At 37.6% G+C, this 105,948-nt stretch overlaps 3 protein-coding genes across 8 annotated transcripts in view; 2 read left to right on the top strand and 1 right to left on the bottom strand.

The window, feature by feature from the left end:
• The first annotated feature begins 30,633 nt into the window (after positions 1 to 30,633).
• runx2b (RUNX family transcription factor 2b) lies at positions 30,634 to 57,601 on the top strand. The gene is given in 10 exon segments (XM_083563407.1): positions 30,634 to 30,994; positions 31,199 to 31,330; positions 41,409 to 41,484; positions 41,486 to 41,570; positions 41,573 to 41,749; positions 43,199 to 43,355; positions 44,815 to 44,919; positions 51,983 to 52,156; positions 53,140 to 53,301; positions 56,220 to 57,601. Coding segments are annotated over 10 exon segments (1,605 nt in total). The 5' UTR covers positions 30,634 to 30,945; the 3' UTR covers positions 56,708 to 57,601.
• Positions 57,602 to 70,308: 12,707 nt separating this feature from the next.
• clic5b (chloride intracellular channel 5b) lies at positions 70,309 to 83,483 on the bottom strand. The gene is made up of 6 exons (XM_083561878.1): positions 82,845 to 83,483; positions 72,751 to 72,860; positions 72,484 to 72,609; positions 72,064 to 72,170; positions 71,681 to 71,862; positions 70,309 to 71,543 (listed from the first exon to the last, which is right to left on the bottom strand). The coding sequence occupies exons 1-6, from the start codon at positions 83,391 to 83,393 to the stop codon at positions 71,379 to 71,381; spliced, it is 1,239 nt and encodes a 412-aa protein (XP_083418004.1). The 5' UTR covers positions 83,394 to 83,483; the 3' UTR covers positions 70,309 to 71,378.
• An 11,792-nt stretch (positions 83,484 to 95,275) lies between these two features.
• Positions 95,276 to 105,948, top strand: part of mark3b (MAP/microtubule affinity-regulating kinase 3b) — a 47,127-nt gene continuing 36,454 nt past the window's right edge. For 2 of the 6 annotated variants that reach the window (XR_014536861.1, XM_083562064.1), the window contains exons 1-3: positions 95,292 to 96,007; positions 102,172 to 102,351; positions 102,649 to 102,702. Coding sequence is in view for 5 of the 6 variants with exons in the window: in XM_083562064.1 (XP_083418190.1) it covers positions 95,957 to 96,007; positions 102,172 to 102,351; positions 102,649 to 102,702 (285 nt within the window). In the remaining variant the exon portion in view is untranslated. Of the gene's footprint in view, positions 96,008 to 98,383; positions 98,508 to 102,171; positions 102,352 to 102,648; positions 102,703 to 105,948 lie in introns of those variants that run through there. The other 4 variants (XM_083562067.1, XM_083562065.1, XM_083562068.1 and 1 more) reach the window with 3 other exon arrangements.

Below are 105,948 nucleotides of genomic sequence, written 5' to 3'. Positions count from 1 at the left end.
GGAGAGAGAGAGAGAGAGAGAGAGAGAGAGAGAGAGAGAGAGAGAGAGAGAGAGATATTATATTAGGGCTGTCAATTGACTAAAATATTTAATTACGATTAATCCCATAATTGTCATGGGATAACTTGTAATTAATCAGAACATAATTACACATTTTTATTTGTTCTAAATGTATATATAACAGATATGATGCTTTATTCAAATGTATGAAACCAAACTCAACGTAGATTATGAAGACAAAATATTCTTGTGAATGAAACCAAACAGAACTTTTACTATGTTTCCAGACTGCTGGATGTGTGCATCTTGGTGCTTAATATAATAATTTATTTATTTATTATTTATTAATTTCTATTTTTAATAAAAATGGTCAAACAGAAATGTGTGCTGTATAAAACGCGCGTTAATTAAGTTAAAATGAATTTTCCTGATATATTTATATTGCAGAAGCTGTTGCAGAAGCAGAAGGTCTGTTTCTGTCAGTGCTCAGAACATATGTCCCACATTGCAAGTTGGTTTTGCATGGCCGTCATCCCAGCATTAACTTCTTCACCAATTTGAGTTACAGAAGCACATCTGTTGGATCGGATTATCAATGAGCCTCTGCCGCCCATGACCCTGTCGCCGGTTCACCACTGTTCCTTCCCTGGACCACTTTTGATAGATACTGACTACTGCAGACCGGGAACAACCCCAAGAGCAAGTGTATTGTCTATAATTATGTTTATTCATTATAGGCTGTAATGCAGAAGCCTTGGTGGCAAGTTTTTATATGTGGTCAGGTGCAAGGCAAGTTGATTTTCTGCCAGTTTTTCTGATGAAACTGACCAGTGTGTATTTCTTACTTCCAAGGATGCCAATCCTTTTAAAGAGGTGTCCAAAAAAAAAAAAAATGCTGACTAAATAATATGATACGTACATAAGAAATCCAATATCGATCCAATAACATGTTTTAATAGCATTACGAAATAATAATAATAATAATAATAATAATAATAATAATAATAATAATAATGTATAATGTATAATGATTCATGAAATTTGTAATGTGTTTGAGAGACTATTTATTCTCAGGATAATGAAAAGGGACTACATTTCCCATAAGCCTCTGCACCTCAATGAACAATGTTATGTGTTTGTTCGCACACCTGCTTCACCTTCACCTTTCACTAAAGTCATTGTCTTTGTGCATCATTCTTTATGCCTGTCTATCCATGTTTACTCTTTACTATTTATGTTCCACATTCAGGTTAAGGTTTTTGTTGCCAGGGTTGGGCAAAGATACATCAAAATCAATTTGAAAGTAAAATACGAAATACCTTAAGTTTAAGTGTATATTTTTTTAATACAAGAAGCCTGTAATTCCAGAAACCCTCAATCAACTTCCTGTTTGATCGACTGAATTCCTTCATCATTACACTGACTTGAACACTAAAGTTGATTGAGTAAACAATATTTGATAGCAACAGCTTTTCTCTGGTGAATCATGCAATAAATCTGACATATGCAACCAGTTAACAGATAAAATATTCACATACATTTCCCTTCATCTGGGAAATCCCCAGATGAAGGTTTAAATTTGTTTTAAATTAGCCGACAGTTTAAAGCTTGTGAATAATTCATAATTGTATTATAATTTAGTTACTTGGTGTTTGGTAACGAAGGGCTACTTTGCATCAGCAACACTGACTCAATGGCAAACAAGTCATTCATAAGAAGGCAACTGATGGCACCTGTATTCATAACAACTAGTTTCTAACTAATTAATCATTTGATGATTTATCATAAATTTAACAATATGTTGTGTGTCAGGCAGTCATTCATGCAATGGTATGCAAAATCATGATCCTATTAAACTGCTACTTCAAATACTACAATATTCGCCAATCAAATATTTATTTATCAATCACTGAACACCTATTTGGAAGCTTTTTATCTCGACCACCTTCTATAACAAATTTTCTGTTCTGATCTTAACAAACTTAGCAAACTACCGAGAAGGCACCAATCAGAGAACCAATTTTTATGATGTCATCATGTGGACTCCCTTTTTGAAACTACAAATTTACAAAACACTAAAGTATTTTGATACAAAATATGAAGCCATTTTCATCAACTCTATCAACTAAAAATGACAAAATCCTTTTTTATATTTGAAATATGTATCATCACTGCCCATCACTGTTTGTTTTTTGTTAGATTGTACATTTGCACATTATGATAATATTATTTGCACTTGCATCTATTTTCCACTTCCTCTTTGCAGAATTTACGACATTTATCTCGCTTGTTTCCCCATCTTCTCCTGAGTTTGGAAATCTGCAGCCTAACACATTCAGAAAACAAGCACTTGCTGCCCTCTTCCACATACATGAGCTCAAAAACACCCTGGTTTGTTTAGTGTTGCCGGAACAGGGTATGCCATCCTTCCTACCCAGATTCTAACTCTGAACCCTTTTCTGTGTAAGCACTTAAGAACCCTTATGTTACTTAGTGCATTTATACAACTAATTAATTGGTTTATTTACAAAATAGCAACAGACAATGACTGTCATTCCTTGTCCAATTTTAGCCTTTTGGAACGGTGTTCTTATAATGAAACCTGTAATTAAACCAATATCACTCAGGGGTTATACATTTTTTCTGCTTTTCAGTTGCAAAGCTTCTCAATAGCATGTAGATAGAAGAAAAAAAAACTGGGGTGAGTTACTCATTTTTATTATGAATTATTTTGTTACATTTCCGCTACGTCACGTTGGACTACTTACAGTGTAGTCACAAATGAAAGTGCGAGAAAAAAAGTCTTCACAGTTAAACGGTTAGCAAATAAAAGAAACTATAATATTTTAAAACAGACAGTCTGTTATACCATACATGATACTGTCTGAATGCCAACCCTCTAGGCTGTGTAGGTGTTGCTTACAGAACATTTCGATGAAGAATTAACAATCTCCTATAAAACCGCTCCCTGAATTCTCCATTTTTTTAAGTCACAGTTTCTGCAATTTGTACACCAGGCCACATTCTTGGTTCCTCCCACCTACATAAAAAATGCTGGTAGCTGAAATGGTTGCTCTTAATTGCCCCTAGATATAAATAAGTGTATGAATGCATGTGTGCATGGTGTTCTTCACTAGACTGTCATCCATCCAGCATGTTTTCCTGCCTCAAACCCAGTGTTCTTGAAACAGGCTCTAGATCAATGGTGACCCTGACCGAGAATAAGAAGTTACTTGAGATGAATGAATGAGTAAATCTAAAACCATTTTCCAGATATTATTAATATGGCCAGATGTTAACAACCTTCAGCACTGCTAAGTATGCACAGGTAAGCCAAGAGGAAGTTTCAAAAGGTTTGATTTGCTGGCACCCAGGCAGGCATCTGTATCCCATCTGTGAACGTGTGTACATGTTTCCACCTGGACAAAGTCTGTGCAAGCTGTTAAAACTCCCACTCTAGCGTCCAGATCCTGCTTTTGAGGAAATGCTTCATCTGGTGTTTCTTACAACCTTACAATTTATGCCTTTTACATGTTCAAATCAAGGGATCTTTGAACAAGTTGGCACCTAAATCAACCGACTGACAGGGTGTATATTTAAGAATATTTGATAGGGGCATGCTATTGTTTTGAGGGCAGCTAGAAAGCTTTTAATTACATTTTCAGCCAATATCTAAAGTCTAAAGTAAGAATAATTCTAAATATATGTAATGTAGACTCATTCCATAATATAATGTAGGATCCCATGAAATATCTCACAGTATCTGGAAAAGTGACTTCAAAAAGCAGTGAATGAACAGTATGACTTTATAAATATTGTGTCATATTCAGAAATAACATTTATGCTTTGCTTCCTTTAATGACTCAAATTAAAGGTTTCTTAATTTGCAGCTACAGTGCCAGTTAAGTAGTGCCAAAATCTGAACAATTACCATTGGGCCATCACAACTGAACACATACACCGAGGTTCAACAGCTTTTAGATATGCTTTTTACATACCAAGCAATTGAATAGAATATTTCTGTAAGGTCTGACAGAGCTTTATTAGTGGAAACATAAAAATGTTTCATTTAACACGAGTGGTAACACATGGGCACATGCCCCAGATCCAGAAGTTCATTACTTTTATCCAAACTTGTAATGATTCAATGAAATTACGTCAGAAAAAGTTTATTCCACTAGAATTGTTACCTAAATCCAGAGATTGTCTTTAAAACGCATGCAAACGGTGACGCCTTGAAAAACACATTTTGAATTGAAGACAAATATTCCAGTGGATATTCTTAAAAGCACCATTACCCAGTTATCATCCCTGGGTGCTTAATAAAATATTTCCACTTCTCATCTTCTCAAGCATACACAAATTCACAGATATTATTTGAGATTCTTTAAAAATCTACACGAAGATAATTGCTACAAAGCCCTCTAGTGCAATCTCAGCATAAAAAGGAAATCAATATATTGAGTAGATTGTAGAATAAAATAATAAATAATTAAAAATAAACATTTCAGCCTCAAATTTTAAAGCAGCGCATGTTTCACATTGCGATGGAACTTTTACCATATGCTTGTTTAAACATCATACTTTCTATTGTTGAAAGATTTATGAACCAACTCTTGATGAGTCTGGTTCCTCTCAAGGTTTCTTGCTCATAACATCTATGGGAGTTTTTCCTTGCCACAGTCTTGCTCATCAGGGATAAATACACACCATTTACCTTGACTGTTGATTTTTGTAAAGCTGCTTTAAGACAATGTCTGTTGTGAAAAGCCCTATAGAAAAAAACTTGACTTGACTTGACTTTCAAATGTAATCAATTTTAAGTGAACCTGTATAGTATAAGCCTGCTAAAGAAAAGTCATATATGTTGCAGTAGATTAATAGATCTGTGTGGGATATAAAATGTGTTATTCCATAATAAAAAGTCACATTAGTGGAAAATCTGTAATTGGTTTATCACTTTCTTTGAGCACAGGTGGTTTGGAATGAGTCTGTCAGAAAGCCAGAGAGGGAACATCATTTTCTGAGCTGCACTCTTCTGCTACACTGAAGTGCAGAATACGGGAGGACTTGTTCTCTGGTACTGTTGCGTTAAATCAGTGGAGAAAACTTCATGCGCTGCTTGTGCTATTCAAAAAACTTATAAGCTCTCTGGGACTTACATAGACCAGAGGTGATTCGAACTAGTTAAAAATAACATTAACGCCCTTTATATAGACATTCTGCACCACATAGGAAAGAAAAGCACAAGTTGGAATAATGTGTTTTTGTCACTGTTTTATAATCCTTTACAAATACTAGTACATAGTAAATTACCACTGATTGAATTCATTTGTTATTTTGATACAGAAAATTGGAAATGAATTGCTATGTATTTTGTTGTATATATTTATTTGTATAACATAGTAGCCATTTTTGTATTCATCCTTGTTACTTTTTGGTATTAATGAAACAATCATATGGAACTCAACTGTTTAAAACCCCAATAAAGACAGAAACCAGATGCTCAATGCAGCACATCCTCTCACTCAAGGCTGCTCATTTGTTTTTATAGCCTATTAAGTGAAACACCTCATTTATCAATGTCAGTTTTTGCACAAAATGATAGCTGTCCTCATGTAAATCAGTTAATCTGACGAATGGTTCAGAATTAAGTGGCTGCTTTCTTATGAAATGTGCACTCTGTCAGCCTGCTGCCCCTGCTAAACCACCCACGACCGGTGCATTTTTCTTTCTGCAGCTGAGCAGGGCAGACTCACTGACAACGGTGTGAAACAGAACTGATTAGGCACAGAACAAGCCCTGTTTCTCACCGCATAAACCAGTCTTCGGTGTAGGCGCTAATACCGGCCTCTTCGTCACCCTGAAGTAGAGGGCTGAATTGACTTGATACAGTATGGATTAGTGTCCAAACCACTAATCTCCTTTACTGCTAAGGAATAAATTCTATGATAAGTTTACTGAGCAGGATGTAATGGAGTGCTCTTAACCTAATTAACGTATAATTAACATATAGAAAGCTTGTATAATGGGAGTTTCAAACTAATTACAAAACAGCATTAACCGAATGCCTGCTAACAAAAAATCCCAGATATTGATGAGACATGGTATGTCATTCCACATTAGAGGCATAATTTTAAGCCATACTGTAAGTGATACATTTAAAACTTTTAAGTGTCAACACTTTTTTTTTTTTTTTTTTTTTATATTTTACATTACATACACTGTGGAAAAAGGCTAAAAACAATGGAAATTAATCTTAATTCATTTTAAAATCATGCAAAATATTAAACCAGTGGATTTAACTGATTTCTGTTGGAGCTTACGTCTTGTTTAGAATCAAGTCTTTACAAATAGCAATAAAATAGCATTTAATTTTTTTCTTTTCTGTTGCACTATTTTGAAAGAATAGTCTGATTGTGCTGTACTCCTCATCTGCTTTAAATTGGTTAGGTTTTGTTTTCCTTTTAATATTTGTCATTTTCAGTGAGACTACCAAGCACTATAAGTAGCCTAAGACTCTCCGCTGTGGTCTGACGAGGCCAGGAAAAAGCCGCCGGAGCCAGACGAATAAAAAGGAAAAAGCAGAGACGCCGGCGTTTGCCTTCCAATCTGGTTCCTGTCAGAGTACATCAAGAGAACACCCGCAATGCAATCTCCAAAACGGCTCTCTCCCCTCAACCATACGTGTCTCACTGTCAAGGCGACTGAACCATCGCCAAGTCTCCAAAAAGGATGTTTTTTTCCCCATTTATTTATTCTTCCCCTCCTACTTGTGTTGGAATTGACCCATATGGATGTGGATCAATTGTGTATGATATGGTAATTGTGCTGTCACTTCCAATTGTCGTATGATAAAGGGGGAAAGGGAGCAGAGATCAGAGATAAAGACCTTCCAAACTTTCCTCAGAACTGGATTTGCAAAAAAAAGTACTTCATATTACTTAATTGCTAAGCTTTTACTGCTTTCTTAGAAACCATTTTATTGCTCTCGGTAACAGTAATAGCCCCTGCGGTGCTAAAGATTTAAAATATGCCACTATGAGATCAGAATTAAATCATACATTTATTCATTTAATCATCTTTATCCTGGTTAGAAGTGCAGGAGATTTGAACTTCCAACACCGGTCACCCAAAATGAAATATTCTGTCATACAAAAGTAAAAAAGGAAATATAATATTTGCACAGTAGCCAGTAGGAACACAACCATGTTTGGTTGATTTGGCCTATGCACAGGTTGGTTTGTTGAACTCTGAATGTTAACCTGTGCAGTCAGCAGGTAATGCTTACCAGATGGGTAAAGAAATCTGCTGAATAAAGACACATCAGGAGAGGAGATGCCAAATTTTTCTATGAACTAGGATCTGTATGCACCTTTGAATTATTGACAGTATATCTCTTTAAAGCAGGAGGGCAATGAGTTATATATATATATATATATATATATATATATATATATATATATATATATATATATATATATATATATATATATAAAAATAAACTTCTTCATAAACACGTGTTTATTAAAAACAGCCTGACATCTATCATAACCACTTCTCCATAACAATTTAACGTTTTCCTGATGGATTTTGGTGCTATAGTCTAAAATAGAATCAGTCAGTACTTGGAAAGCTGTCTGAATGTTTGTTTGTCCACTAAATTGAGAGCTGCTTGCTCTTTAGTGTATGCCAGACAGTGTCAGAGAAGACCAACCACAGCTCTGGAGGATGAACGACCTGCTGTTAGTATGATGTGCATTTGAGTATCGCTCTTTTCCATTATGCATATTCATCCCAAATACACAAAAATAAATTCTAAAATCCAAATATTCAAAGGGCATCGCTGGCAGAGAAGAAGGCCACCCAGAATGGGGTTGGTTACAGATTTTACAAGATTACTTCATGAACATAAAAACAAAAACCAAACAAAAAAAAAAAGTTTCTCATCCACATTGCATCATGTAAGTAGTGCAGATTTATCAGCTGCATTTTTATGCTATTCTACCATGTCCCAAAGATGCTTTATTTGATGCAAATTTAGTGACAGGGAGAAGAGAGAAAACTCATTGATTCCGAAATGTCATTAATATAAACTGGACACAATACAAGTTGGGTCCATGGATTGACAATGTTTCAGCAATTCTCACTGAATTGACAATGCTTTTCAATTGAAAAGATCAAACAGCCAAATATTTAGCAATATTTAACTTTTGGTAAACCTGTAAAATATTTAATATAAAACATTAATACTTATACTGGTTCTCAGTATAAACCATACAGATCATCCTTCCAAATAGGTAAAAAAAAAAAAAACAGGTCTGCATAAAAATGTAAAACACTTTGGAATTTGGAACTGAAAATGTACACTTTCAATGACACCAATATTCACTACTATGTTAATACACATTAATCATAGTGTGTCATAGTGTCAATTAATCACAGGTATGAAAAGACATAGGCTTTGTTTCGGAACAAGTCTCCAATAAGCTTCCTACAACAGTGCAACTATTAAGGGGTTAAATAAACAGTATTTGCTAATACGGTCTGTACGGTCTGGGATAGGAAGCAGATTCGCAGACACTTTCAGACCCACACGAATATGGAAGCAATCTCTTGGAAAAATGTAAACACTCAGACCATCCACAGAGGCACCACCTGGGTTCCTGTGTATGTGTGTGTGTGTGTAGAGCTTGATCACCAAAGCTGCTGCAAATCCTGCACACACTGTCACATTTTGAGGTGGGCATGTACACATCTGGAATGAATTTATTTTATAATTCAGCCTATTATTGGTGCGGTCTCTACTTAAGTAGCATGAACACAGTCATGGCCCAGTCCTCAAGACTATGCATGGCCTCTGCCCTACACTAATAAACTCAAGCAGAGTGGGGAGGGCTGAATTTACTCAGGGCTGCCTAGACAACACTTCTATGATGCTCCATTATTGTTTAGGGGAACTTACAAGACCACTAAATTGTAAGTAACCTGCAAAGTCAAATAAACAAAAAATATGCATGATGTTGAAATGACAAATATGTTTCATAACTCTATAAATTATGTTATAATTTATTATAATAATAATAACATTATTATTATTCAAGTCAAGTCAAGTCAAGTTTATTTGTATAGCGCTTTTCACAACAGACATTGTCTCAAAGCAGCTTTACAGAAAACAACAGTGAAGGTGAATGGTGTGCGTTTGTCCCTGATGAGCAGCCGTGGCGACAGTGGCAAGGAAAAACTCCCTTAGATGATATGAGGAAGAAACCTTGAGAGGAACCAGACTCAAAGGGGAACCCATCCTCATATGGGTGACATCAAAAGTTTGGTCATAAATCTTTCAACAATACAGAACAATTTGTGATCATCATAGATCCAGCATCAGCTTCTCCATGCCAGGGCCTTTAAACACTCGGCATCTACTTCTCCATGATCATCCATAGGTCCATAATCTTCACGAGGTGGGACGTGACTGGAGCTGGCCAAACCTCAGGAAGCCTCGGGATGGGGAGAGAAAGAGAAGCAGTGGAGAGGAATTAGCGTAGCTGCTGTTCATGATATTAACAGCACAAGTTGATAATGTGCATGTGATCAGAATCATTATTATTATCATTATTATTGTTGTCATTTTTAATTATTATTATTATTATTATTATTATTTTTTTTTTTTCTGGATTCCTGTATTTTTGTGTGATTTAATCTTATTTTTGCTCAACCTCTAAATTTATATTTTTTACATTTAATTTCTTTGGCCTTTCATGAAAAAGCACAAATATTCAGTGCCCACATTACAAGGGAATTAACCTGGATAAATTGGTGTGGTTGCAATGCAAGCCAAGGGGCATTACTGATTTCGATCCTATCACATTGTTGCAACAAAAAGAGAAAAGTACTTTGTAGATTATGTGGAAATATTAATGTAAACCGCAGCATGAGCATTCCCACACATACAAGCTTCTATAGAAAATGGAATTCAAAATAAATTATGATTGATTTTTTGCATTATATATAATATGTAGTAGTTCATCTATATGAAGAGCTCATTGGTCTGTTTTCTCTTTGAGCCTATGAGCCCTAAATCTTCTTCTCCATGGTTGAACCTTTGTTTCATTTACTCTTTTTTTTCTGTTTGAGCTACAGTAATTATTTCACTATTGGGTTTACATTATAGAGATTTAATGTGTAATGCATTTTTACTACTACATTTTTATAAAACTATTTATAAAAAAAAAAAAAAAGAAAAAAAGCACACAATGTACAGATTCTTGTGATGCTCCATTTAACAAAGCACAATGATATACACAATGTGTACAAGAGTACAAAAGAACAGGAAATACTTTATATTCATACCTATTAGACTTAATTACTTTTAACTAAAAAAAGATAGGAAATAATTTTATGCAAAGAATTTCAATGTTACAGTTGGTCATCAGTGATACATTTTTTTTTTTATAAATTCATTGTTCATTCATGTCATTTAAACTCATGTGATCAGGGCTGAATTATTAACTCTAAATGGCAAATAAATCACTGCATTAAACACGTTCTTCACGTACTCACACAAAAAACATGTAGTGTGAGCTGGTATTAATCTTTTGTATTTATTAGATTAGGTTTGAACAGGCCTGTATCATGTACAAATAAAAATGAAAAATTGAGCCATTAGGCTTTTAAAGTTTTTTCAGCTTTTAAAGAGATTTTATTTATTTATAATTCTAAATTGTATTTATTAATTATGTTTTAAAAAGTATGAATCTCACAAAAATGCAACTAAATTACACAAGTATTTAAATTTGACTAGAAATAAATTAGACATGTATAATAAAAGTGAATTACATAAACTGTATGGTGTGTATTATTTAGAATGAAACAATACTATAGTGACCATAAACTGGTTAATATCTCTAAACATTTTTTTTTACACATATAAATGGAAGCATGTAAAAAGAAACATGATATTTATATAAACAGAGCACTTGCTTAGAAAGATGCAGTAAGATTGTTGGCAGTCAGTGTGTTATGTGAATAAAGGGGCTATGCACTGATGTGGGATGATAATGCATCAAGCATTAGGAATGCTGACAAAGCCCATGGGCTAATTTGACAGACTGCAATAGCATAAACACATACTCAGACATTAAAGGGTTGCGATGGCTTTAGAACTAAGCACACAGAGCAGTCTGAACATGTCCAGGTTGTGTATGATGGGTTTGAAAGTAGTAAGCAGCAAAAGGAATGTGCTAATCTGCTTTTGTGGAACAGGTAAATGATCTAAGTAGATCTAAGTATCCGAAACAATAACAATCTAAAATTAAGGCACAGATTTTTAAGGTCCCTTGACATTTTCACTAAGTGCAAGAGAACAGTAAGTTACACGTTTGCTCTTTTTTTGAGGAAAATAAATGTATGTCTTAGACAGTAAAGAATTCTTTACAAAGATTGTGTTTTAATTAGCAGGTGATGAATCGCTTCCTCATGACTGAACAAAGATGTAGGATACCACATTTGAGGGCACATGAAGGGACTAATTGAAAGACTTTGGGAAAGTAATGAAAAAAACAACAACAACAAAAAAATGTCATTAAACATGTGTGGTTTCTTGAAGAGTAACATTTAACTACAATTCTTTTAAAAGCAACACATTTATTGTAAATAAATACAAGAAACAGACAGGATGTGAACCAGTCACCAAAGAAGAAATTTATTGTGTCCTTTTCAGATCCCCTAATCTCCCCCCCCCCCCCCCTCCACCACCACCCCCACCACCCCCACCACCCACCCACAATAAAAAAAAAATTAAATACAATAAAATTGATCACAAGAAATGGATGCCATTGTAAAGACATACTACATAGTACTAAATCTGAAAGAAAAAAAACACAAGTGAAAAGTCAGCAGTAGCCCAGGTGCAGTATCCAACTATACCCCCTATTATCAGAGATAGACTTCTGATGTTTACATTACACATACAAAGTTATGACTATATAGATGAAGGAAAACTCAAGAAATTTTCTTAGTCAGTGTCAGACATGATACATGAAAAACATTTATTATTATAGATATCTTCTGATTATACTGTAGTTTTAATGCAAGAATTCCTTACCAAATACATCATTCCTTTCCAAATACAATAGTATTCAATTATGAATAATACAATAGTATACTATACTGAATAGCAGCAGTCATAAGTGTTATTTTTTATGTTGCAAAGCCTTTTTTTCAATAAAATATACTCTGTTCTGAAGAACAAAATTATTTGGATTGAGATCAGATTTAGAAGGTGTGTTTGAGAAGTCTACACTCTGCTGTCTGAGACTGAAAGACAGTGATTGTGCACTATTTTGGATCAAATACCTCTCAGTGAGTAAAAAGGTTATAAAAAAAATCCGAACTAACCAGAGAGTTGCACAGTCTATATATGTATCTTGCTTGTCATAGAATCATATAATAGACCAAAGAGATACAGAACCAATATCCAATAATACAGCTACTGTACATGAGGTATTTCCTTCACCTAGGCAGATCAACTGCAGCCGAATCTTTGTCAACACTTATGATAAAAAGGAGGGGGCTATAACAAATGCATTTCCTTGAGTTGCAAAACTTATTTGTAGTACTAATTAAATTCTGCTGTGCACGTGACTTTTAAATAGTAACTAATAAAAGAATATGGATATGATTCCTATAAACAGATCGTCTCTGTCCAACATCACTCGCAAATCTCTAGCTGTGTGCTTTACAGACATTTTACATCCTCCAGCAATTTATCGGTTCAAACATCAACTATCTATTAGAAACACATGTCTCATATTAAACTCTTCCCCTCCACTTCAAATAAATCAAGCATACTTGACACTCAAGTTTATTGAAGCCATATTACTCAGAGCCACGCACAGGCTTCTGTGACTTAAACGTTTACATATTCAAAATGACTTTTGTGTGTGTGTGTGTGTGTGTGTGTGTGTGTGTGTGTGTGTGTGTGTGTGTGTGTGTGTGTGTGTGGTGGAGGGAAGGACGTTTAAGCAGCCGTCCCACTAATTTGACAAAAAATAACAAAACTAATATACAACAATCCGTACAGTGCTGTAAATGACTCCAAATATGCCACTCTTCTTACCCATTCATTTTGTTTTCACAGTTTTGATTATATAAAATACATGATTTGAACTCTGCTTGGTTCTGAAACTGCACTTCATTACAAAATTTCCTGTTTAAATCTCCATTTTCCAAATCAAAAGCTGGTGGCATTTATAATCCTCGGTTCCACAAAACCTTAAATCTGAAACCCCGAAGACATCAATTTAATATACAACATATGTAAGCAAATCACAGCAAAGGAATGTAAAATGAATGAAGATTGATGCAAGTGTAGCTTAGGTTGGGGTCTGGGACACTACAGGCTCCCCATTCGTCAATTACTGAATGATTTCTGTGCTTGAATTAGTATACATGATGTGAATGTTGCAGAATATTCCCGTCGTTTTTTTTCTGCTGAAAAAGTAGTGTGGCAGGACTGACAAAAGGTCAACAACCAAATTGTGGAAACACGGGTTACCATTAATAATGATAGAAGCTTTTTGATGTCGGAGATGTTTTGGTGGCATTTTTATAAATATTTTGAAGACTGTCAATTAATGCTGAAATGCCATAAATGTGCTCTGTCCGGAAAAATTAACACCCGTTGCTCAGCCCTGGATGTGAATGTGCCGTTTTGTTCATACTCTTAGTAGGCCTAACTACAGACATGTAACTTATTTGCTATGTTTCAAAATATTAAGTTCACGTGAGTTCTCGCACATTTCTGCACTACCAGTGGCAGAAGAGTTCAAGCAATCTTAAAAACAAAGAGAGATATATTTAAAATTCTTTCATGAAAAATGTAAACCACTCGATCACAGATGGAGCTCAGAAAGTATGACTCAAAGCGAATCAAAAGAGGTTTAACTATAACCATTCTGAAGCCCTGGCGAGCTGAGACAGTTCGGTTATGTGGTGATGTGATAAGTGGTCCAATAGCAAGCAGAGCCACGTAAAAATAGAACAGTACATTCCAATCTAGCATAAAAGCGGCAGTATACCATCAGAATCCCACAACGTACTGCACAATTATTGCGCATCTCTTCTGAGGCACGCCTTAAAAAACCCCACTATGTCCACATGTAATGCCACTAACATCAGGTAGCACTTAAGCGTCCTTCAACCCGGTATATATGACTAAACATACTGGCCAATTACTAAACATGCAAACAGAGCTTTACTTTCTTTGTCACACTGTAATAAAGACCATGTTCGTTCAATAACAGGATATGATCACACTTGCAATGCTGAAAGTATGCATCAACAGCACATTAAAGTACATCTTTGCTTTTGTTTTTGACCACTGAATGTAGATGGTCACTTCCAGAAGAATTCTTGGTTTTTGTTTTTATTTTTTTTCCAAGGTACTTTATTATGTATAACCAAAAGTGACTTTTCTTCATGATTTATTAATGCAAAGGTATCAGTATAATTCTCACAACATACTTATTAGAAAGCGTTGAAAAATTCATTAATATAGCAAATATGTTCATACAGTTCCTTTTTGAAACATCAAACTATAATAATAGTATTATAATGCTGTTAATAACTCTTTTAAAGAAATTGATAATAATAATAATAATAATAATAATAATAATAATAATAATAATAATAATAATAATAATAATAATAATAATAATAATAATAATAATAATAATAATAATAATAATAATAATAATAATAATAATAATAATAATAATAATAATAATAATGAATTAGACTGCTGACCCCGCAACCCGAATTATGGATAAGCGGGAGAAAATGAATGAATGAATGAATGAATGAATTAGTAATTTGGCATAAAAAAATTGTCTTTATTGTCTTCCCAATACCTATTGCCTAATCAAATAACATATCAGCAAACCGCTGATTTAAAATACAAAAATACTGAGCACCATTTAAACCAGTGTTGTCTGATATCTTTATCCTTTTATATACATGTATTTTCTACTAAAAGATGTCATATACACACAATGCTGGTGCTGTGTCTGGGATTTACAAACACTGTCTTAGTGATTTTACAGTCTAACAAAAACATGATCATTCACTTTAATGATGTGGCTTCTCAAGGACTGATAAACTGCAAACATATCTATAAACAGTATGAAGCGAAAACAAACTAGCCTTTAGGAATTATGTAATGAATTTGTGTATCTCTGAAGTTTGTGTAACAGGAGCATAATTTCCACAGCTGGCTGAAACAAAGAAGTAGAGAAGGGCTTAAATAGTAAGACTGAAATGGCTTCCAGAGGAATCATGAAGTGATCTTCATATTAAAGTCACACAAGTCATTCATTTTTTCGAAGATTTAAAATGATAAACGAGTGATATTGCTTTCTGGCAATTCAAGAAAAAAATCTCAGCGACCATCTGCAAATCGGTTGTAGATATTTTCTCAAGATTTACTGCTTTCGCTAAATATTCATAGAATGTTCTTAAAGTATGTGTTTAAGACTTTCAGAAGCACACATTTTCACACCAGCGTTTATGAATCGGATCAAGGTACTCACCCACTAGATATAGTTTATTTGCTAATTAGAATAAAGCTTGCTGCAGTCTTACCATCTTACACTCTGGACAAAATTAATTATTTCTGCATTAAACTTGACTAGCGGTTTACGAGTGAGACTATATCATCAAATGCAAACCCATAAATCAAAGGAGAGTGCAGACAGAGGGTGGCTGAGAAGTTAATCCCCGTTCAGGTCTGGGAGGTCTGCAATATGACCAGAGACACGTGGCTCACAGTCTGGACCTGATTACTCATATTAGAAAATTATTCCATTGGTTTAACCAAGAGCTCAGAGATAGCACTCTGTCTCATCAGCCAACAGCATGGTCAGGACTACAGAACCGAAACCATATGTGAGCTGAAAATATGGGCATTAAAGAGTCCCAATAAATCCTAAATTCAGGCTTTATACTGACTGTAGATAGGGACAGGTACAGGGATTACAGCAGGGATAGGAAAAGGTATAAAGATTATGGCAGAGTTTCCTTCTTGAAATAAATTCAGGAATATATTTGTGAGAGTTTTTACTAATAAATATTAATAAATATTATACAGACCATAGAGTAAGCTTGGAATTTCCTGTCCCAAAAAAATACAGATGTGATTATCATGTGACTTAAGGACACATTTAACATCACTATTTTTCACTGCCGTTATTTTGTCTGTCTTTACTGATGTCATCCTCCCTTCTTTAAGCGTTCTTTGATTGCTCTGAGAAAGCATACATTGGCTTAAATGATTTGATTTGAAACTATGTTCACACAATTTGCTCAGCTAATTCACTATTAGTTCCACTCAAGGGTTTTGTTATGTCCTTTTCCTCAGAAATTACAGTTAATAATGAGTGAGCTGCACTGGTCCATTATGCTTTCAGTAGAATTTTCAGTATTTAACATTTGAAAGCATTTAAATTCCATCGCTTTACTTCTGTTATCATGTCAATCTGATGAGAATAAACTATAAAGTAACTTTTTAATGCATTAATACACAACTAAGGCGATGTCCAGTTATGTGTATAGAGTTAAAATATTCATCATGACAACAGCAGTGTCAAGAAATATATGCAACAAACAAGAAACAGAAACATGGGTCTACTCATTTATAAATCAGTGCTGCTACAACCCTAGGAGTCATTATTGTCATTTACACAACTCAAACAGAATGTTGACTAGGCACTTGGCTCTTATGAGGAAGCAGGCTGCACTACTGCAGGGAGCTGCGACTCCCTGTACATCTGATCCATAAAAGATTTAGCGTTACTGAATGATTAAGTCCAAGACATGTACCAAAACATTCAAACCACTGATGTTAAAATGTCCACTGAAAAAGAAGTTACAAAAATGATGAACAAATGATGTAATACATTACCATGAATACAAGCCATTTTAAATGTCAAATGCCACTCATTATGACCACCCAGGCATTGTAGGCTATTGCAGTGCTCTCTGAGGAGAATCGCAGAGGTATGTGAGTTCTGCCTTATTGACCACACACATAAGCGTAATCATAAAAGAGGGAAAATATTAAAGAGAATAAAATAACACGTTTCCTTGGAAGGTTAGTAATAATAGAGGTTAGTTTGAAATGAACACTGCATCCGGAATCTGTAGCCCTCCAAGGTTTGCTCTTACACTTCCAAAGCAAGCAATCCAAGAATATCACTTCTCAACTCAAAGCTTTTCCAACAAAAGAGCCACCCAATAACGTTAACAGCGACACGAGTGCAAACTGAAGAAAGAAGTGCTCAGGGTCTTAAATGCTGTCCCCACTGCCCTGAGTGTTCTTTTTAAATAACAGTGTGTCAGATGGATTATTTGATACTGCTGTGTGTTTTTTAAAAGAGAATCAGGTTTCCGATTAGCAGGTTTTATGCCTCAGTGGCAATATACTGTAACATTTAATGACTTTGGCTTCAATCCAAAGGAACCCTCAACCGATATATAAATTCCCTTTTTACATACAACCAGGTCTGTGCTGAAAGGCATGTCTTACCATATTCAGTGCAATCTTTTATAAAAAGTAAAATAATATGAATATACTGATATTTAAACTTGGTGAGTTGGGTGATGAGCAGAATGTATGGTTTCATTTAGTTTTTCGCCACTTGACACAGGAGACCAGGAAATCCCCTCGAGACCTATTTTAGGAGAGGTTTGTACATTTTTGCAAGGCTAAACGAAAAACAGTAAGTGGGTGTGTTGGAGGGTAAATGGTAAAATATGGAAAATACATCTACCTGTTGTGCAGAATAATTTAAAAAAGAAAAAGACCATAATGGAGAAAGAAACACTTCCAAAGGTTCGAGGTTTAAGGCAAGAAGAAACACTTTAACGCTCGTTGTTGTTTTATGTCTTGCGTATCATAATAAATTAAGGTCAGCTATTTAAGAAACAGCCAATAAATAGTAAAAGAAAATAAGTTTGTGGACCCAAATCCACAGCTTTTTTTGGCCTTAGACCAAACAGACATTGCAATAAATGAAAGGTCACCTTTGATATTTACTCGGTTCTTTTCCACTGTACCTAATGTTTACAAAAGTATAACACGTTTCTATCCAAACTTATTAAAATCTCTATGAATCCGGCAGCAATGTAATCCAACAGTCAGACATCTATGATTATCATCAGCAGTTAGTACAGCAGCAAAGACTGCTCTCTGCAGGCGTCTTTTTTATGCAGGTCCAACACTAGCTGACTGAGTGTCGAACTTACTGTTGAATCATGACCTCTCAGAGTGATAAAACAGTCCTGAAATGTGTGAACTTTAGAGTCTGAACAGACCACCAATACAGTGGAGTGTTGGCACCAGGGCAGACTCTTTCTTGTGCCCATTAAATCATCATCCCATATTTCAATCTCAATATAGCAGCAAGGTAAATATTTAAGTAGTACATACTGTAGGTACAGTTCTGGTCAAAGGCCAAGAACATCACTAGGGGCAAAAAATATCCTGAAAGGAGGCATTCAGAAAGCACTGATCACCAAACACTCAGCATCTGAGTTCCAGTTTTAGTCTAATAAACTAATAAAGCTAATTTACCATTTAGCTTTTGATTAATGAGATCTTATTCATTGTGATGAAAATATAAGCCAGAGTGTTTTTAGAATATAGAGAGTAAGACAGAAAGTTCATATAAACAGACAGGCATAGCATTATGACATTATAACATTATGACCGGTGAAATAAATAACACTGATTATCTCTTCATCATGGCACCTGTTAGTGGGTATCAAATATTAGGCAGACAGTGAACATTTTGTCCTCAGGACACATGGGCAAGCGTAAGGATTTGAGCGAGTTTGACAAGGCGCAAAATTTGTGATGGCTAGGTGACTGGGTCAGAGCATCTCCAAAACTGTAGCTCTTGTGCGATGTTCCTGGTCTCCAGTTGTCAGTATCTATCAAAATAGGTCCAACGAAGTAATAGTGGTGAACCAGTGACAGGGTCACGGGCGACCAAGGCTCATTAATGCACTTTTAGAGTGATGGCTGGCCCGCGTGGTCCGATCCAACAGATGAACTACTGTAGCTCAAACCACTGAAGAAGTTAATGCTGTTAATGTTTGGCTGGTCAGGACTGTTTTGCAGCAAAAGGGGACCAACACAATATTAGGCAGGTGGTTATAATGTTACGCCTGATCAGTGGACAAAATGTTATGCCTGGTCGATGTATATTTATGACCCCTCTGCCCTGACATAAAGGAAAAGAAGAAGCATAGAACGAAAACAGACCCACTGAAAGCAGTTTCACTTTGCTCAACTTGCTGATATTTCTCATCAGATGATCACTGAAGAATCAGTGGAGGTCAGGTGCTATGAAAGTTGGCGGGCAAGCCTGAGATGGATAGATGGAAAGTTGGATAGATGGATCCTGTTGCAGTGAATGAGAGTGTATGAGAAGGAAACATATGGCCTGGATACGCTTTGCCCAACATCCACATAGTACAGGCTCTGGTACTAACATTCTTCATAAGTAATGATATGATCTCCCCTGGATTTCCTAAAGGAGATGGTCATAAGTGCATGTATAAGCGTTGACATTTTTTTTTTATATTTAGTTGAAAAGATTTTATGTCTTAGGAAGGAAATCCTGTACTGTATATGCACCAAATTGCAGTTTGAAATCTGGGCTGCCCTTTAAAAACTATTGCTCCTGTAACCACCACCAGAAAAGGAAAAAATAGGGAAAATAAATAAATTACTAAATTACTAAATTATTCTATTGTAAAGATATACCATTCGAGCTTTCTTCACATTTTCAGGATCAGATCACACAAAAGCACATACTAGTTATCACAAGCAGGTAATAACACTATTAGTAACACAGTAAGTGATGCTTTTATGGCTGAAAATTAAACCTGCAATTAGAGTGTCTGATTGTCCTTAGGCTCAAAGAACATTTGAGTTTTTTTGCTGTACACGATATAAAAAATTGGCATAACTATTAAATATTTTTTCTTGCTCTCCATCTAACAGTCAATTTAACAAAAGTAAATGAAAATATTCAAGCACCAAATAGTTCAAATTGCAATAGATATATTTAAAGGTGTTTTTGCACGCAGACACACATACACATACACCCACACACACAAACACCCACACCCCGACACTTACCCACACACATGCACACGAACACACACACACACACACGCGCGCGAGCACGCACGAACGAACGAACGAACGAACGAACGCACGCGCACACACACACACACACACACACACACACACACACACACACACACACACACATACACAGTTGTTCAGATTTTCATTAATGCAACAGATTCTAATAATGAATACAAAAAGAATATGAAAGCATGCTGTATGCTGATATAAAATGACAGAATGACAGAACAGGGTTTTCCAGGCCATTATCATAAATCATTGCAGCACAGCATTTCATACAAGTCTGAGCAAATCGCAGTAGTCTTTTACCAAATCTCTCTGTCTCTGTCTTGTGAAACCTTCCATCCTTCAAGTATAAATACATTCCTTTTCCTTAATTGCTCTTTACTAAGTCAGAGAAATCATGTACTCCTCCACAGGCTTATAATCTACGTCTGCATCTGATAACAAGCTCTAAAGATGCCTCTCATTATCAGGCACTACACGGTGCAGAGCAATATTGTTGAAAACTTGTTTTAATCTTTATTTTACAAATGTTTTGAAAGCATGTGTAATGGAATTCTGAGGTTTACATTTTCATTTACAACATTGTGCAGATGCCCCTTACAGAAATGCTCTGTAGTCTTTATTGGAACTATATCCTACGTGTGAAAGGTCAGAGCAGCAGGTCAGGGACTGAGAATACAATCAAGCTCAAATCCTGTTACAAAGTTGAATAGTCTAAACATTTGAATTAGTACATATTTAAATGTTTGGTGATGACGGATAAGAACTGCTGCTCTTACAGCCAGGAGACGTTTCATTTCACTTCCTGGGTTTTAGTGTTTTGGTGAAGGTCTTCTTTCTGATGTGTGGCATGGTCTATATGTAAGCACTTGTGTTTGTCAGATGTTCTTGTCAAAGGCTTTAACTGATACTTAATTCATTACGGACCTTTGTTATGTTAAGGCATTGCCAATGAACATCGATAAAGGAAATGTTTGGCAGCCTGGGAAAACCCATTGGATGTGCTGTGGTCAAAAAAGAGGGAAAGAAATCAGGTTTTGGCAAAGTTGGGTTTTTCTGCCTATAAAATAATTTGACACCTCAAGTGTATATTTTTTTTACCAAAAATACATCATTTGGATTTTTTTGTTGTTGTTGTTGTTGCTGTTGTTTAGGCTGTCTGCCTGCAGAGATCATAACGGGTAAAGAGCCAGTTTAACAAACACAGCTGTAAACACAGCCAGTCTGCTGAAATATGCCAAAAACCTTGTATGCTAAGCGTGCTGTTCTCATACAGTGAGTGTCAGATCATTTCAGCACTAACGTAAGAATGGAAAGTAAACAGTCATGATAACGATAAGGTTCCTGTTTAAATGATGTGAGTGACATTTACTTCAAGTAGATGTGGATGGTGATGATAATCAAACTGCTTAATAAACTTAGCTCTCAAAGGGAATTAGTGATATTAATGAAATGTTTTGAAAGTTGGGATACATTTCTGCATGCCATAAATCTTTCTTGAAGTTGACCACAAACACATCATCATTTGGCAGTGACAACAAGAGTTGTGAAGTAACGAAGTACAAATACTTAATTTCTGTACTCATGTAGATTTAACTGGTATCAGTACTTTACTTCACTATTTATTTTTCTGACACATTTTTACTTTGAATCATTATATGATTACACAAATATCTGTACTTTCTACTTCTTACATTTTCAAAACAGGCTCTTTACTTTAGTTTTAATCTATTTGGTGAAATGTATTTTTTTTCCCTTTTCATTGCGTGCTGTTTTCAGATTATCAGCCTATTTTCTGTCATTGCGCTGCTTTTTGAATCTATCACTGGTGTGTCATTTCCTGGCTCTCACACATCACAGATTTAGACTAGTTTATGAAGCTAACAATGAGCAGGGCAGAAGGCAACAAGAAGTCTAGGGTTAACGTGGATGAGACAGATGGAGTCAGCGACCAAAACATAAATGAAAACAGAGACATTTCTGATCACCTGTTCACAAACCTTTCTTTGCTTGTGTTCTATATGGTGGATGTTCAGTCTAAATACATTCATTAGGTAACAAAATTCGAAATTCGTTTTTTTATTTAAATATCAATTAAGACTGTCAAAATGCTAATTTATTTTAGCCGGCACTGGTTTTATTAACGTGCGATTAATGCAGCACGCATTTCTGTTTGACCATTTTTAATGAAAATATAAATAAATATAAAAGAGGCTAAATTAAAACCTTCAGCGCAACACACATATATTCATGATGTCTTTTCTTTGCTCAGATATAAAAAATAAATATATATACACAGAAAAAAAAAGTTTAATCAGTAAACATTTGCTTTACTGATGCGCCAAGTCTTAAATCGGCACCAAAATCCGCCACGATGCACACAATTATCCCTCCAGGGGTTGACAAATGCACTGGCGTGTTTTGTGCCATTTTTTCTTCATAACGCTGTAAAGGGTATACTTTAATTTGTACACACACATAATAACAACAAAACATTGTGCTTTTGTAAAGTAAAGAATACAGACAGGGGGCGCTTTCTGCAGTCTCTGTCTCCTCTCTTCACAGACATAAATAAAACACCCTGAATCTCAGTGAATATTTGCCTTAAAGACTTAATAAATATATGTATAGAAAGCCTTCCCGTGGGCTCACCACCTGCAGGAGGGACCGTAAGGGACAGTGCTGTGAGGATTGGGCAGCAGTCTAAGCAGGCCCCCGCCTTCGAATTACGGATAAGCGGGAGAAAATGAATGAATGAATGTATAGAAAGCTCGAAAAGTCTACTTTCAAATATACAATTTTACATCGAATACAAATATTTTGTATCACCTCATTAACCATCAGTGTGGAAACATAGCAAAGGTTCCATTTGGTGTCCTGAAATTTACATAATTTAAAACACCATAATTACTTTTTTAAACGTTTAAAATAATATTTTGTCTTCATGCTCAATGTTGAGTTAGGTTTCTCGAATAATAAACATGCATTTGCATAAAGCATAAATATTTGTCCATACCCATGTTGATTAGAGTATTACAAAATTGGAAAGTATTAATTTTAGGTACCTTTATAATTAATATAAATATTTTAATTGATTGACATCCGTAATATTAATATGACGTGGTTTCAAGTTACCAGCGTGACACTAAAGCAGGTAGTAGTAATGGCAATTTTTTACTTAAGCCCAAAAAGTAAAAGCAAAAAAGTATAATCGGTACTTCAACTTTTACCCAAGTATTTATTAAACATAAGTATCTGTACTTCTACTTAAGTGAAGGATGTGTGTACTTTTGCCACCTTTTGATCACATATCACTATCTGTATGTTGAGCCTGTGAGTATACAGCATCTGTAACATCTCTAACACCAATTGTATTGGTAAAAGCCTGTCAGTAGCACTAGCCCCAGCAGCCTGAAGTTCAAATCTATAGTATACAGTATCCCAGAGCAGGGGTTATGGAATGGGAGGTGTATCTAAATGGCATATTCAAATGTAAGTTTGTAATCAAGGAAAAATTTAGCACATTTTTGTGTGCTCTTATTGCATGAATCTGTCTATCTACTAGAATATGTTTTTCGTATTATTTCAAAAGCCGCCAAACCCAACAAAGCATCCCATAATAATTTAAATATCCTTCAGGAATATGCCATTACCTAAGATAGAAATAGAGATAACTTAGCACACAGCTTACATGGCCAAAGTTTTATAGGTAACAATTTATCCTTTAATAATCTGCACATCACACACACAATAGGTTTAAGGCTTTTTCTGTCCCAATTCCCAATTCAATCCAATGGATTCAGTGAGAGTCATCTATTTAAAAAGAAACACGCAAATTTAGCACTATGTTCACAAATTTGACTAATAAACATAAACAGTCAATAAAAGAGAAAAAAGAAATATTAGAGATGTCAGAATAATATTTGAGTGTACACATAATACAGTTTTAGCATTTAAAATGCATAAATAAAATTGCAACTGTGACAGATGAAAGAGCAGATTGTATTACTATCACTATAATGTTTTTAATACTGCAATTTATTGTAGCTCGTTGGTGTGAAGTTACACAGAAAAAACCCCACTAAGGTTTGTACTGCATTAATTTAACACACACACACACACACACACACACACACACACACACACACACACACACACACACACACACACGTATATATATATATATATATATATATATATATATATATATATATATATATATATATATATATATATATATATATATATATATACACAGTGAGGAAAAGAAGTATTTGAACACCCTGCTATTTTGCAAGTTCTCCCACTTAGAAATCATGGAGGGGTCTGATATTGTCATCGTAGGTGCATGTCCACTGTGAGAGACATAATCTAAAAAAAAAATCCAGAAATCACAATATATGATTTTTAAACTATTTATTTGTATGACACAGCTGCAAATAAGTATTTGAACACCTGTCTATCAGCTAGAATTCTGACCCTCAAAGACCTGTTAGTCTGCCTTTAAAATGTCCACCTCCACTACATTTATTATCCTAAATTAGATGCACCTGTCTGAGGTCGTTAGCTGCATAAAGACACCTGTCCACCCCATACAATCAGTAAGAATCCAACTACTAACATGGCCAAGACCAAAGAGCTGTCCAAAGACACTAGAGACAAAATTGTACCTCCACAAGGCTGGAAAGGGCTACGGGGAAATTGCCAAGCAGCTTGGTGAAAAAAGGTCCACTGTTGAAGCAATCATTAGAAAATGGAAGAAGCTAAACATGACTGTCAATCTCCCTCGGACTGGGGCTCCATGCAAGATCTCACCTCGTGGGTCTCAATAGTCCTAAAGAAGGTGAGAAATCAGCCCAGAACTACACTAGTCAATGACCTGAAAAGAGCTGGGACCTCCGTTTCCAAGGTTACTGTTGGTAATACACTAAGACGTCATGGTTTGAAATCATGCATGGCACGGAAGGTTTCCCTGCTTAAACCAGCACGTGTCCAGGCACGTCTTAAGTTTGCCAATGACCATTTGGATTATCCAGAGCAGTCGTGGGAGAAAGTCATGTGGTCAGATGAGACCAAAATAGAACTTTTGGGTCATAATTCCACTAAACGTGTTTGGAGGAAGAAGAATGATGAGTACCATCCCAAGAACACGATCCATACTGCGAAGCATGGGGGTGGTAGCATCATGCTTTAGGGGTGTTTTTCTGCACATGGGACAGGGCGACTGCACTGTATTAAGAAGAGGATGACCGGGGCCATGTATTGCGAGATTTTCCCTCAGTTAGAGCATTGAAGATGGGTCGAGGCTGGGTCTTCCAACATGACAATGACCCGAAGCACACAGCCAGGATAACCAAGGAGTGGCTCTGTAAGAAGCATATCAAGGTTCTGGCGTGGCCTAGCCAGTCTCCAGACCTAAACCCAATAAAGAATCTTTGAAGGGAGCTCAAACTCCGTGTTTCTCAGTGACAGGCCAGAAACCTGACTGATCTAGAGAAGATCTGTGTGGTGGAGTGGGCCAAAATCCCTCCTGCAGTGTGTGCAAACCTGGTGAAAAACTACAGGAAACGTTTGACCTCTGTAATTGCAAACAAAGGCTACTGTACCGAATATTAACATTGACTTTCTCAGGTGTTCAAATACTTATTTGCAGCTGTATCATACAAAGAAATAGTACAAAAATCAAATATTGTGATTTCTGGATTTTTTTTTTTAAATTATGTCTTTCACAGTGGACATGCACCTACGATGACAATTTCAGACCCGTCCATAATTTCTAAGTGGGAGAACTTGCAAAATGGCAGGGTGTTCAAATACTTATTTTCCTTACTGTATATACACACACATATGTGTGTGTGTCCGTGTGTGTGTGTGTGTTGTATGGTGCAATTGCTGTGACTTTTTGTCTTGCCAAAAATGGACCCCTTTTTAACACTAATCATTAACACATGAATTTCAATTTGTTTACGCCTGGGTTTTTTTGTTGTTTTATAGAATTATTGATTAATGTTTTAATATTTCTGTCATGAAATCCACCAGTATGTTCTTTAAAACAAAAAAAAAACTATATTTGTACACAACATTCTCACAAAGAACCTCAGTCAGCATTTCAGTGGCTATATCCAATATTAATTCATTTTCCAATACACCTTCACTCAGCAGCTATGCTCAAATGTTTGGTCTATTGTAATGCCAAGTCTGCTAGAATGTTTATTTCCATATATACTGTATTTCATAAGCAAAATAAATGCAATAAGCAATATAAAGTGCAGAAGCCTTCAGCAATCATTTATATTACTGGAGGTTATTTAAGAAATGTAGTGGCTGAACTTGTTATTTTTTTGTTTTTTTTTACATTCCTGGGGCAAATCCAAGCAATATAAGATCCATATGCTCATCCATCTTACTGGAGTTACTTGCTCCGGCAAAGAAATGGGTTATGGGTACTATTGTATTATGGCAAATTGAAAAGAGAGTCATCTCGATCCGCTCATCATATCATGTGAGGATGCCAATTAACTGTCATACAAGCCTTGCCAAAAGACTTTTTTGTGAAGACAGAGCTCTTTTTGTTCATCCGATTGTTCACTGTACTGTAGATTACAGTTTCGTAAAAAGGCTCGTCTCTCAAGGAGCATTTTTGTGCGTCCTTTTCTTCAAAAGCAGTCTTTCAATAGAAATATTGTGCACTGTGCCCTTCAGATGGAGGTTGTTTGCGAATCCCCATGGGCCCGCCTGAAGTATGGGATTACTTACATGTGCTTCACTAACATGTTCATTTATCTAACCACACAGACCCATTTACATTCACCGAGAGTGATAATGTCAGCTTGGGCATGAAATCCGTCTCTTCTCCTGTTTTGCAATTGCAGCTGGTGGATACTAAATATGATCTGCAACAATAGTACACTGTGATTTGAATAGGGAGTGGTCCTGAATCACGCAGCCACAGTGACAGTTGTCTTACAGTGTCGAATTTCAGAAAATAAAGGACAATTTTGCTGATGCAAGAAGTAAGGCAAGAAAATGCCGCTCAATTGACTGAATGACACACACAGCTAAAATGAGCAAATCATTGTATTAAAAACAGTCAGATAAAAAGAGGACAAACCAAAGGATTTAGCAGACACTCAAACATACAGCATCTGACCCCCTCTGCTCTTAACCAGCTAATTAAAATTGTGTGTGGGGGAAAAAACCTTGGAAATCATTGCTCCTATTCCCAAGAGAAGCTGGTGTTTTGAACTGCTGTGTAGGTAGACTTGTGTTTACCCTGGATGCGGTCCTTGATTAAAATGGCAGAAAGGAGAACTTGCCTGGGTTTGCAGTGGTTAAGCCACCATGCTGAAATATCTTCTTTAACCAAATAATGTCATTGCACTGCGCCTTGGCTGCTTCAGTTTTGTGTTTAAAAAAATGTGATTTAATCTCCTACTCGAAAGTTATTTTTAATGGGTGTTTTGCTTGTCAGCTTGCCATTTGATATTAAACATTTCCCCCCTCTGCCTGTTCCGAGGGTGATTTTATTTTCCTTCCAAGCTGCAACTCCAAAAACAGTCGACGAGACACCACAAGAAAGGCCCTCGAGGTCACTGGAAGATGTAGACTCGTTTTGGACAGCTAAAGAAAAATATCTACTTTCGTTCAAATTATACCGTACAGACCATACCGAACAATTCACATTGAATATAAACATCCTTGCGGAAATATTACCTCACATCTTGAGTTTCTCTCGCCACCGAGGTGCCTTGGACTCCGCTGAGGTAAACTGTACACGGCTGCAAAAGTTCTTGACTGTTAAATACAGTTCATACCTACCTTAAACTCTGATGCCTGGTTGCACTGAGCTGCTGAGCAAACAAATCCCTTTTATTAGGGGTGTCTTTTTCTTTTTATTAAAGTCTGTATTTTAGAGACTACTCAGTGTAAAGTTGCCTACCGTTTTTACAAATGTAACCTGCTGCAATAAATCACTGTACCTATCTGATCGTCCCTCCACTGTTTTAGTCATCTGTGCCAAGCTGAATCTATTGCCAAAATATAATAATTATTAATGTGTAATCCAGTACAAAAAACACAAGCATACAAGAGTTCAAAGAAATAAAAAATGGCATTACCATTTTCATTTCATATTTATTCTAAAATATATAATGTTTATGTATGTGTATAAAAGGTGAGACTGATCAACATTGCATAGTATATAATGGACACTAAATCAAGAAATATATTTTTTTTTATTTTGAGCAACATAATGAGATGAGAATGATAAACACACATTTAGTGTGTACTGGTCTGTGCTGCATTATTAGATATAATGTTAAACGTTTGCATATGTGCACTTTATGTAAAGTCTGGTGTAAAGTTTTTTTTTTTTATTACTTTTGTGTTATCTCGTTTTAATTTCTGTTGGTTTATGTAGCACCGTGATCTTGCGGGATTGTTGTTTCGTTTCACCCTATTCTGTACTGTATATGGTTCAAAAGACAATAAAAGCCTTGATTTGACAAGAACATAAATATCTTGATATTTGTATGGAAATATGTGTAAAAATTAAAAGTTATATTGTTTAGAGTTGTTAAAGTAGTAAATGCAATTTGTATGTCCGACACAAAGGCAGTTATATGAAATAAATACATTAAAAGTTTAACAAAAGACTGACTATAATAGAAGATTCTTAGTATTTCCTATCCAGTTAATTTTAGTTGTTACCTTTATGACAATTTAAACAACCACAGGCAAGGAATTTGTGTACCAATTTTCTTTTGTGCCAATATCGAATGGCGAGGATTTTTGAGTTGCTAAGTTTATGTCCTTGTTTGTATTGTATAGTGAAGTTAAAAACAAATTCCCCCTTGCAGAAAATAAAAAGTAATTAACTCTCAGTGACTGATTAATTTTTTTTTCTTTATGGCTCTATTATTCCCGGTTTTATTATCCATTTTCTGTAGTCTTGCCTTTAAGGTACATGTTGCTGACTTGAAAGATGATTCATATTCAGTAGACTTTTCTGTTTATTTTCCACAGTAGTTGCTCTATGGGCTGAATACTCTTCACATCTACATCATCAGAAGGAAAATGGTTTAGAGGGCTGTTACTGCACTCTTATAGAACTCGCATGCTCATAAAGTGTCTGTGAAGTGCCTGATCATAAGACAAACCTAATATTCTAATTGATGGGAAATATTTGCAATGTGGGTGTGGTATAGGTTTTTAAAGCAAACAGGAGTTTGCAATAACTTCTTTTCTCCAGGGCTCACAAGACTTATCTTGATGTTAATTGCTCAATTTTATGCTCCTGATTGTTTTTTTATCATCATTAAAAGCAGGCAGTGATGAGTGATTCAACTTGTGCATGTGATGTAAAGAACAGCCCGATGAGCTCTTATACTTACATGTCGCCTGAGCAGAATATGATGCAAAGCTAAGCACACTCAAGCACAGCCCACCAGGAACGCTTGAAAAGTTGTTTACGCCATCCAACACTAATTCGCTGAATTAAACAAGATGAAATATATATATATATATATATATATATATATATATATATATATTGAAACACATGCCATGCATTCCATTGGTGAGATGCTGCCTCAAAGCTTGGATGCTTTAAACAAACACCTGTAACTTGTGATCACAGAGCGGACCCGAGTCTTAACCTAGCATGCATTTTTATGTGGCGTGTGAATCTGATGAGTCACCTGAGCTGATAGTGGTTCTTTAGATGTGTGGCAGGTTTTCTCATACACACAGGCACACACACACTCAGGTATGATTTACTACCTTTTACAGGAATCACCTACAATTCTAAAGACTCATGCATATACACACACACAGTCATACACTATCCCAGACTGCTTTTTTGGTTGTGCAATCCCACATGGATAACTATCAAAATAAGATGACAATAGTAAAATAAAGAAAAGTTCTTGTAACAGTTAGTCATGGAGCCTGTAGACAGAAGTAAACAGACATATCTAACTAACTGCTGTCCTCATGCCACCTTTGACATGACAGGAGTTACAGGCTATGGCATGCTACCTTGTTGTACTTAAATCAGGAAAAGGGAGTAGGTGTAAGAAAGCCGTAGGCAGGAACAGCAAAGAGAGCACCAAGCAGTCGCTTCTGCACTCCATATGCCGTGGGAGGCTGGTAATTGTTCGCGCCCCCTCTGAAGCCTCATGACTCAGGGGAGCTAAAGAGCTCCATCATCCACCCCCTTCACCCCAACCCTCCCCAAACACACACACACACACACTCACACAAACACCCCACCCCACCCCACCCCACTCCACCCCCCAACCCCCCAAGTGCCAGGAAAAGCTGCCGAACCACGCGTCTCCGCAAGAAGAAAAACAGAGTGAGAGCAGGAAAGAGGGGGAGAAAGAGAGAGAAAGAGAGAGAGAGAGAGAGAGAGAGAGAGAGAGAGAGAGAGAGAGAGAGAGAGAGAGAGAGAGAGAGAGAGAGAGAGAGAGAGGGCGTGAGAGAGAGAGCAGAAAGCCACAGCAGTAAGAAACAGGCCCACTCATTTCTATTGCTCTGGTGATGTCACAAGCATGTGACCCTGCCTCTCCAGTGACAGCTTTTTTAAAGGGAGGGAGAAAAAAAGAGAGATTTTAAAGCTTCTGCCTTTTTGGGTTTTTGTGAAGGCTTTGCTCACCTCCTGAGCAACCACAGAACCACAGGAGTTCAGATCAGAGATTTTGCCACCAGGCAGCACCTAAATGGTTAATTGTCACAGGTCAGCCTCGGGCTTGAGGAGCACACCAGCCAGTAAGTACGCTTCAGTGCAGCAAGGTTGGCTCCATCCTCTCCAAAGAGGGGACTTTTTTTTTTTTTTTTTTTTTTTTTTTTTTTTTTTTTTTTTACCAGACCTGGTCATTACTTGTGGTCATGAAAATAGTTGATGCGAAAACACAATTCTTGTGGATGTTTTTATCCTTGCGCTTTTTCTCCTGGCATGATGCATGTGCCTAGTTGAGGACGCCTCAAAGGTCATCAAAACCATAGAGAAACAAAATTTATCCTTGGAGCAGCTGACAGTGGCAGCAATGGCATCAAACAGCCTCTTCAGCTCTATGACACCGTGCCAGCAAAACTTCTTCTGGGGTGAGTGATTACTCAATGACTTATTATCGCTGTTTTTATACATGTGCTACCTTCAGTGTGATGCCGGTGAGGACAGTTAAAGGTCCACATTTATTAACCTATCTCACATAAGCGATGTTGTGCAAAGAAAATCCGCTGCCATGGCAAGAAAACATTTACATTACGATTATATATTTGCAAACATTTTCAAGCAGCCAACATGTTTGTACAGCATTAGGTTACATGTGTGGAAGGATGTCTAAAGAGGGAAAAAAAGGTCTTGAAAGATATTTCCATCAAGCATAAACATTCGCTCAGCATGCTGCACACATTTACGTACAAGCAGTGAAACAAGGCATGAAAATTGAGCGGAATATGAAAGCTAATATTTGAATGTTTGACACGGACTGTTGGATTAGTGGGTGTGCATCAGCATCTCTGCAGCTGAATGGCCTGGAAGGCCGGGAATACGGCAATGTTAATGTCCATCACACCAACATCCCTGTTAATAAAAATGAGACAGAACCAGTATTTGCAAGTAATGTAGACTTTTCCACTGAAATAGATATCTAATTAAAGTCTTCTCACTTACGCTTATTGTAATTTTTTTAAGAGACAATAAGTCTTATTTAAAACAATGTTCAAATATATAATTAAACTAAGAACTTGGAGTAACAAACAACATGAAATGAAACAAAACAAAACAAACAGCTTCACTCGTCACATGCTACTAAAATTTTATTCAATTTTGCAACTGGATAAATAAAACACAACGCTTCATTGTGTGCAACTTCCTAATGTCAAACTCAGGCCCTTCCATTTTGCTTGATCTATTAGTGCGCATATCCCTCCAGAGCGGTTTTAAATAAGTCCAAATGTCTTGTTTCCAAACACAGCTGTGCGGAGTGTGTGTGTCCTGAGCCACACGAGCTGCACGCTTTCCCTTGTGATGCCGCAGCCAGAGAGGCACTTATAGCAATCAGCACCCTCTATTAGCATGTTAACCTCTGGCCCCTTCCAACATCTCGGGCTGAGACAACAAAAGGATGAGAGCATCATGGCGGGAAATTTAGTCACTGCAGAACAGTAACAAAGTTTGATTCGAGCTGCTGCAGGTGGGAGCAGTAAATGACCAATGGTAATAAAAACCAACCCTTGTTTTAACATCTAAGGGCCATTTGTATTTTAATATGCAATATGTCGAACATATTTTACTAGAAGTACTAATCATACTATATGAAGTGTGTGTGTATGTATATATATATATATATATATATATATATATATATATATATATATATATATATATATATATATATATATATATATATAGTCGTCAACATGTGTGTCAGAATGAAGACTTGGAACAAGACATATTCAGTTGCTTCTTTTCGAAATCAAAACCAAGTACTGAAGTACTGACAGTGATCCCATGGTAGCAATTATTATTCAGCATAACTAAAAACTAAAACAGAGAAAGGGGAAAAAAAAAATTCCACCTAACTACAGTCTGATGAAAGCGGAGAAAGACTTAATAAAACCGTTCTGACTCCAGATCCAGACTACATCCAAAATATCCATATACAGTAATTGAGGTGTCCTAAGCTGAGAAATGAAAAAGCAGCTTCTGTTGCATGCGCCGGCTCCGCGGATCCTACCACAGACATTTAATTTTTGAGACATGCTAAAAGCAAACCAGACGCCGCTTTTTCACAGCAGGCCCAATGGAGGGAAGCCCTCTCATCAATAGATAATTGAGCTAAGGGGAAAATCACTAGGTCCTCAGTGGCAGCTTATAAGAGAAAAGAGTCATCAAAAAACATTCTCAAAGGAACACTAACTTAGTGCAATTTAATTACAGTTGGCAAGCGAGTGTGTAATTATAATAGGAATTTATAGATAATGATACCTGTAATGCTGTCAGGAATGTGTCAATTTACTTATCAGTCCACTACATGTAAGGGCACTGATGTGTAATTTAAAAATATTTTGGTACAGTATGCTCTGTGTCTTGATTTTGACTGTAATTGTCATCTTTTTGTTATAGTATTTCCAAAAAGCTTCTTAAGTTAAAGTAACTGTAATGCAATGCTGAAACTCATGTCCCAAACGCTGTTTCTACAGATCTTGTCTTTTTCTCAACTCCATCAATGAAAACACTTCTTAAGTCCATAAATACAGCATATACAAAGATATATAGTATTACAAATTACCAATGAGAAAACATGTGAATAATTGGAACATAGCAAATGGAAGTATCAATTTAATCAAAGCACTTACAAAGCACTGTACAGGAAACCGAATCCTTTTTCTAGTGTCAGAGCAAATGCGCAGTGAATAGCTCAGAGAAATAGAGAGAGGCGGAAATGACAAGGGGACGGGTTTAGTTTCACATCACAACAAGGACCATCTTCTTATTCGTTCAAATTAGCTCCTCGCACACTCCCAGGAAGATAAAAGTGTTAAAAGTGAGGGATCAGTTGCACACCTGAGCGACAGCCCGCTGGCTCAGGGATAGTGAAGCGACTGCAGGCACCCGTGTGTGCATGCCACTGTAACCCGAGTAAGAACTTCAAGGGGGAAAAAAAGGTGGATCAGTTTGCGCTTTAGAGTTGCAGAACTGCTGAAGTGCTAAAAACCCACAGGTGGATCAAACAGCACCCATCTGCTGTGATGAAGGTGGCAAGGAGATTTTTAAGCTGGCTCATTTGATTCAGTTTTACTGCTGGTCTCAGCAGCAGTAATGTAAGCACACTGTCACACTGTACAGTGCACACTCACCTACTTACTTTTTTTTTTCTTTTTTCCCCAAAGGATGAAATCATATATGCTTTAGGCACAAAAGAGTGAGTGGGTGCGCACAGTGATACTGTTTTCGGTAATTGGCTTTGAAGTTACAGCAGCCTTGTGTTTTTTAACACATTTCCCCTTTGAGCCAGTAACAAACTGGAGGAAGGTGATCAGGGAGAATCATCTCACTTTGCAGCATGGGTTTAGGTAACACTATGTCCAAGGGGAAATAAAGAGAAGGCAACTTGTGTTATCTAATAGGACCTGTTAAACCACATCTTTGACCAATGCATTTTAATATCTGTCTGAAGGTTTTTTTTGTGGGATAAGGAGTTATCTTTGTAAGTATCAAAGGCAAAATCACATCTGGCAACACTTGACAGTCAACCTCCTGTTCCCCTAAGATCATGTGATGTATAAACTCCTAACAGTAGTCCTGTCTACCTCTTCAATCTGTTGCACCGATGTATTAATTCCAATCAAAATCTCTGTCAGGAGTGCGATGTGGTACAGGTTTTAACACCATGACTGCTTCCAATTCCACAAAATAGTGGCATCAAGAAAAGGGCAACAGAGGCTATATAATTGCATTTTGACATGTAAGCACGATGCTCTTGTCGTTTTGTTGGCGGCATCCAGACATCAACTGTTGTTCTGTCATGTATCTGTGAAAGAAGAGGCCTGTTTTTATAAGTTCATGCTGTTAAAAACAGAAACAGACTTTTCAGAGGACCTGAAATTTAAATTATATATATATATATATATAAAATTTAAATATATACATATTTTTTTCCCCCAGAGTTGTCCATTTTACCAACCACAGGCATCCTTCATGAGAAAATTCACTTCAAAGCAGAAACTGTGAATATGAAACAAAACAACATTCTCACGCAATGTGTCTTTTCTCTGAATTCATTTTTGAAGTGTTTATTGTGTCTTCGCAAACAACTGCAAAATTTCTGCAATAAATGTTTAATAGATTTTTTTAACTAAAAGCTTAGATGTGGTGATAACTTCAAAATAAAACGTAAAGGGAAATAAATTGTGGCTTTATTTAAAAAGGCTGAGAAGTAAATCAAGGCACTTACAACTATCATGATTTTTCTAATCTATTATTGATATTATTATTATTATTATTATTATTATTATTTACAAAAAATATGTTCTTTTTAGTGTAAACGGTAGTAAACGGTTAATGTTTCAAAAAGAGGATTAATTAGCTGATAATTAAACATTTTCCATACAGGATTTTGTTTGAAAACATTTCTGATTGGAAATTCTTTGTAGCATTCGACATTAAATCTTTCAGAGGAACAAACCAAAGAATGTTTGTGGATTCCTGAATGGAATCTTTTTTTCTAAAAGCGTACCAACATATACAAAACCACAAGCTTACACCACCACAACCATTTACACATGCTCTTCAGGTTGTCTCCTCTTTAGGAAAAGTGGAATTCGGTCGTCTGATACTCACTACACAAGAAAACAAAAATGCAATGCAGTCTATCTTGTGTATGGTAAATAATAATAATAATAATTCACTTCATTACATTGCTTGTAAGTAATATATATGTGACAAATAAACAACCTGGAACTCTCACAATCAGCAAATTAAGATAAATAAATGTAAAATGTAAAATGTCCTGAGGTAAAAACAGGTCACTGATATTGGCAATAGCACCTCAGCGATGCAATCAGCTAGAGCACTTATAATGTCATTTATTTCCAGTCTGTTATTACATGACTTATGCTATGATGAAATGGTGCATTATACTGCACATTTAAAAAAATTTAAAAAACCTTTACAATGTTCAGTCTAAGTATTTACAGATGCTTGTAATGTCGTCACTGATTAGCTTTTCACAAAAACATTAAAGTGGAGTCATTTAGTTAACTCTTGCCATTTCAGATCTTTATTCTAAAGATGCCAAAAATGTTATTTCATTTCGTTCTCAACCCAAATTGCAGTGATTACCAATAAAATAAATTCACCCTCTGGGATTTAGGTATTCGGTTAATGTTAAAATCACGAATTAAAACTCTTTTGGGTTCAGTTCAACCACCTCAATTGTACATCAGTTCAATTTCACAGACTATCAGAAACAGTGCATGTTATGGGAATATTATGTGTAAAATAAAACAAAATTTAAGAAGACAAAATAAGGAATGTAAGTCTTATGACAACTCCAAGGATTTTGAAAGATGGCATCAGTTTGCACAAGTGTTTCCAGTCTTATGTTATTAGGGCAGATGTTATTTCAGATTTAATTCCAACCAATTAAGAGGAGTATCTGATAGTTAACTGATCAATATCAAGATCTAACAGTTTAAACAGGTCGAGTGCTGCACACCAGCGGTTTGCTTATAACAATGAAAATCCCTGAATACTGTTTTTTTTTTTTCCAGAGTGGACCTAAAATGTGCATGAAATAACGTAATATTAAATATTAATTAATTATATTGTTAATTATTTGAATAACGTTTCAGTTTCGGGTTTATGTTAAAGATGGTTTATGTGTGTAGTAAAGGAAAGGAAAGGGAAGTTTAAAGAGGATGGATATCATCTCTAATAGCTTACAGGAGCTTAGAGTTAAATTAACAAGGATATAGAGGTAGCACTCCTAAAATAAAATGTTGCAATATTGACCTCAGTGCCTTTTACTTCCAAAAGCATTTTCTCTCCATCATTTTCTCTCCACAAACCAATTCATCAAACATTCCACAGTTTCAGTTTTGTATTACTGTTTCCCCCTAAGCATTAGTAATGACTTTGTTTAGGTCATAGGTGTAAGAGAATAGAAGACTCTGCAGAACTCCTCCTTGTGAGAATGATTGAGTTTCAAACAAAGGCAACCTTATTTTTTTATGAAGAAATATCAATGTGGTTGCCAAGCAAATCAACTGGTTCCAAAAGTTTTTGACATCCTGGAATAATTCATTTAATCTGCTGCTGTGCACATATGGCTGTAGTATACTTTAGCCCAGTCTGAGGTTTATGCTCTTGAGGAGCCATGCTCTAAATGTTTTGCTTAGATAGCAGCCTGCTGTAATATTTTTTCCTTTATTCATTTAAGCACTTGTGTATGAACAGTCCTTAATTCAAAAATGTTAACAGAATTAAAAGAAACTGAGAAAGCTTAGCCATGATAGGCAGTAGCCTCTAAATATCACATTATAGATATCTGCCTGTTAGCGCTGTCTGTCGGTGGTTTAATCCCTTGCCCATGCATGATTCACTATCAATCATCCTCAATCTACCATGGGACAAGGTGAGACCTGCTTCCAATAAATTTACGACTGATTTTACCTTTCACAAATATCATGCATATATATATATATATATATATATATATATATATATATATATATATATATATATATATATATATATATATAGTGCATGTATACTATAAATATTTTTTAACTAAGCAGGCAGTTTCAGAGAGGAAGTAGACCAGTGCAATTCACAGCGGAATATAAATTGGAATTCTTATTTCTTGTCCAAAATAAACACACTTTTATGGAAAAATGACACTCTATCCTCATCCAGGACTATTTGCTGTTCATACAGATCCTGTGATTATACGTCGAAAGTAATTACTCAGTGGGATTTTGCTGTGTAAAATCGAATGAATTATTTACTCACCTACAAATATGTTCTTATGTAATATTGTTGGAAAAGAAATAAGAAAATAAACAGAAGCTGCAATCTAACTTATATGTCCTATGGCATGTTTGGGTAGTTCAAGATTACAAGCACTTTAGAGCACACTGCTACAGTGGACAGCACATAGAATGAGTGTAGTGCAGTGTGGTGTAAAAATGTCTGAACACTTACAGAACGCCAGGGAAGACAGTAGAGCTGCACACACTCTTAATGCCGGACTCGGTCGTTATGAGTGTTTAATGGCAGCCTACACATCAACGCCCTTTATTTCTTTTCCCTTCCTAAGCCACAGAAGTTCCTTTTCTGTTCCTATTTTTAAGTACAAGTGATCTCAATTAAGGACCTCCACGAAGGATGAAGGCGGCAGACAGTCATGCCAATAAGAGCAAAAAAGGAAATTGCCTTTGTAGCCGACCCCCCTTCACCAACCACAGCAAGCCTCCATCTCAACTCAGATTTCCAGACGAGGCTGCCATGCCGCGCACTGCACTCATCCAAAACAGCCAGAGGAAGGCACTCAGAGTGCACTCTTTCCTTCTTTAGCCCTTAATGGAAAATCTCCGACCCTGCCTCATTTCTGTTCTGACTTCTGTGCCATCTCTATCGTCTCTGCCATTTCTGAATGGTCTTGATTTACTGCCTACTCAGATCCTACGCCATATTTGATATCTTGGCAAATACACTTCAGAGTTACTGTCTTCTGAGATGATGTCATTAGCCATTCAATGTCAAATAGTAATCATAGGCTTAGATTAAATCTAGGGATTGAGACGAGTTGAGGAGGTCTTCCTGATTCAGTAAGAAGTATGTTTCTGTGAATGTGTCATTCCCCTTTCTTTCTTTCACACACACGCACACATGCACACACACAAATACACTCTCACACATTCTCTCCGCCCCTCTGTTCTGCTGTCTGCCAAGGATGGAAAGTAACTGTTTGAAACTGGAAGGTTCCGTGGCCTCATCAAAATGCTCCACACATAAAACCATAATTAAGTGTCTTTAAAAATGCACCACTGTGAAATGGAACCTTGATCCAGAGACTTAAGAGGCTGGATTTTTTCCTCGCAACCAACGAAAGAAAGCGGGACTAGAAAACACACACACACACACACACACGCACGCACACACACACACACACAGAAAAAAAAACAACATTCATGTAGCATGTTATATAATACCAGGACTTTAGGAATCAAAATTGTAGTCATTTGGATATTGTTACCACCCTGTAGCTCAGTGTCTCATTTTGTTTAAAGTAGCAGTTAACAATGACTCCTTTGTCTCGTTCCATTATTTATAATTAGGTGTGTATGAGCAGGAGAAAAGTATGGATGGCGATTGCACAAATTCTTCTCGAAGACAATTTTGAAGAATACCAGTCAGATGAGTTATCCACATTAAATCAAACTATCAGCTCTGTGACAAGCTCCTCCTATCAACTCCAGAATCAGATTTATATCAGGTCCTGGTTCTGTCACACTGTGTCCCTATAGACTAAGCACATCATATAGTATCGTCAGCTTCTGAGTCTGATCGGTTATGAAAGATGAAAAACGGTGGCGAAGAGCACAAAATGAGTTTGTGTCCTTCATAAACCGAACAGACCCCCTTCGGCCCGTCGCTTTTGTGGCACATCTGAGGCAGCTGTGTGGGCTGCTCTCGACTCATTAAGACATCAAACAACGAGCCCTGAAACGAGTGGGCAGAGTCCCGGTCTCGAGGCACAGAGAATGATTGAAATTAAGTGCGTACACTCCACACCGATATTGCTGGCAGATGGCGTCCATACTGTAGAGCAAAGTGAATTCAGATGTGACAAATGCTCTTTGATATCTCCTGGTCTCTTTGACTTAACACACAAGCATGTCAACAACCTCCCTGTTCCTGTTATTAGAATTTATTTACACCATTGTTTTATTGATTGTCATGGTAATCTGAATTTCTTTTCATGAATTACATTTGCTGCTGAGTGATTGTCAGCAAGGCCTGCCCTGGAAACAGTCCCATAAACCAACAGTTTATTTTTTTACATTGAGCATATTTCTGGTGCAGAGCAACTACATGATAGAGAAAGCAAGACACTAACCTGAGACCCCAGACAGTTTAAATAATACGCAGGGCAAGTTAACTATGGCTATGTTTAATACTGTTACAACCTTAATTACAACTCTACTGATTTATATGCCTATAAATTTAAAAGGTAATATTTTAAAACACTGGCTGGTCTGAACCATATTTTCAGTGTTCTGGGCAGAAAGAGAAGGAATGTAACTCAATAGGCATTTTTTTCCCCTTCGTCATGAAGACGTGCCATATGCACGTCTGTCTGTGCTTTCTGAGATTTTTTTTCTGTACTTCACACACATGTATATAAATTCAAACATACAATATTGTATATTAATATCGATAACACACACATATATATACAGTATACATACAGAGCATGCGTGTGTATACCCGCGTGTGGTAATGCTACCTCTGTTTTCTCCATCACCAAATTTGTGGTTGTGGGTCTCATCCCCCTAAACTTGCATGTGGAAATAAAGCACCATACTTCAGTAAAGCTCTGAATAAAACTGACGTCAGTATTTACTTCTGGCCCGATTGACTTACAATAGTAAGTGTGTGTTAAACGTTCCTTGTGGTCCATGACAGGGCTTTCAAATCAAAGAGTGAGATTGCTAACCAGCTTTCTTCACACTAAACCCATGCACTCTGAATGATGTTAGCGTTCTCTGACTGAGTGATCCAGCAGAGGATTAGCATTTCTGATCTGTCTTCTATCTCACACATGTATTTGAAGTGGACTTTTACTTCTTATTACAGTGTTCTCAGGTGTACGGTCTGTTTTGCCCTGTTATCATTTCCGAAACGTATTCATCTGCAGTTGTTGTTGCTTATCAGTTGCCATGGCATGCCTGAGTGAATACTCAGAGAGCTGCATGGTGCAGGAGCTATTACTAATAAATAAGTTGCAAATAAATGAGAACAAATGACACGTGTGCCAGGGTGGTGTCAGGGTGATGCAGATTACTAGACTATTTGTTTCAAAGACATTCATCATATTACAGTATCTTGATAAAGCTTTATAGGAGCAGTAAATGTAACAAATGTGATCATATTTAGATTTACACTAACATGATTGGCTGAACCGTGCAGAATATCCAGTTTGTTTTGTTGATTTTGAAGGGCAATTTAATAAGCAGGACTACGTTTATTGTCTCTTACACTGAACATGAGCTCTTTACTCCAGACCATAGATTAGACTATAAGAATGAAGCGGTAGAAATAAATTAGAGTCTAAGAGAGAGAGAGAGAGAGAGAGAGAGAGAGAGAGAGAGAGAGAGAGAGAGAGAGAAGGAATAAAACTACGCCAGAAGTGAATTATTTTGGGGAGCTTTTTTTTTTTCTTTTTTTTTTTTATCCTGTGAAACGTAGCAAATGACGCCTCTGCACAAAGCGCCAATTGAAGTCTGGTCCTGACGGGAGCTGGACTCGGACACTTCCGACACTCATTCCTAACTGAGTTCATGCTGCCGACACTTTCTGCGTGAGACACAAGACACGAGTTCTCCGCGGCTCCCCGACTCGCCTTACCTCGAGTGTAACTGAGCGTGTTTGTGATGCGCCTTCCCGTAGATGCGAGCGCGACTCGGCGCTTCAGCCCCCCGTCCAGCAGCCTGCAGCCGCTCCCGGCCAAAATGAACGAGGTCAACAGCAGCAGCGGCTGTGGTGGTGGTGGTGGTGGTGGAGGAGGAGGTGGAGGAGGCAGCGGCGGGATTAACAGCATTGGCGGTGGGAATGCAGGAGGAGGAACCGCGCAACACGACGCGAGACTGCGGCCGCTCGAGAACCGCTCCATGGCTGAAATCATCGCCGATCATCCCGCCGAGCTGGTGCGCACCGATAGCCCCAACTTCCTCTGCTCCGTGCTGCCCTCTCACTGGAGGTGCAACAAAACCCTGCCCGTCGCTTTTAAGGTAAAGAAAAAACCGCTTTCAGTGTATGTTTCAGGATAATTATTTATTCGAAATATTACTTTGAGTAGGTGCCTTTCTGGAGGGAAGATTAAAAATAATATGCTTTTGTGCTCAGGAATCCTGTGTTTTACTTTTGGTTTCTACTACAACAAAACAAACCCGAAATCAGTTAATAACGTGGAAAACTTTTCCAATATTTTATATATATTTATATATAAACAACTAATTTCCAGTTAATTATAATTAGTAAATTAAGGTATTTTCAACATGGAACTAAGTGGAAATATGTGTATAAATATATAATGCACATTTTTGTTTATGCTTATTCTGTTCTATTCTGTTCTATTCTGTTCTATCTATCTATCTATCTATCTATCTATCTATCTATCTATCTATCTATCTATCTATCTATCTATCTATCTATCTATCTATCTATCTACTGTATCTGACGTTTTTTTTTATCCCACTTATTTTGTTCCTATACTAATCCTTGGCGATGTTTATTGTTGTATGAATTGTTTACAAATTATGGGATGTATCTCATAATTTGTAGGATATCTTATATAATATTAAGAAGTGTTACTATATTGTCATATCGGTTAATTGGGTTAAATATACTATTAGATTGGAACAGTTTTTTTTTTTATGTTTTCTGGTTTCTGCAAATCTGTTAAATTATTCTGAAAATTCACTTAAATAAACCACCAAGCAAATGTACCAAATAGATATCTATTGGTTCTATGTAAACTTTAGAGATTGTTGTGTTTAAAAATAAAAGGACATGCAGTTTCTAAAAAACTCAACCCAGCTCACCTGAAAGCACCAGTCATGCCAGAGTTACAGTCAGAGAGATCACAAAATTTCCCTGTTGTGGTGTTTAATGTGAACATTACCTGTAGCTCTTGACCTGTATTTGCATAATTTTATAAATTCTGTTGCTGCCACATGATTAACTGAATAGATAACTGCGTAAATGAGCACAGTACAGGTGTTTCTTTTAAAGTGGACAGTGAGTCTTTCTATAAACAACAATTTTTACATTTGCTGTCTCTCGACTTGCTGTATTCATGAACTCATCTGGGATATTTATCAGTTTTGATACGGTTCCCACACATGCTGAGCACGTGTCAACTATTTCTCCTAGTGTTAGACCTCTTTTATATATGCATTTTGTTTCTGCAAATAAATGTATATTTATGCAGACTCCTGTTTTTCTATGCATTTTTGTTTGAGAAACAGATTTCAACCACAGGCATTTCAAGTATATCATCTTTAAAACCTTAAAAATAGGCATAAGTCAAAGGTTTACATTATCTGTAAACTTTTTCAATTTAGAATTTCGTTTTTTTGCTAGAATGTCCAGGAAAATGGATGACATGACAGACACTAGTTTCCAGCACCTCAGTAAATCGTTGATGCTATGACTGAGTCAATGTTGTGTCCCTGCAGGTTGTGGCACTGGGAGATGTTCCTGATGGTACTGTTGTAACTGTAATGGCTGGGAATGATGAAAATTACTCAGCAGAGTTGCGAAATGCTTCAGGTGTGATGAAGAACCAAGTGGCCCGTTTCAATGATCTACGCTTTGTGGGACGCAGTGGAAGAGGTTAGTCTGCTTTCAGTCCATAAAGACTTTTATAGTTAGAGATGGTCATTTTAATTGTGATCTGGGAGCTGGAACAGGAGATATAAATCTTTTAAATGGCGATAATCATTTAAATTCTGGCTACGTTGCTTTGGCAGAGGGACAGAAATCATAACAAAAATAAGAACAGCCAACTTTGAGCTGTCAACAGACGTGAGTTGGGTAAAGCCATGTTGTCTCCTGTGTGTAATTATCAGGTCTGATCCACTTAATGCCAATTTTACTGTTGTTTACAAAAGGGGATCTGTAAGTAGGTAAGATTAAGTGAAGGATGTGGTGTCAACACAAGATGAGAGAGGTTTACACAACGTGGGCATAATATGCGTCTGTTGTCTTAATGTTAGCCAATCCGCTGTATTTATTGTTATACCTTGCGACAACCTACACCTGCTCCAGGAAAGAGCACACTGTGTACCCAAAAGTCAGTTTGTGCAGGAAGGTTTGTGTAATTGAGTTTACAGTCACCTGGGGACAAGTGACATTCTTCTAATTATTACATCAGTTACAGTCCTGGCTGTGATCATTGTATCATTATATTACAAAATTGTATGTGTTCAGTGGCATAAAAAATATATATTGGGATTCACTGTAAATCCTATTGAATTATTTGTTAGTTAAATATGCATACAAATGGCATGTGTGGTCAAGGTAGTCTTTATTTCTACTGTCTAAATATTTCTACCATTTGTTTTTCCTATATATTTTCATTTTGTAATATTTTCATCCAGCATGAATATGAATCTTTAATGCAAATGCATTAAACTATGGATTTTCTTTTTTTTTCAAGCAATGTTAAATCCACTTTAGATTTTTTTATTAATTCACTTCGATATATTTAAATTGATTCTCATTGCTGAGAATGCACTACACATTTCAGAAGAATACATTAATCCAGATGAAAATGTGATCGTTTGTGTATAAGAACATTTCTACATAACAGACTATTCAGTACTTTCCCATTTCATATCTTCACTCAAACCTTTTCATCGTCACTCAGCACTGGATAGAACTCAGCTCTGGAGCACTGTGTGTGTTCTTGGTGTTAAGATGTTGGTGCTTGTGCTCTGCCAGCTGTTGCTAAGAGTTGCGATGACTTTCCACCCACCTCTTCCTGTCTCGTTGAGAAAGCAATGGCATTCCTGAGACGCCATGTTAGTACACTTCATTCCCCTTAGAACTCCATAAGAACACAATTTGTCTGAAAATTTGTTTAGGAAAGTTGAATGATGAGCCAGGGATGTCGATGTGAATTCTGTTGTGTTGTAATAGTTCTTTCTCCCTGCCTCCTTCACCAGGCGGATTAGGTTTAAATTAAGATTGGCAAAATGTTTTATCGGACATGACAGTTAACAGACGGTTTGTGAACATGCAGGTGTTTTTATTGTGAACAAACTCAACCCATATTGTTATGTTTGCACAGGAAAGAGCTTCACCCTGACAATTACAGTGTTCACAAACCCTCCACAAGTGGCCACTTACCACAGAGCCATTAAGGTCACAGTGGATGGACCGCGTGAGCCAAGGAGTAAGTTACACAGCTCTTAATGTGACCAAATGTCTGTGTTCTCTTTTTTCCTGCATGATCTCTGTGAATGTGCTTTGTTTTGTTATTTTCTCTGTTGGTTTATTCCCTGATACAGTATCTCAACTATTAAACAATCATTTTGAATATATTTTATGAATTTTTATTTACAGTGTTTTCTCTCTTCTAACCCTATATACACTTTTATTTATACTCTTTGTACTGTCAGATGCTGAGAAGATTATGTAAGAGAATATAAGAGTATGAGAAATGCTTCTGCATACTGTAATGCTTGGACACTGATTGATTATCAGAAGTCTGATGTTTTGGGGACTTGAATGATCAAACACTGAACAGAAACTGACTAGTTCTAAAGAAGTCACTGGGTTTACTTAGGCTCTTATTACATTTTCATTTCTTGAGCGAGTTCGTTTCAGTACACACTGCTGTGTGCTATGGTAGTTATGCTATGGTATTTCAACCTACAGTCTGTCTTTGATATTATAATATATATTTTGTCTTTCTTTGTTAGGATCTAGAAGTCTCCTTGTGTGTTCATAGCAAGTTGTCAGGGAAAGTGTGTCAGGCTGCACCATGGCTCCACTGGGGTGCTTTAGTGCTAACATCAGCTCATTTTTAATGGCTTTCAGTGCCAACCTGTCTGGAGTGCAGCTGTTTTACTTTATCATGAAAAAAATAAAAAATACTCCATCTTGGCATAGGATTCAACCCTATCACATCTATTGCAACATTTCTCTCTCCTTCCCTTTTACTTACTCTAGTCTCAGTGAACACATATGGTTCTAGTGTTTGAAGACACACTGGCTGTATGGTCTTGATTCTTCATTGTATTAAGACGGCCTCTAGCAGTCTCTGCACTTTTGTTTGATGTCAAAGACTTCCTATGCTCCTGCTCCTTTTAAAGTGAAGTATCAAGAGGCAGATGGCTTACATGTTACTGTGGCCTATAACAAATAAAAGATCCTGAAGACATTTTCTAGAGAAATACAGATTTTCTATAGGTTTATATTGTTGTTTTAGATTAAACTAAATCTCCAAGAGCCATATTTCTGAGTACGTTTAAGTCATATAAGCATGATTTATTAATACTTCATAGTGTCATTTATTGTATATAACTAAGAGGATGTCAGGGTCAAAAATTTACAAGCTGTCACATAAGGGGTCATTGAGTTGCAATAGCATCTGTGCCCTCTTAATAATGTTGTATTTCAGCACTTCCTTAACACTGAGATTCAGCATCATTAAACATCTAATTGGTGTTAATGAGACGACAATTAAGGAAGAGGCCCAGCTCGCTGAACTAGACAATGGCAACAGTGTGCCGTCAGAAATCTTTTCACTGAGCAAACGCCTGAAAGAACACCTTCTTCTGATTCAGTTGTAAGCACTAACATTTGTTATGCTTTAGAGCATTTATATGTAATTTAGAAATAATAGGTGCATGTTTATGTACAGACTGTTTCATTTTCATTCAAAATATAATTTGCTTATTATGTCTTAATACAAAAACTAAGGTTCATTTAGGCAGTTTTTTTACTTACTGTTTCTTCAGGGCCTCAGTTAGAGATGAATGTATAGCAGAATAATAACTCGGCACAGTATGTGCATTACTAATGTGTTTATGTGTTTAATATGCCATGATGGGTGCCATATGAATCTTTCAGGGGTGAGAACTTCCAGTGCTGTGTGTGTGTGTGTGTGTGTGTGTGTGTGTGTGTGTGTGTGTGTGTGTGTGTGTGTGTGTGTGTGTGTGCGTGTGTGTGTGTGTGTGTAAGTGAGAGAGAGAGAGAGAGAGAGAGAGAGAGAGAGAGAGAGAGAGAGAGAGAGAGAGAGAGAAAAGAAAGAAAGAGAGCAGGCAGTACAATTAGAGTGTTAATAGTGGCACTTTGTGTACTCACACCATTTACTTGATTTCAAATGTGATTTTTGATTCTATTTGTCTGTAATTTAAACAGATCTCTGCAGAATGTATATGTGTGAAGATATATATATATATATATATATATATATATATATATATATATATATATATATATATATATATATATATATATATATATATATAAACCATTTTTGCTTCTTCTCAGTAATATCACAACTATGTCTGATAAAAATTAATATGTTTGCTGTTATGGTTGTGTGCAGCTGTTCATGGGTAATGCCAGCTTTGCACTAACCTCTAATAACCCTCATTAAAAGTTATTTAAACTAATAGATTGGGCGGGGTTGGTTAAACCAACACACTTGCTCTGGAGGCCCCATGTAATTACAGATCGCATGTCAGACTGTCAGTCTTTGTAACACGTTTTAAATTATCTTTTTGTTGTACATTTCACTTCTCGTAAAATCTCCTCAGTCAAATCATGCATTGTTGGTAGGGATTAGTAGAGGCTAAGTTATTCTTTAAAACGATGTACTTCCTTCTTACCAGGACCCCACGTGTTCTTTTCGCTGTTTGGACACGTTGACAAATCACCATGTTGAATAGAGACAATAACTGAAGCAATAATGCGGGCTGAGACAGTTTAAAGGTTATATCTGGCCACTGTTCAACCCTATCAGCTCTGTAGACCACACAAGTACTATATGCATTATTTGTTCTTACAGCAAATGAAAAACAGAGGTGTCAGTATAGTTCTCAATTAAAGCTTCATTTATAATGGGAACTGCTCTCATAAAACCAATCTAAACAAGAAAGGAGAAGGGAGAAAAACTGAGACATAATCCTGGCCTGCTGTAAAGGGGCTACAAGAGGAGGTGCCAGAAGTGTGCATGTGTGTGAAGCGAGGGCTCAGCTTGAGTCTGGCTGTATATGTCTGGTTTGAATATGCAGTGTTCATCAGAGATGCATCATTACAGCTCAAGGAATACGGGTAGTAATCTGTTACGAGTCATACTACTTTCATATGAACATGGAGGTAATAAAAGTGTGTGCCTTTCCACTGAAAAAGGTTGAGGGCTCTTGTAGTTTTTATTTGTATGAGTTTGTGTGCATGTACACTTTTCCTTCCTGACTTGCCTTCCGAAGGTTAAAATGTAAAGACCACACAGACACCTGGCAGATCTCCATGACATTTTGACTCTGCATGTTTCACTCGAATTTCATCTCTCACTCTCTCCCTCTTTCTCTCTCTTTCTCTCTCTATCTCTCTCTCTCTTCCTCCCACACTCATTTTCTCCTAAACTTAAATGAATAGCAGAGACTGGCTGTCACCCATGCTGTCTTTTTCCCTTCTTTTCCCCATCGCTGTATTTCACTGCTTGTTCTTTCCAAAAAATACCATTATTACAACTGGTGAAGAATTTTCTTTATATTGTGCACCAAAATGTTTACTGTGCTTAAGATTTAATGTAGTTGGAGTATACTAAATCAAGGTCATTAACTTGTGTGTGCGTGCTGAAGGCCAATCCACTGTATGTCTAACTCATTATTTATTGGTGAATGTAGATGATCTCCTGGTTGATCCATGTACACTTGCACTCTTTAATAAATCTACTTATTTTCACTGGATGTTATACTGTGCTTCACCTCAGCTGGTTTCACACAAGTACCTGACAAAATCATGCTCACCTTAGATACATGTTGGTTGTAGGAAAGATCTGTACTGTGTTGTTTTCTGTCAAATCATGAATGCCTATGTGCACAATATTGTGCATAATCCAAATTTTTTGTTTATATAATGTATGCAGCCATACTTCGTTAGTTGTTAAGAGGTTTTGGCCATCTTCAAAAGTCCACTAAGTCACTTGTAAAATCATTATGAAGCCCAGGTCAGCCACTCTTATCTGTTTATTTATTCTGCTATTGCTTTTCATAGTTTTGTCTTTTCTTATTGTCCCTCCACTAATCCCTAAATCTGTTCCTCCGTAAGGAGCTGAAGCATTTGTCTATAACTGTTAGTCATGATGACCAAACATGCAGATGTGGAAGCAGTTGGGGGACTCAGATGATATCTATTTCTTATTTAATTTATTACAATGTTTCAGGTTTAGTTTTCTGCTACAGGATAGCTAGAGATCGTATCTTGGAATTACCTCGACGGACTCATAAGTATTTAGGCCTATGCTCTGAAATGAAGCCTGAGTCAGCTGGGGGTTACATATCACCAGTAATGTTTGGCCATGGTCCCACTGGGCCAGTCAAGCATCTGGAATGAGTATGTCCAAGCTTCCGCTGCATGATTGGACAGGGAAGTGTTGGCTATCGAAAATCTCACCCCGTTGTCTGGGAGATGATGGGAATGTTTGGGACTTTCCCCCAGCAGTGATATCATCTTGTTTCCTGAGTCTCATTCACACTCACTCCCTGCCCTAATCCCCCCTGCACCAAATGACAAAGCTTGTTTCCAATTCTACATTGTGTCTAGAGATGTACTGTGAAAGAAAGAGCAGGCACATGTTGCTCCTGATGCCACGGTTTGGGAGAATATGCCCTTATAATTATCATTTTCATTTATTTTATAATTGTTTTTGTGCATCATATGCTTATTTTGTTAACACTTCTTTCATTCAGAGAACTTTGCCAACTCATATATGCCCAACTCTTGGCAAAGTTGCTACTATTCAAACTTATGCTTCGTTTGGTGTAAGTTGTTGTTGTCTTGTATCTTGAGGTTAGTTTTATGTATCGACTGCCTAAATTGTGGGTGGAAACTACTGCTGAAACAATTCCTTAAAGAACTTGACTAATTCAATACAAAAAATCATCAAGGCAAATTATTATATGCTTCATTTAGTCAGTTTAATTAAACATGGAGCATTGTGTTCCCCACAGACCATTATTACTTAAGCACCACCCGCTACACTCTGGAGCACTCTGGACAGGTAACACAGAAGATGCTGCAAAATAAAAAAATAGAGGAACGGGGAGAAAAGAGCGAGGGGCGAAGAGAAGATTCTGTTTTTAAAGTTTGGGATCATTTCAAACTAAAATATAAAGAAAACACTGTACTGTTTATCTTTTTTATAGTAAATTGAAATTTATATTTATATTTTTATTTATTTATTTTTATTTTTTTTTTTTTTTTACATTTATATATTTGTATTTGCATTTTGATATAATATGGCAATTAAATGAACTAAATGGGTTTAGTTTTACAGATATTCTTGCATGCAATTTCCACATTAAAAATGTAAATATTTTTTTAAAAGGAAACAAATTACTTGTTTATTTTTTATATTATATATTTAGTATCGATTTTTAATAAAAAAAATAGAAACAAAAGTATTTCTTATCTGATTAATCGATGGAAAAATCGGTTACTAAAACATTCGAAAGCAGCTCTAGTGGAAACTTTGACAATGTTTATATGGGTTTTCTAATGACACATTTTTGGTAAAAACACCACATTCTCACCACTTTCTTTATTTTTTGTTTTTATTAAAAAAAAAATTCAATTAGAAAACCCATATTGATCAATTATTCTGGTGTAGTGTTTGATGGAGGCTTTTTCACCTTTCACTTTCATCCCATAAAGAAGTAAAAAAGCAATGGCAATGAGGGCTCACTTGGTGTCGAAGCACAGGACATTTTTTCTTCAAGGTTAGAAAATAGGCATGCATGATTTTTCCAGAGTTTTATGTACTGCAGCTAACTTTAGCATCAGTACTTATGCACAGCTTGTAGAAAAATAAATGATTTTTTGTTCAACGAATGAAGTTGGACGATATGAAGTTTTGGTTTCTAGTATGCCAATGTGCTCAGTGGATTCAGTTGCACTAACAGACAATGAAATGAGGTTTGCAATATCATGCACACATCCTTGAGTATTAAATATGTATTAAATATAATCTAACATCCACTATCCCTCAGCTTTTTAGTCTACTGTGGAAGAAAGACTGTCTCTCTTTGTCTCTCTTTGTGTGTATATATTGTCTTTTTGTTCTCTTCACAATGAGTGTAGTCTAGATCCCGTCTTAGTTGGTGTCTCTGTGCCAACTGGAGGAGTTCCAGTTTCAGCAGGAGTTTTTCTCTCTCTTCTGTTTGATATTTACTTTACTGCCTTCTCTGGGAAGCTGGTACCGGCCTAGACAGACAAACAGCACTGCTTTAATGGCCAAGAGGGCTGGGGGTAGTGCAGCTTGGGGCCTCGAGCCTCTCTTTATCCCTCTTATGCTATGGGTTTAGTCGGCACAAGGCACCTGTGGGCTCTTAAATGGTCTTGTTATGACTCTCCTGTAAAGCATTTGGCAGTAAGGACCCTTTGTGCTTGCAGATCCCACTGTACGGGTAGTAAAGGAAGGATGAGAGACTGTAGTAATAATGTAAAAGCTGTGCTTTGCTATTTGACCTAAGGGGATTTTGACTTTGCATGCCACAAAGTGTCTTTCACCTGCTTTGACCCTGTACATTAACAGTATAGACAGTGCTTAATGTGGAGTATGGAAAACGTGAAGCTCAGCAGGGGTAAGCTAAAGTACATTAAACAGCTCTTTTGTTGTGTAACCACTGATCGTTTTAGACTTTAAGGGCAGAGTAATAGCAATAGAGTACATTCTAAATTAATAAGACAGGCGAACATGCCAGAGGGCCAGAATGAAACGATCATGCAAAAGGAAATGGAACACTTGTCCCATTTTTATCCATCACAAGCCATCTGAGAAGCCTTCTTTTTTCCAAATAGAAGTTAAATGTACGCCTGTACCTATTAATACACATTGTGAATTATATTAGATAGTATGCTTCATCAAAACTTTAAAGAACTACAATTCTTGTGCTTCAGCAAAACATTATATTTCTGTCACGGTGTTAACACTCTGAAATTACTGTGTTCAAATAATGAATAATTCTGAAAAAGGCACAACCCTCAGTTGTAATTCATCTTCTTATTAGGGTTTGCAGTAATGTCTACTATACAGGAATTTGCCCATTTTACTTCTATTGCCAGTTGAAATTGTATCAAAGCTAAACGTTTTTGGAATGTTTTCCACGTTGGGTAATTAATATGATGCTGTTTGTGGTGAAAGTGGTAATGAAACAGTCATGCAGTGGCATGGCCTGGGTCCCAGCAGTATTAACTCACGTGCTGTCTCGTCTAAATTGCAGGGCACAGGCCAAAGTTGGACGATTCACCCAAGGCAGGCCTGTTCTCTGATCGCCTGAGTGAGCTAGAGCGCATCCGACAGAGCACCATGAGGGTGGCTGTGCCAGCACAAACACCCCGGACCTCGCTCAACACCCCCAACTCGTTTTCTCCTCAGGGCCAGAGCCAAATCTCAGGTATGGGCAACTTCAACTTTCTAAACATTTAATATTGGACTATGCCACTGCAAAAATTTTATTCTCTGCAAAATCCAAGGTACATCTTTCTGCAATGTCAGTTAAAACACAGCTGTGCTATTTCTCAAAGTCAGAAATGTATCCCACAGGATATGTTTGTGAAGTCTAAATTGAGTGGTGATTAGTGCAGAAAAACAGTAAATTGCACCATGTACCTAGAGAGAAGTCACACACATCGTTTGTTCTTAATTATTGCTCTAAACATCCTGAGCCCTGGGTATTGTTTTGTAGCAGCTAAGTCAACCGAGAACACATTCCATCATTCCTACACCTATTTGTTTTAGAGCAAAGTCTTTTTTGCATGCTATCCTTGACTCAAATGATAAAAATCTTTCAAAGCGGATAAGTGTAAGCACAACAACGCCGAAGTCTATGGTGGAGAGAGTAGAAAGAATACAGTTAAGTGGAAATGTTGTGTCACACAGTCAGAATTTAACTGACTAAAAATTTTAGTTTTGCTACCAGTTTTTATTGAATTTTATGTTGGAACAATTAAATTTAATAATAAAAATATTAAAATTCATTATAAAATTAAGTCAAATGTTAATCAAGTACAGTACTGTATACATAAAATAGCATTTTTGGGGTGGCGTCCGTTTGTCTGGGTTTTTCATTTATTGCGGGCGGTTTTGGAACTGATAAACAGGGATTACTGTATTTTATATATTTTTGCGATTCAATTATTATTTACATTTATTATTATTTAATAATTATTTAAAATTGCATACAATGCTACTTAAGTATATTAACAAAATAATTTAACTTCTTACCTTCTCATTCTGCATCTATTTAATCTGAAACAAGAAAAAACATTAGTCTTATAAATATATATCTTATATTGAGTAACCACACAGTGTAAAAAAGCACGAGGTTTAATCTGTGGAAATAATGCTCCGTCTCTTTGTTTGGTCACACGTCGTCAGACCCACGGCAGTCACAGTCATCCCCTCCGTGGTTTAATGAGCAAGCATACTCATCGTACCTGAGCCCCATGGCGTCCCCCTCGGTGCACTCTACCACCCCTTTGTCCTCCAGCCGCGCCACCGGTCTGCCTTCCATCAGCGATGTTCCCCGCCGCCTGCCAGGTAACCTCCAGCCTCAGGCCCCTGCAGGTGCAGCCCCTGACCCTCTCCAATTCTGCTGTCGTGGCCTGGCTGCCAAACAGCAAAACACATGTTCAAATATGAATTTTCTTTTTTTAGAGGACGCCAAATGCTTGTCCAGTTAGGCTTTTGGAAACAAAATGATTGGCTTGCCATAGTTTGTCAGATGGGTGTGCTCAACAAGATAAAAGCTTTTTTCTTTCATGGAAAGTCAGCAATTCATATTATCTTTTTCCTTTGCCTGTCTTATGGCACATCACTCATTTTTAGCCAAGAGAATAATTTTTTTTAAGGGTTAGCATTGCATCACTCATCTATTTCGTATTTGCAAATGATTTACTTGCATGAAAGTCATATTTAGTTTTACTTGCTGCTCAGGCTTTAATTAATTACAACCGCAGTCTGACTAGCTTTCAGTTTTCATTGGCTAGTTCGTCTAAAGGATGTGGAAAAAAACACATTCATTCTTGAAACTTCCACCTTTAGAGATTGATTGGAAGAGCTTTTTTTCCTGAAGCAGGAAAAAAAGAGATTGCTTCCTTTTCCCTTCACCCGTTTCTTTGATCCTGTGGCGAATATGGTTAATAACAGAGTAAGGCATAATAACAGACCGGTGGCAGACAAATTAAGCAGCTTTATAGCGATTCGGTTCTGAAAGATCCTGTCAGGGAGCCTTAGCCCATTTGTTGCTGAATCTAATATGCTAATTTGTCCTCTTTTGCCCTGCACCCAACCAAACACATACATTTATAGCTTTAATGTTGGCTATCAACTTTCTCCCTCCAAGCACCTGTTTGAGCCGGGGCCAGGTGACTGTTTTTAAAGGTTTTCCTTTTTTTTTTTTACTTTCCCTCCTGTTTTCTTTTTTCTTTTTTGTGAGCCCAAAGCAACTGTAAGCGATTAAACAAGCGGCTCCCTGGTGTTAGCTGCTTGCCAGCTTTTGGACGCCTGCCACCTGTCCTGTCAGGTTCGATTAGGCTGGTTTTGTCAGCCTGTAGGTTGTTGCGTGGCGCACTCAAAGCTCTTGCTGCTAATAACAGCCATTATCTAAGATAAGGCCAGCAGTGTTTGCTGCCAGAGAAACAAACTACAGTTCAGAAAATCTTCCTGTTAAATGCGGATGCTGTTGTCAAATGTCATTAGACTCTGCTGTCATCTAAAGTTGACAGTGTAATACTCGCTAAAAGCATATTTGCTGTGTATGGCAAATAGACCAAATGAACCTTTGCTTAGTGCATTTTAAACATGGAGAGCATACTTAGATGTATGAACTAGCATCTGGTTTTGGGTCCAGTGCTGTCTAGCATCAGTGACTGTTTAAATACAGCCCAAACATTGCCTTTATGTGTACATGTGTGTAAAACGGGGGGCTATGCTTTTAGCTGTTCTGCCCATTATTCAGCGCACACTCGCTGTTGCCTGAGGCTAGAGAACCATTATTCCACGAGTTTTAAATCAAAGAGATTTAATATAAAATGTGAAAAATGTGTGTGGGGGTAACGCTGTTAAGAAGTCCAGGATACGAGGGGCTTAGCGGCAATTCACGCCTCTGCAACGCGCCCACACATAATCATCATCCTCCTTAACATGGACATGGTGACAGGAAAGACACCTAGTGATTTATGATAAGAGTACTGAATCTAGAAAGGGGTTTCGAGGGGGTGCTGGTGTCAAAATGGTCCATTTGTGGCTTTGTGAATTTTAAGGTTAACGGGGAGAGCATGCGAAGGATAGAGGGTCGGGTGAACGTGGTTCTCGTCTGGGCTCAGAACATATAAGATACCAGAAGCCCACATCTGAAGCTAAGACTGATCGTCTCCCCATGATGCTTCAAACACCTCACAAAACATTTCCAAATGTGTGACTGCTTATGCAACTTGATGGCACTTTCAACATGGGCACACACAATTTAGTGAAGTAATGCACATACCTAAGTGAGCACGGACCAGTTTAAACATGTGCAGGCTCACATAAACAAGCGTATAAATACGCCTGAAAATGCGGACGCAGAAGATGAGAGGCATATAACCATACACATGAATACACATACACACGAGCCGGTCTGAGAAAAAAAAAAGAAACATGTTTAAGCCAGTCCAAGAGACATTGTGATCGTTGTGCAGAATTGTGCTTAATGTATAATGAGCATCAGTTCTGGGAAACAAACAATCATTTTTTAAAGAAACTGACCTGATATACTGTATGTCCAATATGCCAACTATATTAAGTCTACAAGTCTTTTTTTCAGATCTATATGTTCATACAACGCCAATTCTGTATATTAAGTATAGTGCAGGGTGAGTTTAATACCACTGACAGAAGCACCTTAATTCCACAAACAATGTCTTTTAAAAATCCACAGGGAGGGTCACTTTTAAAATAATTTCCCTGTGGGATCAATTAATAATTTCCCTGTGAGATCAAAAATAAAGTGTTCTGACTCTGACTTTAATATCACACACTGTGACATTCCGCACTTTAGTATATGTATTTATGTATTTATTTATGTATTTACTAATAACCTTAGTTTAAGCTTATTCATTTTTATTTGATGCATGTGTAAGTAAATGTTTGATATAATATATAATTTAATATTGAATATTATATATTTATAAAATATATAAGTAAAATTCTCAAATGTTTTGTGCTGTTTTTTTGTTTATGAATGTGTAAAGGTCTGTCTGTCGGTCTGAATGTCTGTCTTTAAAACACCATTTTCTAAATTTGAAAGGGCTTCGTAAAAAAAAATTAAACACAAAAACATTTATTCTATTAATCTATTTGGTTTATTAAGTTTTATTATTATAAGTAAAAAAGTTTTTTTTTATAAATATATATTTTCAGATGATGTAAACTCTTAATTTATGTAATTAAGAATTTGTGCACTATTTTGTGTGCAGGTTCCACAGATCTGACTCCTTTCCCGGGGCAGTTTGAGCGGCAGTTCCCCGGATTCTCCTCCCTCACTGAGAGCCGATTCTCCAGTCCACGGATGCACTACCCGGCTACGTTTCCCTACACTACCACCCCTGTCACCACAGGCATGTCTCTGGGCAGTGCCCATTACCACACATACCTGCCCCCACCATACCCAGGCTCTACTCAGAGTCAGAGTGGACCATTCCAGAGCAGCAGCACCCCCTATCTCTACTATGGGGCCTCCTCCGGCTCCTACCAATTCTCTATGGTACCTGGAGGGGATCACTCTCCCTCCCGCCTGCTGCCCACCTGCACTAGCGCCTCTACAGGTGCCTCATTGGTCAATGCCAGTCTTCCTGTGCAGGCTGATGGAGGAAGCGGTGTGGATGAGGACGGCAGCCACAGCAACTCTCCAACTGTGCTCAATCCTGCAGGGAGGATGGATGAAGGAGTGTGGCGGCCATATTGATGGAATTAGAAAAAAAAAAAAAAAAAAACAGGAAGGTGTGACAGGCGAACTTCAAACCAGAGACATGGTTTTAAAGCACAAACCCTACTAGGACCCCTCATCCTATCTTGCTGAGACATTCTCTTTTGCCTGGTTTATTTTTAATCTTTATTAAATGTCACTTTTGAGGAATATTTATGGAACGAGTTTCTTCAAAGGGAAGTATTTAAAATATGATCTTTCATGGCAGTTATTGTTATTTGTATACCTGTATTACAAAATCCATTCCTCTGAAACCAATAACTTATAGACAAATTGACTATGGTTAGGAAACAGCTATGACCACAGCTATGGTTTGCTGCTCTTATTTTTTTTTTAAGTTAGTTGGCTTTAACATGCGTTAGGTCCGACATGCAGTTTAAAGCACTGAGCAGCAGTCGGTTTCAACTAACTATGAAAAACCAAATTTTTTATTTTATAATTATTATTTTTTTTTTAGGAATGCCTTTCTTTTTTTAACTTAAGTAATTTAAATTATGCATATTTGATAAACAAATGTTGAGTTGTAAGTTATAAAGCCATAACTTATGTAATGTATTTTGAACTTGATTCATAAGGGGAATATTTTTGTAATGCATTTATGTTCAAGTTAATAATGAAACTGATATGTAATTTAAAGATACATTTTCTGTGCCTTAAGCAATGTTTTTTTTGTTTGTTTGTTTTAAAAAAAAAAAAGATTTTTCTTCTGTGTATACTGAGATACGTTTCCTATATATAGTAGTATATAGCAGTATTTTCTGCATATAGTACATTATGAAAAGTTCTATTCTTCTATAGCAGATGGTCTTGCCAGTTTGAATTATTACTTTAGTGCTAAGTACATAAAGCTCCGTTTTGACTTCAAACCAAAAAGGCCACATTCTTTTGGATATTGTTTATTGATTATGCCAATTTGTATGCACCATGCTTAGATATAGCTGTCAGTGTTAAAACTAGGATAAGCCGAAAACTGTTTCAGTCCATTTGGACAAAAGTAAGGGCTATAACAGGAAAACTACCAAATCCTCTGCACATTAAGGGGCCTGCTGTGCACCCACCTGAAGACTGGATCAGTTTACTGGAACCTAATGAAAGCCACACACACTATTTCTTACCACGAATACTGTTTATCTCAATATGGTATTGCTCAGTGTAATGGCAGCTAAAATCCTCCCTATGGAACATCAGTGATTTTTGATATGTCTGGATTCTGGGTACAATTTAGGTACATTTTTAGCATTTTTTTTTTTTTTTTGCTGGAGATTAAGGTTGAACATTGATATTTGTTTTAGTTATTAAGTAATTCCATAACCTCTGTAGCTATTGATGCAAGACTAGAATTAAATCCCAGACTAGAGTATCTGAAGCAGTCTACCCACTTGGATACTAATATTGGTTTCAGTTAGAAAATGTGTAATATTGTGTTATGACAACCAAATCTACCTGATTTACTTATTCCAGGCTGGGGCTTCATTATTCATTATTATTATTATTATTATTATTATTATTATTATTATTATTGTTATTATTATTATTATTATTCATTCATTTTCTCCCGCTTATCCGTAATTCGGGTCGCGGGGGCAGCAGTCTAAGCAGGCCCCCGCCTTCGACTGCTGCTCAATCCTCACAGCACCGTCCCTTACGGTCCCTCCTGCAGGTGGTGAGCGAACGGGAAGATTATTATTATTATTATTATTATTATTATTATTATTATTATTATTATTATTATTATTATTTAATATAAGAGGTTTTTCTTACTCTTCCTGCAATGGTCTGTGCACTCATGCCAGCAAAAGTTAGACTCATCTTTTTTATTTGCTTTACTATTCAGTGCCTTATACTATACGCTGCACAAAATCTGAGAAACAGTGTAATGTGTGCCCTGTGCCCTGTTTGTCAAATTCAGATTTATGCATTTATGAGACTTGGAATGCTATAAAGCATGTGTTTAATGATCATAGAGATAAGCAAAGCACTTAGCGATTTATGCAGTTCAATCTTGTCATCGCACCAATCGATTTGTTGAGCTTAAATGTACGGATGTCAGCCGGAAATGTTCCACATTTGACTTTTAAGTTTGTATTTAGAGTTTACGGCTACATGTTTTTTGTTCATGGTGTGTCATGTTCAGTTCGATCAATTAACTATGTCTTAGTATGGACCTGAGAATCTGTGAGAGTGAGCAGAGCTGAAAATTTGTTTACAAGCTGTTTACAATATTGTGAGTGTAGATAATTATTGTATGAGAAAAATATACCCCCACTGCGTTTGTGCTTAGTACTCATTTACTTTTTGTTCTGAATATTTTCCTTTTTTTTTTTTTTTTTTTTTTTTTGTAAAATATTTATCCTCCCTGGTTAAGGTACCAGAAGGATCAGGAATGTCTGGTGGGTGGATGTGTTATGGGCTAATTTCTCTTTGAAGCTTGCATGCTTTGCTTCAGTTGCACAAATGTGTTTTATTTATCATGTTTTTGGCCTTAAAGTTGTGTCTTCCTTCATTATTAAACAATGGTTACAGGGAATGACTGTCATGACAACAATGAGCTAAATTGGCATTTATTAATAATGTATATTTACTTGTTTTCTTTTATAAGGAAAATAAAATAATAATTAAAAAAATGTAATGCAACAACTTGGCCCTTGGTCGGACACTTAAGGTGGAAATGTTAATGTTGTTTTACATGAAGCCTCCTGCTCCCTCTTAAGCCTTTTATAATGTACACAGCCTTGATGTGAAGGGAGATGAATTGCCTACATCCATGTATCCAAAATCAAATCATTTAAAGTTTCATTACCTTGGCCATGAACTTAATGGGTGGCTGGTGTGAGATCAGAGTGTAGATCCTGTATAGTGCTTCAGCCGTACTGTACTACATCCTTCCTTTCAGTGCTCCATGTATCAACATTTGCTTTGGAGCCTCTGAACTGGCACCGTGATGCTGGCTACAGCCTCGCCTTTGTCTTTTATAAAACTAGGACCCAGTCAAACCAGGCTTGTGAGACTGGGACTGTTTGAGATTATTTCAAGACATAACAGCCGTAATCACACTTTGCTCCATCTCCAAAAGTAAGATCATTTTAAGGTGAACTGGGAGCTTTCCAGGGATTTCCCTGTATATGAAATGAGAATGAAAAGTGGAGCGGGTTTCAGGTTTGCATTCCTTCTATCATTCCCATAAACATCTAACAATTAGGATAATGACCTTTAGAGAAGAAACAAAAGATGGCAATATGATCTCTTCTGAACGTGTGTGTGGAAGGGTTGAAGGGAAGAATCTTGGAAAAGAATCAGTGCCGTATTTGAGCTGGCACTCCATCGTGTAGCATCTGATCGAAAAATCTATGAGGGTTTTATTTTTGCTTGGACATCAGTCTTCGCATCTCTGCACACACAAGAAAAGCGAGAGAGGCCATACCCAAACCAGTCAACACCTCAGTGTTACACTGCCCAAGATAAACTTGATTCTGGCAAAGTCTCAGCCACAGATGGCCTGTGTTAAAGTCCATTTGAAAGGGCCTCTAGCATCCATTTAGCACTACATGCTGCATTCCGCTACTCAATATGTGCTGTGGGCTATTACATAACATACTGTGGCACTTTGCACATGAAGTAGCACTGTGTTTGCTGTAAAAAAAAAATAAAGCTTTACATTACCTTTTGTAAATAGCATTGCTTTACTCATTCCCTAAGCCAACTGTATTGGGGCCATGCCACTGTAACACTCTGAATTTGTTGTCTAAGAAGTAGCATGCTGACATTTCTTTTAATTTTAGTGAGCTAGTACTATCAGCAGTGACCTGGGTTATGTTTGCTACACAGTAGAATGTTTTTTAGTGACTAAAGTAGTGTAACATTTAGAAAAATGCAAAGTAATTCATGTTTTTTTTTTTTTTTTTTTATATATTATTTTCTGACGCTCTCCACTTGCAAAATAGATGCCATAAAAAAATCCTCAAAAACATACATATACAATTAATAGCAAGGAATACAGTAGTTATATGGTGACAGTAAAAACATATTAACTGTATCAGTTATTTGTAATCATATTAAGTTTAAATTATATAACTACATTTTTACTTATTGATGTCTCCTTTAATACATACAACCTGACAGGTATTTATAGTTTTGATTTTCTTTTCTATTTTTTTTCTTTTTTTAGTTTGTTTGATTGTAGAGTAACTATCTATCTCTAGTTATGTTTAATTTTATCTATTTATTATCCAGTTATATTTAACTACATTTATGGCAAAAAAGAAAAAAAAAAAACATTATCAGCTTTATCCATTTGGCCAGTGCTTGTTCCAGATGTCTGGAATCCTGGTAGTGTTCAAAGAACCACAGTGTGACCGACTCCCCCTAGGACATCTGACTAACCCAAAGGCTGACAGGAAGATTGTTGTAGGTAGCTGCAGTACTGACTTAGTACCGCCCATGCGTTGAAAATGCTCTTAATAGAATGGAAGAATGTTAAGGCAGGCATCCAGCCTAGGAAAAAGTAGTGGCCTATATCATCCAGTGCACCAGTCTTCATTAGACAGGGGTAACAGGAGAAATGTATTTTCAATTTGATGGCCAGTTTGCTGCTTTGTAGTCCACATATTACTAAGGGACTCTCACACAGGAATGAGTTCCACAGCTGGGTTCTCTGGGGTTTGCAGTTGGCAAAAATGACATATTCCCTTGAATCAGAGAGACACATTTTTCTTTGGGGTTCTTGAATTAAATTTTGGCTTACCATTCCGAGAAGCCACACCCATAAAAGCAGCATGGCCAAGGACCACAAATTATACAGCATAACTAAAACAACAAATGTATCTGAAGATGGCAAGCATTGATCAGTAAAACAAGCAGAAGAATCCAGAGCTCTGTCTCCTGATTGCTAAATTGGCTTCAGTATTGGCAGAATCAGTGGCGTGGGGAAGGCTGCCAGATTTGTCTCAGTGGGTCCTGCATACTATAGAGAGAAGCTATTTGAAACAATTCGGGTCCTCTCCTCCCCGGTTCTGTCAGGGAACACGGGTGCAGGGCTAGGTGAGTGCTGGGTGAGTGGATGGGAGGACCTTAATGCAGGATGCACACAGGGGTATGGAGAAAACAGGCTTTAATAAGATTAGCAATAGGGCAAGGGCAAAGGCAAAAACAAAGTCCAAAAACAGTCCAGGGTCGAAAACACAGGCAATCGGGCGATGCAGAGAAGACAAAAAACAAATGAAAAAAAAAACAGTCCAAAAAAAATCCATAAACCGGCACACAGAACAATGAAGGGCAGAGCCGAATCACAAACCACAAACAGTCCAGAGTTCAAACCAGGGCAAAGGCAATGCAGAACAGGGTACAGGGTCAGGAACAGGTACAGGTAGAGGAACAGGATCCGAATTCTAAACTATATCGACAACTGTTTGATATTAGCTTGATCAGAGGTTCAGGCGGTCCGGCATCGAGATGTTGTTCTCACCTGCATGGAGGAACTGGGGTTAAGACTGAACGGCGTAGTGTGAGACTCAACCATGTTGCGGGCACGATTGTCTTCCACCAGGATCAAAGCTATCCTCACAGCAGTCGGGAGAGTAAGAGAAGGCAAGTTCGCTGGGAAGAAGGCCATCTCCTCCTGGTTGCGCCTTGTTGGCTGGGCAGACCATGGTTCGCGGACCTGGTGTTCCTCCTCAAGGGACCTCCTTGGGAAATTCCTCCCAGGAGGCATCTCCTCTCTCAGGCAGGGGAACCCTGGTTCAGAGGGTATGGAGTTATGGAGGCTATAGCTGTGGCCCTTTAAAGGGGGGCACAGTTTTTAGCAGCTGGTCTCTCTACTGAGGTAGTGGAAACCATCCTCCATTCTAGGAGTTCCCTCCACAAGGAAATAGTATGCTACTAGGTGGCACCACCAGTTGGACGCAGTTAACTGTGTGGCGTGCTTGGATATTCGTTCCCAAAATGTTGCGATGCAGCTTGAAGTTTCCAAATGGGGAACAGCTATAGGATACTTATGAGACGATGCGTCCCCGAGCCACACTCCCTGCATCCCTGCAGTGCTTACCTTCTCTTTTTCAGAAGCTAATGTCGCTACCATCCCTCAGCTATTTTGTCTATTTTGCTGGTTTTTCCGCCGATTACATCACGACTTGCCTATTGGACGGATTTTACAGGTGGTTCAGAGCGTGGACAATGCGAGCCGTTCCCAAAGGGTTGCAACGCAGTTTCTTGTTCCCTCAGGGAACTAGGGTAACCTAGAGACATCATTTAGGCAGTGTGCCTTGCCAACCTGTGTCTTGCTAAACTTCTGACAGACACCAATTCTGGATGTAAATAAAACTCTTCTCAGCGTTTACTATGTGCTGCCCTGACTGTGCATCCTGGTGCTCAGGTAACCAGCCAAACTGTGGCCACTTGATCTCACTTGGTTTCACATGTTTCTAGTTTCTGTTTACTTCTCTCTAGGGTTTTTTTTGCTATGGCTTCTAGAGCTTCTTTGGCTGCAGTCCCAGAGAATGACACTGGCACAATAGCAGGTTACACAGCGTTGGTTTGTACATATTTAGCAGTGACTGTACTTATCTTACCTGGCATCAACTAAGAAACAGATTTGTTAAGGGCAGCCATGTATCCTACCATAAGTGTCCTACAAACTTTAAGTGCAATGACAATCACTTACTTTTTTTGCAGAGAACCATTTGTTAAAAAAAATTATGAGGTGAGGGCCAAAACAAATGATTAAAATCAGTTCACATTAAACTGAAAACATAAAGAAGTTGAAGGAATTTATGTATTTTTTATTGACAGGTTACCTGTAGCTCTGATTGTATTTTCAAGATGTTAAATAAAATAGTGCAAAATATTAAATTCATGTGCCTGAAGTGAGATTAAGAAAGGAAACTAATCACTAGTACATTATTAGAATTTTCAATTATTGACTAAGTATTTTTATTGGGACTAGTTATTAAAATGAATTAGTCACATTATCTTCATGATCTTGTGATAAGGTTTTTGTATGTGCATTTATGTACACACACACACATCAATCCAGGTGTTAATATGTGCTTTGGTGGTTTAGTGAAATATACAGCACGCATAAACAATGTGGACAAACCTGCAAGCGATAGGAAAAGAAGCAAACATGACCATGATGTTATGTGGAAATTATGACATCTATAAACTATTTACTATAATTTTTTTTCATTTAAAAATAGTAAATTGCTATTCCATTGTTCTCCTACTTTCATTTTATTCCTTCTTATTGTGTGTAACTCGAACCAAACGATGTTTGATTTAATTGCAATTGATTACAATTGCACCAGCCTTGCTTTGCAGTTTGCACTTTCTAATAGAGTGCTGTATTCAACAAAGCAGGAATTATCTTTTGCATCATATGTTGAGACAATGTATTGAAAGTGCAGTATCACAATACTTTTACTAATCATTATTTTTCCTGTGCAATAGTAGTGACTGTTTCTTGTTACGAATAAGACCTATAATAAATAACACACAAATTATATTGTAAAGCTGTTGCGACAAAACTACTGTATGCACACATATTAACTATGAATTAATCATTACAGGTGATAATATGTGAAAATATTAATAATAGTAATAGTAATTAAGTACTGACTATTAAAAGGGATTTCTCAGATTTTTATCAGCAACGTAATCATTTACAGTATTTATACAGTATACCAGTACACTGAGCATTATAGTATATATTTTAGAATCTCAAATTTTCTTGGAGTAATTGCATACCAGTGTATCAATATATTGTAACACATACATTCTACTGATTGATTTGCTTTATTGTTGGTACTATATGAAGAGTGTGGTGTGGCAGAGACGTACTGTATGTGAGGGTGGTGCAGGACCTGTATGAGGACAGTGTGACGGCAGTGAAATGTGAAATGTGTAGGAACAACAGACTGGTTTAAGGTGGAGGTTGGATTGCATCAAGGATCGACACTGAGCCCTTTCGTGTTGGTAGTGGTGATGGACAGGTTGATGGACGAGGTCAGGCAGGAGTCTCAATGGACTATGATGTTTGCAGATGATATTGTTATTTATGTATAACTTTATGTACAAACCCGATTCCCAAAAAGTTGGGACACTGAATAAATTGTGAATAAAAACAGAATGCAATGATGTGGAAGTTTAAAATGTCTTTAGTTTATTCAGAATACAACATAGATTACATATCAAATGTTTAAACTGAGAACATGTAACATTTTAAGGGAAAAATAAGTAGATTTTTAATTTCATGGCATCAACACATTTAAAAAAAGTTGGGACAAGGGCATGTTTACCACTGTGTGGCATCCCCTCTTCTTTTTATAACAGTCTGCAAACGTCTGGGGACTGAGGAGACAAGTTGCTCAAGTTTAGGAATAGGAATGTTGTCCCATTCTTGTCTAATACAGGCTTCTAGTTGCTGTCTTAGGTCTTCTTTTTCGCATCTTCCTCTTTATGATGCGGCAAATGTTTTCTATGGCTGAAAGATCTGGACTGCAGGCTGGCCATTTCAGTACCCGGATCCTTCTTCTACGCAGCCATGATGTAATTGATGCAGTATGTGGTCTGGCATTGTCATGTTGGAAAATGCAAAGTCTTCCTTGAAAGAGACGATGTCTGGATGGGAGCATATGTTGTTCTAGAACTTGGATATACCTTTCAGCATTGATGGTGCCTTTCCAGATGTGTAAGCTGCCCATGCCACACTTACTCATGCAACCCCATACCATCAGAGATGCAGGCTTCTGAACTGAGCGCTGATAACAACTTGGGTTGTCCTTATCCTCTTTAGTCCGGATGACATGGCGTCACAGTTTTAAAAAAAAAATTTAAAATTTTGATTCGTCTGACCACAGAACAGTTTTCTACTTTGCCACAGTCAATTTAAAATGAGCCTTGGCCCAGAGAAAATGCCTAAGTTTCTGGATCATGTTAAGATATGGCTTCATTTTTTACCTATAGAGTTTTAGCCGGCAACGGCAAATGGCACAGTGGATTGTGTTCACTGACAATGTTTTCTGGAAGTATTCCATTACAGTAGCATTCCTGTATTTGATGCAGTGCCTTCTAAGGGCCCGAAAATCACTGGCATCCAGTCTAGTTTTCTGGCCTTGACCCTTACATGCAGGTAGTTGGTGTCGGATGTAGAGGACAGGGAGGTATGGAGACGGTATGGAGCGACCCCTAATGGGAGAAGCCAGAAGAAGAAGAAGAAAAAGAAAATGAGATGATGGAACCTAATCTGCAAACTATATAACCCGTATTTTAACAATATTGTAACATGTAACCAGAATAATTTTTGACACCATTTCAGTGATTGTTTGAGTGACTAAGTTTTTTGTCACAGACAGCATTACTGATTTGGTGTTATTTTAGCTTTCTGGAATAATAATTTGTATATTTGCTTTATCAGTCAGTGAAAAATATTTCACATCTAAGCTTAGTTAAAGTCTGCTTTTCAAATAATTTCAGCTCGACTACTCCATCTAGTGCTCAAATAACATGAATGTGTGTTCAAACAGGTTGATAAGACCTTAAAAGATAAGAAAAGGTTTGGTGCCTGCATGTGTTGAGATTAATCTTAAAGAAATGAAGGGCTAGAAGCACCTTATTAGAAATGGCTGAGAATTTTAGAGGGTATCAGTTGAAAATAAAAAAAATATATTATTTCAATTTAAGTAATTTTTATGGTTGTCCTCACTATTTAAATTACTTGAGTATCAGTTTTAAGACTCTTGAATGTGTGCAATATCTTTTAGGGTTTTTTTTTTATGTTCTTGCACCAATTCTAAATACAATGCTAATTTTAAAACTCTAAGCTTTTGCACTGCACACCAAATTACTCCATAATTATACTAATTCTTCTGATATCAGGACCATGGATAGCTACCAGTTAAACAATAGCTTTCTTTGTTGACTCCTCAAGCTGGTGCCAGGAGTCTCAGGTTATTCACCATCTAAACTGCTCATGATTGAGTGTTTCAGGCACCAGAACATTCAACAGGACAGAGCTTTGACTTGTGCCAAATATTCATGCAACACAGACCTTTTCCATAGGTCTGGGCCAAGCAGTAAAATGTGAAATATTTGGACAGAAACTCCATCTTCAAAAGTAGCCAGCCATAGTGAAGCATGGGCATGGTTCTTGTCAAAAAAAAAAAAAAAAAAAAATAGCCATATAAACCTTTTAATGGGGCTGAGTGTTAATTGAGAACTAATGAACTGGTAATGCAAAACAGTGCTTCCCGGGGCCTTTTCTGATGACTGACATACAGGCTTGGTGACACCATGCCAGTTATTTCTGATTTTCTGTTTTGCAAAATGACACAGTAATTGCAGCCATCAGGGTGTGCCAAAGCATTTCATCGATGCCCATGTCTGCTCTTCGTTTAGACTCCTGCTCTGTCTGCAAATATCCCGAATCATGTTATTATATTAATGACAGATTTTATAGTTTATGACTGGAAAATCAAACATTCTTGATTTCCCAGGGAGTGTGCAGAGATTTATAAAGCTGAATGATAAAGAAAATGTTCATGACGGCCATGCAGCTGTGATGGCTTCTGTGGGCAAGGCTGAGTGCAGAACCAACAGATTGTTCTCTTATGTGGAGAGATATACTGCGTGCTGGAAGACGGAGGAGAGGAACTCAACCATCTTTACTCCTTTTTCAGGCACCAAGTCATGTCATAAAAGAATTATAATTATCCCAGACATAACATGAAGGTCTCTGTGCCCACATCCTGCCACAACAGGAAGACATTTTTTTTAAATATCAAATTAAACTTCAAATGTCAGTCACTGTGTACATCTGATCCCAGGTTAAATACTAAGCATAAACATCTCTTTTATATTTCTGGTTTTAATCAATCACCTTTGTGGCTAAGTGATATACTCATGACTCTCTAAGCACTATATTTAAACACTACCACTTTGATCTGAATTCAGTGCAAATAAAGAATCTTTTTGTGCCATCTCAGCATCACTGATGTCCAGAGTGTATGTGTTTTGCCAGAATGAAGTGTTCCATAGCCAGAAGTTCCTCTGGTTAGGTTGTCAGCTCCGTACTTAAGCCGCAGGCGTGCGCCCGTCATTGCACTAATCCCCATCAAGTTCCACCACAAGTCACTCACACTGCCGACTATGAGAAACGAGGCCCATGCTGAGGAAGAACTCAATACTCCTTTGCCATACGAAAAGCCGGATTTGGGTTTCTTCAAACTTGTCTTAATAAAAACGATATTCTGTTTTATAGCGGAATCTTCTAGATTACGATCCCTCAATGTGCTGCAAATTTAAGGACTAAGAGTAGATAATAAGGGAAATGGTTATGGAAGAATTGTTTTTATATTTTTACATTACCAGCATGAACAATAAAGTTGTCTAAGTAAGAGCATGGTCTGTAAATTTAACAGATAGATGCTTGGATTATATTCTGCCTCAGTTGGAAGTCACTTTGGATGAAATATTCTTTGCAGCAAACTTTCCTTAGATGACCAACCTAATAATTATATTCTGTTTAGTTCTAAAGACTGACTTATAGGCCATATTATTAAATGTAAATCTCCATAAGATACATTAGTATACTCTCTTTTGGTATTTTCTCTGAATCAGAGGATTTGATGGTGTATAGCCTTTATCCTGCAGAGTTGACTGCTGTTCACTGCTGGCTTAAAGAGAATAATTGGCCAGGTCTACATTTATTTTACTAATCTAAAAGTTGACTTTATATCTGTTGGCTTTATATATATTTATATATACATTATATGAACAAACGTTTGTGGACACCGGACTGAGATTCATATGTGCTTTTTGAACATCCTTTCTACATTTAGTCTCCATTTGCTGTTGTAATGACCTCCACTCTTCTACGAAGATTTTCTACTAGATTTTTTGCTCATTCTGCCACAAGGGTGTTAATACAGGCAGGTACTCGTGTAGGTGAGGTGAGGAGGCCTGGGGTGCAGTCATTGTTCCAATTAATCTCAAAGGTGTTGATATCAGAGCTTTATAAGCAGGTCAATAAAGATCTTTCACTCAAACCCATGTAAACTATATCTTCATGGATCCGGCTTTGTGTACAGGGGCACTGTCATCCTGGAGAAAGTTTGGATCCTTAAGTTTAAGTGAAGTGAAAATGTAATGCTACTGCATCCAACAACCTCCTATACAATTTTGTGCCATCTTCATAGGGTTGTAGTAGGGTTGAGGTCAGAATTCTGAGGTCTATATTTATTTAGTGGCCTTCTATAGTGACATTAGTGAAGGGTTGAACAATGCATTAACAATAATTAGCAAAAGTGACCTACACATGGCACCTGATTAGCATTTCAACACTAATCAGTCTGTGGTGGTAATACTTTCAGGCAACATGCTCAATCACACAGCAAAAAGCATATATCAACACCCACAGCCAGTGAATTGTTTATCTAGTCACCAATCCTGAGCAATGCTTTAGCAAAAGTGCACTGCCTTCATTTAATCTGATTAAACTACTCCTAGAAATTGCAGTTTATATGCAAATCATTCAACAGAAAGTGCATGAAAATAGTTGAAATTTTATTCATATAAATATATATAAATGACTTCTTTAAATTCCATTTCTATATTTTAAATCATAATAATAACAAGCATGTTTCAAGCATACAGTCATCTTGTATGTCAAAAGTTCTCACTGAATCATAAACTGCAAATATACGGAATAAGACTATGCATGCTCCAGACTTTAAAACATTTGGTTCCCATTGATGGAACATCACAAAGTCATTCTGTAATGTGGATGTGCTTCAAACTGTCAATAAAAATAAACCAGGGGCAAGATATCATCAGTGTCTGTGGATCCTCTCTTCATGTGCATCGAGCCACAAGTAAATTGTGTATCACTGGCATCTGTGCAAACAGATAAAGAGTTAAAGCCCTGGATGAGCGCAGGATATGTTTGACGTTAATGCCATACTGTATATTATCTTGCTTGGGGAATGTTGAATGTAAGTGCAGAGATCCAAGGAGTAGAATGTTTAAGAACTAATTATGTTAAGCATTGAGGCACAAGCCCTGGACATATTTTCTTACTTGTGTGGAAAAATATGGCTGGCTCCATTTATTTTTCTGCTCTGTTATTTCTGGAAGGAGCTCACTTCGGGTAAATAGTGCTGCTCCCTATTGTAAATCTGATGGGCGCAGGTCTTTGGAGTGAGGTTCTTTTGAGGAAAAATCTAGATGGTTTGGACATTTTTTCCACCCTAATGATAGAGTAGAGGAACAAGAGAGCTTTAATATACAGCCTGGAAATCAATGTTTGGGGTCATCGCTCTCAAACCTGAGAATAAAGGGGCAACTAAGTGTCTTTTGGGTTTAACAGACAATTAAATGCAGATCTGTCTCACTGCTTTCCTTCACCTACTGTCAGGTCTTTTAACTTCATTGTGAAATTTACAAATTGTTTTCAGCTCAAATTTTATATTTTAACCACACACATTAAATCTCATTATTCAATCCAGAATAAGTTCCATTTCCTTTAATATAATCCCTATGTAATTATATTAATTAGCAAAAAATGGCGCAGAGGGAAAATGAAATAACGCAAGTTGAACTGTAAAAATATTATTTTATTTCGTAGAGGTTCATGCAGGATAGGCCTCGCTGGCGCCACACTCCCCTTTCATATCAAATGTTTGTCCAAGCCACACAAGAGCAGCAAGCTCCATGAGGACCTATCAAGTCTGTGGAGCTGTGTGCTATTTCAGCAGAGCTGAGAGTGGAGGAGAGCTGGAGAAAAGCCAGACTACACTGCTTTACTTGATTTAACAGCATTACGGGATGCCATGAATCTTCTTTGCAGCACAGCTCAAACACAAATTACAAATGAATCAGATATAATTTAGGTTAAGGCTAAATCTTTCGAAAAACATACATCAGCTGACAAAAAGATAAGTACAAATGCTAACGAAAGAAAATGCACTTCAGCAATAAAGTGGTAGGAAAATGAGAGGATGCTTCTTTAAATCCAAACAAAAAACATATTAATGAAAGAGTTCTTGATTATTTGAGCCAGGGATGTATGCATGTATACATATACGTATATTTTATATTGATTTATTTTATAATACCTTTGCATAAAAGATTTTGTTCTACTGTACTTTTCTTCATTGCTTGTTTGTTACTTTTTCTCCTAATTAATTATTTAAGCACAGCTTGGGCATTCATAGTATGAAAATTATCCTGAAAATCATTATCCAATTGAAAACTATCACACATATAATTTCTATTTATAGTTCTTAAATGTAATGTATATGCATGTCATTGACAGTTAAGATTCTCTTTAAATAATAAGAACCTCTTAATGTAAATAAAAGAAATGCAGCAAACAACTGGGGAAAAAAAAAAAAAAAAAAAAACCTTGTGGGAAAAATATTCATCTAGCTTTGACTGATAATTTAGACAAAATCACTACAGGGCTACAGGACTTCCCTGGCCTGCACTGAGTCTGATAATATTTCTTTATTTTGTGTTGCAGAACAGAATTCTGGCTTACCAGAGTGGTTTCACTGCAAGATCTGTTTTCAATGCTACAAAACTAAATTCTATAAAAACCACCGCAGTCTATTTCTGACTGTATTCATAAAGTCTGATTGCTCTAATAGTTGTGCAACAAGCTTTATTTGACTAGCATTTTGGCTACATCCTGGTAGGCTATTTCGATCTCTTTATCTGCAGGGCAGGTGTTGGTGAATTCGTCTCGAACGTAGGCGTTGTTCAGGTAGCGCCACACTCCTGTCATTTCAGTAGGAATGTCGTAGTTACGGTACTTCTTAGCAACAACCTATAAAGAGGCAATAGCAGGGGAAAGATTGTCAAACCTAAGTTGTACAAATCTTTTTACATTGTTTCATTGCTAATCCTGTCACGTCGCTAACAGGCACAATGTTGTCCTTATGTACATGGCTGTGAGCGGCTCACCTTGACTATGTGGAGTTTTGGCAGGAGGTTGCAGTCTGCCAAGGTGAGTTCATCGCCATCCAGGAACTTGCGGTTAGAGCTTTTCTCTTCCTCCATGCTGTCTGCATCTATCTCATCAGGCAAGGCACTGTTCAGGTAGTCGTCCAGCTTCTTTAGAGCCTTTGTCAGATTTTTCTCCCACCCTGCCACAATCCATATTACATGCTTAAATAATCTGATTTACATATTGTTTAGGTATTCGGTATTAATACAAACTTGTAGCACTTGCAGAAATGTTAATATGCATATCATTTTTTTTAATATTGCTGCACTTTTGGCATGCTAGTGTCTATAATATACTACATCCATTGAGAAAATCAAGAGATCTGGTTTGACATGTCTACCTCCATTGGCTTCTGGCCTTGAGTTTTTGATGTAAGCTGAGAACTTTGCAAATATGTCAATCCCCGCTGTGTTGGATTCCCTGTGCTTGGCTGCCAGCTTGGGGTATCTGAGGCACATAAAGAACAGAAATATAGCATTTTCCACTTCCTTTAGGCAAATACCAACTGTGTTATTTAATAATATTTCTGACATATTTCAAAACATCAGCTATAAGCTCAGTATTACAGACAGAAGGCTTTATGTTTTACTTATGCACTAAAGAATATATACATTTGTATTATATGGTATATCACTTAAAAGTAAGGTTTATTTAATAGTCATCTTTCTTTGACAACTGAAATTAGTATTAGATTTATTTATATATAATTCATAAATATTAATATTGTAGCACACCATTTCAATCTACAAAACATACTTACTTTGGTGGTGCTAATACTTCTTCTAAAAACTCCTCAATTTTGTTGATGTCTGTCTTGACCTCACCGTTGTACGTTAGAAATGGAGGATGTGTGCCTGGAGCTAGATTATGCAGGTCAGCTGGTTTCCTAAACCAAAAAAACCCCCACATATAACGCAAACAAATGTTTTTGACACTGAAACATCAGGTTTGTTTATATAAATCTATAACAAACGTCTATTTTAAACACTCTAAACAAAATTTGTATGAGCTGTAAGAGAATGTTCACCTCTTCAAGTCCACAGTGGTGACGTTGAAAACAACCCCTTTGAGCCAGAGGATCATGAAGAGGCGTTGAGAAAATGGGCAATTCCCAATGCTTTCCCCATCACTCCCAGCCTGCGGACCACACAACAGTGAGAAATGACACAACCTTAACTCCTTTATAAGGTGACCACAAACTTTACTGAACTCTGTCACATGAGGAATTTTTTATGGTGAATGCTTTGCTGAAACGACAAATAGGCCACGAATATCAAAGATCAGCAGATATTAATACAACACACAGTAGTTTGAGATGTCACAGTTGTACACCTCTGCTTTTCAGCTGCCGAGCAAGAGAAACTGGAGGCAAAGATATGAAGTACAACAGCACCCTCTGTTGGATTTATCATATAGCTGATATTTATCCTATTCATACACAAACTATTAGTGTGAATTTGCTAAGTATATCATATCATATCATAGTATATATATATATATATATATATATATATATATATATATATATATATATATATATATATATATATATATATATATATATATATACACACACACACACACACATATTCAGAGGACAGATTTACTGTACAGCCATACAGCTATTATTGTCAAAATAACTGACAACAAAAGTGAGCACACCCTAAGTGATAACAGCTGTATGTCATCTAACCATGCAAAGCCACACGTTCTATTCATCATGGTCATGTTTTTTTCTGCTTGACAGCACCATACAAATTTGTATATCTTGTATTAGAGCAGTTAAAATTTGGTACTTTGTTGGTAAATTCCTTCATATTGATGACTGGATGTTCAACATGGTACATCATGGCAAAGAATCACTGACAATTTAAGAATTAGAATTGTCACTTTTCACAAAGATGGCTAGGCTATAAGAAGATCTGTAACACCCTGAAACTGAGTTACAGTACAGTGGCCAGGGGCATACAAAGGTTTTACAAGACGGTTTCCACTCAGAACAGGCCTCGCAAGGGTCCATCAAAGAAGTTGAGTCCTTGTGCTGTGCTCAGCATGAGTGGCGACCCACTGGTGAGAAGTACCAAGAAAATTGTCTTGCCTACAGTCAAGCATGGTCTGGGGCTGCATAAATGCTGCTGGTTCTGGGGAGCTGCGGTTCATTGAGGGGAAACGTGGATTCCAACATGTACTGTGACATTCTGAAGCAGAACATGATGCCCTCACTTCAGAAACTGGGCAGAACGGCAGTTTTCCAACACAATAACAACCTCAAACACACTGCCAAGATGACAACTGCCTTGCTGAGAAAGCTGAAGGCGAAGGTGATGAAGTGGTCAAATATGTCTCCAGACCTGGACCCTATTGAGCACCTGAGAAGACTCTAACATCCAGCAGCTCTGTGATGTCATTATGGAGGAGTGGAAGAGGAACCCAGCCACAGCCTGTGCAGATCTGGTGAATTCCATGCCCAGGGGGATTAAGGCAGTGCTAAATAACTAGCTCACACAAAATGTTGACACTTTGGACACAGTTTTGACATGTTCACTGTATGGCTGTATGTTGAGCTATTTTTAGAGGACAGTAAATCTGTACTGCTATAAAAGCTGCACATTGACTACTCATTTTTTATGCTTCAATTTATAGTATTTCCCTCAAGAACATATAATAAAATGGTTGCTGAAATTTGAGGGGTGTGACATAAATATATGTGTGTGTGTGTGTGTGTGTGTGTGTGTGTGTGTGTGTGTGTGTGTGTGTGTGTGTGTGTGTTTGAACTGTCTAGAGAGATCCGGTGACTAAACATGGCTGCCTGAGTAGCACTAAACTAGCTATGAAGCCTACCATGTGACCTTTGGACAACAGAAAGTATATAGTGTACTTCAGTTGCATGCTCTACTAGTCACAGTCAAAGAAGGCTTGTGTACAACAGATTTAAATAGATTATTGAAGGCAATTCTGTATGTATTCATGCATGTTTCTGGTCATTACAGAGTTTTAAAAATATAAAAGGGAAAAAAAACACTTCAGCATGAACAAAAAGGGTGGACATTCTCTGGTTTTTTGGAAACTTTTTATGGGAACTTAATCTGGGGAATTTTGGAAATATTCTAAATTGGAAACTTACCAGGAATTAACGTGTAATTTAAAATCTGGTAAAATGTATATAAACTTATATAAACATTTTGTTTAGTCATAAGCTATGTATGAAAACTAATACAGATTTTTTTAAATTACATTTTGACTTTGATTTAATTGTTAATATAATTTTGTTGCACACAGCACAAGGAAGTTTTAAACATAAATGTATGTAATACTTATGTAATTTACATCGATATTTACCAAGCTGGACATTTTTTAACATTATTTTGTGTGCAGGATTCAAGGAATTCTCTGTTATAAGCTAACCTGCAATTTTTTTTACATTCCCAGTTTACTACAATACATTTTTGTTAATTCCCATATATTCCTGTTAATTCCCATTGAAAGTTTCCAGTTTTGAAAATTCAGAACATACTGAATAGTCCTACAACTCGCTGTGAAACTAACAGCAGCTCTATCGAGAGGAACAGAAAGAGGTATGCAGCTTTGATAGGGGAGGGATTTTGCTCTTTTAACATCATGGAGACTGGGATGTACCTGGGAAACTGTACAATTTGCAAAAGTTACGCCCCATTTCAATTTAAAACAATCGTGTGGGAGCATTAACATTCTACCGGAAAACAAAGGTGCGTGTGTGTGTGTGTATGTGTGTGTGTGTGTGTGTGTGTGTGTGTGTGTATATGTGTCTTGCAGACCATGTAAGCAAGTAAAAGACTGTTTCCTCTGCATCTGCACCTCATTAGTTGTTTGCTTAACCAGCTGCTCCTCTCTCTGAGGAGCTTGAGGCTGATACATCACAAGCCCTAAACCTGATGTATTCTTAATTGTGGATATATTGGAGCTTAACAACAAATATATCTCACATGCTTTTAAATGCATACAGCAATAGATACTATCTGTAGTTAAAAATCTAAATGGACTCTTCATGCATTGAAGCTGTAATTCTAGAGCAACTATTGCATTACATAGCTGCAGGAACGGGATAACGTTGCAAAGATTTGTATTATGTAGACAGTGTGTATTTTACGATAGACCTTAATATTTCCATGCCCCTTTTTCCTCTTACCTTGACAAACAATTCAAGATCAGGCTCCCGGCCCCCTCCTTTTGATGTTAGGTCGGTCATTGTAAAGTCAGTTTATCTGAGTTCAGTCCAAAACAGAAAAATCCCTAAACTTACATCTTCCCAATTTATCCAAGCAGTCTTAGCAGTGCTGCTACTATTCTACACTAAACTTCTCTGCCCTTCACCAAGTGATCAGCTTCTCTCTTACACAAAAAGAAATGCAGAGAAGAGAGCGAAGGTGAAAAAAAAAAAAAAAAAAGGTGTGCAGCTTTTCCAGGGGAGGAGCTCTGGCCCTGATTCTCTCACCCAATTTCATGCACCTGCGTCTAACAGCAGCTGGGAGAAAACAGCACCTCTGGAACCCATCCTGAGAGACCAACATCATGCTTTCTAAAAGGCTTCTGGAAACTTTAGACATCTCTTAAATAGATGACAAATTACAAAAGGCTTCATAGAAAGAAAAAAAAGACTACTTAAAGGACACAGCACTGTATTACCAAAGAATGTATCCTGACATTGTTTCTTGGAGTTTTAGAAATGTTGGAGGATTACCTGTAATGTAGAACAAAACATTGTCATGGCCCAGAAACCAAGAGTAGAGGAATTGGCTTCATCAATATTTTATACAACTGGACACATGCAGCACTCTGAAGTGCAACGATAGGTTATATTTGATCAGCCCTGGAAGCCCAGGGGAACAGGATTCCTGTATAAATATTTGATGATTTCGCATTTGGTTTTAGCACCAGACTTTTTTCAGGGCTTTATGAGAAGTCCTTTATTGGTAGTCAGTGTAAATGGTTACAAGTATATTCATAACCTAGCAATACTTTTGCAATACGTGTGAATTTTAATTTACTGTCATATATAATTTCTACTCGATTTCTACTACTACACTGTTTTGAATGACGACACGCTCTGTATAAATGGTATATCAAGTTACTGATGTTGCTCTTCGATCTGTAACCTACAAATGTTACACCTGTGTCTGCAACTCCCATGATCCTCATCCAGCAACTTTATCACATGATCTATAGGCAATTTCCCATTCCTGCTCACATTCACCTTTTTACTAGTAAACTAGCAGTACTAATAGAAATGACCAGTTTGCCATAACATTATTTCTTTTAAATACCTGGACTCTCATTGCACCTGCAAAGGATCACTCCAGCTTTGTGTCCTGATCATTTAAATGCTTACTGTAATGTTTCTAAGCATTATTGCAGACTTTATATAGTAGATAAAATGATACTGCACTCAATTAATCTTTCTGTTTGAGGATAAAATTGCACAATTATACCCAAATCATTTCCAATTCCTGTCATGGCTCAACCATCCAAATACTTTCCTTTCCATTTTTTTTTTTTTTTTTACGTTTGTGAACCAATGGGTTCTTCTTCAAAATGCTGCCAAAAATATGTATTTGTATACAATTTCCCTTCACTGGAAATAAGAGGTTCAATCATTTTTAAGCATGACAATGTGAATGACCCCTGTGCACAAGTTTGGTCCATGAGTTTGGTTTCATAATTTGCTAAGGTTGGAGAGCATGAACTTGAAAGGCCTTCACAGAGCCCTGCTCTAAACCCCAGCTAGATCCCTTCAGATGAACTGGTTTCTTGAATTCTTGACTTCTAGACTTCTTGCTCAACATATACAAAAATATTTTGTATTACACAAAAATTTCATTGTAACCAGTAGATGGACAGATTAGATTTGGATTTGATCCAAACAGGATCAAGGTCATAGCAAGATCAAAGGTCTTAACTAGTTTACTTTTAATCTTTTAATCTGCATTTGAAGTATATTGTCCGTGCATTACAGGCATAGAAGTTGGTAACAAGAAAAACGACTTGTTGGTGGCAGAGGATTGTCAATCAACGCTTCTACTTGTTTGCTTTCTGAATAAATTCAGTTATAGTAGATGTGGTGCTGCCCTCTAGTGTACAACCCATGCCATATGTACAACTTCATGCATTTATGAAAGCAGATCCCTATATTCAACCCTGCTCGCAAATACATAGTTGCTGACGTATAAAACAGCCATAATCCATTCTTGTTTTACATGCACCCCTTTAAAATCTCAATGTTGACTGAGTTTGAAGCATAGGAGAATATTCAAGCTGCCAGGGTGGAAAAATACCAAGGTATTGCATCTATACTAAAAAGGGAACTAAGGTAAGGCTAACATATATTCATTATTAGACCAGAATGACACCCACTGTAGAAGTGTATTTTGAATGCAACAACTGCTTTTGCTTTCTCCTACCCACAATACACCCAGTTTATGACCACAAAAAAGCTGGTTAGCTAGTAAAAAACACATGCACTGGATTTTGCACATAAACAAATCAAACAATGACTAACAGCTATGCTGGACAAGAAACATCTGCATATATGAATGCTGTTTCAAACTGTCGTATTTTAATTATATCTATTGAATAACATTTTTATTATCTGTGATCTGACTATATTTTAGTAACTACAATATAAATGGACTGTGGTGACTGTTTTATGGATTAAAAACTCATCTCAGTGGCCCTGAAACAAAACAAAATAACAGACACTGCTTCACAAACAGATGATATGTATGTAAATCTAAAACAAAAGCTTTTTATCTTAAAAAAAATGATACTGACTCATGCTGCTGTGATTATTGTTTCGTTGCTCAGGTCTTTTTGCAGATACAGCGCTACTGACATAGTTCGCCTGGACTTATTGATTAATTCATAGTAGTTACTGAATATATGAATTACAATCAATAACTAAGAGTTTCGGACAATTGAAAATGTTAAACAGGCTCTATAAGCTGGATCATAAAATAAATGTGTTTAAGTGAAAAGAAATCTTTGTGTTGCACTGCAAATAATTCACCAATGTGCCTTGGTGAACTTGAGAAAGCAACCTTTAAACTTCTTTTTAAATGAGATATGCCTGCATGACTGAAACCGTGGCCATATCAGTAGTAGCAGTCAGCAAAAGATTTTAGATAGTAAAGCAGGGCCATGCACATTTCTAAATGGATAACTAAGAAAAACAGCAATTTATGCAATCATACTATATACAGTGGGGCAAAAAATATTTAGTCAGCCACCAATTGTGCAAGTTCTCCCACTTATAAAGATGAGAGAGGCCTGTAATTTTCATCATAGGTTCAACTATGAGAGACAAAATGAGAAAAAAAAATCCAGAAAATCACATTGTCTGATTTTTGAAGAATTTATTTGCAAATGATGGTTGAAAATAAGTATTTGGTCAATAACAAAAGTTCATCTCAATACTTTGTTATATCCCCTTTGTTGGCAATGACAGAGATCAAACGTTTTCTGTAAGTCTCCACAAGGTTTTTACACACTGTTGCTGGTAGTTTGGTCCATTCCTCCATGCAGATCTCCTCTAGAGCAATGGTGTTTTGGGGCTGTCGCTGGGCAACATGGATTTTTAACCCTCTCCAAAGATTTTCTATGGGGTTGAGACCTAGAGACTGGCTGTATTAATGGCACCTGTTTGAACTCGTTATCAGTATAAAAGACACATGTCCACAACTTCAAACACTCCAAACTCCACTATGGCCAAGACCAAAGAGCTGTCAAAGGACACCAGAAACAAAATTGTAGACCTGCACCAGGCTGGGAAGACTGAATCTGCAATAAGTAAGCAGCTTGGTGTGAAGAAATCAACTGTGGGAGCAATTATTTGAAAATGGAAGACATACAAGGCCAATGATAATTTACCTCGATCTGGGTAAAAAGATCTCACCCCGTAGGGTCAAAATCATCACAAGAACGGTAAGCAAAAATCCCAGAACCACACGGGGGGGCCTAGTGAATGACCTGCAGAGAGCTGGGACCAAAGTAACAAAGGCTACCATCAGTAACGCACTACAGCGCCAGGGACTCAAATCCTGCAGTGCCAGACGTGTCTCCCTGCTTAAGCCAGTACATTTAGTTTGCTAGAGAGCATTTGGATGATCCAAATGCTGACCATATGTTTAGATGAAACCAAAATAGAACTTTTTAGTAAAAACTCAACTTGTCGTGTTTGGAGGAGAAAAAATGCTGAGTTGCATCCAAAGAACACTATACCTAATGTGAAGCATGGGGGTGGAAACATCATGCTTTGGGGATGTTTTTCTGCAAAGGGACCAGGACGACTGATCCGTGTGAAGGAAAGAATGAATGGGGCTATGTATCGTGAGATTTTGAGTGAAAACCTCCTTCAATCAGCAAGGGCATAGAAGATGAAACGTGGCTGGGTCTTTCAGCATGACAATGATCCCAAACACACCGCCCGGGCAACGAAGGAGTGGCTTCGTAAGAAACATTTCAACGTCCTAGAGTGGCCTAGCCAGTATCTAGATCTCAACCCCATAAAAAATCTTTGGAGGAAGTTGAAAATCCATGTTGCCCAGCGACAGCCCCAAAACATCACTGCTTTAGAGGAGATCGACATAGAGGAATGGGCCAAACTACCAGTAACAGTGTGTAAAAACCTTGTGGAGACTTACAGAAAAAACGTTTGATCTTTGTCACCGCCAACAAAGGGTATATAACAAAGTATTGAGATGAACTTTTGTCCTCTTTCATCTTTATAAGTGGAAGAACTTGCACAATTGGTGGCTGACTAAATACTTTTTTGCCCCACTGTATATTTCATTTCATTTCATCTTCTCCCGCTTATCCGTAATTCGGGTCGCGGGGGCAGCAGTCTAAGCAGATTCCCCAGACACTTCTCCGTGTCCAGGGATCGGGCTGTCAAGGCCCCCGCCTTCAACTGCTGCCCAATCCTCTCAGCACCGGTCCCTTACGGTCCCTTCTGCAGGTGGTGAGCCCACGGGAAGCCCACTGTATATGCAGTGGGTAAATAAATAACTCACAGGTACTTTTAATATGTGTTATATGAAACAACACCAACTTCACTATCATTAGGTTTTACACCATGCTATATAAACATTGTAATGAAATAAATATACACCCGTCCATAAAGCCAGGATTGAAAATGATTTATTAGACTTCATTTCAAGCCAGTGAAATTGAAATTAATATCCAGAAAAAATAGCAAAACTGAATATTCTTTTTCAGGATTATGAGAAAACCTCAATAGCCAATGACAATAAAATAATGAGGGCACCTATCAATCTTTTAGGGCAACAAAAAAAAAAAAAAATCACACTGAGAAGAAAAACTCCAATGGCAGCTTTTCTTTTATTACTGTGATCTATGTTGAAGTGCTGTGGTAAAGTCCCGTAGTAAACACAGCCATTGCTGGTTGTGTTTAAATGTAAAATAATAATAATAATAATAATAATAATAATAATAATACTATCTATCTATCTATCTATCTATCTATCTATCTATCTATCTATCTATCTATCTATCCATCTATCTATCTATCTATCTATCTATCTATCTATCTATCTATCTATCTATCTATCTATCTATTATAAATGCTAAAAATCCGACTCTGTGGAAATTTTGAAATGGTACAAATTCTAGTATAACTTTATCTATAACGTTTTAAACACCACCACTCAATCACTGTTGCTCAATCAGCAATGTGACCCCTTTGTGCCCTGAGATTATAGTGCCCCTTCTATCAAAAAGTAAAGAGAACACATGGGCGCTTACATTTGCACACGCAGTTTCAGCCTTGTTTCCATGACTGTTACAGTTCCTTGGTGAATGATTAAACACCCCTGTTATGTCCTATGACCACAGTCCAGATATAGAAACAGATGTGTGATTTTGACCAATATTTGGCACAAAGGATAAAATCTATCTATAGTTTAAACACTCACTGGTACACTGCAGCATAGTGAGGTGTTTTGAGCGCAAATCAGTAGCTAGGAACCCACTCTTGGGAACAAAGTGACTTCAGGAAAGCAGAAGTTAATGATTGAGATGGCAGACAGATTGACTGGGATTCTTCTTTCCATTGTGCTCTGGATGAGTTTTAGCTAAATGCTTCTCCAAATACTGATTAACCAGCACTTGTAGTATCAGTTAAGACAATTTCTTGGACCTTCATTCCATAACATATTTGAGTTGCACTTCCAGTGATAGGATCATGCTGCTTTATTAACTCTTTAAGATTGTAAAAGAGTTGTGTGGTTAAAAAAAAATGGTTCAAGTCCAAGTGATGATTATTACAGTCATGCAACCACACCTTCACAACCTTTAGTCAGGTCTTTATGAGTGACAACACCCCTTTATTTCTGAACATCAAGAAGAAGAAAAAGAAAAAGGAGAACACTTTTATGGCTTTTCTTTAATGTATGATTGATTTATACTTGCGTTCCAATAGTCTGTCATTCTGGTTTTGGGTTCCCAACCCATCTACAGCAAAGGTATTCCTAGTTTAATGTAATATCTTATAGATCATTAAAACCAAATCAAAATCACTGATCTCTAAGCTCTTGGGCAAAAATTTACAGGAGTGCAACAAACACATTCCTGAGACCTCCTGTGAAATCATTTACTTTACTTTTGCTGGGTTGAACTGTTTAAAGGAAAGGCTAGAAACAGGGAAATTCACTTGTACCTAGTCTTCTTGTTTTTACATTGGACCTCTTACATTTTTTAAAGGTTCTGACATGGAGGAGTTGGTGTTGGATCTATGATGATCTCAAATGTTGAACTATTTTATGAATTGCTCAGTAGCTCCTAGTTTCACAAACTCAACTGACTGTATAAGACTGTAGAAAGGACATTACTCCTAATCACACACACACACCCCGGTGTTCATGGTAGTTATCTCTCTCCAGTGTTTTGTATTGTTTTAAAATTTAGAATTACACCCTTCATATAAAACAATTAAAGATGGTTCCCCTATTTGAGTCGGGTTCCTCTCAACGTTTGAAGGTCTGAATTGCAAAAGGTTTATATTAAGGATCTTTTCCTACTCCTTTTCCCTCATCAGTATAGAAACTTATTACATGTATAATGCCTGGGTCTCACCTTGACAAAGAGTGCAACTTCAGGCTGACTGGGATCTCCAGCTTTCTCCTCTTCTTCTACACTGTTATTTTGAACTGGTTTGAGGCTGTAGTCCAACACATCTTCTGGTTCTGCGGCTCTGCCCTTGGGCATGGAGAAAGCCATCATCATGCCATCCTCGGCGTTGTCTTCGTGAAGCTGCTGCTCATCATCACACTGCTCTCCAAAGCCCTCAGAGGACGAGGCGGACGAGCGCCTGGACGAACCTTCTTCTCCATTCTCTTCTGGTGGAACCTCATACAAACATACACTGTTCTGGGTTTCACTCATGATTTCCTCTGCCTCCTCTGTCGCTTCATTAGTATTCATGTAGTCCGGAGTTGGATTTCTGCCAGACTTAACCTGGATATTAACCTCGCTGTAGATCGCTTCGGTCACTTTCGCGGCGTCGGGAAACGCGCTTCTGTTCTCATATACCGGCTCCTCTTGGGCAGAGACAACCGGCTCGTCAAACGGCTTCTCGTATAAGTTCTCCTTGTCTATTTTCTCATATATGTTCCCATCTGCCATGTTCACAAACTTAAGTCTGAAGCGCCAGAGACGCGCACCTGCTGCTCCTGCTGCTGCTGAAGGTACAGGACAGGAGTGCAGACCAGCGAATGAGCAGTTATCAGCCCCGAACTTTGCTCTATGGACATGTCATTCAAAAAGGCTGAACTACAAACACCTGCCTCCTCCTTTAACACGTGCACTTTTTAGGTTGTAGAACTCATCCAGTCTGGCGCTATGTAGTGCGCCTAAAGAGGGGACTACAAAACCTTATAGGATTGAATTAAATTAAGCAAACAAGAGCAACTCAAATGAACCTGCTGCTTGTGTTTTATAGGATGCTGAAGCTATTTATGGGGCTTTCTGTTACAGTGTGTCTAACTGAAATTTCGAGAAACTTCGAAAAGGGTTTTTAAAACGCGTTAGTGGTAAACAAGCACTTTATTTTACCTAAAATCCTTCATAAATTCCACGGCTGAAGTCACTAAATTTTGTGGATTAGGCAAAACTCTATAACTTTTTTTTAAATAGTTTTTTAAATTGCATTTTGTTATTTATTCAGTTATGCCACCCTCTCTATTTCACAAAACAGATTTTTACATATATATATGTTCACATACACTGCTCTGCAAATGACATTCAGCTAATTCCCTTCTACCCCTTACAGACAATCTTACTTCTGCTCAAATCTCAGCATGACTGGCAGATATCTAATTGTGGATAGCAGTCTGTAAAGTAAGGCCCAATCCCAGCAATATGCCAATTCCAGCTCATGCTGATTTTTCTTTTACAGCAGTCAGGTGAATTTGTCTGTTTCTATCCATTCAGGCCACGCTGGGGCCAGGGGCGTGTCTAAAGGGGGGGCATGGGGTGGCACCGCCCCCCGCCAAAAATATGCTGTGCCCCCTGCCCCCAACAACGCAGGCTAATCAGAGTATAACATCTGCAGGAGCAATTCAGGTGCATTTAAAATCTCACACGCTGATGTCATACGCTAATCGCTTGAAGTAGAACACACCTACTCACTGTCTGGTTTTGCAGGCTGCAGATTACGTTTTTGTTCATTGTAAGTATTAAATTATATATGATATTACATATCAAGTGGAGTGGTGGCTCCAGCGGTTAAGGCGCTGGGTTGCCGATCGGAAGGTCTGGGGTTCGAGCCCCGGTATCGCCAGGCTGCCACTCTTGGGCCCTTGAGCAAGGCCCTTAACCCTCTATGCTCCGGGGGTCCCTTACGAGGGAAATAACAAGGTCTGTGACGTCGGAGTGACGTGGGGCCGCCTTCCCGTGGGCTCACCACCTGCAGGAGGGACCGTAAGGGACGGTGCTGTGAGGATTGGGCAGCAGTTGGGTCCTGCTTGGACTGCTGCCCCCGCAACCCGGATTACGGATAAGCGGGAGAAAATGAATGAATGAATGATATTACATATCTGTACTTTCTACCTTGTACATTTTCAAGCCAGGCCCATTACTTTAGGTTTAATCTATTTTGTGAAATGTCAATATATTGTCTTTTCAATGCGCTATTTTCAATCTACCACTGGTGTATAATTTCCTGGCACAGATGTAGGTTAGTTTACAAAGATAATAAAGAGTGAGTAAGAAGGCAACAAGAAGTATGGGGTTATTGTGGATGAGACAGAGTCAGTGATGTAAACATGACTGAGAAAAAAGACATTCCTGATCACCTGATCATCATCAACTTTTCTCTGTTTGTGTTCTATATGATAGATGTTCAGCCTGGATGCATTCATTAGGTAACAAAATTTCAAATTCGTTTTATATTAATATATTAATTAGGGACGTTCATTAACCCATTAATAACGTGTTAATGCAAGTTCATTTTAACGGCACAAATTTTATTAGCGCGCAATTAATGCAACAAGCATTTCTATTTGACCATTTCTATTTCAAATATAAATAGATAAATAAATATAAAAGAGGCGAAATTAAAACCATCAGCACAACACACATTTATTCACAACATCCTCTAGGGTCGACAAACGCACTGGCACATTTTGTGGCATTTTTCCCTCTGATGAATTTCAATTACTTTTTTAATCGTTCAGATGAGAACAATACATTCACATTTTTTTTACTTGTATACACTGATAATAACAACAAAACTGTAAAATAACGCAAACAGACATGGCGCTCTCTGTCATCTCTTGTCACAAACACAAACAAAACGACCAGAATGTCAGTGAATACTTGCCACAGACATTATAAATACCATTGTCTCTAAACCATACAACATTGCAGGTCTCACCACAGTCCTATAAACTTTGCCTTTCACTCTTGCAGATATCCTTCTATTACATATCACTCCTGCCACTCTTCTCCACCCACTCCATCCTGTCTGCACCCTTTTCTTCTCTTCTCTAACACACTCTCAATTACTTTGCACTGTTGACCCCAGGTGCCCGAACTCCTCCACCTTCTACACCTCTTCTCCCTGCAACCTCACCACTCCACTGCCCTCCCTCTCATTCACACACGTACTCTGGCTTACTCCTACTGACTTTCATTCCCCTTCTCTCCAGCATGTACATCCAGCTCTCCAGGCTCTTTTCAACCTGCTCCCTACTCTCACTACAAATTTACAATATCATCTGCAAACATCATAGTCCATGGAGACTCCTGTCTAAACCTCGTCTGTCAACCTGTCCATCACCACTGCAAACAGGAAAGGGCTCAGAGCCGATCCTTGATGCAGTCCAACCTCCACCTTGAACCAGTCTGTCATTCAAGTCAAGTCAATTCAAGTTTATTTCTATATATGCTTTTCACAACAGACATTGTCTCTAAGCAGCTTTACAGAAATCAACAGTTAAGGTGAATGGTGTGCATTTATCCCTGATGAGCAAGCCATGTCGACTGTGGCAAGTAAAAACTACCTTAAATGTCATGAGGAAGAAACCTTGAGAGGAACCAGACTCAAAAGAGCCCATCCTCATTTGGCTGACATCAAGAGTGTGATTATAGTCTTTAAACAATACAGAACACTGGAGAGTGAGAACTTACATGAACACTGGAATGTAGGATTATAAGTAATGTTCTTTTTATAGTCTTATACAGTCATTGTGGTTATAAAACTAGAATTTATTGAGCAACTCATAAAATAGCTCAACATTTGCGATCATCACAGATTCAACACTAGCTTCTCCATGCCAGAGCCTTTAAACACTCCAGGAGGTCCAATGTCAAAACTCCACACATGAAGTGGGATCCAATTGGCACTGGTACGTCTCTAGATGGTACGGGAAGTTTGTGAGTTCGGCATCTACTTCTTTAAAGGTCCATAATCTTCATGAGGTGGGACGTGACTGGGGCTCGAGCAACCTCAGGATGCCTCGGGATGGGGAGCGAAAGAGAAGCATTGGAGAGAAATTAGCGTAGCTGCTGTTCATGATATTAACAGCACAAGTTGATAATGTGCATTTGATCAGATGTATTGGAGCACAGGTTTATGATATGTGACATATGTTATGTTTAGGCTTTGCTACATTCCTACTGCACACTTCACTGCTGTCACACTGTCTTCATACATGTCCTGCACCACCCTCACATACTTCTCTGACACACCTGACTTCCTCATACAATAATACAGTTCCTCTCTCGGCACCCTGTCATACGCTTTCTTTAAATCCACAAACACACAATGCAACTCCTTCTGAATTCTCTACTTTTCTACACTACATTCTTACTGTACTCTTCCTTCAGAATCAACCCTACACCATTTCTCTTTCCATCCACACCATGAAAGAACAGTTTAAAGCCACATCCAATGTTCCTGGCCTTACTCCCTCTCCAGTTAGTCTCCTAAACACATAACATATCTACCTTTCTCCTCCCCATCATATCAGCTACCTCTCTCCCTTGACTAGTCATAGTACCAAAATTAAAAGTACCCACCCAAACCTTCAATCTTCTACACTTCTTCATTCCCTGCTGTCTCTGTAGACGTCTTCTCCTCCTTCCGCCAACAGTAGCCCAATTTCCACCGGTACCCTGTTGGCAAACAATACCTGTGGCGGTTGTTGGTAAACCGGGCCTCGACCAATCCCATATGAATTTCTATTTCGTTATCCTCAAATTTGAAATTGGCACATGTTTTAAGCTGGCTGCCTTTCCTAACGCAACCCTCCCCATTTATCTGGGTTTGGGACCGGCACTAAGAGTGCACTGGCTTGTGCAACCAAGCTTGAAATGTCTAATTATTATTAAACCAATTCACATCGAAAACAAATATTCGTAAGAAAACGTAAGTACTTATGTTATTGTATGCAAGTTACAGTTTCTTCTGTATCACCTCATTACACATCCGTGTGGAAACAAAGCAAAGGTCCCATTTGATGTCCTGGCAATTTACGTAATTTAAAACACCATAATTACTTTAAAACATTTACAGGAACATTTTGCCTTCATACTCTATGTTGAGTATGGTTTCACTAATAATAAACATACATTTGCATAAATCATCCATATTTGTCCATGGCCATGCTGATTAAAGTATTAAAAACTTGAAAAGTATTAATTTAAAGTACATTTAGAACAGATAAAAATTATTTGATTAATAGCTATTTTTAACTTTTTACATGTCAAAGCCCATATCTCTTTACTTTAACTTGGGTGTGTACATATATATATATACTGTATATATATATATATATATATATATATATATATATATATATATATATATATATATATATATATATATATATATACAGTAAGGAAAATAAGTATTTGAACACTCTGCTATTTTGCAAGTTCTCCCATTTAGAAATCATGGAGGGGTCTGAAATTGTCATCGTAGGTGCATGTCCTCTGTGAGAGACATAATCTAAAAAAAAAAATCTAGAAATCACAATGTATGATTTTTAAACTATTTATTTGTATGATACAGCTGCAAATAAGTATTTGAACACCTGAGAAAGTCAATGTTAATATTTGGTACAGTAGCATTTGTTTGAGGTCAAACGTTTCCTGTAGTTTTTCACCAGGTTTGCACACACTGCAGGAGGGATTTTGGCCCACTCCTCCACACAGATCTTCTCTAGATCAGTCAGGTTTCTGGCCTGTCGCTGAGAAACACCGAGTTTAAACTCCCTCCAAAGATTCTCTATTGGGTTTAGGTCTGGAGACTGGCTAGGCCACACCAGAACCTTGATATGCTTCTCACAGAGCCACTCCTTGGTTATCCTGGCTGTGTGCTTCAGGTCATTGTCATGTTGGAAGACCCAGCCTCGACCCATCTTTAATGCTCTAACTGAGGGAAGGAGGTTGTTCACCAAAATCTCGCAATACATGGCCCCGGTCATCCTCTCCTTAATACATTGCAGTCGCCCTGTCCCATGGGCAGAAAAACACCCCCAAAGCATGATGCTACCACCCCCATGCTTCACAGTAGGGATGGTGTTCTTGGGATGGTACTCATCATTCTTCTTCCTCCAAACACGTTTAGTGAAATTATGACCCAAAAGTTCTATTTTGGTCGCATCTGACCACATGACTTTCTCCCATGACTCCTCTGGATCATCCAAATGGTCATTGGCAAACTTAAGACGTGCCTGGACATATGCTGGTTTAAGCAGGGGAACCTTCCGTGCCATTCATGATTTCAAACCATGACGTCTTAGTGTATTTCCAACAGTAACCTTGGAAACGGTGGTCCCAGCATCTTTTCAGGTCATTGACCAGCTCCTCCCGTGTAGTTCTGGGTTGATTTCTCACCTTCCTTAGGATCATTGAGACCCCATGAGGTGAGATCTTGCATGGAGCCCCAGTCTGAGGGAGAGTGACAGTCATGTTTAGCTTCTTCCATTTTCTAATGATTGCTCCAACAGTGGACCTTTTTTCACCAAGCTGCTTGGCAATTTCCCCGTAGCCCTTTCCAGCCTTGTGGAGGTGTACAATTTTGTCTCTAGTGTCTTTGGACAGCTCTTTGGTCTTGGCCATGTTAGTAGTTGGATTCTTACTGTTTGTATGGGGTGGACAGGTGTCTTTATGCAGCTAACGACCTCAAACAGGTGCATATAATTTAGGATACTAAATGTAGTGGAGGTGGACATTTTAAAGGCAGACCAACAGGTCTTTGAGGGTCAGAATTCTAGCTGATAGACAGGTGTTCAAATACTTATTTGCAGCTGTATCATACAAATAAATTGTTAAAAAATCATATATTGTGATTGGATTTTTTTTTTTAGATTATGTCTCTCACAGTGGACATGTACCTACGATGACAATTTCAGACCCCTCCATGATTTCTAAGTGGGAGAACTTGCAAAATAGCAGGGTGTTCAAATACTTATTTTCCTCACTATTGTGTACATTTGCTATATATATATATATATATATATATATATATATATATATATATATATATATATATATATATATATATATATATATATATATATATATATAGCTATATAGCAAATGTACACAATGTGCTTAGAGTTTGTGCTTAGTTGTGTTATTCAGCCGTAAAGCTGAATGCACCGCTTAAAATAGAAATCGTTATGGTTTTTTTTTTTCCTGTTGTTTTAAAGATTAAAGACACAATCGTCTGCAGTAACATGGTAAATGTTTAAATTTGAGCTCTTAATAATGTTAGCATTCTGATGCTTGGAAATGTAAGATGTAGAATAGTAAACACCTGTTTGTACAGGTGTGAATAAACACTTGTTTTTGCATACTTATCTTTAGTTTTGTTTGCAATGTCTAAGAACAGCTTTAGATTTAAATGATTTTGTCTTTAATTAGATGGAAAATATGGCTATTAAATATACTACTCGTGTAATATTGAAAATAAAGTTAGAGGTTTGTTTATTTTTAAACAAAATTATGTGGAACAAAATGAAAAAGGGACAAAGTCAGGCACAGCAGCAATACATTCAAGGTTTCTTCAAGAAGAAACCATGTCAAAGATGGGTAGATGCAGCACAGTGCAGTGCAGAACAATTATTGTCTAAAAAAAGGGGTAAATACAAGCATAAATACCCTACCCTACCGACGCCCCACGGAGGACTGGAGCAGAGCGACGCCCACCACGGAGGTCAGGAGTGGAGTGACGCCCCACCTGAAGGTCTGGAACGGAGCGATGTCCACCACAGTGACCTGGAACAGAGCGACGCCCTTGGCAAAGACCGGAGGCTGAGCAAACTCTTTGGCGAAGACCGGAGGCTGACCGACCTCCTTGGTGAAGACCGGAGGCTGAGCGACCTCCTCGGCAGAGACCCTAGGCCGAGCGACATCCAAGACGGAGTTCGGAGGCCGAGCGAATGCCCACGGCAGAGTACAGTGGCAGAGCGATGTCCTCAGCAGGAATCGGAGGCCGAGCGACGCCCTTGCTGGAGATCGGGAGCAGAACGATGCCCTCGGTGGAGTCCAGAGTCCAAGCGATGCCCTCTGCGGGTTTGTAGACTGAGCGACGTCCTCGGCGGAGTTACAGGCTGGACGACCCCCTGGGCGGAGATCGGAGGCGGAAAGAAGCCCTCGGCGGAGATCAGGGGCAAGCGACGTCCTTGGCGGAGATCAGAGGCCGAGCGACGCACATGGCGGAGTCCGGAGGCCGAGTGACTACCACGGCGGGATCCAGAGACCATGCAACGGCCACGGCGGAGTTTAGAGGCTGTGCAACGCCCACGGCGGAGTTCAGAGATCGTGCAACCGCAGGAGACGTCGCCTTTGGAGGGACTTGGAGGCTAAACGGGCCATCTGTAGAGGTTTCGTGACGACACCCCGTTCGTGTCGCACTCCGGCGGCGATACGCGTTCCTTATGGAGGTGGTGGAACAAACTTCCACTTGAAAAAATTCCACACATCTCTCTTCCAGCATTACACCCAACATGGTTTTAGACTGTGGGTATTCTTAGTCTTTGTCCTATTGACCCAGTATTAGTCAAAGCAAATGTCATTTTATCTTAATGATTATCTTCCAAGTTAATGGTGACCCCCACTATATATATATGATACCACATGAAATCAGACATGTTATTTCTTTCAGGCAGGTCCACTGCAAGTGCTCAGTACCAAACGTTTGACTTCAAACTAATCAAGTCAGACAAATGCTGTTTAACTTAACACAAGAAAGAACACTATTAAAAGTAAAAAGTAAAAGTAGAAATAAAGGTATAAATATTACTGTTACTGTTCTTATTTTGTATTGATACTATTTCTAAGACCCTGTTTGTTTTGGTACATAATGGTTTGTTGAACAACAAGTGTAAAAATGCATACAGCTAAAATGTGTTCAGGATGATGTTCAAATTAAAACTGTTGTTGCCTCATGAGGGTACTGCTTTCCAGGAAAAGACAATCTGTTGTTTTATTAGTTGTTTATTGTTGTAAAAGAAAGATAAAACAGAGGCCAAGGCTGTGGATGTAAGTGTAGACTTTATTTTGCAGAGTAAGAAACAAAAAAATTAAGAGCATTTACAAAACTAAACAAAAATCCTAAATAGCCTACAGACTATGAACCAGACCATACAAGGGAAAGCAACAAAATGACATGGTATCAACAAAGCTTTACAAAGAGACACTTAAATAAACTTTTTATTAACAATATATAAAAATGTAAGAAACTTAAATAGTGGTGCTGATTAAGGTAAAACAAGACACACATGTGGATGTTTAGATGTGACATGCAGGAGCTGTGGGGAAGTGTAGTTCCTGTCCTCCTCCTGACAAGTAAAAAAATAAATCCAACAAAACAGAATGATTTCTGGGAAATTCCCCTGTTATATCCTCCTACAAGTAATCAACAGTTTAATTTCTTTATTTCATTAGATTATTAAACAGGTGAGGAATTTGTCTTTCTTTTTTGACATGGAATATATTTAACAGACCAGAAATATACTTTCAAATATATTCCGAAAAAAAGGAATGAACTAAGGGAAATGTAAAATAATAAATATAATAAGCATTGTATTCTAATTAAAAAAGTGATATAAAGGAAGCCAAAAGAACCATTTATAAAATGAAACAAAAGTGAAAGCATGTAAGCTATGAAATGGTATGAACATTTTATTGTGCTGCACAGATAAGAATGAGCATGTAAAATGTCGTGAATGCAGCTCATCTTGGTTTTAAATAGAAAAGGGTAGATTTTGAGGATAACTGGTTTAAATGAATGTGCTTTAATGTGTTCAAGAAAAACTGACACTGCTACTATATATTATTAGGGCACAGAAATGGACATACCGCAGCAAAAAAGTGTTGAATTGATATAGCCTATAATATTATACAAAAACAGTTGGTGAGTTTGAGGTTATAAAAGGATATAGATGCAATTCATACAAAACAACCTGAAAAATGATTGCTATGACAAAAGAAAACAAAACAGTATTCCTTAGAGCTTTTTAAGCTTTAGATATTGATACAATCTATATGTTGGTTTCCTGGACAGAGAAGCCATTTTCATAGCACACCATTTTGTCACCATGTACAGCTTCCATCATCATCATCGTCGTCATAGTAGTAATTTTAATAGTAGTCGTAGAGGTTAAATTATTATTATTATTATTATAGTAGTAGTAGTAGTGATAGAAGAGTATCTGCAAGAGTGAGGGGTTGGGATGGTTTGGACATGTGCAGAGGAGGGACATGGGGTATATCGGTAGGAGAATGCTGAGGATTGAGACGCCAGGAAGGAGGAAAAGAGGAAGACAAAGGAGAAGGTTTATGGATGTGGTGCAGGAAGACATGTAGGTAGTTGGGTTGAAAGAGGCAGATGTAGAGGACGGGGGGGGGGGGGGGGGGGGGGGGTGTATGGAAACAGATGACCTGCTGTAGCGACCCCTAATGGGAGAAGCCGAAAGAAGTAGAAGATTTTACATACTGTATCTCTACTTTAAGTCAAATACATGATGTGTGTACTTCGTCCATCACTAAGTAGTAGTACATTTAGTTCAGTACTAGTAGTAGTAGTAGTAGTAGTAGTAGTAATAGTAGTAGTAATGCATGTATTACGCCACTAGAGGACGGTAGAGAATTTTACATAAGAATATGATTCAATTGCCACAAATGATATAACTCATGGAGAAGTATAGAGTAATTTTGAAGAGATTTTTTGACAATTAGATTAAACACACACACACACACACGCACGCACGCACGCACGCACGCACACACACACATGCACACACCACACCTCTATATTCAATATACATGTTTTTCTATTAGTCACCCCATTATGCCATTGCACCCAAACAAAGTTCCACTGTAACATTTCTAGTTCAGATTACACTTTATTCTCTAATCCTGCAGCAATAATACATTTCATGAAAATATGGTGCATAACTCTCAAGTTCACTCTACTTCACCTACACATGGTGACTTAGAGGTGACAGATGATTATGGTAATATTTTCCTGAGATATTACAATTAAAATATTATTTATGTACATTTACTTCATATTGGCCTACAGGGTTAAACAACAAAACTGTCATTTTAAAACCTGTAATATGTACACCTACAAATGTAATGATTTAGTATATATTTGTTTACAATATAGTCTCTTGTCTTTTCTTGATGACAACTGAACCAAACAGGAAGTGCAGTTTTTTTGTGAGTGTGAGAAAGCAAATCTCTCTCTCTCTCTCCTTTTAAGCATAAAGACAGATGTATGATGTGTATGTGAAACTTGTCATATACCACATGATTACAATTTATAAGGAAATAATGTGAATTACATTTTTACTCGCCTTATGCAAGGAAATAAATAGTATAAAGTGCCATATTTCAAGTTTTTAGACACAAGCTAATTTGTGTATGGCTATAATGTTGGTCAAAAGAAAACTTTTCATAACTGCAAAAAAAAAAAATGCTGAAGAAGTGAATTCTGTGAAAAAAAAAAGCAATAGATTAGAATTGATAAAGCTTAAGGCCAAGTTTGGGGTGACAACTGAAACAGGAAACCTCAGGGGTGACAACTTCCACCCTGGGTTTCACATAAGGCACACCCTTGTCAACAATGAAAGCTTGTGATAGTCAGATACTTATAGAAATTATTCAATGTAGTCTCAGTATATACAATCAGACTTCAAATTAAGTCATAAAACATAATTTATGATGTACTGCACAGTTTTATTCCAGTCTAGCTGACATAACAGAGTATCCACCCAACCATTGGACAAAAGAACAGCCTTTCTCAGCATGACACCTGTGACCCAGAACAGGTTAGTCATGAGCACTTAAAAGACCTTGACTGAATACCATCTAGCTCTCTACTTCCTATAAAGGTGAAAGTTCAGGTAGGAAATCTTCCCTTCTGTAGAACTTACCTAGCTATGTATAACAGGGAATCCTTTGAAATTCAGCCTCTGTGACACTTTGCCAAAACAGCACACTAATACTATAGCTGGTGTAATATTCTACACATAATATGGTGCAAATGCTTTTTACAACCTTTGTGTAATATAGATATTTTTTTTAAATATACCTAAGTGCAAATACTTTTCACAATAATACCAAAATTTGACATTTTCTTTTCTCAATTTATTTAAAATGTTAACTTACAAGAGAAGCCAAAAACTATTCAAATGTGTAAAATGCTAAAATGAGGGTTACATATTTGTCATTCATACTAATAAGCTCAATGGATTCTACTATGTGAAAAAAATTGTGAATCAACGATCGATCGATCGATCGATCGATCTATCTATCTATCTATCTATCTATCTATCTATCTATCTATCTATCTATCTATCTATCTATCTATCTATCTATCTATCTATCTATCTATCTATCTATCTATCTATCTATCTATCTATCGTAATTGGGGAAAATGTGACATTTTTTCGGTCTATGTAATCACCCTAGCAACACCAAACATCCCTCGCGCTGCAGGAGCTCCAATCAGCCTTGAAGGCTCCTCTTTCGTCACTTCCTCCGGCAGCCCTGGGCTCGGCTTAGTGCTGTTTAGCAAATACGCCGCCATCTTGGATTGAGCAGTCAAGCTACAGGCAGTCCATAGTTCTCGGGATGGGTAGAACTGAGCCAAAACTTGAGGATTTTAAAGTGTAATGCTTTAGGGAACCGGGAACCAGTCGGATTCTGGGCATTTTGGACGAACTTCACTAACTTCCCATATCGGCAGGCGCAGCTTTGTAAGCGGCTATAAAGCTGAAGTCCCCTACTGATTGTCGCCTGGTCGCTGTATGTAGTTTGCTGGGCCTGATTGTAGTTGCTTGCTTTCATGAGCAACTTTGTTTATTTCAATTCGTTTGGTCGCTTTGCAAACTATCCGGAGCGCGTGTGGTGTACGGTTATGGTGGGCGCGTGCTCAGCCCTTCAGAAGTTTGTGTGTGCGTGTGTGTGCGCGCGCCACCGGTTGGACCTCCAGCGCTGTGTGCTGTAATGCGGCTCGATAAATGACTTTATTAACGCGGAGTGGCGGCGTCTTCCGGCGTTTGTTGTGCTGAAAGTTCGCCTTGGGATCGCACTCGAAGTTGCTCTCCTCCATGGTCTTCATCAGCTGTCGGATTGCTGCTTTCCATTCTGCCTTCGGACTGAGACGCTGCGAGTAGATCTACTTGGAAAAGGAGAAGCCGATTTGGAGCTCGAGACGCGTTATAATGTCAACGAGAACACCGCTACCTACAGTCAATGAGCGCGACACGGAAAATGTAAGTACACCTTATATATCATTTTCGCTTTTTAAATTTTTTCTACTTTGCCTCACGCTTAGTAATCTGCGGAGGATCGAACTTTATAAACTTCGTTTCCTCCTGCGGTTGTCAGTTTCCCCATAGAAGGCGCACAGGCAGCGTGCAGAGGAAGTTCTCGTGCTGCTTCTTTTTTTTCCACTGACATTGGGTTCCAAAAACTCACTGACACCAAGAACCGTAGTATTAAAGTTACACAGAATTGCCATGTCCAAAAAACCTCCAGATTTGTTGTCACAGTGAATTAACTGTGCACGTCGAGGTTTTCCTCTAAGTGCAGCTTAAGGATTTAAATGTACCTTACATATAGTATACAATAAGGGACATGATTTTTAAGATCTTTTTGAGCATGAACGTACATCGTTTGGACGTCTAACCTTTCCTGCCATGTGTAATTTGTGCTACTACCAAGTTGTATAGGATGACTTTGGATGTGAAAGAATACAATAATTCCTTCACATGAACTACAAGACCTAAACCTGTTCCAGCACGACAATGCCGCTGTACACAAAACCAGCTCCTTGAAGATATGTTTTGCATAGGTTGTAGTAAAAAATCTTGAGTGACCTTCTATAGACCTGAACTGTGTTGAACATCTTTGGGATGAATTGAAACACTGACTGCACCCCAGGCCTCCCCACCTCACCTAAATCAGTACCTGGTTGAATGAGCACAAATCTCCACAAGCAAACTCCGAAATTTAGTTGAACATCTTCCCAAAAGAGTGGAGGGTATTATAACAGCAAATGGGGACTAAATGTAAGCACACACAAATCTTATAGGCAGGTGTCCACAAACTTTTAGATATGGTGTACATTCAGCCTCGGCTGCACGCAAGTTTGACGAAATACAATTATACACACACATAGCACACAAAAAAGATGGACCTTCACCTCTTTATATTCCGCATCAGCCTTCTCTTTGGCAGGGTCCTGATGTAGATCCCAGAGAAATGTTGCTGATAAAGAGGTTATACACCCTGAATGGGACACATGCATCGCAGAGCATCACATAGTCATTCACACCTAGGGGAATTTTAGCACAGCATGTAGTGGGCATGTTTTTTTTTTTTTTGTGAAGAGAAGAAATCGTGGAGACGGAGAGAAAACTTACACTCTCACCAGAAGTACCTGTTCAAAAACTCCAGCAGTGAAAGAGCAATGTGGAGCAGTGATGAAGGCTAAAATAAAGGTTTAAAAAAAAAAAAAAAAAAAAAAAAGCGCAATATTAGGGTTGAAAAACTTAAAGTATGCACTCTTTATTGTCAAGTTTGTAAACACTTAATCATCACATCTCGGTGTTTTTAAAAAAACACATTCCAGATTTTAGTCATCTTTTGTATTATAATAAATAAACTCCAAGTCTGCAGGAAAGAATTTCCACTAAATTTTGGGTTCATTCATAGAATGTCAATGAGATTTGGCACTAACCTCAACCCCACCGAACACCTTAGTGCCAAATCTCATTGACATTCATAGAATGTCAATGAGATTTGGCACTAAGGTGTTCGGTGGGGTTGAGGTTAGGGCTCTTTTGAAGGTCACTTGAACTTCTTAGACTCCAGCCCTGACCAAGTTCACAAGGATATTGTTATGCTGGAACAGGTTTTTTTTTAGTTCTTGGGTTTCATCAAAGAATGAACTGCTACAGAATACAAGCACATTTAAGACTATTCTGGGCACCAAACTTTGTAACAACAGTTACAAAGAACCCCAATATGGTCAGGTGTATGTAACTTTTGGCCAAATAGTGTAGATGGTTCTTGACTTCTGTTTTGCAGATATACTGTAGATATGTCGTTGATTTTTTTTCCAAACTATGTGATAAGCAAAGGTTTGTGATTGCTACTTGGGTGATTGTAAGTCATATCTGTTGTGGGTTCGATCCCCGGTCAGGGAACCATCCCCAGCCACTCTCAGTACCGGTCCCAAGCCTGGATAAATTGGGGAGGGTTGCGTTAGGAAGGGCATCCAGCGTAAAAACGTGCCAAATCAAACGTGCGGAGGTTCCGCTGTGGCGCCCCCTAACGGGAGAAGCCGAAAGAAAGTTTTTTATTTAGTTTTAGACTGAAAGTTAGTGTATGAATGTAGATTTTGTATCGGGGCATCTTAAAAGTACACTAAACATAGTGATCACAAATGTGAAAGGGAATGATAATAACAAAAAAAACATTAAAGTGTAAACACCGAAACCACAGTGTGGTGTTTCTTCTGAACGCTGATAAAGCGTGCATAAGTGTTAATAGCCATTGGCTATATAAAAAGAGGAGCGACTCAGCCCTCCCCTGCCTCAAAAATAATCTAAGGATGGCGTGCAGACATGAGCCTCTGTGTGTGTGTGTGTGGATCAATGAGCAGCCAGCGTCTCCAAAAACGGAGTGCTTGCCTTTTTGGACACCATTCATGTAATCAATGCTAACATGAAGGGCTCGCACTCGGTCAAGAGACACCGCATTACCCTAGTAAGTTTTTTTTTTTTTTTTTTTTTTTTTTTTTTTTTTTGCCTCCTGAGGTTTTCTTTTACTCTGAAGTAATCAAGGACAAATGTCTAGGGATTTTATCATGTGCCAGGTATGAAGCAGTAGGCGGCTTGCAAGCTTTATAATTTCAGTATAATGAGAAGTACACCAAAATATTCTAAGTATTAAAGCTTTTTTTTTTTTTGTTTTTGTTTCGGGCATAAATGAATCAGTTCGTTCTTTTTATTTTAAGTTAGGGTTGGATTGAAAGTAGGACTGTATTGAACCGATGTATGTCATCTGGCTGTAAAAGCTTTTATTCTGTAATGAGTTTTCTGCTGTCCTACATGGCTGTGTGCAGATTTATTTATTTATTTTATTCCTCTAATTTTGACCTCTAGAAATGAGGACTCCATAGAAATTGTCGTCACTGGAGCATTACGCTAGAGACTCTTTGCAGACGTATCTAAAGATGTCTAAATACTTAAATCATAAATTTGTAGTATTTTATTGAATTTTAAATCGTGTATCTTATTCTACTTTTGATCAGTACCACAGCTATCTTTGAGATATGTCTCCCAATTTAAAATCAGCTCTAAGACGGGTTCTACACAACTGATGTCGATACTTGTGATTATCATTAATGGTGCAACCTGGAATCCATGAAGATTGTATTGGAATGGACGTAAACATCATAGACATGTAATAAACTATGGAAACGTTTTACCCATATAGTACACAGTTTTTGAAGGGAATTATTCATAATTGTGCTATTGATCAGCTCAACTTCCCTTTTGAGGTTCCTCTCGAGATTTCTTCATGTCATCCCCGGGAGTTTTTCCCTTGCCACATTCACTTCTGGATTGCTGATCATGGAAGAAACGTAGGAAGAAATGAACGTGACAATTATTTTCTTGACTTGTATGTAGTGTAAAGCTGCTTTGTGACGGTGTTTGTTGTGAAAAGTTCCATACGAGTTCAACTGAAATGAATTATATCAAAGTCCTGGTACCGATCATTCCCTTTTCACTGTTCTCTTGCTTATTGGAAACATGCACGTACACACTGTGTTTTGTTGCTTTCTAGGCATATGTTAGTGTTTTCACCACCCTAATAAACGCTGCCAGTGGTTTCCTGCCCCCTGGATTATAGGAATGAAAGGAAATAGTAACAAATGACACAAGAAGTTTTAACATGTTTATACCATTGTGCTGTTGAAATCTCAATTCTAATTGATCAGAAAGTGTTTATATTAATGAGGTTGTTCTAATACACTGTCATTACTGTAGTAAATGCTAATTCACACCACCATGTATGGTGGATGAGGCATGACTAGTAAAATCTGTTGTTGAACAAAGAGAATAGTATAGTTGTCTGTGACTTCTGAAAAGGTTATGAAAGGAGTTTCCAGTGTCAGGGCTTTTCCATCACACAAAAGTGAAAGAATGAAGCGGATTATCCTGATTTTGAGATTAACCAGCCAGCCATGTAGACTGCAGCTATACAGAAATATCTGAATTATAATCAAATTGGCATTTTGTTCTGCCTTTAACATAAATACATAGGGCCTTTCTTTCTTTCTTTCTTTCTTTCTTTCTTTCTTTCTTTCTTTCTTTCTTTCTTTCTTTCTTTCTTTCTTTCTTTCTTTCTTTCTTTCTTTCTTTCTTTCTTTCTTTCTTTCTTTCTTTCTTTCTTTCTTTCTTTCTTTCTTTCTTTCTTTCTTTCTTTCTTTCTTTCTTTCTTCTTCCTCATATTTGTAATTATTTTAAATAATGCTTGTCAGCTCCCTTTTTTCCCGTAGCCATGTGGTTGTGTCAGCCTTCATCAGATATTATTCAGCTGTCTGTCTAAATGATCTGTATGTGCTAATATGGCAACTCTGTCCTAGATGGATTAGAATTGGTCACACAGACAAAAGGGGAGAGAAATAATTGGCCGATTGATTTTCTACCAGTTGTTTAAAAAAAATATGTTGTATTGTGCTATGATTTGCATGTAATATTTTATAGCATGGTTTTTTTTTTTTTTTGCTTGTTCATACATTTACTAATTTTTCATTGTCAAAATAATAAAAGAGCTTGTAGTTTTGGAGTCGGATAAAAAATAGAGGTGTGATAACTCTTAATATGTAAATTGTTTTATATTTCACTATAGTTATTAGTAGAGCTTTGCTGATTCCAGCCCCCCCCCGGCAAAATGTTTTTACTCCTGTATGAAGGTCGTATTGTCATTTCATGTAATATACAATGTAGTAGTGTAATTCGAACCTTCTACACCAGCCTGGGGTCATGTGCACACTGGTGCATGGTTTCTTCAAGGACCACTCTGCTTTTGCCCTGCATTCATTCTGCCCTCATTTTTGACCATTGACCCGGTCACTGTAAAGCGTCCCCATATCATGCTGCTGCCACCACCATCTTTCATTCTAGGGTAGTGTTAGTCAGTTGATTTAAACAAGTAAGATGGCTTTTGTCTCCTCAGACCAGAGAATCTTTTTCCTCATGCCCTCAAGGGCCCCGTAAGTGCCTTTTACTCAGGCGTGGCTTCCATCTATACACTCTTCTATAATTTAATGATTGATGGAGTATGAGATGGTTGGCCTTCCGGGAGGTTCTTCACTTATTTTAGCTGACTTAATCTCTTGATGCAATTTTGAAAACCGCCAATGCCCTGATACCACTTGTCACCTCAGTCTAAAAATGTCGACAAGCAGACAGCACTCTATTTTATTACCTCAAAATAAAAGAAGATGCTAAAACACACAGCTTGGCATAACACTTGTCACGTTTATGTTGGTTTCATCACCGGAGTATTCTTATGCTGCACTTTATTTAAACTCATGAAACAAGCTGCCCATGCTACTGCACGTAAATATGGTTACTGATCACCACACCTTGCTGATGATGTGAACTAGGATTCTAATACACAAACGATTATTAGTTGTGGCACTGCCCTCAGTATAGAAAGTCATTAGTGATGACAAAATCATAGCTAAATTGTGCTTCGTCATCAATTCTGTTTCATTGCCTGATATTTAACACACTCAGTTATGTGTAATGTTTAAGGTTAATGTCACTTTTTGTATCATTGTACAAGGGTTGTTGTCACCTTCCATAGACTTAAGAGTAAAGCAGGCAAATAAGGTAACTGGCTGCATATAACATTTCTCTTTGAGTTTTTAATGCTGTGCTTTTAAAAATCAGTTTGAGGATTAAAAGTTTTAAAAGCCTTGGGTTTTCAAATGATATGTGAAACTGTAAATTCTCTCTGAAAGCCAGTCTTGCTGTTAGCAAGCATTTAACTATGCTGTTTTTGAAAGAAAAGAGGAAGTCATGGCTGCAATCCAGGAAGCAGCATGGCGTTATTTGTTTAACCAGCGTCGTTTACATCCCTTCCCACTCACTTTGAGTTTGTCCAAAATAATTAAGCAGATAGTACACGTTTTAATAAATAAATAAAAATAATGTTTTAACGATATTAGGATTTGTCTCTTTATTAGAAAAGGAACCTGATATAGTTTTTGTGAGCTGACGATTAGGTTTGTATTTGCTTTTTGAGTATCACATTCTACCTCCTGTTTGCTGTTACAGTAACCTCCATGCTTAAACTTTTTTCCACTATTTCACGTGATCACTAAGCCCAAATTTTGTGTGTATTGTATCTCCAGCACACCTCCCACACTGATGGTGCGACCAGATCCAGCCGCTCCGGCGCTCGATGCCGCAACTCCATCGCCTCGTGTGCCGAGGAGCAGCCGCACATCGGCAACTATCGGCTGCTCAAAACCATCGGCAAGGGCAACTTCGCCAAGGTCAAACTGGCACGGCATATCCTGACCGGACGAGAGGTGAGTTTTTCTTTTGCGGACATTTTTCTCCTCAGTCTTTCCCACGCCTCCGTTTCCGCCATCATTCACTCTTTGTCGTGTATATAAAGTATTAAATAGATTAAGTTTAAAAATGAAATCAGTTTGGTGTTGGTTTTGGTTTTGTTGTATTTTTGGTGTATTATGCATAAATGGCCATGTGTAACTCCATCATAGTCATTCTGACGTCTTTTACAATTCCTGGTTTTAGTTTTAGTGCTGTTTTTCCAGTTAGCAGCAGGGTCACTAAATGTCATTTGTCTTTTTCCTTTGCTGCAGGTGGCCATAAAAATTATTGATAAGACTCAGCTCAATCCCACCAGTCTCCAAAAGGTAAATATTTTGGCTTTCCTGCTTAGCAATAAAATCCTCTGTTTTTGTTTCCACTGTCTTTACTCTTGCTTTTTTCCTTATGCCGGTTTTTCATTTTGTGGGGGGAAAAATATATAACATGCTTTGTTTTAACCCAGAGTATTGGGTTATAAGTGTATTGAAGGGCATTGTGGTCGATGCGGAACGGTTCAGTTTTACCACATTAGAGACTGGGCACGATGGCTAAGTGACGGCTGTCAGAGGGAGCGTCTGTGGCCTTGGATATCTGAGGCAGCTAATAATAGCAGGAGAGGAGAAATCCAAACGTGTGGCAGGAGTAATAACAGCGCATGCATATGTGCAGAGCACTTGGACTGGACACTGAATCATGGAGGAGGGGCTGAAGACAAGACTCTCACTCTACTGTTACTGAAACTCTGTGACCAACAGCTTTCTTTTTTGTAGTTTTTTTTTGTGTGTTTGTTTAGAGATCATCTCGAGGCAGTTGAATGTTCTTTTTCGCTGATGTCACCTCCTTTTAATTAACTCGCTTGTTTTTCCAGTCTATTGATTTTATTTGTTTTCCATTCATGGACACAGTGGTAGTTTGTTTTACACCGGGGGCACAGAATGCCCAGAAGTTTAATCTTTCCACTGCTGAGTTATATATCCTATGATAGAGAAAAGTCAGCACAATAAAAAATTGTAATAAGACACTGATGTTGTTTTGACATAACATTTAAACATTGTTGGTTTAAGAATACTGTAAGGTAGGGGTGTGCACACTTTAGGTCATGGGCCGAACAGGATAAACATTTATTGAACACACTAAAACTAAATGTTTTTTAAACATGAATATAAATATAAAAGGCAGGAATATTATTCTAGAATAAATCAAAAAGAAAAAAAAAAAAAACCTGAAAATATAAATATTATATATGATAAAAAAATATATAATATATAAAAATATTGTGCTTTTAAGTAAACATGAAAATAACAACAAATCAAAACAATCAGATTTCCTTGCTCTTATGCCATGTTAAATATTTTTGTAACTTTTAAATCACCTTCATCATGCAGCTCTTCAGAAACTCTTCCTCTGTAAATGGCCGGGCTGATGTGGCTCTGATTTCTCCTCTGCCACAATAAAACTTGCTTTCAGAGCAGCTTCACTTTGTGATTTTGCTCTGGTGAAAAACGTTTGCTGAAATGTCAGATTCTTCTTGAACTCTTCTACTTTCTGTATCTTCTGCTCTGCATTCAGGTTTTTCAGCTTCTCCTGATGTTTTGTCTTATAGTGCCGTGTTAGATTAAATTCCTTAATTACAGCTACATTAGCTCCACAAATACACACGGGTTTACCGGCAGTGTCAGTACACATATACTCAGCCTCCCATCGGTTTCGAAAAGCTCTGTTATTAGAATCAACTTTTCTCTTCGCAATTGTGAGAGGCTTCGCAATAACTTTACAATAGTGTTGTATACGTCAACAGAAACTTGACCTGATTGACGTTGGAATGTTCCCAGGTAGCCTAGCATTCGGCAAGGCAGCTGAAGCGCTGCATTATGGGATCTGTAGTTTGTGTGTTATTAGCGCTTTGTATCGCCGGGCCATTAATAACAGCAATAATAGATCTATATAAAATGATATTGCGGGCCGGTTGGTAGTTTCTTACTTATTGAAGCTGGCATCGTATACGGCAATGAATCCAAGTAGTTATCAGTAGTTTTCTGCTTTTATCATTTTTCACTTGTGCACCCGACATGCTGTCATGCTAGCAAAGATTGTACACTGACATTTAACTCTTACCAGAAAAATTTAAATGATAAATATGAGATGGTTATTAAATAATATTTAAACAATAGTGTGTAATTTTGATAAGTGATGTACCACAATAATATAGGGTTCAAAACCAAATAAGAAATTATACAAACTCTATATAGCTAAAGGTATGTGGCCTTCTGACCAGCATACCCATATTCCACAAATTTATAAGGGAAATTTTTTTGAGCGTTTTTGTTGTGTAGCATTAGAATTTTCCTTTACTGGAACAAAGAGAATCAAATCCAGTGTTCTGTACCTCAACCCCTAGGAACACCTTTGAGATGAATTTGAACACTGACTTCCCTTGAGGCCTCCTCACTCTATATTAAAACTGACCTCTCTAATGCTCTTGAGCACAAATCCACAAGCTCCAAAGACTATTGAAAAGCCTTTCCAGAAGAGTTGAGGTTCTAGTAACGGCAAATGTGAGGATTACATCTCGAATTTAACAAGCACACATGAGTGCATTAGGAGCTACACAAACTGCGTAGTTTTTCTGAGAATAAAAAACTTGATTCGAGTCTGAGATGTTTGCTCCGCTCAGAACTGCTCAGAACTTTTGCCTCTAGGGCATCTGTGAGACAGTGGTCTCGTCTGATCCACTCATTCACAGCTGCTCGCTGTAGTCTGTCTCTGACACTATTTCCATCTGCTCCTATGCAATTGGCGGGTGTGGGAGGAGTGCCTGTACCTTGAGTTCTGTCTCTTCATTTAGAATTAGCCACTTTCTAATCAGATCAGGTCGCCTGTGGTGGTGTGTGTGTGGGATTGTTTTTTTTGGATCGGGGCTACTCTTGTTGCCATTTAGCAGCAGCTGGCTATTAAACAATTGCTGTGTGTAGTAGGATGGTATTGGTGGAACTGTGCAGTCTATCCAGATCACCCATCCAAGATGATTTAGTAGTGGTTTGTATCCTGGAAACTTGCAAAGCATTGTTTATCAAAGCTTTCTTTATTCAGACGGGGTGTATGAGAAACGTGAGTTGTGAGAGGATCTGCTGGAAAAGTGGATGCTTTGTTTAGAGATTCATGCCTTTATTCAGGGTGACTCTGGTAACACTACTTATTCTTATTGGTGCCAGATTTGCATTCAACCACCACCAACGGCTCACTACAGGAATGCATAAAGACCGATGTCACAAAAACATGGAAGCTTTACATTTTTGTTAAGCAGGTTTTAGGAGTGTCTGGTGTACTCTCAATGTGACCTCTTTTTATTGGGAAATTTCCTGCTTTTGAGTTGAAGGCCCCAGGTCTCAGTGCTGAGTATACACACACGCACACACACGCACACACACACACACACAGAGCCATTCTGTATCTGGGCCAATGGCTCTTCTGGCCATTACCTCATATGCTTGCAGCACCCTTGGATTCTTGCATTAGGCCTGCTCGTTTTTATTGCTGCTCATCAGCATGAGTCTGACCTCTTTTGGTTTTGA

The sequence above is a fragment of the Silurus aristotelis genome, assembly GCF_946808225.1.
Source record: "Silurus aristotelis genome assembly, chromosome: 15".
Lineage (NCBI taxonomy): Eukaryota > Metazoa > Chordata > Actinopteri > Siluriformes > Siluridae > Silurus > Silurus aristotelis.
This window is presented reverse-complemented; position numbering and strand designations above follow the sequence as displayed.

Excerpts from the sequence above, each read along its gene's own strand:
- clic5b (XM_083561878.1), bottom strand. The coding sequence starts at position 83,393 with ATGGCAGATGGGAACATATATGAGAAAATAGACAAGGAGAACTTATAC. Across the intron at positions 72,861-82,844 it reads AAGTTGCACTCTTTGTCAAG|GCTGGGAGTGATGGGGAAAG; the intron begins GTGAGACCCAGG and ends TGTGGTCCGCAG. Across the intron at positions 72,610-72,750 it reads ACCACTGTGGACTTGAAGAG|GAAACCAGCTGACCTGCATA; the intron begins GTGAACATTCTC and ends TTTTTGGTTTAG.